General features: G+C 37.9%; 1 protein-coding gene and 2 long non-coding RNA genes across 3 annotated transcripts in view; all 3 read left to right on the top strand.

Moving 5' to 3' along the window:
- Positions 1-17,374: 17,374 nt before the first annotated feature.
- On the top strand, positions 17,375-94,273 carry LOC112944945. Its single transcript, XR_003248891.1, has 6 exons — positions 17,375-17,488; positions 87,853-87,896; positions 88,415-88,577; positions 91,305-91,339; positions 93,378-93,505; positions 94,182-94,273. It is a non-coding gene; the product is annotated as an uncharacterized LOC112944945 (long non-coding RNA).
- A 5,920-nt stretch (positions 94,274-100,193) lies between these two features.
- LOC112945054 lies at positions 100,194-101,821 on the top strand. The gene is made up of 2 exons (XR_003248936.1): positions 100,194-100,264; positions 101,729-101,821. It is a non-coding gene; the product is annotated as an uncharacterized LOC112945054 (long non-coding RNA).
- Positions 101,822-136,256: 34,435 nt separating this feature from the next.
- SALL1 (spalt like transcription factor 1) overlaps positions 136,257-138,923 on the top strand; it is a 29,958-nt gene continuing 27,291 nt past the window's right edge. Inside the window, exon 1 of the mRNA XM_026036466.1 lies at positions 136,257-136,272. The gene's annotated coding sequence lies outside the window, so the exon portion shown is untranslated. The remainder of the gene's footprint in view (positions 136,273-138,923) is intronic.

The following is a 138,923-nucleotide window of genomic DNA, read 5'->3' as shown; positions in this document are numbered from 1 at the left end:
AAAAAAAAAAAAAAAAAAAAAAAAAAAAAAAAGGTGACCTCTGCTCTTGGAGTTTTACATTTCATGTTCTGCAAACTGATATAGATCATCCAAGGTTGTGGGGGATTTTTTTTTTTTTTTTTTTTAATTTGCTACTGGCTGAAAACAGCTAATAAAGGCTCTGTTCAAAGGCCTCTATTTCTTAGTGGGGGGGAAAGATGTTATTCTGACATCATTGCTCTGAATGAGCAGCCTGCGGTTCATACAGTATGAGCTCCCCTGGAATGACAAATTTTCTGCCTTTTCTGGGGGGAATGTTCAGGCAAAAGGAAAAAATGCATAAGAGAAGCAAAGAAAATTCATTTGTATAAGCTGGCCCCCCTACTGTGGAATTTTCAATTATATATATCTAATTATGGCTGTCAGTTGATGAATTGAGAAAAGACATTTTTTGTCCCCCCTCCTTTTTTTTGTCTCTTCGTCATCTCTTCTGTTAGAATGATTATAGCACACTTACACAACTAATTGCCTTACTGCTTATTAGTGATACAATTATGCAGGCCAGACTCCTTGTGTGAACAACCATCTGCAGAGAAAAAAAAAAGTGACACTATTCAAAACTATCCATAATTTAACCAATGTTATTCCAATGCACTGAGCTCAGACAATTGTTGGGCCTTCATATTTCATACCCGCTCTGGAAAAAGAGGGTTGTGGGTTTTTTTTTTTCTTTTTTTCCCCTCTCTTTCTCTCTTTTTCTCTGTGCACTGATTCACCTCTTTAGACCCACTGTGAATTGGAAAGAAAGAAAGAGGAAAAAAAAGTGCTTCATATGTCAACAAAAAGGAGGCAAGTGAAGCATGGCTAATGCCCATTCCTCCTGTGGGCAATTTTTCTTCAAATTTTATACTAATAGGCATTTTTTCCTGCTTTAGAAACAGTTGAGAAAGTGCAGATGTCCTGGCCAGCGAAATCTGTGTATGTACATTTGCTGCCTTTTAAATGGCTTTAAAGCAACTGATGTGCAACACTGAGCGGAGCAGAAAGTTTCCAGGACGGGTAATTGCTGCCCAGGCACATGTGAAATGAGTGGTTCATGTCGGCGCTTCCCGAGCGGGAGGTGCTGGAAACCAAACAGGTGAAAATGCAGGAGTGAAAGCCAAGCTCAGTGTATTGCTGATTAAACCTTTAGGTGTCTAAAAGGTGCTACTTTTTACAAGTAGCTTAGAGGATAATGGCAACGGCTGCTATGGGGCAGGGGGGAATAGTTTTCTTATTTTATTTTTTATTTATTTTTGTAGGCAATTGTGTTTTTCAAGCCTCCGAAACGTCGGGAAGGATCTCGGGAGGCTCTGACTGCTGAGTCTTTAGAACACGCAGCCAAGAGCAGGCTGTGGTGCCGGCAGGCTGCCAAGGCAGAAACTTCCAACTCTGATGGCTTGGTAGGGCTTGGTCTGACTGTCCTGTAAAATAAGGAAGATGGGAGAGATTTGCAGTCGATCGGGTCTGAATCTACAACAAAAGAGGCACAGTTGCACGGTTCTTATGGTGTGAAGCTTTCAGTAATACCAGTGGGCACATCAAGTAGAAGCCGTCAGATAGCAAGGAGAAGCATTCCCATTCCCTTGCACCTTTCTTCTTGCATCTTAGTGCTGCTGCACTGTCACCCATAACAGCAAATGCGGACGTCTGTGCTTTTGCTGTGCACCTAGAGCAGTCTGGCTGGATAGGTGAGGTGTTGATGAATTTTGACCTTTGGACCTCAAAGAGACATCAATTTCTTTATTAACACATTTACAAACTAGAAATTAGAGCAGTTTTCCTTTCTGAAGGTATCTTCTGTTATCTCTCTCAAAGAGAGGAAATACCTTTTTTGCATAGTTTTTTTCTCTTAGTTCATGCAAAGTGAGCACTGTGTGGTTTATCCATTGCAACTTTGATGCAGTTGCTGCAATGATGCCTGTTAGGACAAGAATGAATTCGGCTGGTCTCCAACGAGGGTTCATGCAGTTTTGCTCAGGGAGCCTCTGAGGGGACTCTTTTATCTCCAATTTAAATGCACGTTTACATGAGATCCAGCAAAATATCTTGATTCAAAACTGAAAAGTCCAAATTCCTTAAAAATGGCATTTTCCTCATGTGTGATCTGGGGGAGGGCAGAGTTACAAATCCAGCTTGCAGTAAATCCTGTTCTGCATTTCTCTAGCTCTGGTCTTGTTAGCTGTGCTAGGAAGGAAGGAAGCTTTACAAATCGTTGTTTTACTTAACGTTGCACTTGTGAAATAGATTGTTTTATTTCAGGAGATGCACCTCATACTGCTACCAACAGTGAAAAGATTAGATTATAGAGATCATAGAGAAAAGACTGGGGTTTTGCAGCTTGGGTGGCAGTAGTGCTGGTTTCTGCTGTACGATTTCCTTCAGCTTCAGACAAGATTAGTAGATCTTGTCCTGTTGTTGTTGTCGTTATTTATGTCTCAGTACTACAGTTCCTGATAATTCCAGGAAAATACTGGCATTAGGAGCACTTGAAGGAGATAAGCTGTGTTCTTCAGGATACTCTTTTGCATTCACCTCAATACCTTCTGTGATACAAAAGCTGAATAACTCAATTTTGTCCTTCCTTCTGTTCTGGAAAGTAAATTTCATTGTTCTTCATTTTTAATTTAAACCCCGCATCAGAGGAAGGATAGTAGACATAGTAGATTGCCCAGTATCTCGCGGAGTACTCCTGTGGCAAAATGTTCCATGTTTCTGATTGTAAAGTCTATTAATACTTCAGGCAACCTGACCTTCTAAGAAGCTTTACAGCTTTGCTTCATCACTTAAGTATGGATGACAAAATGTCTTTGAGCTGTCTCAGCCCTGTAACTCTGTTGCGCTGCTTCCATCAGCTAAGGTTTGTGATACTTGGTGTGTCTCTCCAAGCACACGTTCTTGGCGCACTGGTGAAGGAATTAGCTGAGAAGCTACTTGTGCAATTTTTTGTTTTGTATTTTTTAATGAAAAATACAATGAAAAATACCAATCAATTGTCCACATTGTAAAAAGAATGAAAACTCTGGAACTTGGGCATCACCTGCCCAGACAGTGGAGATCGCGAATGCAGATTAGGACTTTCTGATATCAAGGCCTCTGTCCAAGTTCCTGGCACCTTTCCCAAGGTGTGCCAGTGGTTGAGGCCATGAACACTGCACTGAGCAACAAGCAGAAAGAATTGCTGGGAGTAGTTAAAAACTCGGTCCTCGTGCATGCGTGGAAGGCAGTTGAGTTAGGCCCAGGGAGTTTCGGTGCTGGATTAGCCTACATGTCGTGTGCCTGACTTCGCTTCAGTGTCACGTTTGGTTTTGGTGGGGGAGGTTTCCATGCAAACGTCTGGGCTTAGAGCTATGTATGTTCGGTGTCATACAGCCACTACTATTACATAGTTTTATACTTCCCTTTACTGATCTTAACTGAAAAAAAAAAAAAAAAAAAATGCGAAGGTTTAACAGATGCCAACTGTTGTAATGTAGTAATGTGTGAGAAAATACTAGTTTCGTGGATTATTTGACTTTATCATCTTTTAGATGTTGCTGGGATATTTCCTTTGCAAAATGTTTCAGTGCACAAAAAGTTTCATAAATATCTGTGGATTTGAAGGGACCTCTGTTCTCTTTAGCTTCATCTGGTAATTTGGAACACACATGAATAATCACAAATTGAGGTTTTATATAAACTATTTTCTCCTCCTCCTTTGTCGGTAATAGATTAATTATCTATAAGCCAGTTCTTCACAGATCTTCTTGTTTCTAGTCTGCTTTACAGTGGAACATCCATGGAGGTGCACTGATTGTGGCATCTCTTGCATGAAGAAGCTGTAGGAATTAGCTTATGTAGGTCAAAATGCTGAGATTGTGTTCTTGATTATAAATACGTGGAACATCTATTTTTTTCTGTCACGAGGAGGTATTCAAACAAGTGAGAAAAATATCCCTCTCCCTTTTTTTAAGTAATTTTAAGTAGCCTTAAATACATAGTCTCTGTACTATAGTTTAACATCATAATTTTTAAGAAATTCACTTTTTAAGATAAACAGCTTTTAACTAGAAAAATCACAATGTGTTTCTCCAAATTGAGATACAGCTTTTGCTTCCAAGTCCTGCTTTTCAATTTCTACTCCTGATTTTTTTGCTCTCTCAGCTTTGAAGACTAGAGGGGAGTTTGGTTCACCAGTTTTCTGCTGGATGATTCCCATTAGGAAGGTCAGCCGGATTTGGGCGGGTTATGGAGTAAATAAAGCAGCTGGCAAGAGGCTGAATGTTAGAATTTAGGCAAGAAAATGCCAGGCATGAATCTCCTCACAAAAGAATTGAGTCTTGCACTTCAGCAGCCTTTTTATTATGAATTTAACAAAAAAAAAAAAAAAAAAAGTAAAAAAAAAGCAGCTGGCAAGAGGCTGAATGTTAGAATTTAGGCAAGAAAATGCCAGGCATGAATCTCCTCACAAAAGAATTGAGTCTTGCACTTCAGCAGCCTTTTTATTATGAATTTAACAAAAAAAAAAAAAAAAAAAGGTAAAACAAAAAGTGGTTGCTATGGGCAAGCGACTCTCGCTCCGAGTCCAAGTAGAAGTCTGAACCTCAGAGCCAGGGCACAGGCAGTTGATTGCTTTCCCATCATCTAAGGAAACACATTTGCTGAGCTACCCACAGCTTGCTTATGCATTTCAATATTTGGAAATTCTATTCAAGTTGATTCATGGCACTTCCAAAAATCTTTGCTACCGTATTGTTTATCAGTGTGATAATCCTAAGTGATTTAATCTAATATTAGAAAAGACCAAGTTTCCTTGCACTATGTAACGTCAGAGGATTGAAATGAGGATATATTTGCACACACATCCCCCCCTTTTTTTTTTTGTACTGCTACATTAATTCAATAAATGTCTCTGGGGCATGAGATTCAAAACTAATGTTAAGAACATTAATCGTTCTTCAGCTCTAATACTTCACATAACAAAGTGTATAATAGGATGAGCATAAAGAGAGTGCAGAACTTCCCTGATCAATGTATTACCTGTATGAAAGAAGAGATTTCCCATGTTTAGCTCTTTAAGACTTTATGAAAGGATAACAAGATCCAGTGGTTGGATCTTCATCTAAACTGAAATTAGGTGAAGATTAGTAATAAGACATAATTTTGATTAACTGCTAAAGCAATTTTAGCTGGTGACGTGGCAAGTTTGCCATCTCTGCTTCAAATTAGTTGGTCATGGCAGTTTGTTTCTGACTTTAGCAATGAACCTTTTGTAGGAAAATTCTTCTCCCAAAGCAATCTACATGACAAATTAGGTATCTTAGCAGGAGGGAAAGCCTTGAAAGCTTTTATTTAAAAGAAAAAAGCACCCCAATATGTAATATTAGAGTATATAAGGGGCGTTACCATAATTAATTTTGATTACTCAGATATAGTTGTTGTATCTCTGTTCCTCTTGGTGTTTCTGATTTTCATGTTGACCAGAACCAGTCTGGGGTCTGATGAGACCGTAGCAATAATCCTGGGAGCTTATAGAAGCTACTGGCTTTGGTCAAGAAATCATTTATGCTGTCATTATTTTGCACAACCAAATACAGTGCTGGCTGTAATCTGCTGCTTTTCAAGTAGGAATAAAATACATTACTTATGCAGTGAATGTTTTTAATGCAACAAAGGGAAGGAATAAAAATGCCTTACAACAGTTTTATTAAAAACAAATTCCCACAGTAAATACATATACACTCTGGTACCATGGTGAAGCAGCCAAAGACATCACTGTTAAGTGCTATGGGAAGTACTTATAAATTACTTGAAATAAAAAACATTGTTGCCTGGACATCAGGGTTGAAATGCTGCAGTTTGTAATAAATTAACACAGAACTTCACTTCCCCTCCTCTAACAAAGCAGCCATTTGTCTGAATAACCCACATTCAGCTGTGAGTTATATTTTCACAACTGCAACTGCATTCATTTGCAAATCATTCTCCAGTTTTAATGCTCAAGTTTTAAATACCTTAAGAACTAATAAATAAAGCAAAGTAGAGCAAACAGTTGGCTTGTAGCCTAAAAACTGGCCTAATTTCTGGGAGGTTTTCTTTCTTCTTTTTCCCCTTTCAGAGTAATTTTGTACTTGTCTGACGTTCCTCTAAGCTGTGTTTTGTTTTTAGTCTGAGTGTTTTTTCACAATATTTAAATTTAGTGAGAACAAATTTAGTGAGAACATTTCATATTACCAGCAAAAGTAAAGCCTATGGTTTTTCAGTTGTGAATATTAATAATGCTTTTAGGGATTTCATTCCTTGAGTAGTTGAGAATAATTGTGGAGTTCCTTGGAGCTTTCCCTGTGGTAACTGACTTTTCTCTCTCGCAAGCGGGTTTTTACTTTTTGTTGGTCGTGGCATTTAGGTAGAACTTTTATTCTCAAGAGTGAACGTCTCATTTTACTACAATAGCTTGGCATATAAATCAGACACTTTGTACGAGCACCTGTTGGTGATAAGGGGACTGCAGTACTTTGCAGACGTTTAAATAAGCCGCTCCAAGTAGTACGAGAGAAACATTTATTTACAAAATTTGCATTTCAAGATTATTTTCTTGGCATATTTGCAGTCTCCTTTCTATAGCTGGAATCTTAAGCTTTGTTCCACTTTCTCATTTTCTTTTGAATAAATTACTGCGGGCATGCCTGAAGTGCTCCTAGTCATTCTCAGGAAGGGAAATGTGGGAAGCAAAGCTTCTTGCTACATTGGACTGCATTGGTGTAGAATTAATCAAGTATTCAAAAAAAGATTTGAAATACTATGAAAATCTCTTTTTGCAGTCTGCATTGGGAAATGCTTCTTAGTGTAAACATGGCTTCCTAGGATTAGAAATAAAGATTTTTAATGCAAAACTTTAATTTAAAAACATGCACAGTGTTTAGCATCCTGCATTCACATTAGTATTGTATTCATTATGCTAGATAAGCTAAGAACCTCGAGGTCAATTATTTGAAACAGTTTCTTTTAACTGTAACTGTGTGTGTTTGAAAAAGGTTAAAACTGTTATTGAAGAATAAGGATTCTGTTCCAATTATGCACTTTTTTTAGCCATGTGGTAAATGCATGCAAGTCAGCAGTATGCAAAGCAAACACCTATGTGTTTTAAACTTTGAAATAATCTCATCACTCTGCAGATTTAAGTGTCATATATTCTTTCGTATAATATTTGTGGTAGTTTGAGAGTGAGTTTGAAAGGGGAAGTTCTACACACCCCTCCCTTCCCACCCTACTCTTATTTAAATAAATGTGTCTTCTGGATGGACGTTTTGATTTAAAACTGCTTTTTTTCCTCCATCTGCAGGAAGTTACCCACTTCGTGCTGTATCTCTTTAGTTAAATAAACTTGCCATCAGTGTATCTGATGAAGGAAAAACAGAAATGTGTATTTGGGAGGGGAAGGGACCACTGCTTTTGAGAGCAGATCCTGGTCCAGTTGCTCCAAGTGATGCGAAACTGCTGCTAGGGGGAAATATTGTGGCATTAAAGATGGGTTGAGAAAGTAAAATTCCTCTTTGACATGAGATTAAAGCTGTAACACCTTCTCAACCAAGGAAACTGGGTTTGAAGCTCTTCAGCTAAGAGTTTTTCCTTTTTTAGGGAAATTCTGCTTTAACCATCCATCCTGTGACCTTACCTCTCTGCTTAGTGCCAGCCACAGTCAAAGCTCTCCTCAGCAGGCATGAATGGGAAAGAAAAAGGAAATAAAGGCTGTGAAAGCCCAGATCCTTCCACCCAGCACAAACCTCTGCTGGGCTCCCAGGCCTGCCTGGGATCCTTTGGACCCCAAGTGCAACCACAGTGCATAATAATTTTATTACGCATATACTATCGAGCCAAAGCTCGTTCACCTAATGAAACCATATAATTTAAACAGAGTTTACTGATAAGAAGTGAGGCAAGACTTGTCCATGAAATCTGCAGAGACTTTTTATATGTCACGCTAGCAGTCATGGAAAGGATTAAAACCATTCATGTGACCCGTGCATAAATCCTTAGGAATAAAAAAAGAGAGAGTTATCAAATGGCAAGTACATTTTCATTACTCATACGACTGTTTATAATAACCAAAATCTGCATGCCTTTTATGTGAGAGAGATTTGTGGGAGGAGAGGAAGATTGGGGCTAAGATTAAGAGGTAATGATGTGACAGGCTTTAGCTAAGACAAAATCACTTCTCTAGTTAGCAGAGTAATTTCAGCTATACATCTTTTGTAATTTTTTTTAATCACTTAGTGATTACTTGTGTGGTGCTATTTGATTCATTGGCCATCAGTACCTGATTAAGATTCGCTGCTTAGGCCATCATTACTTTTCCACAGGCCACCCATATGGTGTTAGTGTTGAGCCACTGCAAATCCCTCAGCTTAGCACTGTATATTCTGGTAAAGAAGCCTATGTGCAATGCTGACATTAGCATATGTTCCCCTCTCGTTGGGGCAACCTTTATCCATGGCATTACACTAACAGTAGATCCTTGGAGTTGGTCCAGTAAGAAATTGGGTTGAAATTATGAAATTAGCCATCTGTCTGTTGGAAACTTTAGTGCTGGCTGAGCTAGAAAGCTGAAACAAATGAGCCCAGTGACGCAGTGAAGTGTAATACCACATAGAAGTGGACTTTGGTTTTCTGTGTGTTTTCATTTCTCTCAGTTATGAATGGACCGTTTTTTCCTAAGTCAGGCATTATGATTTCATATGACAATATTTGCTTTTTTGGTTGAGAAACTGATTATTGAAAATTATTAGATATTAGTTTTTCTTCCTATATGTTATTCCCCACTTCATAACCTCAGCATCTCCCTTTTGCAATTAATGATTAAGTCTTCTAATAACCTTGATATTCCTGACATCCCTCTCTAAAATGGGCATGGTGTCATGATTTCTGTGATTTTTATTCTAGAGATACTGCAGGCAATATAAAATAACTTAAACCACTGTTGCAATAGCAATAATTAGTCATTCATGAGCTACAATTTCAAAGAGCTTGAATATTTTTCCTCTACTATTGCTAGGTCGCTATTAAGAATAGGAAATACAGTCGTTTGGGCTATAAAGAGCCTAATGGAGCATTTAAAAAAAATAATTCATTTACTAATTAGCAAAATAATGTTTGTTTATTTACAGTACATAAAATGTTTCCATCAGGAAACAGCCCACTAAGACTCAACAGCAAGCTTGCTGTGCTGACAGCAGAACATCTGCAGTTTAATTTAATACATTTACTAAATGAAGTGGGTAAATAAAGGGATGTTAAGCAGCTACTTCCCAGCCTCTGATATTTTTACTTCTCTCCAGAGGTCAGAGCACTGATGAATGATTCCCCTTCTTCCCGTTCGCCTTGTTTGTGGAGGGTTCCCCTGTACAAATGGTGTTTCAAATAGTGCCACGTTGCAATCGTGATTGAGTAAATGATGTTGGCTCATCATACAGCATTTTATCTGCTCATCTACCCCTTTGCATGTTCTATATATTGCTGTCAGGGATTATTTTACTTTATGCCTTTTAGAAACATATGTTGAGTGTGGTATGTGGGCACCAGTCACAGCCAGTGAAATAACTCTGAGGACCACGTGGTTGCTTTTTTTCTTTTGATTTGTTTCTCAAATTCTGGCATATTGAAATCAGAAATTTCAGTAGATCAGCTATTCAATTCCAGCTAGAAATATTCTTAATCTTTTTTATAGAGCATTTTTTTGTATTAGAGATTCATATGTATAAAAGTCAGGCATATATTATAAATTTGTGATAAAATTTTCATTTTCCAATAAAGTGCATTTAAAGTATCCTTGACCTTTTTGTTGGTGGTTGTGATAGCTTTTCTAAGTCCTGCATCCTCATCATATATCAAGATATATATAAGCAGATGATAAACTCAGATGAAGAACAAGTTTTGTATTACAAGATACATACCAGGGAATATAGTACTTTAACCAAAGATGACTTTAAAATACCCATCTTTGGCCTGTTTTGGTTTTTTTTTTACCATATCTAGTTTGGCAGTTCCCAGAAAAAGCAGTAACCATCGTGGGATTCACTGGCTGTGACTTACGCACCACCAAAAATACACTTGTATCTCGGATTTACTCCATGTGTTGTATGAGGTGTGGGAGAAAGCAGAGCAAAGAGCTGTTTGCTTCCAGTTCCATCATGTGTCGTAACCAGAAGTCTCCTCTGATTATTAAGCCTCTAAATCATTTTCATGGGAAGGGTTCAAATGTCCCTTTATACCTGGTAACATGAGTCCTGGTAATTAATTGTAAGGGTGCAGGGTCTGTTCTGGGGCGGCCACAGCCTTGCAGGTGGTTTGGCCCCTTGGTAGGAAAGAGCTTGGGGTGGTTGGACCGTCGTTGCTATTCTCTAGTTTGTCCTGTTGTGTGCAGAACTTCCCAGAAAAGGAACTTCACCATAAATCACGTACCGAGTGCTTAATAAGGGTAACTATTTTGTTTCTGGAGCAGCTGTTTGTCAGAGCAAAAATAAAAGTTATTTATTAGCAAACACTGACGTTTACATATTCATGCAGCAGAAACGATTTAATTCAAACTTTGTTGTATGCATGCACATACCTATATCAAAGATTCTCCCAAACTTGTGTATGAATTCCTTTTTATTTTAAGGGAATGTATAAAAGTTTTCTAGCCATGCTTTGAACTTATTCATAAGATTTTATGTGTCTACCTGGAGCAGATTTGAAATTGCTTTTTATAAAATATGCTGCATTTATAAAATGCTTTTTTGGATGCCTTTTTATTTTTCAGTGTTTTTATCAGCCCCAACTCTGGATTTCATAGAGCTTGGGGAATTTACAAAGGAGCCAACTCAGAGTAAACTTAAGTCACAGATATTATACATACAATAGTCTGTCTGCTGACGCCAAGCCTCGCTTTCCTCCTCTGCTAATAAAAACCGGTAACAGCTGTCTGATCTTTTGCATCAAAGACAGTGTTTATGAAGTGGCCTGTATCGTTATCTTAAAATATACGTATAATTCTTGCATTAAAAGCTTGAGAAGAATTATGAATCAACATTTCATAGTAAATTGTACACAGATTTGTGGACTGAAACAGTATGTTCTGTTCGTGGGTACCGAACCTTCAAAACAGGAGCAGCAATAACAAGTTTCCTTCTGATTAAGGGCATTTACGTACCAGAGTGATTTTTGTTGTTATTGCTGTTGTTCAGTATTTTAAATATTTAGAAAATGATAATGATCCTACATTCCATATTCACAGACTTGGGAAATGAGATTCAAATTTAACTGTGGTCTAATTCTTTGCATTAACAGCTTTCAATTCAAAGTCCTCTGATTGTTGGAAGAGCAAGCAGAGAATAAACTGGAAGACTGCTATTCCAACAGCATATTGCAACTTCTGGGGTTTGCTTAGGCCACCTAGATATGAGAGAGAACTCCTGGCCGGGTGGGACCATTCTAAGCGATAGTTCACTTGACCCTTATGTTCTCGGGAGTGAGCTGTGGTCCAGGTGAACTGTCACTGTGGTGGCAGTCTGCTCCTAGCTACTTACCTGGAGTCCCTCCTGCCAAATAGGATTTTTTTGCTAGTGAAACATCCTGGGGTTTTTTTTGTTGTTGTTGTTGTTGTTTTGGTTTTTTTAAGAAACTTATTTTTTACTCTGCAGAATTAAAAATTATCCCCAAAATCTGCGCAATTCCTCAACTTTAGTTCTGGAATTTAATAAAAAAAATGGTGTCCAGTTGGACATCTGCAACCAAAGGAATACAAAACTGATCATTTTAGATTGTAACTTGAATGGAAAGCAGAAGAAAACTGGTGTTTGGAAAGCTTGCTCTTTATTGTCTTTGATGACCACAAGTATGATAACTGCTGAACAAGTTTGGCAAAGCTTTGAGAAAATTCTTCCAGAAACTCTAGTATTTTTGCCCAAGATCTCCAAACATTTCCTTAGCCAGAAGAGTGTATCAAGCAGCACAGGGCAAAACAAAATTAGACTAATTTGCCTCAGAGAGGGGAAAAAAAAAAGGTCTGTCGTTTTCCTTGCTAAAAATATTGAATTGGAAAATCTGCTTAGAAGAAAGGAATAATAGGGAGCAGAGAGATAAATCCTTGAAATTCATGTTGCCCAAAACACCGAACTCAGGGTGTATTTGTCAAACAATTCTTAGTTTAGATAGTATTCAGTTATCTGCATATATTGAAACACTGCGATGTAGGAATCATCTTAGGTCTGGAAAAAAAATCTCTACTTCATCACTTTCCTTTGGCCACTAAAAATACAACATTTTTATCTAATTTTTAAGTAGAGAGGATAACTTAGATTGTGTACTAGTATGTATTTCGTATAAAAAAAGCATAAAATATTATAAATTAGAGGGCATCTGGTGTTCCTCTTTTATAGCTAATGTTATAGATTACTTAAGTCTTAGTCATTTGCATCAATTAAGTTGAATTGGAATATTTTTTCCCTTCCTAGTTTAGTCCATCATCTTCAGCTGTCAACAAGCATATGCCAGTCAGCAGTGTAGCTGTCAAAGCTGACACCAACATCTATAGCTGTACTTTTCTGGTGTCTGTATCTGTCTTTCTCTGAGTATTTCTTCATGTTTGTCTTACTGCTAATAAAAAAAAAAAAAAAAAAAAAAAAAAACTTGCAAAGAATTAACTTTCTACTTTCCCTGTCCTTAGAAGCCATGGAAAAGTATTTCACTGTTGAATTTCCCTCTGTTTGTATCATGGTTTTAATTCTCTTGGGTTTCAGTAGTGTTTTCAGTGGCATCAAGAAGTCCTTGATTCACTGAGATTATAAAAAATAAAAAAATTAATATTTTTGTTTTCTTAGTATTTCAGTTAGCATTAGTTATAATATTTCTTACGAAAACTCTAAATGCATATTCATAGAAAAAAAAGCATCAGTGGAAAAAATAGTAAATTTATGAAACAAAGCCATGAGAATCTTATTGCTTAAAGCAGATCCAAGTGACTCTTCCAATGGAAATGGACAATGTTGACATTCGCAGTACAGTGTTTGCATCTACCTGTTCAGCAAAGCAAGCTGCCTCTTCCTGCTCAGAGACAGTACATTGATGTTTAGCTCGTGGAAGAGTTTTGAAGCTCAGTGAACATCCAGGAAGCACCTGGAACCCTGAAAGCTTCTCTTAGAGCAGGTGCTAGTGGGGAGCCAGAGGGGAATCTGATGTGAGGATTTGTCCCAGGAGCAAAAGCTACCGAAGCGAGTTGTGCCCACGTGAGCCTTGGCCCTAGGAGTTATCTTCTTGTCCACCAGGGACATACACTGCTAATATAAAATTTTCTTGATTACCAGTTAGTGTAGAAAAGGTTGGAATCATGCTTAAAAGAACAGGTATTTGTGTGAAACTTGGACTAAGAATCCAGTGGCAAACTGTGCACAGGGCGGCAGCACGCTGTGCGCAGGGTTAACTGTAGCTTTCTTTTCATAGTTCTGTTTTTTCTAGTCTATCCTGAATCTTCTTTCCTTATGGTATAATTTTGTCACTTTTTGTGCTTTTTCCTATCAAACTATCCTTTTCCACTTCTGCCATCTCCTTTTCAACAATGGAGAATTTCATAATTTTGAATGTTCTTTTGCTGTCTTCAGTTATGTAAAATAAAGACACTCCTCTTCCCCATCTCCTTCAGTTTTTCCTCTTAAGTTTTTTTCAATGTCTGATTATTTCTATTGCTCTAATCTGGGCTGCCAGTGTCAAGTTGTTCTATAATGTCCAAATGAGAATTCAGCTGCAGGCTTGCATGGCCAACTAGGTTAACTTCATTTCTTTTATACATTGCATTTCTGTTTATATAGAGAGATAGGACAGTAATGCTTAACTGATAGTATACTATAGTCTGCTTAGTTCTTTCTGCATTTCAGATTCTGACCAAGAAAAGAATACAAGGTTGTTAAATAGGAAAAAATCCTCATTCCAGGCAGCCCCTATCCACTGTGGTAGCCTCTCCTTTATGGAAGGTGCCGAATATATCTGCTTTGCATTCGCATGGCTCAGGTGCTGCTGCACTGGGTATCTGGTCCAGAATCCTCCTCGGAGCTTCAGGGCTGCTGCGGGTGCTCCTGGATTTCCATCAGTGCCCTGCACAAACATTGCCCGAGTCCTGGGGCAGGTCAGGATTCTCACAAGAGAGTGCAAGGTGCGAGTGACTCAGTGGCATCTTGGATTCCCAGCAGGAAAACTGTGAAGTGCTCTTCGAAAGGGCATCAAACCTGCATCTCCGACAGGTATTTTTAGGTCTGTCTTGAAGCCGATCCAACTTCCAAACGTTTCAGCTTCTTTGTCTGGAGCCGCTACAACTCCAGACGTATCATTGAAATGGAGTATAATTGTGGTCTTGTCCCTTCTCAATCCACCCACCAATCTCAACGGTTTTAAAGCAGACTCCTGCTGTGCTACAAGGAGCATTTAGAGCGTTTTCTTCTTCTTCTTCTTTTAACAAGACATATTGATCAAAATGGAAATGCATAGGAACAACCTGAATATAAAGACTGTCTTGGAGGGAGAAGAAGTGCAAATGCCTTGTGAAACTTCTATTTTAGAACAATGTAGTTTATTATAGGGGAATACTTCAAGCTATGACTTTCATTGGAGGAATGTGGCTTACACTGCTTACCATTCTGGCACACTGAGTTTTCAGTCAGTATTTTTTTGTCATTATATGGCAAATAGCAAGAGTTTATAAGTCTAATTAATATAAGAAGAGAGGTCAACTCTGTGCCGCTGTACAGGCGAGTGACTTGTAACACGTAGGAGAAAAAGTTGAGCAAGAAATTCATAAATGTTCAAACACAAACTTACGAAAAAGGACAAGACAGAGGTGGAGCAAAGCTCCTTTCACTGCTCCATTTAGGTCAGAATTGTGCCAGCACTAGGACTTTTACTCACAGAAATAGCCCCTTTGAACTTGGTAAGGCTGGTAATTGAAGTTGTGTTTACGGGCTGCGTAGAGCTTCACTAGCCAGCTGCTGTTTATCTGGTGCAATTCATTTTTTTCTTTCAGCAACTGGTGGATGCTTTATAGACAGTTGAATAAAATGAGAAATACATATGCAGAAAGAAAGGATTAATGAGGAGTTTGAAAAGTCTAGAAAGAAGACTAAGATAGGAAGACTATTGCTTTATTTTTATTTCTAATACGCAACCCAAACGATGAAATCAGACTGGAAAGATTTTCAACTGGTGTTGTGTTTTCACCTATAAATTATAACTTCTAATTGTCTGTAGCTGTTGAAAGATGTGGCGCTGGCTGGCTCCTTGCGTCTAATCAATGAATAACATGCAAATACCACCAAGTCTGTCTTTCATCATGCAAGTGAGAAATCTGTATGGTCACTCTCATACATCTTACCAAAGAAAGCAGCTGGAATAAGATTCGTGCTTTGGCAAACTAAGTGGGTTTTTTTCCCCTTAAGTTTTGGAATAGAGTTGGTGGAATTGTTGGCTTTTTGCAATACAAGTTTTTATGACTTCACTATATAAAAGAGGAGATAAAGGGGAAAAAATGCAAAATAGTATATCAATAGCAGATAACCTTATAGTATATTCTACAGTTACAGGAAACATTTCAGACTAGTAGAGAAACCCTTTCCATCCAGTTAAATTAATAGTTGAATAAAGCAGCATTTCAAGTCAGAAAAAATATTAACTGGAAGTTACTGCATTTAATACAGAAACTGAAAGAATGATGAATATGGTTAAAGTTTTTAAAAGAATTTGCGATATAGAAGTTATTTTTGTAATTTATGTATTTGTTCAGATGTATGCATAAATTGGAATTAATTTGCTATAGCAAAGTTTCTTCTCAGTATCCCGTAGAAATGAGATCATCCAATAACAATAGAAAGAAAAGACACACTTATGTTGTTAGAATTTTCTGCTTTCAATGAACAACTGAGTTATTTAGCTTACCTGGCACAAGTGAAGAAACTACTTGTTTGGAGATACAGTCATGTCTACTTGCTCCCAGCGTGAATGGCCTCCAGGCCAGAACCCTGATCTACTCTGTGGTAGTTTTGTTCCAGGAATTCAGTGGGGTTTAATTAGGCCATGATTTTTCGTTTGCCTCTGTGCTTCCCTTTGTCAGCAGCTAGTGCTTTGTAGAACCCACCAGCTTGGGTTTTCTTAAGATTTTCCAAATCCAAACAGGAAGGAGAGTCTATGGGTTAGGTCTTCCAAGGCACGGACAGTTCAGCTAGCACCAAGGTTCAGCTTCAGTCGGAGCTTACCCAGTCCATTTCATGGATCCAAGAAGCTTGGTCACCTCAGCTTGGTCTGCAGCAACTTGAGCAGTTTAGTTCCTACCTCCACCAGAATGTTGGTGTTATGGGTAGTTCCTTGCAGTGGAGTTGTATTTAAGATGCAACATGTCAACGTATCATGTTAGATCAGTCAGAACCTGTTTCCTTATCCGCTGTTTGTTTGTCACTAAAATACCTTTACAAGTTGTTCTGGGCAGGAATTATTTCTTTGTATGGATTTATATGAGGTTAGAGGTGGCGGACACTGTAATAATACAAATATAAACAAAAATTTGAGAGTGTTATGCTCTTACATGAATTTTGATGATTTTAAAACAATAATTCTAGGGGAATATATTCAGTTTACTCTGCTAATACATTAGAGATTGCAAGCAGTTTAGACTGGGGAAATACACGTTCTGTTCTCCTTTGTATGGAATTCAATCAAATGCAAAATGGACATATTCATGAAATGTCAATGAAATTAAATCCAGATAGGTTTGTGTAAGGCATTAGATTTAATGATCACTATACAGTATAATTAAGAGATGATGTTACTGGAATATCAGATTTTCTGTATGCATGTTTATTTGGAGTTTTAATTGAAAATAAACAAAATCAGAAGTGTTTAAAAAAAAAAAAGAAAAAGTAGAAAAGATGTGTGAAATGTAATGATAATGGTTGACTTCTAAACAGCCAAGGAAATTATAGTCATCTTATGTGTGGGACAGGAACAAACACCTCTTAATTGCACTTCATTATTACGTACCTTTCTCTTCTCAGTTGTATATATTAATTATAAAAATCATGTTTCAGAGACGAGAAGCTGTACAATAGGCTTTTTTCCTCCCTCCCTTACGCTGTCTGCCACAGGATGGAAGAACAATATCAACTGTCATCCACAGAAAGAGCTTAAGAGCTTTCAAAGACAAATCATAAAAAGAATGAAAGGCTATTATAAAAAAAAAGGAGGAAAATGCTTTGATTTCATAGATTTGCTACTTATTAATGTTTAAGGTTCTCTCTTCTCTTTAGAAGTATCTTCTCATATTGTTTTGTATGTGTTATGTGCAGCTACATCACTTTTTGATGACTATATCACATGACATGTGGATTACGTAGCTAATTATTAACGGATGGAGGTTGAGAGGATAAGATATAAGAAAAGATACTACAGCAGCCCTGCAGGACTCGTATCACTTCTTCAGGTAAGTTGTGGAAAACATGAACACGAATCTCCTGACACAAAAGGACACTGTCATATGAGTTTTTGGGTTTTTTTTCTTTTTTTTCTCATTCATTAGTTTATGTAGAGGAATATTTAAAAATCCTTGAAAATAAGGACATGTTTCTCTGTCCTATTTTGTGCTTATCTGGGGAAGAATAATCTTTATGGCTGCAGGTCTCTCTCATAATTTGGATTTTTAGGTGTTGAGTCCTGCACTGTTAGTCTTGGTGTTTCCTCACAGTTCACGTTCTAGAGAGGGCTGGATGTTCCATATGATACTTGCTATTCTAGTATGTATACCAGAAGCTAGGGAGACATTATTTAGGACATTATACTAGCCTTTAGCTTCTTCTTGGAGGTTCTGTAGTTTCTTAGACCTTCTGTCATTTCATGCTCAGTCCCACTATGTTTTCCTGAAGCAGGAGTCCTTGGTGCTCGGTCTCTCTGTGCGTCCTAGGGCTCAGTGCTTCATCTTGCTCAAGCTTTAAGGCAACTCACTCAGCCTCTGCGCGTCTCAAAAACATGATGTCCCTGTCATGCATCATCTGTGGCCTCCCACTAGCAGGATAGACACCTCAGTGTATATATATCATTCTTGGAAAAAAGAAAGCAATGATCTGTTTCAGGAGTAACGATGACTGTCAGTGATTCTCTGAGAGAGGTGCAGGGGCTTTGATGATGCTATAGACTTCTCTGTATCTGTTTTCCAAGCTTTTAAACCATGCCTCCTTCAGACAAGAAAGGAAGGGGAAAATCCCCCTATCTAAATGGCACATTTGCTACATCAGCAGATGTAATCCTGCAAGTTAGATGCAGGCTTCTAACAGCTGATTTCTCTGTTCGTACATTCAGATTTAAGCTGCTGCTGCTGCTATTTCAAGTAGATGAGATAACCTTTACTAGACCTTATATTTGCTCTGGTGAGAAAAATCTTTCATGTCCAAGAGCTTGAGGTTTGTTACCTTGAAGTAGTAGGGATATAAAAAAATACATGAAGGAGAGAGGTACAAGGATCTAGGTTGGTACCACAAAATACTAGTTTAATACTTGACATATTGATGGCGTTTCACAGTTCTTAGTGAAGACAATGAAAGCTGTCAAAGGTCTGACCTCATTTTCTCTCACATGGACAGCACAGCTTACATACAATTTTAATGGATTGGTCAAATTATTCAAAAGAAAATAAATGGAATAGAAAAGGAATGAGGAGTGGTCTACAGAAACTATTCTGAATTGCAGGTAGGATCTAGAGTGGCCTGCAGATAACCTTGAGATCTAAGGGTACCAAGTATGTTATGATTGAATTGCTGTGTCACATTATGTGCAATTCCCGAAAAGGAACATAGGTTCCTCTGGATGCATTTCCTTCATTCTCTCTATTTTAAACTTTGTTCTATATTATATGTCAGCGGAATTCAATGGCATAGTGTGGTCAAGAGAATTTCTCAGCACAGTACCGATCTTCAGCATTCCTCTTTATTTTAATATCATTTATAGAGGAATTTAACCTCTAACATGTATAAAGCAATCTAACTTCATGGAGAATAATCACATGATACATTCTTAGTGAGGAAATATTAACTTTAAGAGAGAAAAAACTCAGAATAGTGATTAGCCCATCCATAAAAACACTGCTAAGTAAACTATGAGAAACATCTTCTCACAATTAAAAATATAATGAAGGTAATATTAAATAAAATGCTCAGACAATCTTATGTTTTTATAATGTAGCAGATGCATCTTTGATCTAATAATGTGTTGTTCGTGTTTATGTTTTGTCATGATTGATGAATGATTCACTTTCAAGACTATTTAACTTGGTTCGTGTCTCACTGAGTATTTAAAAAAAAAAAAATCATTAGAGCCTAAAATAAAACAGCTTTACACAGTACAAAGTATTAAAAATTTAACACAATGCACCTGCAGCAATAACTTGGGGTACTGAAGCAGCTAGGACATGGGAAAGTTTCAATTATGGCACAAGTGTTACCCAAGCTCAGATCATTGAGGAAAACTTCAGGTATAAATTGTGTTTTCTCCCTTTCATTTTCTGTGATGTTTTATTTATAAATGTAAATTTATGCAGCTGAACTCAAAATGTGAGCATGTGGAGTTTATATTTATTTTCAAGACTTATATTTATTTATGAAGCAAAAATTAATACATTCATAAATACAAAGGTCTGGAAATACGACTAAGTTGCTTTTGTTAAATATGCAAAATTGTGCATGTTCAGAATTTTATATTTTGTAAGGGGATTAGCCACTTCTATGACACTTAATGTAAATATTATTAGGAAATAGGTCTGAGAAAAGGTAAGAATTAAGACAAAATGCTAAGGAAAATATCTGTGCAAAATACCAGAGAACAAAAAGATTTGACTTTTTTTGTATATATGTATTAATCTTAACAGTTTTTTTAATCTTATCATAAAGTAAGGATTACTTTGAATAATGCCATTGTTGGGTCTGTGTGTGTGTGGGGGGGGGTATATTTATGCTATTTAAAAAACATCCTTCTTGATATAAAAGGAAATCCTACGTTTTCCAATAACCTTGAGACCTGCATTCCTCTATGTTTTTATTTTTAAAAATGACATTTAGTCTGAAGATTATCTGAAGTGATCAATAAAAAATAGGTAATCTGATAATTTAGGCGTTCGCTGTGTGAAAAGCTAACAAGCACCTTGGCAAAATAATTTTCTTACAGTGATACAAACTAGATGGTTGTTCTGGCTGCAGGTTTTTTTTAGTGATATAGCATTTCTTGTCCAGGAATAGTCAAGTGGCAAACTTCATCTCTGGGTAAAGAAATACATATCTGTCCTTAATTCTTCAGAAAGGAAGGAAAGTAGATTTTGCATCGTGTTTTGGTCTATGGTGCGTTTCATTTCCTCCAAGCAATGCATCAGTAGTATTGGAGTGACAGAATGAACCATTTGAAAACACCAGACAGATTGGGACTGTGTCAGACGACTTGTAGTTTATATGGTAGTTCAAAATTTGTCTCTCTAGAGGAATGTATTCTTGCTTTTCTGTTGGAAAAAAATGCTTTTTTTTTTTTTTTTTTTTTTTTTTTTTTTTTTTTTTTTTTTTTTTTTTTTTTTTTTTTTTTTTTTTTTTTTGCCATTTACTCTTCAGATATTTTAAGTCAGTTCCTTATCTTAGGTGAAGTCCTACCATCAGAGGATAATAGAATTAAAGTTGATTCCGGCAGTGTAACATATTACAGCAACCTGAGACTAACAGAATTTTTTGGTTGATTTATTTTCCTGAGAAATTTGCTTGATTCTTTCATGTATAACTTGGCATTGCAGGAGTTTAATTGAGCACTTTTAATTTTTTTTTTCCATTCTCTGCTTCAGTGAGTTCGTTGCTGTTCATATAGAAACTTAGAGTTTACTTAGCTTTGGCATTTCAGGGCTGTGCGCGGCACGTAGAATTCAGGCTGCTTCACCTTGGTCCTGGCATTGCAGAGTTCAGTGACTTGTGGCTGTTTGTGTCACCACTTGAAAAATGATATAGCTCTGAGAATTTAGATTGACCTTTAGCCCCTGGTTTGCTTAATTTTATGATTTTGTGTTTTTCTGTTTTTTTTTAAATTATTCATACTTTGCTTATTAATCTGTTACTGAATGTTGTCCTCTAGATTCATATTGCTGATGATATTTGAAAAAAGAGCAAGCTACCTTCTTTTCCTTAAATCTGTGGAAAGAATTTAACTAAGTGCTTGATGCAAGTTTTGTCACTTTCTCATTTTCTAATACCTTTCTGGAAACATTTCAACAGTAGGCACAATTAGCATAGCACAGGGGTAGTACCTGCACACACAGAAGCACTGAATATCCTGCCTGAACACAGCCTTAAATGGCATTTTGTTCTCATTATCTGGCAGTAATGCATCAAGCAGAAAGTTATGTACCTTCAGCTAAAAATTACAATCCCGTGTAAACTATAGTCGATCACTTTCTGAACTAATTATGTAATTCCCCATATAAAGTAGGATGAAAATATCCTATATCTCAAGGAACTGGTAGGGAAAGGAACCTCAAGCTGATGTCTGATCCGTTCTACCTCCATGCCATCTCTTCCTGCATTCTCCAGTGAGCGCACTAAAAACATGTTCACCTTCATATCCTATCACAAATTTTAGTCAAATTGAAGAAAATTTACTTGTTCACTTTACAATTACTTAAGTCAGAAATTTTCATCAAATTCGAGGCTATCAAGAATCCATTTTAAAATATAAAGGGAATAGGATGAAGAAAGGAGAAAGTGTAAACAGAATATCAACACCCATAAGTGGCATCTTTAAAAGAAAAGATTGCTAGTAAGTTCCACGATTGTACAAAAGAACAAGAAACAAAAATACCAGCATTTATCTTCCTCCTCTCATTCCCATGATGAGGTAAGCAGTCCCTCTTTCACACTTGCAGAATATTTAAGAACATTTCACTTTGAAACCTGTTGAAGCCAAAGCTGCTTCTGAGTTTATGAGAAGCAGATATGTAGTACCCAGCGAGAAGTATACTTAAAGCTAATATATACTAGTACATACCAGGTCAAAATCCTTAGTGTTATAAAACATAAGTGGTAGTTTATATTTCTTTAACATAATAAGAAAATTATCCCCAAAATGGGGATAACTGTGAGAAAAATCTGACTCGCACAGAAGTAGTTCTTTCCAATGCAAGTCTGAAAATTGCATTAGCCCTCGAACATGGAACTAAACAGAATCTGTCTAACAAATAATGTCTGGTTTATATCAACTTATACTAGATTGGCAAATGCATGCATGAAAAGCTAAAGAATAGAGCACAAAATTAAGATGTTTGCATCTTATTGTGATTTTATACCCTGTACTGAACAGGATCAAATTAATTTCCATCTATTTACATATCTGGTAACCATTTGTTTTGTTTGTTCAATGCAAATGCAGCATAACTGCACTAGAACTAGTCCACCAAACTTGAGCTGGATAATGAGAGCAGAATATAGTCAATTATGTAATAAATCAGTAATTTGGAATAATGGGGATCAGTACACCTCAGAAAGATTTTAAATAACGCATGTCTGCAAGCAAAAATAGGTGCCATAAATTACCCTGAAAATAAGAGTTCGCAGGCCTTTTTACACAATTTCACTTCCTTGAAACAGTTAATTTCTAATGGTTTAATTAGCAATGCAGCTAGCTAATAAAAATGGAAGCTCATATTGCTTCATAGCCGAAATGACGTGTTTAGAGCCCTTTTAGTTGTGCTCTTGTTTCTATGTAAGAATCAGTACTGCAGGCAGCAATTATGTGGGGTGGGTTTTTTTTTTTTTTTTTTTTTTTGGCTAAAATTCCCACACATCTGGGATAAACAGATATTCTGTTCGAACTTCCTCTGTTAACTCCACCAGTTTCCATGGAATGACTCTCTATATGCTTGTTAAGTAAATGATTGTTATAAGACTATGGAGACATGGTCGATCAAATTAACCCCTTTTGTCCAGCCTCCAAAATGGTTCCCTTCATTTGCCTAAATTCAGCTGCTTTGGGGAATTTTTTCAAGCTTGAAGGACTCTCTGGATTCATCACATTAGCAAACTGTAACCTGAGAAAGAGGGTCTTTGGAGCAGCAGGACTTCTCTGGCCCCCAATTGTTTTGCTAATCAAGATTATTGCCACTATTGAGATGTGGAAAGATAGCCTAGCTGACAAAATTTGTCAGCTTCCCATGAAATAGTTCTGTCAGTTTAGTCAGGGTGCCGGCTAATATTAACATATAAATGAAGTCTCTACCCCTCACCCCTTAATAGATGCAGAGAAAATATAAACACACACACAAAAAACCCCTCTGTGCTTAAATCAAACAAGCTTCTTTTCTCAGCTCCAGCCCATGTCCCTGGAAATCCTGTGAGTACTGGAGCTAAAGGGAGGGGGGAGGGAAGGAGAATTTGCACAAAACTACTTTTAAGCCATAAAGCAGCAAAGCTCCACTCCCCTGCTGATAGCAACAGGAGATTGATTACGCCTGCAAAAGTACAAATGGTTGCCTGAATGCAAGTGGCAGACCTCCAAAGCAGTGTGCTCTATGTGCTGGTTTTACATTTTATAGCAGAGGGCTTGGATACAAAGTGGAAAAGTGGAACAGGGGGTATGAAAGAGTTATCTTTGCCCGGAGGTCAAACCTGCGAGAGCCGCCCGGCTCGCCCTGGGGTCTGACCGCGGAAAGGAAAGGGAGCGGAGGGAGTGGAGCCCCTGCGCAGCCTTCGTCCCGCTGGCCGTGCCTCGCGCTGAGGTGCCCGGCACCTGTTTTTTGCCTTTCACTCTGTTTTCTCACCATCGAGATACATATTGTGTTTTCCAGCTGACCTGCGAGGTGATATAATCTGACGCTTTTTCGCCCACTCATACAAATTCGGCATTATTTTGTCAAAGGCAAATGCCTCGCGCCCGTCTGGCGGCAGCGCTTTCAAATCCCAGCTGCACCCGAGCATAAAGCACAAGTTCCAACTTATGCTCATTTTAGTTGTAAATGCATCGCCTGAAAGTTCTCTCTTCAGCTTTAGCCTGATTTAAATATAAATAAATTAATATCTCATGATATTTGTGATCTGTGGGTCAGCAATATTGACCATTTGGTACTAAATTAGCTCTTGAATGGCAACTGTGCAGCAGCTTTGTGTAGTTAGTGTACGCACCAGAGATGACTCTTCTAACCAGTTCAATAGGCTTTGCAAAGCATAGCTTTAAATAGAAGAAATCCTTCAATCATGATTTGTTCTTGCTTTATGAGAAACAATCAGATTATTCCTTTGTGCTGCACTGTGACAATACTCTAAAGCTTGAATGAAAACTCAGAATATATGTTCCCCCGGTGGATTACATCAGCCTTCTTGTTCATTAGGCTAACATGAAAAATAGATTTAATGTGTAAAATATCTGTCACTGAAGAGAATTTTAAGAAAGTGACTTGGAAAAGAGTTTGTGGGAACTTTGAAGATAGTGAATTAATCACAAAGCACGGTTTTTGTTGGGTAGTTCAAAGCAGACTGCAGTTTTAGGCAGCTAACTAAGCTCCCTCCTCCACTACAAGAACTGATTTCAGCTTCTCCAAGAAAGCTAGGTAAAGTATTGAGTTTGTTGCCCAAAATGTGGAGCTAAAGAAGTATAATTCAAAGAGTGCTTTTGTTGCCCATTGTCTCATTTTTATACTCATGCGTTTGATCCCAAATTTGCTCTTCAGTATTCTGAGAAACTTTAATTAAGGTGTGATAGTCTTCCTTTCTTAACTGGAAAAAGTAATTGGGAGCTACAATGTTAAGTATGGTTGGTAATAGGATAGAGCTGATAATAAATCTCTGATGATGAAAGTCATAGTCTACTTAGAAGACCAGCCCTTTGTGAATTCCCTGGACTTGCTTTCCAGCTCACAAGAGTTTCCCTGGGTACAGTCATCTCACTCCTGTGCTTCCAGCCCCTCTCCTGCAGGTAGAGGTTGGGAATGGTGCCGAGTCCTGTGTATTAGCACAGTACAGGAGGACCTTGCTGCCTTTTTTGGATGAAGGATTGAGGCAGTCTCTGCCCTGGCAAGGTGAGCATCTAGAATATATTTTGTTTTTCCTTAGTTCGTCAAAAAGTTTATTGTCTGACTTTGGGCTCATCCAGCTCCAGCCACCATTTGTCTTCTGTTACAAGCATCAAATCTAAAGATTCTTAGGTACCTTTAAATAACTCAAGGAGTAATATTACCAGTGAAGTGTCAGTCCTCTGTTGAACAGGTGCCTTTCACATCAGTGACATTTAGAAACGACCTTGTAACACGATCATTGGGTACACCTGACCACTTGGATTTAAAGCCTTAATTTACTCTGCATGACTTTAGCATTTCCTCCTGGTTCCAGTTCCTCATCTTGGAGTCTGCAACCCTTATCAGGTGTGTGGCTCCACTAAGAATAAGAAACCTTGACCAAAAAGGAAATAGGGGGAGATGAGCTCTGCTGTGTGAGCTTGCTTTGGCATGGGTGCTGGTGATGCTCATAAAGGAGCCATTACACCTTAGAGAGAACAGCTGCCTCCTGCTTCAGCGCATGCAAACAAAACACCTGCTCAAACCCATAAAAAGCAGTAAGCAACGAGCTCCACTGTATGTTGAGCTTTGTTTATGATACCTCTCTTATCCTTTTTAAATTAATTTTAGTGTATTTTTTTTCCTTTTTTTGACTTGAAATATTGCATTTTCTTTTTAACAGAAATGTGTTTTTCCTTCTCTTTCTTTGGAACATGAGAGACTACTGTCAGTATGTTGCTTTTCACGAAGAGTAAAGGTAAACTTCCCTAAGTTTGTTTGAACAAGCCTCCTGTAGATTTGGCTGCCTGGCGTTCAGGGCTAACTTGAATTCTAGCACATTATTTGAATACAAGCATACCTGGCTTCTGATCTATCTTCTTGTTTTCTAAATATTGGTCAGATACTGAGTGTTACACATTTTGGTATTTTTCTCTCCTATGTTGCAAGTATGTGTATGCATTTCTTATTCGCAGTGACTATAGAGTTTCACCCATGCTGTTAAAGTATTTTGGAGTAACTTCAAAGGGGTAGCAAGGGAATTCTTATAAGGAAACTGGCATTCTGATATTCTAGAGTTAAGTCATCTTTTTACAGCTGGAAGATAGAAAAGGCTTTTCAGCAATGGCAGTGTGATCAAGTTCCTGTGCTTTTCCCTAGTAGTGCAAAGTGGAAGCAACTCCATTGAAACCACTCTCTAACACGAAGTGAGAGATGAACTTGTATGTCAGGATCACCTGTACCATTTATAACTTGTTGCATCTGAGATCTGTTTCTCACAGTTTGATCCTAGTTTCTGTTGGGTTTCCCTTGTTCTCGGATGAAATGCTCACCAGCATTTCAGCTGTGCAGAGTGGCCCGACTCTGCTGTTCTTGTCACTGACCGTGGTCATACGGTAGCTGTTGCCATCTGGTCTTTGTGATACAAATTTGTCATCTCCGACAGCTTATAATGAGCCTGACTGATATGATAAAAATCCTTTACTACCACTGACAATAATTGCCATTCTCTTTGGAAGTTGTAGAAGAGAGATTAAGGACTTAGTGTCTAAATTTTAAATGAAATATTCTCTCACCGTGATGGGTGGTCTCTTTTCTGGACATTGGTAGGACCGTTTATTAACACTACCCAAAGCTGTTGCCTGTACTATGCACTGAAAAAAAAATTGCCTTCAGAGCTGTCAACCTTTTCATGGTCTAAGCTGAATGTACATATAGAGTATACGTTAATCAAAATGAGTTTGAACTTCCTTTTTTATTTTTAAGCTTGCCCTGAATTTTATTGGACTGACTAAATTTAAATAATAAGCATAACTGTTTTATTTAACCAAGGGAAACGAGTGGGAACAAGTTCCTAAGGACAAAGGCTCTCTGCTGGAACCCACAGAAGCAAATGCAAGCAGTGTAGTAGGGAAGATCAAACTTGTTACACTGCTGATATTCTAAGAATTTGAACTCAGACTCCCTGCTGGCCTCAATTTTACAATGATAATCATTTCCTAAAATGTCTTCATTTTGTAAATGAAGCTGTACCTCCCTCTGAAGCTGGGGTTTGCAAAGATTAAATCATTTACATTTCAAAGTGTTCTTTTTTCCTTTTTTTTTCTTTTTTTTTTTTTTTTTTTTCCCCAGTGTGAGAAATACTCATGCAGGAAAATGAGTGCTCCTTTTAATTTTTGAAAGCCGGGGGAGCATTCATAGTGAAAATAATCACAGCCTATTACAGGAGCCCTGCTTGCCGGGTCCCGCTTCAAAAGGATGAGCCTATCTTCCCCCGCACACACCCAGCACTGAATGACCACTTAAATGAGTGATGGCTTATTAATACCATGACTCAGCCACTTCTCGATAAGGAGAACAATACGGGGTCAAAGCTTGAGCATCCCTTACAGGAATTAATGAGAACATGTTGCTGGTAATTTTGGTCTTTTGGAGATTACATTTAAATTAAAAGGGTCTTGTGTCAGGCTTAATGGTGCGACCAATATTTGAAATCCAGAGGTGAGGTTTTTGCTCTTTGACACCTGTATGATTTCACTGACTTGATTAGGAAGGTGAAAGCTTTGGGAGTTGGACAGCACTCAAAGAAAAAATGAGGGAAAATGCTAAAACTTGAAGGAAGTTTCTTGGAAAAGACCCATAAAATACAGGTAGTTGAAGGTCCCTTAAGCTATATACTTGGGTTTTTTCCAGAGTTAGGATGTATTATTACAAAAAAAAAAAAAGCGCAACATTTGCAACTGGTTCGTTTTTAAAGAATGTTTGCTCTGAAGTGGTAGCCTGTGCCTTTCTGAAGAGTGGTTTAGCCACGCAGAGTTAACACTGTATGTGCAAGTGTGGGAGCCTGCCCTTCGATCTCTTACCCCTTTTTTTCATTTTTAAAAGCTTGGATCCTAAGATGGCTGTTTTCTATTGTTGCTTTTTATTTTCATGTTTCGTTATTGATATTGAAATTGGCTATGACACTTTACAACCAAGTAATAAAATGCAGAGATCAAGGTTATTTAGAAGAGTTACAAATAGAGTTATATACAGCAAGGAAATAGTGCTGTGCTGAGATTAGCACAGGAATGACCTTCCATTCATTCTTTACTTTAAAAGAAAAGAAAATACTGAATATACTGGCTGAATGTTGATGAAAAATGAGCACCTCAGTTCTTATAAGAGCTCTAAGTCTTGTAAGTTCCTGAATTAGAAGTCAGACTCATTAATATGGCTCTGTCCACAACATTATGGGCCCAGTTTAGTTTTTGTCCATTACTTGTGCAGTTGAGGATTGGTTGCTCTGTGCTACCTGGCTGTGATGAAGTAGGCTTTAGATATTCTTCTTAGTAGAGGCAACAAAATCTTGTACCGTTCTGAAACATGGAATATGACTAATGTTTCATGGAGGGTCTTCTAATCAATACTCCTTTCTCAGTATCAACAATCCTTTAAATAATTCTGATAGTGTGTACATAAGAGATGCAATGATGAAATAGTAATTTCTATGAGTAGCCATCCATCCTTAATGTAAAGTCCAATATTTTTCATGATCATGAATCTCCAAAGTATAGACTTACCATTTAATAAAAGCATTAGTAGCACATACTTAAGTCTCTGAGATAAGTTATACCTATTTGGAACTGTGATCACAAGAGTATACTACCTCTGTTTTTATGCTATTGTAGCATTGGCGACACTTATCTCTATAATTATTATTTTTCATCATATTTGAGGTGCCCAAATGTAATACCCAATGGTATTAATATTCTTTTTTTTTTTTTCTTTTCTCCTGTAGCCAGTGAGCTATTGTGAGGTTTTGTGGTATTTCCCACAATTTGCGCAGTCTCTGAGGAGGCCATAATGAAATACCTTGTCCTTAAGATCACTGATCTTTGATAATTGTGAGATATATGGCAGTCCTGCTATTATCTGTGCTCAGCTGTACTTATGTGATACAGTAATCCATTTAAACTCAGTTGAACATTATAAGAGGTAAGGGGAATTCTTGCAGGGTTATCTCTACTTTTTTTTTCCCCCAAATAATTGAAGAAATTACTAAAAAATAACTCTAATATGAGAAGTTGAGCGAATTGTTGAGTGATACTGAGTTGTCAGGAGATGCTGAGAATATTCACCAGGGATCCACAAGCTGGGAGAGGGCTGTAGCAACCACGTATCTCATGGCTCCAGGTTGAGTGCCTGCTTTTTCATCAGAACTTTGTAGATCTCTCTTCTCTGCTTGTGCAGCGATAAGGGGGTAACACAATAAGCACAGCTGGAGAATGGGTTGGATTTTGGATTAGCCCTGAGGGCTGTGCTGCCATCCAGAGGGACCTGGACAGACTGGAGGACTGGGCGGCCAGAAACCTCATGAGGTTCAACAAGGGCAAGTGCAGGGTCCTGCACTTGGGGAGGAATAACCCTGGACACCAGTACAGATTAGGGGTGGACCTGCTGAAGAGCAGCCCCGCAGAGAGGGACCTGGGTGTCATGGTGGACGACAAGTTGACCATGAGGCAGCAGTGTGCCCTGGTGGCCAAGAAGGCCAACGGGATCCTGGGGTGCATTAAGAAAAGCGTCTCCAGCAGGTCGAGGGAAGTGATCATCCCCCTCTACTCAGCCCTGGTGAGGCCACATCTGGAGTACTGCGTCCAGTTCTGGGCTCCCCAGTACAAGAGGGATGTGGAGCTGCTGGAGAGAGTCCAGCGCAGGGCTACCAGGATGATCAGGGGCCTGGAACATCTACCATATGAACAAAGGCTGAGAGAGCTGGGTCTGTTCAGCCTGGAGAAGAGGAGGCTGAGGGGGGACCTGATCAGCGTGTATAAATACCTCAAGGGAGGCAGTGAGGAGGAGGGGGGCGGCCTCTTTTCAGTGGTGGGCAGGGATAGGACTAGAGGAAATGGCTTCAAACTGAAGCATCGGAAGTTCCACAGGAACTTAAGGAAGCATTTCTTCACTGTGAGGGTGACAAAGCACTGGAACAGGCTGCCCAGAGAGGTTGTGGAGTCTCCTTCTTTGGAGATCTTTAAAACCCGCTTGGATGCAGCCCTGTGCCACGTGCTCTAGGTGACCCTGCGTGAGCAGGGGGGTTGGACTCGATGACCTCTGAGGTCCCTTCCAACCTTCGGCATTCTATGATTCTATGATTCTATGGACCTCTAGGGAGACAAGAACAGGTGGTGCACAATTCTTTAGAAATATCTGTAACTGTAAGCATCTTCGGTATTTGGTATTCCCTTGTAATTTGTAGTCAAATTTGTAATTTGACCAGAAATGCTTACCTTGCTATGTAATACCAATATTAGACAAACACGATACATGACAAGAGGTATTGTTTTTCCAAAGGATAAGTACTCTGGATCCAATTGAAATTGCTTACGTTAATGTTTTAATTGATTGAAATGTTCCTACTCATGCTTGAAGTCAAGACTGTATATATTTACTTTATTGTAGATGTCAAAATATTCTGTGTTTATTCAAGATCAGTTCCTTCTTGATTGTATTAAGTAGCGTGGTTCCCGAGAGTGTTTTAGGGTTGTTGTTCTGAGTAACCATGAAACATGATTTCTGTAGAACTGATTTAGATTTTGTATCTCGTAGGTCCTGATCCCCCAATTGAACCATTTCATAGGTAAATGTCTGGCAGTACTGTTTTTTTCCCACAAAGTACGAAGGAAGCATGTATGCTGTAGAGTCAAGTGCATTACTGATAGATTCAGTAGGAATTCCATCCTGACCTTGGGTGCACATAGAGAATTGCGATGTACCAAGCTCTAAGAACCAGGCCAGGCTCATGGTGAATTAATGTAGGCCCACTCCCCTGAGGTAAACTTTTTGGTAACTGATATCATTTCCCTCGATGCAAAGAAAAAGGCAATGCAGTCTCAGTTATTATCTGATAATGAACCATCTTCTTTGAACACGAGCAAATTTGATTGTGGGACACTTAGTCCAGGTGGAATTTCTCCAACTTGCTGTAGTTAAAATGTTGCCAGGATTGTGTCCTATGTATAAATAGAGGAAAGAGATAGTCCTGCTGGAGACTTGATTCTCAAAAAGGTTTTTTTAAACAAATGGCATTTCTGAGAAATTGATGAAAATGTTTCAAGATAAAAGAATGTTAAATATAGCTAGAAATAAGAAAGCCATATGTTCAAAACATATCAGCTTTGAAACCATGCACTTAACCCTGGGACTCCACAAGATTTCCCATTTTAAATAAAATTTTTAACTTCCTGAAAAGATAAAGTTCATTCATCTTGAGGGTAGCCTAGAAAGAAAAGGAAAATATAATCCATGGAGAAGCCTTCCACTAAGATAATTATCTTTGACATTATGAAGAAAAGAATATAATATGTGAAAATAACATGGGTTTTATCCCTTTCTGAAGAACTCTGTTTTTATATTTATACATCAAAGTAGGACTAAGGTTATGTTCTGAATGGAGGTTTTGGCTAAAACGTACATTATCTTCCAAAACTGCTGCCAGAAACATAAAACCTTAGTTCAATGGGAGAGAGATGCACCATTTTAGCACTCCTATTTGAAACATTATACAGAGCACAGGCTGTTTTATGTTCAGCGTGAATGTTCCATAAATTTATCCATTAAAAATGGGTTACTAGAATGAAATTATTTGGTGACTTCTAAGTGATACTGGTAAGTATCTGCATGCTGTGTTTGTGTATGATATACATGAAACAATAGTTGTCTATGTTAAATTAAACTGTTTTTTTTTTAATCTGCACCAAACTAGGCTTTCATCCTGGAATGATTTTTCCCTTACTTAAGGGAAGATCAGAGAAGTGATCAAGAAATTTGTAAAATGGATCATTGCCCAAAAGACTAAGTTATACATCCATTCTTGGAAAAATCAAGGATGTAATGTCTTAAAAAGAAATGCATAAATTAGAGGAGAACTTGTATGGCTTTTAATTTGAGCTTCTGCAGTTGCAGAAATGCTCATTACATGGCAGAATGTAGCATCTACGTTCATTATTAAAAATAGATAGGTATAAAAAGACACAACTAAATGTAGCTTAATTTTCAGTGAGGATATGGGCATCTTCATCCCATCATGAAGTCAGGTTTGGCTTTTTGTGGTGTTATGTTTTTATATTAACATGTAGTCATATTTACACTGCAATAGGCAAGTCCTGTGTTCCTGTTGGTTTTATCCTGGTGCCAGCAGATCCAGTTTTTCTCACCTGGCCTCACAATGTGTCAGCTACGTGGAGTCTCTGTAGATGTTTGAGGGCTAGTGAGCGCCACTGGAACAGAGGAGCTGTAAAGTGACCAGCTTCCCTGGAGATCTGCTGGTGTCCGTGGAGGCCACAACACATCCCAGTGACTGAATGGAGCTATTCCTTCCCCAGGGAATTTTCTTGCATTCAAGAAGCTCCTGTTCTTGCAGTTTGGGACAATTTAAAATGGTCCCAATTTTAAAGAGTTTACCTTTTCATTTTTTAGTGAGCATTTCATAAACCTTACTAAGATTGTAGTCATCATAGTGGGGAAACCGTGCAGCGCCGTTGACAGTCATTGAACTCAGAATGTGAATAGTTCATCTCTGAGAAACAGGAGAATTTAGGGAATGCAGGATGCAACAATCGCTGGTAAAACCTGGATGGTTACTTGGGGTCATTAATGCTTTTAGAAGAAGTGTCAGATATGTTCATTATATAGATCAAAAGTGGGGAACACACATGTGATTGTCTTATTAATATTTTTCAGTATTCGACTAAAGCATTAGGTTAAAAAGTGTCTGAGAGAGCATCGCAGTTTGAATAAATAAAACACGTTCATAGTACATTTACTTTCTCTAGATTCCCCTACATTCTGCTGGTAGTCTAAGGCTGTTTAAATACACTGACTAAATTCTTGCCTGATGTAACATTTTTAAATAGCATTCATGTTTGTTTACATCTAGCTATAGAGAAGAAAATAACTAAAAGCTCTGGAACAACTGTTGAGTCTACACTTGCTCTAAACTGGAAAAAATAATTTTTAGTATATGTTTAAAATTATATAACACATTTCAGATGTTGTTTCAGATTACTGTTAAAATTGCATTCAAACCTGGCAGTGTTTCTTTCTGGCTTTATCCTTTTAAAAATTTCCATAGTGCTTTTTTCATCTTTAATTAAATTTTGATTCATTTTATAATGCTAATTAAAGTATTTACAGCAAGAAATTCTATCCATTTACAAAAGTGCCATAAGTAGGAACATTTTCACAAACAAGTGAACTTTTCAGTTGCTTTGTAATATTGTTATCTACCATTTGTAAGGCATAGAGGGCTAGATCATCAACTGGTGTAAATCACTGTCATTTGCTGGAGTCAGAAGAGCAATTCTGATTTACAATAGTTTAGAATCTGACCAATAATCTAATTAATATAATCAAATCCATGTACAGACATCAGAATAAACAATACCAAACAATAAGTAACCTATCTTAAAATGGAAAAAAAAAAAAAAAAAAAAGTCCCAGGCTTCTTAAATCGCTGTTTCATTATATAGTTTTGCTTTGTATCAGCTTTGATCTCCTTCATTTCATTAGAGCAAACTTCTCATTAGAGGCATGAATTTCTTCCTATGAAATTGATCTCACATTCAGTACTGCTATCTAGTGACTTTTTCCGGTTTCAGCTTTAGTCTTCTTAAATAGCACTAAAAAAATCCAAAAGCAAATTATTGCATATTATTGCATCGTAAGTAGAAGAACATGTGGCATGTCCAGAATTGAGTACACAATAAATATGTTTCTAATAAATACTTTGGTGCTGAGTAAATTACAGAAGAGAGAAGACAATAAATTACCATTCTGCTATTAATTCTTATTCTTAGCGTGGTAGCATTTATTAAATTAGTTTAATCACGGCCAAGCAGTTGAGGTGCAGGAGGACTGTTTATTACAGTAGCTATTAGCATCTCACTGTTATATTGGGCTTCTCTTGTCTGTTTTTAATCCTCCTTATCTCTTAGATGCATAGGTTGCAAGACCAATCATTTCATATAAAAAAATAGGTGTGTTTTACCCAGCATTGATATGTTGGGCCTTGATATGCAATTTCGGCCTTTGAGCTTTGTCAAAATATAAATGCTAATAGACAAAACTAATTTATCCTCAGGATAGAATGTGGTATAAAGGTTTTTCTTGGTTACCCTGAGTTAGTGCCTAAATCCATATAGAAACAGAGGAGGTAAAACTGTCTGCTGTGTACCATTTCGATGTTGTTTTTTTTCTATCCAAAATTAATTCTGCAATGTTGGCTTTTTCCTTCTCCTCCCATGGAAGCTATGCCAGTTTGTTTTTCAGTATTCCTTGATTTCTGAGTATATGGACAAACTCTGAGATTGTCAGTGGGCTTCTCATCTGTAGTGAGAGTAAGGGCAAGTCTGCCTTTTGAGGTGTGATAAACTGTGCATTCAGGAGTGGACTCTTGCATCTGTAGATTGAACAACTAGGGCTTAGGCAAATACACTGCCCCTTTACAGTTTTCTAATTAAATATCAGCTCCAGGAAACAGTAAATTTGAAATAGTGATGACAATATTAAAACTTCCTGAGGAAGAAGGAGCCTATTGAAGATAAGGACGCAAATATCCTATTAGACGAAATAGAACTAAATGCTCCATAGTGACTCTAAAGCCCTGTGCAAATATTCACAGTAGGCTATAGATGAGAATATGAAAAAGATGAGTGTTATAACATCAAGGGGTATGAATGACAAACAGATGCTAAACAGACAAATGAGCTATGGCTGAAGGAGGCCAGTGCTGTTGTATGCTGAGAGAAGAGAGGAAGAGGTGGATAAAAAAAAAAATATAGCCCCGGAGAAAACTGAAAACCATGCTGAGAAGTAGTCTGGAGAAGATCACAGGAAACAGCTTATGGAATTAAAAACATTTGGGAAATTACAGCACTTAGGAGGAATTAAATATAAGAAATAATGGTCATCTATGAAAATAGAAACTTCAAAAAGGAAGAGACTGCAGTGCAGAACCTGGAGGAGAAGAGCTAGCAAATCAGTAGATATGATCTCAGCATGAATAGAGAGAGAGGCCCCGTGCAATGTATTAGAGTCACTAACTTTTATGAACAGTTAACAATAGGCTTTGGCACTAAGGAGCAAGGAAATGTTGGAGACAGAGAAATATGTGAAATGATAGTCTTACATTAGTCCCATCATAACGGGGTAACAGATACAAATAGTCTCTTATATTTTTCAAGTGAATATAACGTGTTTTTTTTTACTGATGCTCCTTGCTGTTAATTAGTTAAAGATGCTGGCTTGTATTCGAGGTAAGATTGGAGATAAGTATTAACATAACTTACAAATTCACATAAATTGACTTTGGAAGCAGAATTACTAATATTATGTAAATGAAGTTATTGCTCTCTCTCAATGAATCTACCATTTGAAAGCATTGCTTTTGGACTGTGGTTTCTTGTGTAGAGCAATGGAAATATTTGTCTAGTATTCAGATGGACCCTGCTGTCTATTTCCATCCATGTGAAATGGATATTTTCTTATCTGTTAAGTATAGATTTTTTAAAAAAGTTTATAATGAGAAGAGATGCTATAGAAACAAAGGATTATCTTCAAAAAAAAATTTTATGGCTTTGTCTTGTAGCCATTTTATGTATATATTCAGAGTTTCTTTTTTTTTTTTTTTAAGTAATTAATAATTTTTCTGCTCAACACTGCAACATTTGGCTGTTTTGGGAGCTCAGGCATTTGCAAACCTTTGTGGGGCTTCCTTACCTGTGTAGAACCATCAGGAATCCTTTTGGTCTGCCTGGCAAATGGGTATCCCAAAAGCTGAAGCTCAAGATGTTGGTGAAAATTTATGCAAAGAACATGTATGGGTTTGTTCTCTTACATGCCTCTCAGGATGGTGACCAAGAAGGAAAGGTCAAGCCTTACAGTTTCATACTTTTTGGCCTGAGACCACATATAGGTTTTACCATAAGAGCTTGTTTAGAAGTTTTAAAAGGCTCAATGCTTCCAAAACTGCAGTCCTGTATTAAGGTGGCATTGCAAAATGCCTTTGTAAACTGGACTTCTGTGTGAGAACGATCAATGAATTCAAGAAATGTAACAAACATGCAAGTAATGAGAAAACTTGCAGGAAAAGAGAAAATGACATGAGTTGGTTTCAACAGTAAGCATAGAATTGGAGTGTGTTCATTAAACACAACTGCAAGTGGAAATGGTAGGACCAGGATCTGACAAACATGAAACCAGATTCAAAGGTTGCTCTAGATACTGTATAGCAGCAGCAAATGTAAGGCAAGCCAAGCTTACTGTGGATAGGTCTCCAGTGTGGAAGGCCAAGCAGAAGCCAAAAAACATTTCTGTAGAAATTTGTCGCCATACAGCTGGGAAGAACAGAAGGTAAGAAAGACCAAAGCTTCTGAGGAAATGTAAAGATAAAATGTGTTTATATGAGCTAAATTTTTTCAGTAATAATGTGTATTGATAGCAACGTAACTTCTAATCTGACAAAATGTAACTCTTCTGCTTTAAAATGCTCTCTAAAATGCAGTCACTATGTTAATGGGAAGAATCTAAATCCACCTTTTACGCTGAACTCAAGAAACTGTTGTAAGAGTAAAGATGCATACTCCAAGTTTTCACAGGAAGAAGTCTAAAATGGCAACCAGTTTTTCAAAATATTTCAAATTGTGTCCTGAACTGTCTGGTAAAAGAAATTATACCATGCAGCAAAAGATTCCAGTGCTCTGTCACCCTCACTGTCAGGCAATTTTTCCTTAACTTCCTGTGGAACTTTTAATGCTTCAGTTTGTGGCTGTACATACTCTTCATGTAAGCAGCCAGGTTTTTGGCTGCTCGTGGAACAATTGCCAGAAGAAGTATAATGACTTTATCCATCTACTTATGACCTAAGAAAATCTTTAATAAACCAAGTATCGGTAGCTTGGCCCTTGCCTTGGCCATATGCTCTTTAACCCAGTAGTCATAGAGAAGTGCTGGGGTCAGGGAGATTGTTCTCTGTTGTTTCATCTTTTAGCTAGGTAATGAAGTGCCAGAGGTTCAAAATTCAGTGTGGATGGCCTAATCTCTCTCCTTTCTGAAGCAAAAAAATGATTGAGCATCGTGATTTTGGTTATGAAACTGCTCCTTGAAATTAGTCCTTAAAACGTAGAGTGATGTGTAAAGATGTAAAGATACCTCCTCTGAAGTAGGTGCAGGATACCTGTTTATAACTTGTTGGGCTATGCTTTGCATTCTTTTAATGTGCTTTAATGGCACAAATGTGAACTGGACAGTGGGATGTTAATAAAATTAATAGTTGAATTATTACTAGTTTTTAATATTACATTTCAGAAAAGCTCTTTCAGCTTTGTTGTAATTATGGCTACATGGCAACATTTTCTCAGCTTTCTAGTAGACCCCCCCCCTTTTTTTTTCCCTCTCTCCTTAGAAATAAAACAAAATCACTGGCCTGTTCTTCCTGCTTTCAAGGCTTTTGCATTCAATAGGGAGGTTGGACTGCTCCAACAAACAGAATTATTCAGCCAGTCATTGCCTTCAAGAAGTAATGTTTAACACCTTGTTTTGTTCCTTGGTTCAAAAGGCACTGTCACTATTGTACACCAGTGTTTCTTTTTTTTTTTTTTTTTTAAAAAGACTATAATTCATATGCAAACTAGGGGGGGATTCATGATTTCATAATAAAATGTTGAAACGCTTTGATCATGAGCTGGAAGGAGGTGTGAAACAGTGCTTCAGAAACAGACAGATATTTGTGTAATCAGCCTTTATGTATTGCCAGTTCAGAATAATAACATATAAAAAGCCCCAACTTACCTCATCTGCCTGGTACAGCCAAGGCATAAATAAAAGAGAACAATGGAATTACTATTACTCACTCACTGAGTCCCAGCTACATCACTGTATTCTTTATAATTGCTGGCAAGAAGATTAATGTTTTGTTAAATATCAGAGTAAGGTCACAAGGGGGCTTGCAGGGCTGTCTAAACATCTAGGCTTTAAACTCCTTCCTTCCTTCCTTGCTGTTTTTTCCTCTTTTTATATATTTTTTTTTAGCTTCACGGAAATGAATTTGTAGCATTTCCTTTAATTACAGTGATTTTTATGTTTTGTGCATTTGAAAGGCAGCTTCCATCTTTGACAGTGTAAAAAATAGACAAGGGCAACAATTGGTGTATGGCTGATATCACTTAATCATCAGGTTGAGAGGAAGATGGTGATTTTTTATGTATAAGGAGCAAACCAGCCAGTTCCATTTTGTCTGTCATCTCTATTCCTTCATGTCTTAGCTATGCATTCAGATAAGGAATATTTTCTCATGGTATTGATGTCGCTGTTACCCTAAGTGATGATATTTTCATTTTAAAATAAGTATTTTTAGCTGTCTGTTAACTTAGCTTGTGAATACCAGTGCAATAAAAGTTCAGGAGAAGAAAAAGTTTTACAGAATTGGTGGGGAAGATTGGCTCTTAATTTTGACCTGGGAGTGAAAGAAAAAACACCATCATAATTTAACTGACTTTTTTTTTCCCCCCCCCCCCCCCCAAGAAAAACTACTTTGGATGATCTCTCTCTGGTCTTTCATCCTCAGCAAGACTTGCAAAGAGACAAAATGTCCAACACGAAGACATTTCCAGTTAAGTGAGGTTGGTTGGGTGGCTGCCCTTCCTGGCAAAATTTGAACACTATTGCACATTTCAGCATGATTTATCCAGAGTGAGGTGCCCAAACCTGTGCAGGGAAAATAAATGGAAGGTCATTGCAGTCTCCAGCCTTGGTGGTTCTCCAGCCCCAGCTGGATAAGCCCTGAGCAATCTGGTCTAGGCCTACATCTGACCTTGCTTTGAGAGGGATGTTGAAATAGGGATTTCTGAAGGTGCCTACTAACCTAAGTTATCTCATGATCCTAAAAGGAGAATAAAGTTATGTCAGCCTTACTTGTTAGAGAAATATGATTGAGATTTTAGCATATGGGAAACAGATTGCAATTTTAGAGTTAAAATTGAGCAGAGTTTTCTACTTTATAAAAAATTGGTAGTTCAGAAATTTAGATTATATTCTAAAACAGGTGAGGATTCCAGCTGCTCCTGAAATGTGCCAGGAGGTGAATAAGCAGAGAGGGTAACCTGATTAAGGGATGATATTCTTGCAAACTGTTTATACCAAAAATATATCCTTGAAGACTTGCATACAGATAATAATGATGCTTCTTAGTGTATGCATAGAGCTAAATATAAAAGACTGTTTGCAAAAGTGATTAGTCAAGTCTCTGGAAGTGTTGTCCTATTAAATTTTTGCATTATTTTAGTGCTTTTTACATAGCTGATTTGTTCTCAGAGGTGCATGCATAAATCACAGCTTCACTTTCAGGGCCATATCTGTTTGTCTGGACAGCATATTGCATCATCACTTAGATTTGTTACTAATTAAGTACGTGGCATACAAAGATACGTATTTCGAAAATGAGTATATAACTTAAAACGCTGTGTATCGAAATTGATCTATTGGTAACAGTCATATGAGGCGTTGGGTGGTTAACTGCCAGGAAATCACTGGCATTTGGGCGCTTAAGTGCTGCAGATCTTCAAAGGTATTTAAGGATCTGAGTCATTTTAACACTTTAACAAAAGTTACTCACAAAAGCTGTAGTGATATAAATCAGATAATCTGATGACAATAAGATTTTCCTGGTTTTAGAGAAGTTTATATTAAAGCATTTGCTTTGTTGTTAAATCTAGACTCAATAGAGAATTCTTGAAATGGAAAGAGATGGTTAGGTCTCTTCCACAAAGAGGAGTGTGGCCTGGATTTTAAGTCCCAGCTGACCTCAGAATCTGATCCCGTGAATAGATTAATAGAGATAAACTTTAATTTTAGTTGCAAGGCAGGTTAAACAGTTTTACATCTTTGAGGAGCACTCAGCAGGACACTGTGGCAGACCCTGGAATGGTTTCCAGTGGCCATCACATTACTTGATTCATAAGGTCAAACTTTACAACCCAGTTACTGCCATAGATAATAATTCTTTCAGGGATATGGTATTTCATCTTTCCTGTATTTGAACCTGCAGAATTACTATTTGAAAAGATAGGTCATACACAACTTAGTGTCTTAAAATACCAGAAAAATATGCCATTATTTGTAGGTTGAAGTCAATGAAAATGGCAAATATTTCATATCCTCCTGTCTTGAATTTGTAGCTGAAAACATGTATGTAGCTTTGAAAGACTACAAAATTTAAATTTAGCTTAAATTAACTCATGAAATAGATTGAGCTCCAAGACATGCAAAGTTGTGCTGCATAGAAACTGGGAAGCTCTGTGAAGCTTTTGAAATTGGATTTTGTCACCATTTCCTTCATTCTGAACATATGGTCTGTCACAAGCAACTGTACAGTATTTCAAAACTTAGGAAAACACACAAGATAAATTCAAATGTGTATTTTATTGGTAGTATTATTTATCTTTATACTAAAATAGCTGTTCATAGGCTTGGAAAGATACGATCTAAAAAATTTTTAAGAAACATTAAAATATTTCCAAAAGGAGACTATAAAAATAAAGAAAAAGCAAGCTCTCCAATCATAAAGAAAGCTAACTATAACCATAAATTATAAACGGGGAGGAAAAATAGCAGAACCTTCTGCATTATTAACTACTCATTGAGAGGCATTTGCATTCTGAAAATTAAGATTTTTCTCCTATCATTTCATTTACTCAAAATTCAAAATAACCAAAAATATGAAAACTCAATTGCAGTAAAAAGTGCAGAGTCTTAACATGCTCCAGATTCACCTACCATAATTGATGCATTCTTTCATATGCCAAAAAAACGCATTTTGTCCTTTTTCCCACTCACTTTTAACAGTAAGGAATTTAGGAGAGATGCCCTCATGATGGGTATGTAACTCACAGTGCTAAAAATGTATGAAAAAGTCAAAGGGAAAAGAATCAAATGGGTTGTGTAGGAAAAAAAGGTGGTCTGGGACCTTCACTTGTGGAAAGGTGTTTGAAGATGTGTAAGAGAGTAGGAGAAAGTGTGGCCATCAGATAGGGCTTAGAAAGGGTGAATCTAAAGCTAAATCCCCAGGTTCTCACAGTGATTGCGCAACTGGGTTGTCCTGGCTCCGGGAATGGATGGGTTTTTAGCTGCCGCCATGTCTCCTGGCATGCCACCTTCGGGAGCGCTGCAGCTCTGGCTCCGCGGCCAGCGCGCGGTGGTCCCCGCCGAGGGGCTCAGCCCTGCGGTGGGAACGCGCGAGCGGCGAGTGCTCCAGCGCCTGTTCCTGGGTGTGCACGCTGGAGGGTGCTAGTATTTAGAAAAGAGCGCACCAGGAGTGATGATGGGGTCTTCTCGCACAAGAAGTGGCAGAGCTGAGTTCCCACTTGCTCTAGGAGGGCAAGCGGTGACGCTCTCTGCGCTTTGACTTTGCTGCTCGTTGCAGCTAGGCAAACATTAAGTAAATTTTGTTATTTAATCAAAAAGTTGAAGTCAGATGATGATTTCAATTGCTTATATTGCACATGCTTAATGTAGGTATATGCAAGGCTGTTTCACAGAATCGTTTTCTATTAGTGTATTTGTGCTTGTTTATATGTGTATTTATTTGTGTTTTCCTGAGGCTATTTTGAATGTCACTTGAGAGGTAAAGAAGATCTATAGCATGTTTTAAAGAAATGCAATAAAAGATAATATAGCATATTTTTTCCATGCCTGCCTATATTAATTCTTGCTTACATAAGATAATATGCAGAGCAATTGTAAACAGAGGATCGTTTGGAATCAGATTATGCATCAGGAATGATATGCAGGCACATCTTAGATACAAACAAAAAAAATCAAGTTTTACTGCTAATGGTTTTAGGAAACATTTTTCTTTTTCAAAGGAAATTACTCAGTGTAGTAAAAACATGCTTTTTAAAATAAATGGACTAATTTACCTTTTGTTTCAAGAAAAATAATCATAAATACTGCACTTAGCCCTAGAAGAGATATAACGCTTTCTCACGTAGTTGTCCTGGTGATGGAGTTTGACCTTGGCTTTATGACACTCATGTCTGTTTTTCTTAAAAACTCTTCTTGGTTTTATGGCTGCTGCTTTGCCTGTGCTCCATCCTCACTGACTGCTGATCACTGCGCCTGATCCTGCACTTATCAATGGGGAAATTCCTACTGGCTTCACTGGGCTTTTGTGCCAGGCTCCGGAGGTTTGATCGTTTTGCAGTGAAGTTCTGTTGCAAAACTCGCACAGACTTTAGTGTGTTTTCTGATCTGCACTTTTGAGTTCTAGTTGCATGCAGTTGCACATAACTTGCTGACTTTTCCTAGTCTGTTGCAGCAGATTTTTATGAATAAATACATTGGGTGTGATTTCACAAAAACTTCAGGGTGGTGAGCTAATGCCTTTTTTTTTCTTTTTTAAAATAGCAGTATAGAATTGCATCCCTAGCCTATATTGGCTCAACTTTTATTCTAGACAAAAAGCAAGTGTGGTATTTTGGATACAGATTAAATGCAAGTATTGAAGGAGAAAATTTTCTTTAGTGAGGTTGCTCACATGAGTAAAGCTTCTCAAGTGTTTGCAGGACAGAGATTTTAATTTGTGCCACAGATCTGGCTGCACGTACAATACTAATAAAGTTTAATGAACATTATTAACAATTTTATATGCAGGCAAATAGGGTTGCACATTTGGAGCAGTCGTTACTGCCCTCCAAAAGAGAAGTAGCCTGAGGTAGCTCCAGTTTTCCATTCGCAGGAATAGGGGCATTGGGACAGAAAATAAGCTCCCTAATCTCCTAAACAAAACCTACAGTATTTCAGGTTTTTTTATGAATGTGAAATAAAAGTGATTCTTTTGCAAAATAAATGAACAACATTTCAGTGTAAAAGGACTTCAAGGTCCTTTTTTCAAGGACATGCATATAATCTAATAAGGTTTAGACTGATATTTAGTATTATTATGATGCAGATAGAGAAGACAAGGTGTCCCAGACAGAATAACTCTTCAGTGCTCAAGTGCTGTGAAAAGCCACAGGCAGAATGCTGAGGCCCTCCTGCCCTTGCAGCTCTCACAGCTGCTTCGAAGTCACTGCCTGACCTGGCTGTTGCAGGTACTGAGAAATTACCTACCCATACCTGTAAAATGCTTTAACTGACAGGCTGAGCAGCACAAAAGCAGCTTAACTTCTCCCCTTTGCTGTTCTGGTTTGTCTTTATCATGTATAACTGTTGTAAGGTTTGTTTGATGGAAGTTATCCAAAGTCGTGTAGTTATTCCTATTACACGTTTGGCTTAAGACTGAATATTTCAGACCAGAGGGCCTGATCAGGAAAAGATAATCATGTAAATAGCTTGACTTTTTAAAAATCCTGTAGGTTCCAGAGGGGTTAGTCCTGCAAATGGGGTTACCCATGCACTTAACTCTTTGCCAGGTCAGGTACTGTAAACTCTCTGGGGGAGGACCCATGTTTTTTTTATTTGTCTGTAAAGTACCATGTATACCTATAGTACTGTATAAATAAATAATAATAATAGAAACAATAAAAACCATCTAGGGATTAAGCAGGCCTTTTAAAGAGGCCAAATGTTCTTCACATAAATTTTGGATCTAATTTGAGCTCTAATAAGCTCCATTTCCTGCTTTTCTAATATTTTTAAGCCGCATTGCAATAGCTATCTTTTTTTCTTTTTTTAACAGTTGTTTTAAGAGAGCCCTAAGGCAAGCATCTAATCAACCTAATGGAATTTTCCATGCAGTTAAGTGTTTTATTCAGCTCAAAATGTTGTCTTTGATTAGACTTACCACCTTGCCTTTTGCCCTTTTACATTATTTTGGCAGGCTCTGCAGGTGTAAAAGCTCCATCTCCACTACTGCTCCATCATGAGACCAACAGCCTTGCTGCATGTGCCTACCTGGGAATGCAGCTTTGCATCCATCCACGCTATGCTGTCAGTGTATGGCAGCTCTTGGTACAACATACTCAGATCGGCTCATAGTTATATCCTGGTTGCAGCCATGCAGAGCTCCATGCTACCTAGGCTAACTGTGCTGCAATATCTGCCTGGAGTGTGGGACAGCCTCTGTAAACTGTGTGGAACCATAGCTGCCAGGGCTGTAATCCGTCCATACTAGGTTAATTAAAGCTCACTCAGCTGTGTCTGTGAGAATTACAGTAGATTTTTCTGTAGATAGTGGCCAACTCAGGTGCTTCAAATAAACCTTTCAACCTTTTTCTTTTTTTTTTTTTTCTTTTTGAATCTGAAAATTGAGTTGAATCATGTGAGGATATAACTTAATACATTCTGCTTAATATTTACCCTCTTTGTGAGGTGTTGTGAGGATTTTTAAAGTAATATTTATACAGCATTTTGAAGATGAAAAGCATTGCATAAGTGGTAATTATTATCTACATTTATTTTCATGCCTCAGTTGAAACATCTTTTCTACTTTGTCTTAATTTCTCTTTTGCTTCTTTTTAATTATTACGCTTTTAACTTCACATGAGATTTTTAGATGCAGTTTTGACGAAGAAAGCTGTTATACAGGTTATATCTGTGTTAGATGGTTCTTCTCTTTCTTTTTTCCATCCCATGGTTAACCGATGCTCTCACCAATCCAATTTGCAAGCAGAAGTTATACTCATGCCAGAACAAAGAATAGATTGGTTGTTCAGGCAATTAGGAAGGCTCAGAAGACCTAGATTTTCTCCATTCTGACACAGGTTCCTTGTTTGACATTAGGAAAGTCACTTAATTTCTTCATGTTTCAGCTGGCTATCTGTAAAGTAGAAATGTTTCCCTACTGTGTACTTGGGTTGTAATGTTACTTTTCTATATTAGACAGCACTCATGAGTGTGAGAGAAGAGCCAATATACGTGAAAAGGTGGTGCTACTCTCCTGTGTGCACATCTCCCGTAGCACCCAGTGACTTACAAAATGCGTATTGCACCTATATTTTAGAAATACCTGTTTAGTCTTAATAACTCTCAGTTAAGTAAAGGAGATGTTTTCTACTGCCTCTAGTGAGCATCGTTTGCAAGATAATTAACGGGCATATATTCAAGATCTATGGTTTGCTTACAAGAAAGTAGATAAATACAGTACTTCTGGCTTGGCATCCAGAAAACAGTGAAGTTGTTTCCCTATAATCAATTTGTTGATGTGTGTTTTACTTTGTGTACACACTTCTGTGATTTTGTTTTAGCAACAGGTAGTCATTTTGTTCCATTGTCTGGAGTCCACTCATTCTTGCTGCTATATGCAAGGGCATGTCTTCAGGGTAGTGCCATGTGGAACACTGTTTATTGCTGGTGGACCGTTTTCTGGTAATTACACACAGAGTCATAGCTGTACATGGCATTTCTAGGTGGAGGCTGCTGTGTGCAAGTTATTCCCTACTGTAAGTAGTAGGGGGAAAATATGAAGGCATGGGACAACATATGATCAAAGACTTCTAAAGATAAAAAGTTATACTTTTATTATTGTTACGCTATCAGCATGCAATGCAGAAAACATGGGTAAGGCAGAGATCAAAATTTATCATATTTTAATTGAATTCAGTTTTGCCTTTCAAATGGTTCCTTTATCCCAGTGGGAATGATCCATGGCAAGATAATGTTACTTAATAGTTTTATTTCTAAAATGCGCCTTCTTCTCGCTATGCATGCGAGTGCTTTACAGCTCAATAAAAACCATTGTGAAATGACACTAAAACATTATCCTAAAAGTCATTTCACTTCCCTCCTTAAATGTAACCATTAAAGTAATAAAAGGAGGTCTACTACACAATGAAAAAAAAAAAAAAAAGAAAAACAGGAAAGTTTGTGTGTGGGGATAACAGATCATTCTAATAATCTTTGGCAATTCTGCTTTGAAATTGCCCTGATATACGCAGCTCTAACATTCCCCATTGAAATAAGGCTGATTGCTTAAAGAGGCAGAGGTTTGCCAAATGTGTTACTTTGGAAGAATGGAAATCGAGGTATAACCTTTGAAAGGCAATAAACTCTTTATACATTGGCAGCTCGTGCAGTTTAAAAACCTAAACCAAGTGTTACTGGAGGCTGAGACAGGTTCAATCCTAACTTTCTTAATTCACCTTTCTTTTACAGTTAAAAGAAGAAATATAAAGGATTAACAAAATCATGTTCTGTTGAATTCCTAACTTGCATGTATTCAGCATCTAACCCTCTCTACTCAGAAGCTGGTTTAGCCCTAGGTTGTGTTAAGCTTATTCTGGAAAAACATCTCAACAAATATGCTATGTTACCAATTAAAAATTAACTTCATAACTAGCTCCTTTGACATCTTACATGCTTCAGAAACATGGGGAGCAAATTTGAGAGGTGCCGCGCCTCAATATTGCATAGTTTTTAAAGGTTTTATTAATATTTTGTTCAAAGTTGCTACTTGGTTCCCATTTATCCCCAGACTTTTCAGAGACTAGTTGGTACTTGATTAGACTGTGTCCTCTCTTAACATCCATGTGTTCTCTAAAATGTTATTTTCCAGATTGTCAAAAACGTAGGCAAAGTCTTTGTTTCTTTTTGAGAAATATGTGCCTTACATATCCTTTCTTTTTCAGAATGACATGCAAAACTTGTATTTCATGTAATTTTGAGATTAGGAAGCCAGTGTTTTTCAGAATCCCTCTATGAATCAATAGATTGTTTATTGTGATCATAGCACATGCTGTTCTCTCACACAATTATTCTCCTCAGAAGTGATTGCAAATGAATTTGGCTAACATTTATAGCCTTTAAACATGATTTTCCTAATGTAGCTTGATGTAGCCTGTGCTCTTTTTATTATTGATTTTTTCTAAAAATATTCCAGCAAGTGTGCTTTTTTTTTCCTATAACAGCTGCTAGGGTAATATTGTACAATATTTTCAGTTCAGCCTTCAGCTGCAGTTATGCTCAGATACATGATTATATTTGTGATGTGCGTTTATGTGTGTATATGTGTACACATGCATGCACAAACACATACATATAAATAGAGAGCCAGTTAATGACTGTAATTCCAATTTGTGATCTCTGTTTTCATTCCCACTCGCTCTGGAACCTGATTGTAACCACAAACCATCTGTCTAAAAGAAACATATCTCAAGAATTCATGGTTTATCCATGAGCAATCTGAATTCTGTATTCAGGTTACAGTCACAAAAATTGTACATTCAGCCTCCTTTTACAAAAAGACCTGTTGAGATAGAAAGGAATCTTGTCAGAACTGCAAAGGAGACACTCAAATAAACCTTGTATGTGTGGACACAAACAACCACTGTTTTTATGCGTAGAAATCATAGATCACTAAAACAACTGTAGTAGTATGGCAGTAGATCTGCTCATAAGATACTGCTCTTCTGTCTGATTGTAGCACTGTCTTCATACAGCAACCTGTTTTCTAGAACTTTGCTATCAATTTGCAATACAAAAGACACCAAAATACCCTACTTTGATATTTACTTGCTTGGGACTGATTTCTTTTTCAGACCTTCACATTGCCAGCATTATGATGTCTGAAGACTTGCTTTTCAACCACAACTTTTAGAGAGCTGCAAAAGATAAAAATGTTCCTGAAATGATTTTTTTTTTTTTGCAATTCACAGTGTGATGATGTGAGAATCTTGACTGAAAAAGAATAATATTCTTCTAAAATGCTTAATCTTTTGCATAAAAATTCAAACTAAAATTTCTTATGTAAAAATACATTAAAAGCAAAGAAAACTCATCAAGAAACAAATAATCAAAAATAGAGGTGTCAAGCACCTCAGTTCACATAGGTTTTATTCATAGCTTGATCAGCTATTAAATTTTTAGAAAAGGCACCTAGAAAAGAAAAAAGAGGAGTAAAATCTCACTATTACAGAGCCACTAACCATGAAAGCAAAGATAAACATGTTGGGTTGATCTTGGATTTAAAGGTTGCTTGTACCTAGCTAATGTAGACCTCAATCTCTTGTACAGTCAACCCTGGACAGTTCACAAGAAACAAGAAGATGGCAGGTAGTTATACACTAGAGGTCCATAGCTGTTCAGTTAGCTTGTTCAGTTTAAATGCATTCTGAAGTATTTTGATGAATTTGTCATGCATGTGTTGAGCCCAGAACAGTGACATGTGGTGCTGCTGATACACAAGACTCGCAAGCTGAGATCAAGCTGAAGTGAATCCTCTGAAGAATCACTGAAGTCCCTAAGTGGAGCAGAAACCCCAGGAATTATCTGTAGTCACTTCTTTTGAAGATCTCAAAACTAAGAATGCGTTCCTAGCGGGAAAAATCTTCACACTTCACCCTAAATTGCTTTTATGGCCTTCATTGATGGAGATGCTCCATCTTCTACTCTGTTTATCACCTTGACATCATGTGTGCTATTGATCTTTTCTCCTACTTCTATACATACCACCTCTTTCAAACCCCCAAGGATTAAAGGCATTCAAGAGCCAAATTAACTTTGCACCCAAACTTTACCGTCCTTAGAATAGAAGTGCTGGTTTAGTTATATCATTAGCAGATTTCCGGTCGGTAGGGCACTTGATAGGGCAGACTTCCGAAATATGAAAGGCTTTAGCCATTTGGAGGTTTTGTAATAAAGAGCTAGATGTGAATGTAGCTTCATTAGTTTCTCTTGACAAGTGATTTTTACTTTGTCAAGTATTTTCTGCTTTATTTTATTTAGTTACCCAGCTAAATGTGTCTTTGGTAAAGCAATCTAAGATTTTAAATGGGTTTCATGTCCATGCACGCTTGTGATTTTTGTACTACTAATTTCTTTTTGATAGAAATCTTTTTTCTATTCTCTATCTTAAGAAAAAAAAAAAAGGAAAAGAAAAGAAAAAGAGAAAAGAAAAACCTGACACGAAAAGTGGAATTTTTTTTATTGCATTTCATTTTAACTCATCTTTTTAAAGATCTGTCATTTATACAATGACAAGAAAACTTTCTAAATTGGAACTAATTTATGAATTCCTTCTTTTTGGCATAATGTCACTTTGTAAGTTAAAATGATAATGACTGGAAAGATCAAATATGTTTATCTAAAAAAAGAAGAGGGGTTTTAAGAGTTTGCTCTCATTAGAAATCTTTGCAAACTCTACACGGAAGGCATTACAGATTTTTTTTGATTGTAAAAATCTTTCAGGTTAAGCAAAAAAACATAGATGAAAAAGATAAATCTCGGAGAGCTAATTATGTGGATAAAATACCTACTTTGCACTTCTGTGATTGCTAGAATGAGGCTTGAATGTGCTACCAAACCAACCTCTGACAATGCTCCATATATGTGAGTAGTTTCTTCCTACTCACCCTTCCATTTATGTGCAAACAAATTTTCACAGAACTGCATGATACCTGGCACTGTAAGTGATACAAGGTGACAGCAATGAGATGCACAAGTAAGTCCTTGTGACAGTAAAGCTATTTTTATATATTATATATATATATATATTTGAATATATTTTGACTTGTACCAGAGCAATTTAAGAATATGCCTCCAAATACTTTAAAATAAAACTTAAACAACTTGGAATTCTTTTTGTCCTCTCAGTTTTCATCACACAAGCTGCACTGCAGAGGAAACAACTAAGCTTGTAGCAAATGAAGTAGAATTAATACCATTATTTTCACAATATGGCCATTGCCTTGGGGGGAATGCTGTTGACTGATCTAGTAATACCAGAATCGCATCCTTACACCAACGTAAAATGCAGCCATATGTTTTTTATCAAGACCACTGGTGGTACAAGTCCTTGATCCAGGCAAGTAATAGTATTTAAAGCTGTACAGAAGAAAATTTTCATTTGGTGCTGTTGCTGTGTCCTCTACTTTTGCTTCCTCTGTCACTTCTGAATTTCTTGTTATTACCAGTACTGTTCTCATTCTTGCATCTTAGGATATATTTGTATTTTTTACCCAATTTTTAATCTCTTATGTTACGTTCTTTGTTGACTGAAGTATTTTAAAAGTAATGTGAAGGTATTAGTCTGTGATATAAAAAGGAAAAAATATTTTCCCCATTCTTTTCTTTAAATTAAGATGTGTTTTTAAAGAAAGCATTTAAAAAATAATTATCCAAGAATTGTGAAAAAACTGCAGAATCTCGTATGAGATTCTTTCTAGAATACACTTTCTAGAAGCACTGAATTCAGTACAAATTCCAGATTGCAAGTGAATAAGGAAATAAATTTATATTAATATTTTATATAATCATTATATTAACATAAATAGATATTGAATGGTCTAATATTTTCACCTTTATCTCCTTTTGATTATAGTCTCTGCATGAAAAAAACCTTCTAATGCCTGAGGCAAAAGTACATAAAAATTGGAAACAAAAATATAAATATGACAAGCAGAAAAAGATTTAGATTGAATCCTTTATTTATTTTGATGATTGTGTTTCCCTTTTGAGACCATAAAGTAAATTCTATTGCAGGATTTTCTTATGACAACATGTTTAACTAATGATTATGTCAGTGAAGGAGATCATAGTTGAGTGAAATAGAGAATCAGGTCCATCCTGTGAATGTATGTGAGCTGACACATTTACAGGCTTACTTTGGACTTTTTCATTTCAAAGATATTTTGAGAAATGCTGAGATGTGCTGAAGTGGGTGTTCTAAGAATCCACAGTGTTCATTCAACATTTTCCCAAGAATTTTCATGAAGCATGGTAGGAAAAAGATAATACAAAATACTCCTGAACTAGATAGACAATATCAGTCCATTACTAGCTGTGGATGAAGATGACCTTAAAGCTGTGATTTTACTAGTTGGAAGAGCAGTTGTGTGTAGAATGATGCAATCAGGCAGCATTTAGCTATTCAATTAGATCCCATTAAAATACAATTTTCAGTAGCTACATCAGAAGTGAATTTTGAGTAATGTTGTATATTTGATTTTTTTAAAAAATATCTAGTTAACTATGTAGAGGACATAGAGGACTCTTAAAACCCAGCTGTAGCCCCACTTCGAGAATTAATCCTGTTCACCCCTCTTCCCACATCTCTTCCTATATGGAGGGCTGGAGGTGTGACCTCAGAGATTGTACAAAGACTGTGTGCTGGGGTTTTGAGCCTTCAGTTTTCAAGGCCTGACATCATACAAGAAGGGTTAGTTCACGGCTGCATCTCTGCTTCTTACTCCTAAGAAGGAAAGACAATAGAAAAGTCTTGGTGAATGTGCTGGAAAGATAATCTTGGTGTATTTTTCTGTTTTTCAAGAAGGAGGAGGAATGATCATTGAGATGTGAAGTGTTGAACAGTTTCTCCTTGCTTGTCTCCATTTCCTTCACAGAATTTCCAGTATCTCACTGCCCATGAGAACATAAAAGTGTTTGCCTGCAGACTGATACTCAGATATTGCTTGACGTGAACGTTGAGTTCGTGCAGTGATGTCAGTGTGGGATCATTCAGCGTGTCTGAGGAAAGGTTTTAGACAAGTTCCTTCTTTTGATGCATGATCTTAATTTTCGTCAAAATCTTTAGAACCCTTCACTGTTGTGACTAGTCCATGTGTCTTAGAAGTTGTATGTTAGGTCATTGTTAAAAATCCTCTTCTTGGTTTTGCCCAACCTGTAGAATAGCCTTAACTAGTTAACTTATCTGATATTCTCTCTGTCATCCTTTTTTCTGCTTTCCTTTTTATGCTCTCTGTTTATCTTGAATCTTTAAGGAAGGGCACTGTAGAGGACATCTCCAGATAATTTTTAACTGAATTATTTAGATTTAGCATGCAAACAGTGTCTTTTTTTGCAAATCCAGGGAATACATGCCTGCTATGGTCAAGTGCAGTTTCGACTCTGGATTTCTGAAATCGGCTGTGCCAGAGTCTTAGCTTGTCAGACACAGTTACAGTAATTCTGTCAAAACTTCCAGCGGAACCTGCCAGCTGGTTAAAGGTTAAAGAATCCCAGTTAAGTTGCCAAACCCTGGTACTTAACAGCAGAAGTTTTTAGCATTCTTTTTCTACTGTTCCTTTTTTTTTTTTTTTTTTTTTTTAAATAAACTTAGTTAAGTAAAAGTCTGTCAAAGCCTGGGAGGTTTGTGCAGACAGAAGGTAGTTAGCAAAATGGAATTATGTGCAGAAAGGCTTTAATTCCTGCAGCCCTTATCGAAGAACATCTGCTTGAATTACAGGCCATACATAAATTGTGTGTGTGCTTGTTTTTGTCACAGATCCTTCCCCTCCACCCTCTTCTCCCCACATCTTATATGATAGAATGAGGGAAAAAAAAGGGAAAAAAAGAGAGAAAAAAAAAAGCTAATTAGTATTTCCAGCCCCCCCATTAGTGAAACTTGATATGTTTACTAAAAAAATAATTACGACATTCCATTCATAAATCTTTGGCAATGTCAGCATTATACTGATGGAATTATGATGTCCCAGTACAAATTGTCTGACCTGCTTTATGTTCCCCAGCACATAATTAAGGTGGCGGTGTGTTAAAGGAAGTAATTTTGTTCAAAGCTTTGGCACCAGCCGTGCAATGTCCTTAGCTCGTATTACTAGCAGTTACCAGTCAAAGTAAGGAACTGCACCATGTTTGACTCCAAGCCTGGACATACTCTTGTAGCTGTGAGTACAAGGCTCTGAGCAACAAACACGAAGTTAAAAATAATATTCTGTACAGAGACTTTGTCAGGATTTTGGACAAAATAAGCTTTTACTCTCTTGAGGATTTGAGTGAGCAAATAAATTAATGAATGATGACAAGAAAAGCTTAAAAATAACAAGCTTGGAAACCTTTTCACATATCAGATATTTAGAAACACAGCTTATTTCCTTTCTTTGTAATCTTTGAACTTTCTTGCTCTGTTCCTTGGGGATGGAAGTTTTAACAATGTTTGCAAGAGGCTTTTGAAGCTGTTTTAGCAAATTCGATTTTGCTATCGCATGTGTCTTCTGAATATTGATTGTGTGAGATAAAATACGTGATTCTGAGAAAAGCGTCAATGACACAATAGGATCCTGATGCCACAGACAGCTCAGGATGTAAGGATTGGGTTCGTGAGCAATTGCACTGACTGTATTGAGCGGTTCATACATGTGGCTGCCTGCCCGCTTGCAGGCACTGCTGCTGTGTCCAAGACTGTACCTGGTGCCCTGTACCTTAGGCCTCATATTTTGAGTCCAGGCCTTTCTCCTCTATTGATTTCCGGAGGGCAACTTGTGTTTGCAGAGGTTCCTTGTATGTGTGTTAGATTGTAGGATTTGGTTCAACCTCTAAAGGTTGATAAAACCAGGCAAAGGCGAATAAATGTGTTTACTTCAGCTTTGTGGAGAGCTTGAGCTTAGCTGGATCGTAGGGAAATTGATATCATTAATTTAATTTGGGAACAAAAATACTTAGTACCTTGAAGACTGTAAAGTGTCACCTTGGTCTCATGGATTTGACACGTGCCTGTAATGCAGACCTTTTTTTTTTCCATTTAGTAGAAAAAAATCTGCTTTATTTTAACATTTCAGAGGAAGTGATGATTATGATAATTGTACATTGATTGAATTTCATTTAATTTCAGCATGTTCTTTTTTCCCATTGATTCAGAAATTAATTTCTACATGTTTAGATATGTGATTTAACTAAGCTGCTAAATGAATTATACATCTAAACATGTAGAAATGAATCACTGAATTCTTGCTTTATAATCAACATATGTCCGCTTATTTTTTGATTCTGAAATCTGGGAAATGTGTCGCTGTCCAGGTTGCCTCATGGTGGCAAAAATATCTATTCCTCTTTCTTGTAAAATTTGAATTGTTGAATAATTTCTATGCAAAAACATTAACTGTTATTAATTGCATGGTAATGACTTGGCTTTTTATTGCCTGTAAATTGAAGCAGTAGATGTATGTAAATATCTTAACTACAGTGGGAAATGGAAAGACACTACTTAGTAATAGAAGTTGTCTTCATCAGTTAACAGAATGTTACATATCCTGTTTGCCTCCAAACACCATAGGGTCTCCTAAATATGCACAGTGTTTGGTGTTGACTAAGCAGTCTGTTGCGTTACAGATTATATCAAACCTCTTAAAAATGCTAGTTGGAATAAAATAGAACTAAAATTTTAGTGGATATAGACAGAGCTGTGGCCGAACTACATGAAAATCAAAGCTGAGGAAAATTGAAACAAAAAGGAAAAAACAAAATCAGCAAATTGTATTTCTGAACACAGAAGTTTCAGAGTGGGTGAAACTATTTGACATATAGTCAGAGTAGAAGCAAAACTAACAAAAAAAAATGTTTCAACACAGTGTTGAAATGCTTTATTTTGAAGATGTCAGAGTGAAATATTTTGATGCCTCAAAAAGTTCTAATTTGGCTCCCTTAAACCAAGAAATGAAAGGCAAAGTTCACAGAACTTGAATTTCGTGACTTCTCTCACCATTAAGCTGCTGGGAGAGGCCTTGGTTCAAGCCCATCCCGATTTTCCTGCCTTCCGAGAGCTTCCTCAGTTCCAACACAGACGGACTCTGAACATCAACCAAGGCATCTCATATCACATATGTTAGTCCAGGCCTGGGTCGTCTGACAAGCCTGAAATTATCAGCATTTGTTGTATCCTGCTCCTATTGATTAGGTCTTCCAGAATAACTGTGTAACAAGGCACTCTATTTGGCTTGATAGAATTTTCTGGAATGAGCCTGGCATAAGAATTTCTATTCCCATGGATCAGGTTGGTGTCTCTCTGGGTGTAAATCAGCATCTTTCTACTCCTGTCAGCTGTGCTATCTCCCCCAAAGCTGGGGTTTGCCTCGCTGTGTTCTGACTTTTATTAGGTAAGATCTCAAACTTGTGCTAATGGGCTTGATTTTTCTCCACCTTGAATTTAATGAGTAAGTCCTTACATGTGGTTATGCATCTCTTTAGCTATAGACAGGCACACATGTAGTTTCAGTGACTTCGAAGAGAAACTCATAAAGTAATTCATGCTATAAGTTTCTGCAAGACTGAGGTCTAGGTTGGTAAATCTGGCACATTTTGAGAAATAATAATGCCTGTATGTGTACGTACATGCCTGTACATCTGTACGTACACATACATTGTTAAAATGCATCATTTCTGTTATCTTTCAGCTTCACATTGAACAAGACAGAAGAGGAAATTCAGCTTAGAGAAACTATATTAGTCTCTGTTTGAATGGTAGTAAAAACCTTTCATGTCACTAGTTCATATGGCTATGGGAAACAGCTACAGGGATCTTATTTATCTTTCTCTCAGAGTTTTGTTGTTCTCATCTGCAACTGCATAGCGGAAGAAACAGGGCCAAAACTCTTGCAGAGCAATATTAGATGGACTTTATTAAAAAGCAGGAGTATACATATGTAACAGATGATTTCATAATGTTGCCAATCTGCCATGTCCTCCCCTTTTCTCTCTGTGAAACTCCTCCACTGCAAAACACGTTATCATGACACTTTTATGAAAACAGAAAGAGCACTTATTTATTTTTCAAAAAAAAGTTCTTTAAGTGTTTCATAAGGTTACTTCATAAAATGCTAGGCTGTACCCTTTGCCTTTTCCTCTCATCACTTATATATGCTGGAAAAATGTGTGTAAAATACTGCTAAAACAGAATCACAGTGATGCACAAGGCAATGAGGAGCAGCCCTAACCACTTGCAGAGTGCCAAGAGTCCTAAATCCTCCTGTTTTCAACCCCTATTGATGACAGCATTTACTTAGGCCTGACTGAAGATTAAATATAAGTCATGGTCCAGGTTAAGCTAAGCATAAGCTTTTCTGAATCAAGGTTTCTTAACTCATCTTCCATAGTCCAATAAATTAAGAATATTAGGGGTTATTTTCATTGTGCTGTGAGGCAGACTTTTAAATACTTGTTTGGAGAAAAAAATATTCAGCTGAAATCATATAACCCGAGAGCTCTGTGCACCCAGATGGTCCTGTTAAATTATGGCCCATTGCAAGGTTGCGTTGGCTCTGAGATCTTTAATATAAATAGCGATTCAGATTTAAGGACACGAAGATATAGGTTAATATCTGCCAGGAATTGAGTTAAGTACTTGCAAAAGATGTGCGTTCTGAGCCTAGGTGGTTCTGTAACTTAAAGTCCCTCCCTCTTTAACATTGATGAAAAAATGAGCTTAATCACTAGGATATGTACATAAGGATGGATGAGATGTATTATGGATCATACATTTTTATTAAGCCACAGTACATTCCTATCAGCCTTTATTTGTATTATTAATGAGTAATTAGTCTGATAAAAACAAACAGGGAACTGCAACATATCCCACTTCAAAGTCCTTTGCTGGGATATTTATAATATTCAGGAATTTTAATATGTATATACAGAAATTAAGGGAAATATTTATACAAATATGATTTCTTGGCTTCTTCCTGTATTATTCAACACATTTATGTGGAGGAAATTAATTTATGTTCTTGCAATACATAAATGTTTTCACATTTACATATACTTTTGTATATAAAACAAAATGCCTGTTTAAGAAACAAAGGAAGTCAAGCCTGTACTTCTAGAATAAATTGTTTTTGATCTTTTTTTATTAATTCTAAATATATATAAACCTATAAGCAATTTATGAAAAGATAGCATATGGTTTATAATCAAAGTATTACTTTATATTTCTCATGTTTGTTATTAAATAATTGTTGCTTTTTAATGAATTTTATGGTAAATTTCAAACATACCTCAGCAAACCCATTTGGTTGAAATCAGCAATACTGCTGAAATGAAAATTCCATCTCTAGTAGGTCAGTATTATATTCATAATATTTCTTTTCCTATACCTAGAGGAGGGAGTCAGTGTACAGGCTGATTTGTGATTTTCTTTTGTGTAAGAAAAAGGCTTGTTTGAAGGAAAGTATAATGTACCAAATTAGACAGAAGTTAGAAATGTAAGAATATGTTTTTTCATCATTTCAAAACGTGGTATAATTTTTTTTTTTTTAATATTATGTCATTTGTGTGCATAGTATAATAAGTCCTCAACTTAATATGGACATCTAGCATACCATGCATGAAAAAGATCTCAATTTTCATATGCTAGTGTGTTAAAATACATTTTCTTCAACATTTGACTAGATATTGCAGATATATTAGCTATTACAAAGGTATAAAGATGATTGGGAAGGTTTTCATTGGCCCTAGGCCAAGTCTTACATTGGCGGAAGTAGCCAACCATAGGCCATTTATGCTAATGGTCACACATGACAAATTTTAGACTTTATTTTAGTAAAATCTATTGCTGATGATAATATTCCTTTTTGGGTATGTGATTTGGTTATAAATTGACATTATTATGCGTTATATACATTATTATTATATGTAGATAAAACAGGCAAGATACTGAGCATCGTATAGGCCATTTATGTCTTATTTTAAGCTATTATGGATCACTGTAACTATTGATATCATATTTTGGCATGACTGTGAAATATAAAACACCTAAGAGTTTCTGGAATCCTGTAGATCAATGTGAAAATCCCACAACCAATCAGCATGCCATATCTCAGGAAAATCCACCACATACATGCCATGTAGGTACAGGAAAATCCTGGATAAGGTCTTTTGGTCAGTGGTTTTAGAGGAAATCAGACTAGATGACCATAAGGGTCTGTATTGACAGAAAAATCTGAATCCTAGTGTATCTTAGAGGGCACCTTTGAGGAGCCAAGTGCCTGTGTAAGTGTCTTTCAGGTATGTTGTCCACACCAGGGCTCTGTGATGCATGAGTGATGAGACACTCGTGTGGTTCCTGTCTACCTTCCCTCTCAGCACTTGTCAGTATGGCATCAGCCATTACACTGATTCCGTATTAGTTCTAGATAAGATTTGGCCCCTGTCTCCCCCATCCAGGTGCAGAATTTATATACAGCCTCCTGGCCTTGAGGCAGGAATGCTCGCTGGCGAGCTATCTTGACACTGGAGTACATCCTGCCTTGAGTTTTAACATCACTGGAGACATTTTTTCTCCGAAGGAAATAACGACTTGCATTAGCACAGCATGTTGTGAGATCTTGTTGGAAGTCCAAACATGTGGCAATTTACGATTGTCAGCAGATTTTTTTAAGCTTGTGTGGCAATGCGTGCTGTGCACTAGATGTTGGAATCTGACCCTTCAGCTTTGCCACAGTGGTGTCCCAGGAAAACCATGTAGAGTTCCTTCTGCTCTCTTTCCTATTTACTTTCTTTCCCTTAATATACTAAAATATAATTTACCTATGAAGAAATCTGTGTATGTGCTGTCTGTAGATTGTTTTTCAGGGCCTGAAATCCTGCTGAAAGCCTTTTATTTTATCTGATCCATCAGTATTTCTCTGTGGTTTTCTTTGGATGCTGTTCCTGCTTGCTTTTTATCAGTTTCTTGAATAAATCTGACATAAGGCCCCAAAGTAAGGCGCTAAATTAAGATAGTGACTTTAGAAAAAAGAAATGGAGAAAGTCATTAATTTAGTTTCTCTCTTTTCCTTCCAATCTTGTAATAATCAGTATTTTTAATACTATGAGAAACTTTTTTTCCCTCTACAAAAGATGAAACCAAAATTCTAAAATGGAGTTTGAATATCTGCCACTTGCCTATTTGGAGCTGAAAGCAGTATAGAGCTCAGATGGTTTCATGACAAAACAGTCTTTGCATTTGTCCTTGAGAAAGTAAAGCAGAGTTTCTGGTTATTGCTATTAAGAGCAGCAGAAATAAATCTGAGCACACTGCTGTGTAATGTTCACACAGAAAATAATCTTGTAACAGTCTGCCTTGTCCAAAACTTAATCTTGGCATGTTTCGCATGTTTTACATCATCAGTTTCTGTTACAGCTGTTGGCACTGGGCTGCAACATGATGGAGAGGTTTTGATGACCTCAGCTTCTGCAGTTTATTAAGTCACCCAAACAAACCGAGAGGCTTTGTCAAGTAGCTCACTCCCAGCATCTGCCCTACCTGTACATTGTTGTGTTCTAGTAGTGAGTCAAGTGTCTATCTGTGAGAAAGGGAAAAAGAGCTACTGTTTCATGACTCACAGGAAACAGAAAAATACAGGAATCTTGACTACCATCTTCACAGAGTACATGGTGAATGCCTGAGAAAATCTTTTAGTGGCCTCAAAATTTGCTTCTATTAGTAAAATAAGCTATTTTTTCATTGTGGAAAAGATGAATAACCATCTGTTATTACAGATATTGCTGCATAGAACACATCACCTGTATTGCATCAGAAATGAGAAAAAGAATAAGGTATTCACCTGAAGGAAAAAGGTTGAATTTTTTTTAAGTGCATTTCCTTGGCAGATCAGCAGCATATCTACTGAGTTCTTGTTCTCTATTAGTGTCCACGTGGTTCTGAATTGCAGAGAACAAGGTCACTTTTTAAAATAATTTATTAGTTTTTCAGAATTCTAGATTTTCAGAGTTTTCACCAGTTCTGTTGATAGATGACTGATATGGTCAGGGCAAACATAAGAAATTAGAAAGCTTGAGAAGTCAAAAGCTTTATTTATCCAAATTAAATTAAAGTCTTTGGCATTCATGTGGAAATTCATGTGTGATGGTGTAAAACTGATGTTTTAAGCCAGGTTGAAATTATAGTGGAAACAGATTTTCTGCTAGTATTTCAAAACATCTGCTCAAGCAAGTAGGCTTTGGCACAATGGGGAAAAGGGAGTACCAAAATAGCATTAAGCAATTCTGGTGATTCCCAAAACTCTCTTTAAGCAGATGTCAGAAAGATTTACTGCACTCTGAAGTCTGTACCCAGTTTCCGTTCCCTTGTCCATGTGCTACCTGGAAGTGGGGAATGTGTGTGTTCTACTGGGATGATCCTCTATGTCTGGCTCTCAGCCCTCACCCTGCCGCTTGAGATTGGACTATGGTTAAGATTACCTTCAGTAGGCAGGAAAATATTTGGATAACTTATGCTCTTTTTTTTCCCTTTTCTTTTGGAAAAAAACAACAACATAGCATATAATATTAGTACAAACCAATTATTATGTTTTCAGATGGAAAAAATCCTGGAAGTCAACAGCAAGAACTTCATAAAGTCTCTGGAGATTGTTGATTTCTGATTGGAGGCAAAAGTCGGGTAGAATATGATGTGTCATCCTATCTTTGATTGCTGTCATCTCCTATCACTGTCACCTCCTTGGAGGAATTCCAGCAGACTTGGGTTATCTGATGTTGGTCTTGCTGTCCTGCTGTTGTACATGAGTCTTCTTGAAAAATACACCTAAATGCCACAGATGTAGCCATAGCTATGCTTGCAGTGGCTTGTTTTGAGGGTTGAGATAGTATCTTCTCTTTCCAGTGTCAGGCCTCAGAGGTCATCCCAGGATTTTCTATTTATTTGTGATCCTGAATGAACCATCACAGACTTTGGAGTTCAGTACTGATGCTCAAAACACACTGTAAACTTTGGTGAGACCAGAATAGGTCATATTCTGGAGATCATGTGAGAAAATACTGCCCGTTATTTTCTTACAGAGCAAAAGGGAGGGTCAGAGTATTCTAAGTCATGTGACAGTAAAGGGAATTTGTAGTAGTTAGGACTATCCTGTCACCATCAAGAAAATGCTGGCACAGGACACTAAAATGACTGTCTGCTTGGCTGCATCTCAGTCTGGGGGAGTTTGCAGCGATGCCAGCAACTCAGAAGCGCATCAGAGGTTGTTGCAGACAAAGTACTGAAAAGCAAGATATAAACAGTGAGTAAATACATGAGTAAATGGGGAATGAAGTTGTCATCAGCTGTCCTTTTGTGGTAGCAGGGAAATGTGTGTTGTAAAATGGAGCTGAAAGGAGATTTCTCTTTTATTTACTGCCTCAATGAGTACCCAGCATTCAGAAATGCAATGCTATTTCCAAATATACCTGTATAACATGTAAGTATGTCTGCTTCATACGCTCCAAGAGTAACCATTATAGAAAATGGTGGACAAAAATAATAAACAGCCATATTGTCCCCCCAGTCAATATTTTTCTTATGGTGTTAGCCCAGATTCTGGTCAGGAGCTAATAAGCTTTCTTTTCCTTTGACTTCAGTGGTCTTTGAAGCCAGCTCTTATCTTGCACAGGCTCATGAAAAGCTGGCATGCATGTTTATTCTCAAAGAGAACCACTCTTGTAGACGTTTCTCCTTTTCTTCTAAGGCTGCTCTTCTTTCTTCGGAATAAAGGTGTGGGCAGGAGGCCATGCTTCACTGTCTGGGACCATCTGCCAACACAACCAGAAAAAAAAATTAATTATGAATGGTGTCTTCCCATGCTAATCATTTATTGTAAAGGAGTGTTCCAGCTTGTTTGTAATGGCTGTAGCCTAAGGGTGCATGCTATATAAATTGTCTGATTACAGGATACAGAACACTTCTTAATAGGCCTCAGATGATTAGGAGAGGGGAAAGAAATTAAAAAGGCTATTTCCCTTTAGGTATGCAAATGCACTGCAGAACAATAGACAAAGATATGATAGACGATGATAAAACACACCCTCTTTTCTTTTACCTTAAATTATGTTACTAGGCAAGTAGCAAGCTTCATTACGTGTGTCAGGCGAGATGTGAATTGTTTCATAATTGAAACAATGCTGTTGCCAGATAATGCATGTTAGATTTCAAGATAAACTACGAGTTTTTATGCCCTTGAGCAATTTAGGGTTTGCTGCCTAAATCTGTCTTAGCAGTGGTTACAGTCTGACCTTGGTTTAATTTAACTCTGCCTACTTTACCCTCTTTGCGCTGCCTATTCAAACAGTAAGAACCAAATTTGCTTTTGTCACACCAGATCTTCCACTGAAGTCAATTTATATGTCTTCATCAACCTAACACCTAGTATTTCCTGGCCAGTTTGAAGTAGCACAGTGTGTTTAAACAGTTAAGTGAACAGCAATTGTAATCTCATAATTGAGCATCGCCCTCTTAAATGTATATGTATTCCTTCTTTCCTATATAGTTGTACACATATACATCTTTGTGTCTGCTGTTTCCTGCAAACTTTTCTCTATATCATTAAACTCGAGTATTTGGGGAGAGGTAAATTCATGTTTCTTGATACTGAAGTAGCTTAGCTGTTTCCATACTCAAAGGCAGCTCCTAGGGAATTGAAAGGCGAGAGGTGGTAAATAATGCTGTCCTTAGCAACTGCAGGGAAGCTTTGCAATGGCATATATGGCTGTTTAGAGTCTAAATCACTATAGGGGTATGTCAGAGGTGGATCTACATGCCTTTGAACCGCTCCCCTCATGGAGCAAGGTTTTCACAGAACATGGTAAACGTTGCTGGAGGCAGATACCGAAAGCTCTGAGTGCTTCCAGTAGCACATCTGAAGTGACGTTTACTCTGGCATCAGACTGATTTTTGGACAGCCAAGTCGCAGTGTTGCTGAGTGCTCAGAAGATAGGATGGTGAAAATCTCCAAATTGAGTTAAAAATCATGATATTTAAAAGCCATGAGTCTTTTGAAGTATTTTTCTTCTAACAGATGAGCATTTGGGCTCAGGTGCTTAAGATTTTCTTTATGATGTGTTGAAAGCAGCAGAGGTAGGAGAATGGCAAGTCCCATCTGAATCTATCGTTTTGCATAGTAAAAGATGGAGCTAGGACAATGACAAAAACCTAAATTATGACGCCTGTCCTAAAACTATGTAACTTGAAAACTATCTACAGTTAAAACTGCTTGTATTTTGCTGTATTTCATTGCAACTGCACAAAAGCAGACAGAAAGACTGCAGCTGAGGCAGGTAGCAGAAAGGACTGAACTGTGCATTAGAGTCACAGGAAGCTCACCTGTACAATAAATCAAATTCAAGATTCAGATTTCTTTTTCATAAAAAATATTTTTTTCTATATCATAAACTAGTAAAGAAAGAAAGCAATTCCTTAACATGTGAACTATATCCCTATGGCATATTTTCCAATGACTCAGTCTCCCCTGCTTTCTCCCCCCGACTCTGTCTCCAGAGGACAAAATTATTTCCAGGTGCACCTCACAGGTGAAGCTCAATCCTCTGATCCAAGCTCAGGGCCTTAAGTACAGGCCTATCCTCCTTCCCTTTTGGGAGCTGCTGATGGGGCCATGAGGCTGCACTGGGTTAGGTGAGGCTGCCAGGGCAATAGGCACTTCTCTCAATCTGATGCATGGCGGAACAGAGTTTTGCATGAGGGAAAAGTGGATTTTTTGATGCAGTCATCTGGGGCTTCCATGGTCTGTAAATTGGGATTTAAAGTAATATTGTTGTTCTTTCATTTATTTCACCAAGTGACCACAGAAATAGCACTTTGAGTGTAGTGCTAATGAATATAATGCACTTTTTGAAAGCTGATGTTGGAGATTGACATATATTGAGTATTTTTTAGTGGCTCTGGAGTTCTGTTAATGCTGCAAGGTCAATGGCTAGAGATTTGCAGAGGGGTACACAAGGTTCAGGTGTGCTGGTGACGTGTCCCAGCGACCTGGTACCTGGGTATGTCCTGGGGTCTCCATGAGGTGTTGAACATTTCACACTTACGGTGGTGAAAGAAGAAAATGGAAGCTTACCTTCCACAAGTGTGAGTGTGTGGAATATCCCCTCTCCCCTAGGGAAGTGAAAATTCTTGGTGAATAATGGATATAAAATCCGAATGGCATGATAACCGTGGAAGTTTACTGGGTTGTTTTAGAAATAAAGAAATCAGTAAGCATTTTAAGATCTGTCCTGCTTGGCCCATCACCTGCTGGATCATTGGTTCTGTACGAATGTTGGCAATTCAGGATCTCTACCATCGTTCATTGATGAAAAAATATCTTAAAATGCATATGTAATAGACTATTAATTTTTATAAAATGACTGCAGTTAGCATCAACAAATATATTTCATCTCATTTGATATTTGTGTTTTTCCTTATTCTTAACTATTAGATAGATGAAAAGCTTTGAATCCAGTTTGAAATATGGTATTATATATCCTACATTAGGTATCTTTGAAATAGCATGTGTGGGTGTTTATGACATTTTTGAAGATTGATGATTGACAGTCACTGCCATAAAAAGTAGTAATATGAAGAATCACTTGTTCCAAGAATATTGAGAACAGTCCTTACTTTCTATTCCTTCATTTCTGAAACCTGAAAAACAGTTCTATTTTTCTAATAGGAAAATATGAAAAAAAACACTCTGTTAAGCTAATCTATTATTTTTTCTTTGACTGCACAATCTAAAAAATCAGCTCATTCTGGCTGCCAGTGTCATACAGAATATTTACTCAGAATATTTACTTGCTAATTGTAAAGCCGGTGCTAAATAATCCTTATTACTCCATAAGATCTATGAAAGACAAGGCAACTACAGAAACAATGTGAGGAAACACTTTTTTTGTTAAAATGTTTCTGTGAGGTAGTCCTTTCCAAATAGATGTTTAAAAAAAAAAAAAAAGTAATGTTAATGAAGTGGAAAAACTATTGCAATTAAGAAACAACACTTCTAATGCTTCTAACAACAATTCCTCATGTCCTAAATAAATGTCAGTAGCATTTTGGACACCCAGAAATCCACAATGCAAGTGAAGATGCCTAGATATTAACCACCTTTCTCTATTTTAATGCAGACAGCTCTTTGAACAAAGTTATAATCTGTATCATTCACTTGTCTCCTCCTCTTTGCAATTTCCAATCCTCTGTTTCCAATCTGGTGGCAAAATATAGTGATACAAACTATATCATATTTTTCAAACTAGATCATATTCTAGTGATATTATGTAAGATTTATTGAATCTTAAAATATTTTTCATTTGTTTATTTTTTATTATTGTGGTAGAAGTGTTAAAACATGCATGTACAATGTTTGTCCTTTCGGAAAGGTCCGGGTCTAGGCTAGCAGAATATTTGAGGTTATTAAAAAGGATCAAAGAGAAAAATAATGGTGCACGCATTAGCTTATTTTCTTATCCATTACAAGATTTTTACAAGTGAAATGAGTTTTTAGCATAAAATTGAAATTTCACTCTCTAATGTTTAGGCTGAGACTTATCATTGCGTCCTCAAGTGTGCAGTATATTCAGCTGGCTTTGATGCAAACCAGGCATGAAGCTTATCTGGTCTACTCCAGGTTACTCTTCACTGTAGTCAGCCTTTATTAACCAGTATTAAATCATATGCTTAAAAAAGGTCATAAAATGTAGGAAAAAAAATGCTAAATGTAGTGCTGTAATTTACAAAGACAACTCCTTTCTTGTGGGCTTTTCTGCCAGTGCTCTGATCCAGTGTGTAATAGATGAAGGAAGTGTCATTTTAGCATTTAAACATATTACTAGCTTTAAAGGATCAAGCCAAATTCCAAGGCTTGAAAACCATTCTTTTCATGAGTCAATCACTTATGTCTAGTAATTAGAAGAGATGTACTTATATTTTCAAATATAATATATAAGTAATCAGCAGGTTGGTTTGTAGAAGGGTGGAATAGAGCTGTAAGTAAAATTTTAGCTCTGTCTATGCCTTGCTCTATGTACTGCCTAGACCCTTGGTAGGTTAGTTCCTGTGAGATCTGTAAGAGTGACATGGAGATGTTTACCTTGCTTAGAAAGTGCATTGATACTTGAGGAAAAAAAGAGAATAAAAATTATTATTATCATAAAAATAACAGAGGGGTTTTTTGTTTGTTTTGTAGATCAGATTACTACAAATATTTGACATCTATGCAGAGAAGAGGTATGATCCTCTTTCTGACTTTTTGTTTATCTTTTCATGTGCAGAATGGTGGGATGAGTAGCCTTGCAAAAAATGTTGTTTCTAAGGCTTGTTGAATCCTGTTTGTTAATTGTCTTGGGCCTGTGTACTGGCCGATTAGCAGACGATTCTATGTACACCTCCTTACACTAGACAGCATGCAAATTGTATATAGGCTGTGCAGAAAGGGAACATTTGTAAACATTTTCTAATCAAGCAACTGGGCATCTTTCATCCTACAGCCCTCTGTGCTTACTAAATACAATGAAAAACAATATTTTGTGAACAAGACCAAAAAGCCACAACTTCTGCCAGCTCCCAGGTGATAGCCAAGTGATTTAATAATACTAAAAATAGCTGTTGAAAGATTAACAAATAATTTATGGAATGAAATCAGTCAGTGGCTTTCTCTCAAATGTCTTTTGTCTGCTATGATAGGATGAGTCACTGAGCAATCCAGAAACAACATATCATAGGTAGCATGTACCTTTATATTCCAGAAGACTGACAAACATGGTGTTTTATAGTGCTGTGGATGAGTGATGATGCAGGAATATGTAGGAGTAGGATATGCACTGGAATTATAAAGGTCTCTTTTACAACAAAGTCTAAAAGGAAATCAGCTGAAGAAGTTTTTCGATGATTCTTTTGTATTTGAGATAATGGAACCGAAAAAGTGCAGCATTTCAGGTCCTGAGGCATGACTGCACTTTCCTGACCTGTGTGGACAAGAGGACACAATCAAATGCTGTTCTGTATTTGAAAATTCCTTGGTGTTATTTGGGTCGGTTTGCTTATAATTTGCTTTGGCACACCATTTTAATAGTGGGGAGCCTGTGGTTTGTGTAAAATATCTCAATCCTATTGCTCTTCATTAAATGATTTCAGTTTAGCTGCTTGAACTATCTTATATGGCAGGGTGGGTACGGTATTGATGACACAGTTTTTGTGCTCTCTTTTCTTCCGTAATGATGCAGTTTATGCATCATTAGGTTCCCTCTTGCATCTCAGACCTCACTTCTGACTACAGCAGGTTTTTGTAAGACTACTTCTGCTGGTTTCAAGCAAAGACAGTGGAGTGTAGCATAGCAATAGAAACAGGTAGTCAGCCTGGAATGAAAGAAAAGAATTTCTGTGCTATCCTCACTGTCAAAGAATATATCATGTTGTTATACACTGAGCAATACCAGGATTGCACTTGGCTGGTTATTAAGACAATAGATATCTTCTAACTTGTTTCTCAGCCTCTCTTGTCTTGTTAGGGCAGGTTCCTGGGTAGATTCACCAATAAATTTAAACAGCCTTTCTTCTGTTTTCAGTTTAGTCATAATTCTGACGTGAGCCGTTGTCCAAGTATGTGATTTTTGAATTGTGGATCATGGGTATGTGAACGGAGAAATTAAAAATATTTATGTGTGGGAGTTAAGGAAGACAGAGATTTGGAAACACTCCTGGAACTTGGACCTCAGTGGCATGTTTGGCTTTGTCTCCACTCAAATGTTAGACCTAAGTTACTGGAACAGTGTGACCAATGCATGTGTGCACCTTAACATGGCAAGGTCAGTCTTGCTGTGCTTTGAGTGGTTTTGGAGGGTTGATTGGGGACAAAGGAGAGTGGGTTGCCTTGTTTTTTTGCCATTAGTAAAAAAGTCCTGTTCAAGAATATACCTAGCTGCTAGTGCCTCTGTGATACAATGTCGTGTGCCTGTGGAATCAATTCTTCTCTAAGCAAAAGAAAATCCAACTGCTAGAGTCTTCTAGAAGTCAGAAAATGCGATTGGTATCTACTAGTAGCTTTTATGATTGCTCTTCTAAAAGAAATGAACAAAGCAAGACACATCATATGCCTTCCAGCTATAATGTTCTGGGATCAGCCTCTCAAAGTAACATTCACAAACGGTAGCTAACAATTTCTTGACAACCGTCCTTTTTTTCAGAAGAGAAGATATGATTTTATGCAGTCTTTTACTTTGGCTTTCAAGCATCATGTATTTGTTTAGAAGAAAAGGGCACACACCTTGAAAGTTAGTTGTCAAACAAAGCTGCTTGAATTCCAGCAAAGCAGGATTCCCAAAAGAGCAATCGTTGCCAATTCATATTATGGAAAATCCTAATACCTCCACGCGTCTGTGCAGCCTTGCCCACGCGCTAGCACAGCCTGAATTAATTCTCATGTTGGAGTCAATCAGCTTGAGAGTTTTCCTGAAGGCAGGTGTATCAGAGTGCATGCAGTTTTAATGGAAAGCGAAGGTAGCTATTCTCAAGCATGTAGACCTGGGAAGAGAATTTCCCAAAGGTTGCTGTAGACATACCAAGCCATTAACAGTTAAATAAGTTAGATTCTTTCAGTGTCAAGCGCATCTGGTAAACTAGTTTTGCAAGGCAAGAATTTTGTCTGTCTCCTTCCTTTTCTGTTCTCCTTTGTCTGTCGATGTTGGGGAGGTCCAATACTAAAATGTCATACTTTGTTTTTGCTGTGGCACTGTTTGTAAGTTTTGGTATTGTGCAGTTATTTTTTGACTCTGTTCTTGGGGAATTTTGCTTCTTATTGTGGTGGATTAGCTGTTCCTCTTTAAGAAACTGGAAAATACTTTAATGGGATTACATTGCCTACCATAAAGCGGGGAATTTCCAAATGCTAGAAGCGTATACATGTGAGATGAAGGTTTGCTGACACAGAATATTAGCATCCGTATTGTGCTTGTTTAACTAACACAGCAAGGAGGAAATGCTGTTTAAGAGAGGTAAGCTAATGTGGGGACAGCCTGTTCTCAGCTTTTGCTTATATTTATGTAGTTGATTAATTCACACAGTAAATGAATTTCTGCCAATATAAACTGTTTTCAAGCATGATTTTAAGAGTATCTATGTAAGGTGAGTTTGGATGCAGACAGAGACAAAATGGTATCCCGCGTGTGCCGTGTATATTCTAAGATTAATAGGAGAATCTTTCAGTGTGGTCCGATTGCATCACCAAGGCACCCTCCCCATTGAGGCAACTTGCTTTTGCAGCTGTTTGATATAAATTCTTCGCATATGTCTTAGTCCAGTTGGTTTATTTTTATAAACAATAAATAGCCCTACATTCCTGCAGTGTTTCCCTTCCCTTGGACAGTCTCATGGAGCCATTTGCCATGGGGACGGTGGCTGCGATTAGTGGCGTTTGCACAGATGGCGGCCATCATTTTGGGAATCTCATAAATACTGGAACACGTGGACTTTTTCCTCCCCCTTCAACATGATCACAATAGATTATCAGGGCCTACAAATCACTACCAGATGATATTAAGTTGCTTTGATAACACTCTGGGTCCCTTCCGGTGTGATATTTTTCTTCATTAGAAAGGATAGCTCAAGCACACCAAATCCTCTTACTCTTTTCTCAAAATTTATAGATCTCAGTCTCTAAACTAATTGTTAGTTGCACAGCATGCCTTAAGCTGTGCCCAGACAGAGCAATTACATCCCCCGGCCCTGATTAAAGGCACAGAGGAAACAGAAGTGCAAAGAAAATGAAACACTCTTGGCTGTTTGGGCAGGATGTCATTGCTGTTGTTTGCCTTTTCTGACATTTGTTGATAAAAGTGAGAAAGGAGGTCAGTTATCCATCACTGACCCTTGTTCAAAGCCAAAGATGTGACAAGCTTGTCTCGGGCTACTGACTCCGTTTATGAAATTATAAACACACAGGGTTTGCTAGGCCAATGTACTTCTTTCCTAAGAGCAGCACAAGAATTACTTCATTTTGCCCTTGCTAAATTGTATTGCTTTCTACATTTTGTAAGCTCATTTGCTTCCCTTTGTATTCTTAAAAACATAAAATTGCTTTCCTCATGGAAGACCAGAGCTGTACTGTCATCTCAGCTCTGTGAATTAGGTTGCACAAGGGGAAACTGGCATGTAGATGTTTCTGTGTGTTCAGGGATTTCTTATTCGGTGTTTCTTACTCGCAAACTGAGGCTTTCTAAAAGATGTGTTTTCCTTTTGTGATTTACAGTAACTACATGACTGGCCATTCCTACATGTAAGATTGGGTTCTTAAAGGAAGATGAGAAAGCACTATTTGTTTTCACTCTATCTTTTGTAAATGAACCTGTTTAAATTCTTAAATTTATGCAGCAGAAGCACTTATTCTTAAAGTACTGAAGTGGCTTAAAAATAAATCATATATGACCATTTAAAAAGCTGATGACTGAGAGCAGCAACTTTCTTGCATTAAATCTGTTTATGCTTTCAGTGACCTCTCTGCTAATGTTTCCAATTTACTGGGAATTACCTCTTTTGTGGAGTAGTTTGCGTGGAAAGGCACGGTGTGCTGTATTGTACTTGAAATATTTTTAGGCAGGGCAACCAAGATCTTCACACTTTGAAGTCTCTATTTAACTAGTTTCTTTAATTGTTTTACGTGAGAAACTGACACTGACTGCTTTGTAGTAAACAGATGGGTTGTACAGAGCATCAAATCTGTAATCTCAGGGTGCCTTTAAGGAGACAGAAAGGGACAGATGATCTGTTATGAAAATAATAATAGATTTATGTTCCTTTTTTTTCACTTCATATTCTATTTTTTCACCTTTTAAGATACAGAGGAATTTTTAAAATGACCACATCTGCTGCTAGATGTTTAAAATGTCTGGTAAATTCAGAGGTACATGTTACTCTGTGGGTAGTTATGTGAGTTGTTGCTCTCCCTTCTATCACATGCATACAGCTGAATGGAAGAGAAGTTTTCAGCAGTCATCATTGCTTGAAATGTGCAAACATCAAAGAGGTTCAGTGAACTTGAAATGATATCAGGAAGTACATCAGACCAAACCTTACTTGGGTGCATCTATAGTTTCCCCAGTTTTGTGCTTTAAAGTGGATTCAGTTTCAGGTATTCTGTCTGTGGAAACAGTACACGTGCAAAATTAGAGTTCACTCCCCCATCAAGTTTCGTCCCATGGACAGTTTTATTATATTGCTCTTGAAGGCTAACTGATCTGGTACTGGTGGAATAATACAGTCAACAAATGGCATGCAATAAATTAGGGCTTCACACTTTGAAGTCTTTGTTTAACCAGTTCTTTAATTGCTTTATGTGATACTAAGACTGCTTCATGATGGGAAGATGGCTTGCACTGTGGATCAGATCCATAACCTCATGGTGCATATTTAAAGAAAAAAAAAAAAAACTAATTCCTAGACAAAAATCTTATACCCAAGAAACCTCTAAGAAAAATGTAGCAATTAATGGAGAAGCATAAAGCATAATTATCAGTATAGGAGTGATTCTGCACATTGAAAAAACTAAAAAGGCATGTTGTCCTTGTGTTACATTTCCATAAGGGATAATGTTGAGCCATAGTTTGTTTTCAGGTGCAGTGACTTCCTGTGCTTCTCAGATTCTGGTTAAATGGAGCGAGACTGACTTCCAAAAGAAATGTAGCTCTGTCTAATTTGGTAGTGCTCCAGTGATAATGGCTAAGTGCAGATTTTTGGTGGTTCCTCCTTTTTAGCTATATTCCCGAAAGAAAACTTATGTACCCTGTTAAGGCCACTGCCATTGTCAGACTTCTTGAGGAAACCAACCAGTCCTGCCAGAGAAGCCCTCCAAAATATGCTCATACCCTGACTTGCAGCCCTAACTGACCCACACAACTGCTGGGACATGTGCTTCAGATTAAGGGGTGATTCATCTTTCACCGCAGAAACCTGCATAGATTTACCCTGTATTGCCCCGTACAACAAGTTTAGTTGAGTATTTATTTGTGCAGCACAGAAATCAGAGCGTCTATCGGTCTTTTTTTTTTTTTTTTTTTTTGGGGGGGGGGGGGTTGGAAGAGGCAGGCAGCAGTACGAAGCTTTTTTTTTTTTCCTATTGCCTTGTTATTTATGAACCTGCAAGGAAAACAAAATCCCCTCTGACATTCTATTTTCACACTGCCTATAAATCAGTTTCTGGTACAATTCTTGAAATAAACAAAATGCATAAGGTCTGCCAGCTCTCACCGGGTCCCTCTGGTGCAATGCCTGACTCTTGCTACCGTTCCCCGAAGACAAGGCAGGAGTGAGACGTTACGTGCCGTGTGGGAGAGGCTGTTAACAAATTGGTGGAAATGGCCAAGGTTTTCAACTTGTCAAGCATCATTTTCTTAGCTTGATGACACCTTGTAAGACCAATAAATAATTTATGGGGTATCTAAATGTTTCAAATAGGAATTTAAGGACTGCAGGAAAGAGGTCTGGGGTCTCATAGTTAATCCTATTCGAGCGGCTTCTTATTAAAACAGCCCTTCACAAATTGATTACAGCTGCAATCCCTTTTAAGAAGGATTATTTAAAAATCCCAATTATAAAGACTATTTGTAAAGAGTGAAATACTTAGTGTCAGTTTTGCATGGAGGCTGTGGTTTGACTCAGTTGGCAGAAGTGGGTTATCCTTTTCCTGCCTTCCTTCACAAGAGAATCTGCTCTTGGTGGTCTTACACGTTTTAAACGGTGGCTTTAAAACAGTAGCACAGAGGAAGTTGGCTGCTTCTCCCTCTCGTTTGTGTTCGTTAGCCGCCCCTGCTAGGCCACCTCTGCTAGCCCCAAGGTTGACCTTTGCTTCCTTTGGTCCTTCCCCTTGACTTCATCTGGCATAATGAACAGATATTTAAAGTCAAACCTAATTCAAGACTGGGTCCTGAGATCCTTTAATACTCTTTCCCCCCCAAAAGGCACCTCTGCTGTTCTTCGGCACAACCTGTAGTGCATGGGAGTGAATACAGCAGAAGCAAGGGGCTATTATAGCCATGTTTTGCCTAGTTTTATATGCCTGAAACCAGCTCTATAAGGCTTCTTTGGACCATTATGGTAATGTAAGAATGAATAAGCTGTCTGTTAAAGACAGTTTTACAACTGTTTTCTATCACTGGAGACATGCAAAATAACCGAAGCAAGTAAGTCAAGCCGGTCCAATGGTGTTTATCCAGAAAGTTTTTTAACAATCTGTGTATGCCACTGTATTTCAGAACATCCTAGTGAAATCAGAGGATTTCATACAGTATACCCTCATTCCTCTAGGGAATAGTTTTTTTATAGCTGAGCAATATGATGTAACATCACATTTGTGTTTTAAATAAGATTATATTCAGTTATATTCAGTCAAGCGAACCCTGAGCCTTCTAAAACTTCAGTCATTGGAGACTGTTGCTTGAACTGCTGTGACAATGCTTGTTGTCTTATGATAGAAATGTTTGAAATCATGTATATTAGATAAATATTGAATAACATTCTTAGAGAGTTGGAAATTTGAAAACATGTACACTTAATCAAGAAACTGAACGCTGAAAGATCCAGTCAGAGGCAGAATCACAACCTATAGCCATTTATCTAATCAAAATTAACCAAGTGCTTAAAGAGTGAATGCTTGTAATGATCTGCTTGTGAATAAGCTGACAGCTATGCATGATTCCCTGAATACAAATATACATCCAAGAAAATGCTGAAGTGCTTCTGAGAAGTTAGTGAATGGAGGGAAAAAAAAAAAACGGATGGCATTTGCCAAATAAATTATTTTTCACAGTGTTTTGCTGACCATGACAGGAGTGATAAAGACAAGCAGTATTTCCTTTCATAGATAAAGGACAGTTGAGTAAGAAAGATTGTAGATTGGGCAACTTTTATTCAGTTCTCCATTTAATCACATACTTACCATTTTGTTCTAGTCTGCCTGCTCTACACTCATGTTTTATTCTAGGTACTTAAGGTCACGTTTTTCAAGGTTGAAATCAGCTTCAGTTAATTTTAGCAGGAATTAAATGTGAACCTTAGCATTCCTATATCAGCTTATGTATACGTTAATGTATATAGTAGCACTTCCCTACTTCAGATGGGCATTGAGAAGGTCCATGCATTGCAGGTAGTGAAGCGTGTAAGTAAGATGTGTAAGATATCTGGCTAGATAGGTAGGTGTTATGAAGTGTTAATGTCTCTTCTCCTATACATGAATGGTGAGTGCTGTATCAGATCATTCATACTTGGTTTTATGTTCTCATTTATGCTTAGTGATAGCATGAATACAGGAATATCTTTTAAATCAACCATAGGAAGTCTGATGAAGCTTTATGAAGTGAGTGTTTTACTTTGCTAGCATTTTCAAAGCAGAGTTGGGAAGGAAACCTTAAAAAGGATTTTTTTCGAATTTGTCTTTTTTTTTTTTTTAAGAAAAACTGTGAATAAAGCTTTTGGTGTAGCATTTCATTAGTCTGGCATCTCAGCGCTATTGCCTTGTAGTCTTTCTGCATAGGCATGTTCATATCTGCACATGTATGTATTTCACTTCATGTATGTATCTAGTCATCAGTCCCTTTTCAGTAGTTTAAACTTTCTGCTCCATGCACTGAGCTGCAAAGTATTAAGCCTTATAATTCTTCAATCCTTTAGATGTGGTTTGTTGGTAGGGGCAGAGGGCTGTAAATCCATGGTGGCAAACAAGAAAAGCCTGAAGCTGTGAGAAAACAGGAAACAAATGATCTCAATCCCAGAATGTAAACTGCCATTGACAGAGATGCATGAAAGAATCATAACAGGGAAACCTGCTGCAATTTTTCATCTAGTTACTAGCAGAATCACTGCTATTACACTGAGGAAGCGAGCTGCCAGCCAATACTGACATGGCAGAGTTCTTTAGATATCGGTATGTGCACAAAGCAGCCGTATAGCCTGGCTGGGATTTGCTCCTTTTTATGCTTGCAGACTGGTAATTATTGTGCACTGCCTCAAGCATACAATTAGAGGCCACCAAGAAACAAAAAATAGCTGAATTTCAAGAGTAAGCCTTTTCCATGACTAGTCATATTTTCCCAGCATGAAATAGGCTGTTGCCAGTAAAGACAGAAATCACCTATGCCATGTTGCTAGATTAAGGGACATATCAGCTGCAGGAACATATGGAGAATTTACATAAAATAGTGAGTAATAGTAACTGTCATTGTTACCAGTGGCACAGCTAAAATTGTTATCGACTCCTCTGTCACAGTCCAACTTTTAAAGGGGATGAAATAAAACACTGAGCTCCAAGGACTTGTGGTTATATATTTCATAGCAAGGATATTCACTCTGTGTTGTGGGCATAATCCAGTTTGCAGCTTTAAGTGCATGGGAGATATTTCACTTCCTGGGCAATATATTGCACAAAAATGTGCCCAGCGAAGTGGTTGCACTGTTTGGCTAGTTGCACTGGTAGGTAGCTTGATCCGATTTCAGAGAATATATAAAGCTACTAATGTATTTTGGAAACTCTAGGACAAAATAGATGAGATAAGAAACTGTCATTCTGAATATTAAAGAGAATGTTTTCAGTTTCTGTTCTGCTTTTTCATTTTATATCAGTTACTTTTTCTATGATGTATTAAGAAAAGTTGCTTTGGAAAAGTGCAGCTGCTTTGCAATAGTGAAATTATTCTATATGTGAACTTGCTTAGCAGAATGCTTATTGTGTAAATACGTTGATTTCACTTAATGGAGGATTTAGGTGAAAAAAAAAAAAAAAGAGAAAGAAGGAAAATAAACAGAGAAAGAATGGCCCCAATAGAACCTCTCAGCACACTTAATGTGTTTCAGAAAATATTATCAACTTTGAAGGTATTGCTTCCTGTTCATCTGTTCAAGCCAGGACAGGAAAAGTCTCACAAATAGAGGAGAACAAAAGAAGCATATTAGTTTTCAAAGGACGATGTACTGAGAGAAGGGATCTTGTGGTTTAGGAGGATCTGACTGAGGTAGAGTCAATGAAGAGTTAGAAGAGGTAAGTTGTAAGAAGAGGTAGGCCCAGGGTGCCAGGAGTGACTGGCCTTAGGTCAGAGCAAGCATCTACTATTAATAAATGATACTTCTGCTTTCAGAATGGTGTCTGGTCCTGACTCATCACTGGATATGCTCTGTAGCTACATGGGCTCCTTGGACTTGCTGGACAAGGAAGGTAGATATGTAGTCTGATAAGCCAAACGGCAGTCTGAGGCTGTAATTTTTGCCCTATGGAGAATTTGCAGAAATTAATAGCTTGCAGAAAACTAAGTGATCTCTCTGAGGGGTTTGGTAAATGCTGACACTAGTACTCAGAAGGGATCAGTTGGGTGTGATCACTTCAAGGAGTAAAAGTGAAAGAGTGAATTTGTGTTTATTTTTCAATGTGAGTTTTCTTGATCAATAGATAAGTTTAAAGAGAGAAAAAAGGATAGTTTGTACTCTTTTACTGTCTTCTGGTTTGGTATTGCAAGAACAACTCCTTTAATATTTGCCATTCTTATAGAAGTTCAGAAGGCCACAAACGGGCAAATCCCAGAGTGGCATTTTCTTGGTATGTTCATGGATGTTTAAGCAGCTCTGTTTTCATTTTTTTGTTCAAGCCTTGAGGTTATTCAAGGTCATGTGTATAAGAACACAAGCAGCTAATTCTAATGTCCTCATTTGCCAATTACCCCATATTGTGTGTGCATCCCAAGTAGTGTTTATTAGCACTCTTCCTCCAACAGCAAAAATTGTTCTTTACTCTTGCTGCTGCAGCTTTGCTCATAGAGCTTCATGGTTCTTTCTAAGCAAGGTTAAAAAGCTTAAACCTTTCAGTCTGAGAGCATAGAATTGCATAACTGAGGGGAAAGATGATTTTTGAATACTTTAGAAAATAATTTATCCTTTGTTTCCTGTGTGCTCTAAAGAAGAGGAAAGAGAAAGGCAGGGAATCAACTAGCACATCATAAATATTGCTGGGAATGGTGTAGGAGTTTTGCAGAAGTTACCTTTTCCGTGGAGAACTGCTTGTATTTCTGTATCTATCAACAACATTCAACTTTGTACAGTATTCTGTACATTCAGGGAAAACTTCTACTGCTCCTAGTGTTCAGCTTAATATATTTTCAGTTATTTATTTGAAAATCATTGAAGATATTTTTACATTCATGGGTTTTAGTAACGTGCAATTCATTGAAATGCTTGACATCGCTTGTCATAAAATCCATACAAGCACTACGATAAACCTAAATGTGCACTATACTTAAAAAACACATAAAAAGGGATCAAATGGACATATGATGTAGGATTAATTCCTTGCACGTGAGAAGGTGTAATAGCATGTACCTATGCAAAAATATTTTCTTCACAAAAAAGTCTATAGTCCAATCATGAGTATAATAGCTAAAAGAAAGTGTTTGTTTTTGTTTTTAATAGAAATCTTCTCTTAGGCTGCTCAAACTATTTAGCAAGCTTTTCCCAGGGCTTCTTCCTGTCTCTTGCCAGGCAATTTTTACCCAACTCCTGTTCTCACAAAGATTGTGTACAACAGGCCCAGCTATTATAAGGCTCCTCAACTTCCTGTCTCGACATCAGGCTTTTCCTTCTCCCTTTAGTTTTAAAAATGCACATTTTGCTGTCATCCTGAAACTGCTTACAGTATGGTCACACTTAGGGCATCATCATAGCACTCTGCAGCAGATGGGAAGCCACGTCGCACAGAATGAGGGGAAAATGGCCAACTTTCTATACGGAAGAGATCCATAAAATCTCTTACATTCTTACATGAATTGGCATTTCCCGCTTGAGAGAGCTGTTCAGATCATGAGTCTTTCCGTATCAGGTGATGACCTTACGAGAGATCCCTTCTGTACCCTGGAAAAAAATATTCCTCTTTTCTGAGGAACTCTGAGGCCTACTCTGGGAGAAACAGCACGTCTCCTCTCCATGACCCTTTCACAACTCGGGAATCCTGTGGTATAGATCCATTATCAAGTCCCACATATGGCTTGACAGGCTTCTTGCAAGCATCAAATGGTATAGTTGCCAGCTTTGAATTAGCTTATTAAGTGACAGCACTCAGAGTGGCATATTTTCAAGTCAGAAAGAGAACACACTTTTCCAGGCTGCGAAGAGGCCGTGTTGGGGTTTTCTTGCTGCCCATCATGGACACGTGCTTCACAGGCATAGTTCGAGGTAGGAGTGCTTTGCTGGAAGGCTGCCAGTGTTTTGTTATGTTATCCAAGGAGACCTTATCAGGTATTCACAAAACGTGTAATGTTTCATGTGTGAGGGAGAAAGGCGAGTGATGGCAACGTACCATCCTCTTAGAAGTACTTGAATGGAAGTGATACAGATCTACAGAGTAAAATGTTTTCAGGGTTTAATATTGTGTATCTTTACTTTGAAATAACTGTTGGATATGAAAAATGCCTATTCTCCAAATGCTTCACAGTATTATTTGTTTATTGAGAATAGTGGTTTATGAGATAGCAGATGCATTCAGTGCTCTCCTTTCCCTGGCAGTGAGCAGTGACTGATGCGTTGTTTGTCCTGAATGCTAAACTTAGAGACCAAAAAATACTTCAAGGGGTGTTCCCTAAAGTAAGCAGTTTGTAATTCAATATGTGTGCAAATAAAAATATAGGTGTGTATATATTTATGCACGGTGACCTAATTTTCATTTTAATTTATGCTGAGATAGGCCCCAGTGGAACTGTAAAGTGGAGTTAGTTTGGGCCTAACTGCAAAAGATCCATTTTATATGAGAGTTTACGCTCACTGAAAAGCAATGGAAATTTGCGCTTCATTTTAATAGGATTAAAAGTTCACTCATGCTATAATGTAAACTATTTCTGATATGAAACAAAATCAAACACATGCAGTTACATGTGTGTGTACATATATGGTGAGCCTTACCTTTGGTATGATAATATTTCCATCCTCCTGCTTCTGAGTTGTTGTATCTCTAATCTGAGATTTTCGTAGTGTTTGCAGTAAATTGTAAGGTTGTTAGCTACGGCTCTGACTTTATTGTTCTGCCAGGATGTCTTCTTTTGTCATAAAAACAATAACTTGGTGTAAGTAGTACTTTTTAGGTTTACTATTCAGACAGACTAATTGTACCTTTTAATCTGGGTCAGTCTGCTCTTACTTATTACAGTTTGGCTCCAAATCCCCCCCAAAAGGGGAACATTTGCAAATAATTTAGTGGCAGGCTCACTGTCATATAAACACCGCAAGCGTTACAGAGAAGCCCAGCAAAACTCTCTAGCTTCATGAATCCAATTGTCTCGCGATTCTCCTACAAGGAATATTTTGTTCCCTCAGAGTGAATCTGAAATGTGTGTGTGTGCATCTCTCCATGTGGACATATTAAAAAAACACAGAGAAAGGGGGTCTAGTCTTTATTTACCAAGCTGGGGCTATCAGACGAGGCATTTTCCTTTTTTAAATCTAGCAACTAAACTTAGACCATACTAATACTCAATTTTAGCTTAGCCTCTATGTCTATACAGTCCCTGCTTAGATTGCTAACCAGGGTGATTATTGCTGACTGAAGCTGTTAATGTTTTGGTTGGATGTTTGTCTTCTCGAAAATGGACTGAAACATTTTTCCCTATAGGCTACTGAATTTTCATTGCATGTTAACCATTTAGGTTATTTTTCCACTCCACCACAATCCAGTACTGAGAGAAGGTACTGAGAGTAACCAAAAAAAAAAAAAAAAAAAAAAAAAACCTGCAGATTTGTACAGAAATTAGAAATACCCTTATTCCTACAAATATTTTATTCCCATACTCACGTGGAGGCATTATTTATAACTCAGACCCTAAAGCGGGGGATCTGCTATGACCAGAATAAGGCATCTGTCCTCTGGAGGCAATAACTTTATAGTGCAACATAAACAAGATTCAAAATGAGTTTGTAAAACTACCTCTTCTCACCTGCTTGGAAGTTTGATCATACCTGCAGAAACTTCTATTTCCTTTCAGCAAAAGGATACTATTACTGTCGCCTTCATAAAGAGGAAATGATAGGGAAACATAGATTATCAGTTATCAAGCAGGCAAAAAACAGTCCAAAACAGTACTCGAAGTTGCACAGATGTCAGATATCAGTCAGGAGAGGTCTTGAGAAGATAAGCTTTGCCAAAAATTATCCCTTTCTGAGGGAAAGGAATATCAAAAGTTTTTTTTAACAGGTGCAGATTTGTCTGTTCGCTGAGAGAAAGCGAGCACTTAAAAATGTAGCTGCGTGCAGATTTCTTAAGAAACTACATCTGACAATTGAAGAGAAAACCTAAAACACGATTGCAAAAATTATTCAGATGACACAGAATGGTTGACGTTAATGTTTGTACTTCTTTGTTTTGAAACTAGACTGTGGAGGAGTTTTCTTACATGGAAAAATTCATCTCCTTGTACTTGTCTCCTCACACAGTCAAATACTTTGTGAGACAGATCAAAAACCCTCCGTGACAAGCTCCTTCCCACGCTTCTCCTTTTTAACCTGCTTTTTTTATTGGGTTTCTCCCCTTTTCCTGAGTGTTTCCTCAGATGAAGAAAGATATGCTTAAAATCTATTTCAGTGGCTAGATGCCGTTTTGAAAATCACTATTTAACTGAAATCAGGGATATGCACATTTAAAAAATAAAGGATGTAATAAGTTTCCCTCATCTGATAAATAGATTTGGGAGCATGCAAAGAGTCTTGAGGGTAAAGAGATGGTTTCTGGTCCTTGAAAACATTTTCTGCTCTGGTCTGACTTCGTGTGTGTTTTTAAAACTAATTCAGTTACAGGCCTCAGTAATTCTTATTTGCATTTCATTTATAATGTAAATTTGAGTGTTGCCTGTGGTTGGTCAGATACGTGAAATAAACTGTTAAAAATGGCTGTAGGTTTGATATAAGATGGTGATATCTGAACAGTGTTGCTCTTGGTGGGTAGAAGCTTTGTGCTGGTGCAGTGAAGTTGTGGTTTGTCACCTTAGCCAGGCAGGAAAGAGGTGAGAGCTGCTGCTTTCCTCGAGCCTGCGGCTTTGGGTGAGGCCGGGGCTGGTGCCTGAACTGAGCTTCTGTGTAGGGCTGAACTGAGCTTTGTAATGTCAACAGAAGGATCTCTGCTCTGGGATCTTTCTTTACTGTGCAAAGAATGTGATATCTGTTGGAAAAAAAGCTCTCCCATCACTATACAAAAAATGTAACGTCTGGATTTTTCCCACAAGAAAGTGGTAAAAAATAATATGATTGAGCCTAAGATGTACACAAATAGGCTTTTTCACTTATCTCTGAGCTCAGTATCTGTGTGCATAGACCCAAATGATATATTTGTTTTGTCTACAGTAAGAATTTTTCCCTCAGAATGTAATAGTCTTCATGACGTTTTACTGCTATAAATGTTGTTCTGTGGAAACATACTGTCTTCTGACACATTTTTCCATTACCCTAGAAAGAGCCAGTAGTAGAACATGGTTAGAGATCTAGTTTAGGGATAATGTCATACCTAGGATGCTCTGTGGAAAACCCTGTGATCGCATATAGGAAGGTAGAGCATGTGGAATGTAAATGTGAAAAAGAAAGTATAGTATTTTTACAATGTTCACAAGGAAGCTGATAGCAAATTGGATATTAAATTCAAAAGAGAGTATTAATGTCTGTTTATCTCAGGAGTACTATATATCCCAAAACTTACTTTGGAAAAAAAGAGGAGATATGAAGTCCTACTATCAATACAGAGTCAAATTCAGAAATATTAAGTGTATATAACAAAAATGCTTGCAAGTGTAAAATAACATAATTTAAACCCCAAGGGTTGGAGGACTGTCAGTCTAACTTGCTTTTCTTTTTCAACAAGAAATTCAGTAAAATTTCCCCCTTGCAATTGATACCGATTTATGCATCTTGATGGGCAATAGGAGTTGCATTTCCCATTTATTCATGGAGCAGAGGACTGATGAGTATAAGCAAATACATCCAAGACATATACATCGCTTTTGTATGTTCTCTAAGTCTCTGTTCTCACATGTGTGCACTCCTGTAATTTTCTTCTTTAGACTTGCACAAGAAATAACATGTAAATGTGATAAAATTTATGTGTTAGTTACTTTTCCACAATGGGGAACATTTGTCCTCTCTAAATTTTAGTTGTTTCCACATAACTTCCATTCATGCCCTTCAAAGTCTCATCTATCAGAGAATATCTTGTCCTTTTTTCCTGCTGAGCTATTTCTGTATGATCTTAGTTTTGACATTATTGAAGATGTTTTTAGAACTTCCCATTTTTCATCAGTACATTATCAAATACTCAGCTTAAACAACTGTCAGGTATATTTACAAATACCTGTTTTTTATATAAGCATATGTACATAAATAGGGTATGTACTGGTGCACATAGCTGCAAAGCTGCATGAATTAACATGCACTGTGTGCATCAGCTGTCAATCAGGAATGAATCTCCCTTTGTTAAATTTTATTTGCATGGAGTTTTTGTTTAATCCATCTTTGCTTTTGTGGAGTTTCTTTTATGCAGAGATCTCAAGGAAATTATTTTGATGCCTTTACACATGCTGAGTAGTTTCTTACCTTGTAATTGATATGTCTGGAGCTAATAGGTGAGGTATAGCTAGGTGTGAGTAGTTAACCCACATGATTACATTTGTAAAAAAGGAAAAGGGAACTAGCATATAAGTATAATCAGCCCAGTTTCACTAATGAAGAAACTGCTGTACTGGACAACTGATTGACTAGTTCATTGCCACAAGTGGCATCTTCCAAGAAGTGTTGTAGTTAGGAGAATAATACTCCACACTTGCACCTTCCCATTGGAGCCACAAGTTCCATGTTACTCCTGCCCTTTCCCTTATGCTGGCACAGAAAGCAGTGCACCCAGTTTGTTGTAAACATATTGACAAACAGGATCATCTGACAGAACAGTTTTAATTGTCCTGCTTTGTTGATAATGGTGTCAAAAAGAATTAGAAAGCACTGTGTTTATATGCTGTAATTGGGTTTGATATATTCCATAAAGCTGACCATAATGCAGCTTTAATTTATGCATCTGCTCTATGTAAACATTGTCTGTTTGGTAAAGAGGTAAATACATATGGTATGTGTATACATGTGTTATTCTGGAAGAGTCTTATCGGTGAAGTCATGGCCTCATTTTGAAGATAAACACCTGGTTTATCGTAAGTACTACTTAAAAGCTGTAGCTATTTCAGACAGAAAATTATTTGTGTTGTAACCAGAGACTGCAATGATTTTTAAATAGAATTTCCATTGATTTCTGTGGAGATTTCTGTTTAAAAAATGTCATTTTATAGTCCATCGTGATTCTTTATTGTCCTTATGATTATAAATCATATCCTCATTCTGAAGAATGATTTAGGCTCATTTTTCTACCTGTAAGAATCTCATTCCAATTAGTGAATTTTCTCTACACAATTTCTACAATCTAGGGGGATACCAGTTTATTCCACCTTGCCACTACCATTGAATTTGCCTCTTAATAATGTAATCAATTCAGCTTTTCAACATCAGTTCAGCTTTTATGAGTTAATTATGAAATGATTTTGTCTGTCTGTCTGTCCTGGCATCTGTCACTCTAACCCCAAAACTTCAGCCTTTGTCTCATAACATGCTGCAGCTTCTTTACAGAAGGAATTCTAGAGAAAGGGTATCTGAGCTTTTAAGAATGTCTCTTCGTGCAGGGCTTGCTTAGAAAGATCATTTTCCTTTCCTCAGTACCGGTCACCACTGGGAGGGTGCTGAACGTTTTACAGGACTTATCACTGGCAAGAATCTACAGTGAGTCAAAGGAAGGTGCACGGTTAATTGCAATTCCTTTCAGGAGCATCATCCTAGAACAGTAAAATCTCCTTGCTGGTGCACCCACATTCAGACTTGCCCCAAATGCCTTCTCTAGAATTAGGTGTTGAATTCTTTGACTGTTGAGTCTTACAGATTCAGCATCTGGTGTAACTGTTGAAGGAAGAGCATATCTGAGTTTATGGGCTTGACTTCAGCATGAGCAAATTTGAAATAAAGAAAAGCCAACTAAAATTCTTCCTTTATAGATGTGTTTCCTTTATAGATATGTTGTGAGCAAATCTTGTAATTCCTTAGAGGCCAGGCATGAGTAGATACTCAGACACAAGTTCAGACACAAGACACACTCTTCTTCACTGATCCACTTTCAAACTCTCCATCCAACTGGTCCCTTATTTACAGTCCTCTTATATTAAAAGAGAACATGATGTAGATGAGAGCAGCTGCAGAGCTGTCTGTCATAGCCATAGGAGAATGCCTTTTCCTCCAAGTCCTATATTTACCAAGGGACAAAAGACCTGGAGACTGCACATGACTGTTTCTGGTAACACCGGATCAGTTTTTCCTGTTCTGCTCTTGTTCATCATTTTCTGCTTTCTACCTATTCTTGCAGCACTGTGGTCCTGCGCTCTTCAGCCCAGCATATTATTCTCATTTGATCTTCAGTGAAGGAAATCTGGGTTTCTTTAAGGAATAGTTTGTGTTGACAGAATCTTAGGACAGAATAAATATGCTGGTTGTATCAGCTCCTCTTACAATACGCACACACAGTGGTATAAAGCAAATACAGAAAGTGTACATTTTTTTCATGAAAGCCTATATTAAAAAATATTTTTAGGATCTTCAGTTTCTGTAGATTTTCCACCTAGCATCAACTCCAGAGTTTGATTACAGCATTGTGGTAGACACCATAGAAAAACCCGAGACAGATAAGATGGATCTAATTTCTAACCCTGACATCTCTGCCACCCATTCATTACTCTTCTTTAGAGTTCTTGCTATGCCCTGTGAAAGCAAATGTGCCAGTTACATCTGCAATTTCTATCAGAAGGAGAATAACTGTTCAGAGCTATTAAAAGTGGAGCAAATTGTGTACAGTCCAAAATCTCCTCACTTCGGGTGAATAATCAGTCTGACGACAGAGTGTCATTCTACCTGACTGTCAGTGAGCGTAGGCTTTGTTAAGTAACATTTTTCACCCCAGAAAAACAATCAGCCTCCGATCAATAAGCCCCAGAATGGATTCACAATATCCACTTGGAATAGATTTTTGGCTTTATGTGTTCATGGGGTCTCGGTTACAGGCACATCTCCACTTAGCCAGCTCCTTATGAACTTCTCATGTCATCTCTCTTTTCCTGTTTGTTTTTCTCTTTTATCAACATTCTACTGCAAAGTTAATTAAAAAGAAAAAAAGCAAAAAAAAAAAAAGAAAAGAAAAAAAAAAAGAAAAGAATTATCTGTTCCATTGCTTTTGTATATTATAAGCACGTATTTCATAACTGTGGAGTAAAAGACCTACTTAACTCTTTGGATATCTTAAGAATATTTGGGATCAAAAAATGTTTGCTTTATCATATAAAAACTGAGCATCCCTGTGCATTGCATGGATTATCTCCACGGTGACTCTCACTTGGTAAGTTGTAAATGTACAAGAATGTCTCAAAATGCATTTCAAATTAAAAAAAAAAAAAGAGCGAGGAGAAAAAAAAGAGAGAGAGAAAGAGGGACTCATCTAAAGTTACACCAGCATCTTTAACAGCTGTGCACATATTAAAGGAAGTAATGGGGGAGTGAAGGTACTGCATATTTCAAAGCTGAACTGTTGCAGTAACAATAAGAAAGGGGGGATGTTGTGCAGAGTTAGCCAAGTGTTTGAAGTGCATTACCGTGAGCCAAGCCGATGAAGTGGACAAGATTTCTAGCATGTTGCAGTGGTGCCTCTGCGTACTTAATAACAGATGTTTGGTCTCTCTAGGCAGATAATTGTCCTGCTGTAAGGTTGGCTTGACCTGTGTGAGCAATACTGTGTACAGCACTGAAGCAGTAACAAATGATCATAGCTTTTCTCTTTTTACTGGTAGAATGCTTAGCCACGCTTCCTTTTAAGCACATAATTACTCCAAAGCAACTGGAGCCCATACATCCTCCTTGCCTAATGGCTCTGAAGCCATTTTGCTATAATTTATGGGGACAGGGTTCAAAGTTTTAATAATATTTGGATAATATCATTGCCAAAATGTCTTTGAGCTGTGATAAATAGAATGAAAGAGGGCACATTTCGATTCTGTGCATGACAGTGCGAGTGTTAACAGCACCATACTTTGCTCAACCTTTATGGAAACATTCACGAACCAGTTTGCTCATGAATTATAGAGATGAGCATGAAGAATTATAAACAGCAGTGGAAAACATACAGGGTTCCTTGCTCGTAAGGGACTGTCCTGTTATTGGCTCTTCCTTATGCAGATAAATGAATTGGAGGGAATACAGAAATGGTTTAAATAAACCCTTAGCAGATAATGTATTAGCACATCAACATAAAATACGCATGCACTGTGGCATGCTTTTGGATATTTATGTTTATACTCTCTGCTCAAGTGGCTCACTGATTTTTTGGCTTCCTATCATTCACCTAATAATTTCAGCATCCTAACTGCACCTCTGGGTATGTTTATCTGACAATCCAAGCTGTTCTGTGCTTTATGTTGCTTTCTGAAATAGGCTTACCAATTTGCTCTGCGAGTCGCTTCAGTGTATGATAGGTTAATTATGTTAATCAAAGCAAAATAAGAGTAGATACGATCCTTTTTTTGGAAGGACCAGCGGAGGCTGGAAATTGGGAGCATGGATGGACAGATCGGCCAGATAGTTAGCGTGAGATTACAAAAACACTGAGTCACTAAAGCTAACATACATCTAGACCCTAATCCAAAGCCTGCTGAAGTCTGTAGGAGTCTCTAGTGGTTTGAGATTCAGAGCAGCCTCATACAATTCTAGATCACTTGGCTAGGAATAATTTTTTTCAGGTTTCTTGATACTGTGTGCAACTTATCCTGAGAAAACTGGCTTCAATTCTCATGAACCGATTCCCTCTTGGGAGGCTAAGGGTTTGTTGAGCAGAGAGCACAAGCGTTTTTCATTACATAGGTGATAAAGAAATGCTGCCTCCCTCTGTATGTAGCAGCAGCTCTAAGTGATAAACAAAAAGAAATACAAATGTGAAAAAGAATGATTTAAAATAGCTACCTAGCTAGCAATAGTAGCTAGAAACAAATTATTAAGCACTATTTGTTTAATTCTGTTCAATGATATTCAAGCAGTTCTTCATTAAATCAAAGAGATGTTTGATTACAGAAGCAATCAGCCAGCAGAATCGCAGGCTACTAAGCAGATAGCTGTATGTGACATATATGAGGTTTGATAATTATTTCTGCAAAACTATTAGGATGACTTTAATGACAGGGGTCTGGTTCACATTTGATAGCTCTACTTGAAATTCCTAATGCTGATTCTCAAATATTAATGTTAATATCTTGAAGATTATTTCAATAAGCCTTCAGTGAGTTGCTTTGTAAATCCTGTTATCTTAGTGAGTTACACAACATTCAAAAGGTAATTAAAATTACTACTTCTGATTAAACTGAGGCCTAAAGATGCATTAACTTGAATAGCTGTTGAAAAAAAATCAGCCAAGAAAAGAATTGATATATGTGGATTTCAATTAATCTTCCAATCTGAAAATATAAAAATTTGATTGGTAGTTCCTGCAGTTATCTTAATAATCTATAGACCATTTTAATTCTGTAATAAATTGTTGACTAATTAATAAATGGCTGTATTTCTCTATTAGATTATCGGTGGCAGATGAAACACATATTTTGTTCTTCCTCCTTCTAATACTTTTCCTCCATCAACTGTAGAGAGAGTCTGGAAACCTTCAGCACCAAAAGTTAAAAATACAACATCTTTCTATTTTTCTTAATTGATTTATGGAAAAACTATGATCTCTAAGAATGAATTGAGAGACAGGAGTGATAAAGGCAGAAGTAGTTTTACATTTTGAACAATTCCAATAAGGGGCTGAATATTCAACAACTGATAGGCTAAATAACAAGTTGTTAACTTCATAATGCACAGTCACAGAGTACCTATGTGTCACTTTGAGCAAAGATTGAAAAGACGTTAGAATTAGAGATTTAACAGTCAGTTTTGATTAGATCAAAACAATCAGAGTAGTTGCATTTGCAACAGAATTAAATTTTAAAACTCCAGACGCAGAATGCGGTGCCAGACCTCACAGTTCAGTCTTATTCATGCATAATTTTCAGAGATGATGCTTTTAAAAAATATATATTGCAAGATACTTGAGGACTCCTTTTGCAAAGGGCAATGCACGTTCAATTATTTTGCTTCCTCTACATGACGTATGATAGTCAATATAACCACACCAATATTGTTGTTTGCTTTGCTGTAAAGAATAACTCCGTCTTTCAGTCAAGTAACAGGAAATGCTGCTTCTTTTTAGGTTCTGTGGATTGTTATTATCTGTGGAATAAAAAAGGAACTCAGGTAAGGCCAAATTATCAATGCTATAAAATGAAAATATTTCAATTGAAGTCAGTAGGAATCAGCTCTCAGTCCCTTTTATCCTTACTTACTAATACATTTACCGTCTGTCAGTACTGGCTTTGATCAGAAACGTCAGCTCTGTCTCTTGTCCCCACACCCTACAAACCCCAGCTATCCAAGCAGGGTCTATTACAAATGAATGACATGTCAGTATAGGAGCCAGAAAGCCTCAAGATTTGCAGCATGCCACGAGAAGAGAACAGGTCTAAGTCCAAATAACTGTCATTTTTACTTGCAGTTGGACAGTCAGACTTTCAGTTTATCAGCAACCCTTTTATGCCTGGATCATTTGTATCACCAGTCTTTGAAGAACTGCTGATCTCTGTTCTCAAATCGCATCTTGCTAAACGTCCTAGAGATGTAGTTTGTTATCATCATATCAAGAGAAATTAAAGCAGATATAGATATGATATCAACCCTTTGGTCTTTCAATCTGTATTGTTTTTTCTGTCAAGCAGACGTGCTCCACAGGCAGTGGAAGGATCTTAGTACCTACATCAAAGAAGAAGTTTGAGAGAAGTCACCAGAGTGCACAGGACGTATTGATGTAGCTTGGTGGTCCATAAGCTCACGTGAAGAGTGTAAGCACCAACCTTCCCAGGAGCTCAGGTAATTGCTAAGGTAGGCAAAGCATGTCTTCCCATGTTGTCCATCCGTATTGTCTATTCCCAGATCCCACCGCATTTGGGATAAGTTAATGCACAATGAGATATGACTGGCAAATCTCCAAGAGCTTTGGTGCTTCTGGTCTTACTTCTGGATAGCTATGTGAACTTTATTCAGAAGTGTGTTCAGGAACGTGCTGAAGATTTTCCCAAAAGCTGAGCACAAAAATATTGAAGGTTTTTTGGTTTCTTTTAACTTTTTCCCCATTAGTCTCCTATATTGCTCCCACTGTGCTACACAACTTCAACCCCTAAAAACTGGAACCATGAGTTGATGGCAGAATTGCAGCATCTCCATTGTGTAGTTCTTGCAGATGTTTGAACTTTGGGAAGGCTACGGTGTGTTTTTGTATAGCTTCAGTTCACTTTGACCGGCAGCTCTTGTGCTTGCTTCTGGTGATGCCCCTTTCCAGGGACACTTCCAATTCCTGCCTGAGCGGGGCATCTTTGAATTACTCCTCATGCAGTGCAACTGCAAGTCTAGCTCTAGCTCCACAGCCCCGCTAGTCCCTCACCCTGGGTTTTAATCTGGCTCTGCCACTAGACCTCGATGCTCAGCGTAGGTTAAGACAGGAGGGTAGGGGGTTGGTGGCACAGCCTGAGGAGCTGCGGCTGTGCAGCCTGTGCCCGCTGGTTGTGCACAGCTCACCCCGGTCCCAGCTGAGTCCTGATCCTCCTCTCCATGGCAGCGCTCCTTGGAGCCCTCCTTGAAGTAGCCCAGCTCCCACAGCCACCCACTGCTGGAAAGCTCCAGTGTCACTTCTAAGCAATACGTACTCTGCAGCGAGGAAGGAAAATGAATTAAACAGAACTACACCAGCGACGCTTAAGTATTGTTTTGGTTTGGGTTTTGTATTCTGCTTTTATTGCCACCAATGCTCTTTTTTCCAAGTTATTGAAATGCCTGTCTGCCTATTTGTCAGACATTTCAGTTGTGCCTTTTTTTATTATTTTTATATTGATTGTAATGCCAGCATAATATCTCATCAAACTGCACTTTTCTTGGATCAGAAATTGTTTGAAATCACACTTTAAAAGATTTGCAATGTGATTCTAGAAAAGCAAAATTATCCTATATTTTTTTTCTGCATATAATTCGTTGTTTCAATGCAATTCATTTGGGTGTTGGCCCAAAGCCATGTCATGTCAATGAAATGAAGTGAGGTGCTTTAAATGACTTTGATTCGGGCCCTGGGAAGGGGATGTGCAGTGTTAGCGCTGATAATGACCTCTTAAAATCCCTGACTGCAAATATGTACGACTGTGGTGGGATGAAGCTGTTGAGCTCTGTAGCTTTTGTGTAGATTTCCCAAATCAGCAAAGATTTAACCATAACTTTAACTGTACTTTAACTGAACCTCAATTTATTCAATGTGTCAGTGAGCATAGTCCACCAATTTTAAAATAGTTTGGATAAATGTCACTGTTTTCCTTTCCACTCCCTGGGAGAGAGTGTATAAGCAGCTTGCTTAGGCCCAAAGCCCACTACCCAAAGAGCAGAATATGTATTTCCCTTACACTGGAAGACTTTGAATCAAGCCCTTGGTTTTCTTTCAAAACCTGACGAGCAGGTACTCATTTTCATATATACATAATATAATCCTAATAGAAAAACATAAATTATTTCACCTCTGAAGACAAATAACTGCTTGCAAAAGGACAGAGTTACTTGATAGTCACTAATTAAAATAAGGCTCTGTGTACCTGCTATGTTTCAGTGTTTGGAAAACAAACAGATAGGGTTAGATCCAAACAAAGGATTCCTTTTGATAGTAAACATATTTAACAGGGTGCCTGTGTAAATGTGAATTGTTTAGGGAATGGATTACCATTTTGCATACATTTTAGACCACTGAGAGAAGCCATTAAGGGATTAACACCTCCGATTTATGAAAATGCAAGGATGATAAAGAAACAATAGGGGTGACAGCATTGTGTAAACGACATTGATTCATTTCAGAACAGGGCTGTTAACTGCTGGAAATGAAGAAATAAATGGAACAATGGATAGATGCTTTTACCAGCTTGTCATTAATTAGCAGTGAGCACAATTCTTTTATTGTCCTTTTTGAAAAATACAAAATTGGTAGGAAAATACAAGCGCTGAGCAAATAGATTACTCTGTGTCACTAGGCTGACATCTGCTTTTTCTTTCTTCTGTAATATATTTTGTTTTTCAAATGATATCGAACTTTTAGCCTGGCAGAAGCGCACATTTTGCTTCCTTTGAAATTCCTATAAGGACATGTTTTCATCTATAAAATCTTCCTGTTTTCTAAAAGAATAGCAAACCCCATGATTTGAACAAGGGTTAATAAATGTTAGTGAATCCCTGTACTGCAGCTTGGAAGCACAAACAACAGCTCAATGCGCTGTTCTGCTGACCTATTGCATCCGATCAACTGTGGTTTTATTTCTAGCAATGCCAGCAGGTGGGAACTGACAACATGTTTCTTTGGAGTCGTAAAGAAAGATCGTCCCTGATGGAGAATTAGCTGGGAGTGTGGGAGGTGGGTTGGCACCCGTCTAGGCAGGGACAAGGCTTGATTATGGCTATCGCTCACCAGCTGCTATCAGAGTGTAAAGTTTGCTTTCTGCAGGCCTGACATCCAACACATTTCTTATTCTAATTAGTATTTGGTACTGTAAGATGCTGATTTTTTTTTTTTTTACTTTGTGTCAGATACACAGGACTGAAGTACAGCACTGAACTCAGAGGTAAGTTTGGATGCTAGTAGTTAGTTTTTACCTTTTGCAGTGAATTTAAAGCATTCGTTGTGGTTTTTCTTTAGTGTTGGGTGGTTTTTTTTTTTTTTTTTTTTACTGCAAGGTGGCTGGAGAAGTTCATGTGTACACACACGCCTGCAGTGGTGTTGCCCAAGAAAAGATGCAAAGCAAAGGTGACAAATCAAACATTTGCTGGCTAAAATAGCCCGAGCAGGTTTTTGTTTTCATCAGCGTGCTCAGGCAATATTCACTTCATGAATATTTCCCGTTGCTGACAGCAAGGCAGTGTGTTTCCCAGCTGCAGGCGCAAGGGAACGGAGGAATTTACACTGTGCTGAAGAAGCAGCTGCCCTGCCCACCAGATTCTGATAAATTAATTAAGTACAGTAATGTACATTTGCCAGCTGTATAATGATTGTAAGAGATGAGGAGTCAGAGCTTCCATCCGGGGCACCTGTCAGGCACAGCGAGGGAGGAGTGGGAGGAATAAGGGAACTAGTGTTAGGGTTCAGGTGTATCTTGAAAAATTAGACCTGAGGTATAAATTCAGCCAATGCTTTTAGAAGCCTGCTCATATCTCCTTACTTCAAAGCTCCATGAAATTATGCTGTATGCATAGCATTTTTGGTTTTATTTTGGGGATGGGAGCACAGGCTTTATTTTATAAACTGCCTTAGTATATTGAGCAGTGCTGGGAGCATTTTTATCCATGTCGAAGCATCATTTTCCCACCTTAAACACACAAATTTAATCACAAATTCTGGTTGTTTGAAAGAGAGGCTTCTTCAGCTATCAGTAAGTAAGGGAGCAGAATCTTGTTCTTGCACTGAAGAAGAAAAAATGGATTGCTATTCACAAGGCTCAAGCCAGATGGATATCACTTATTAGGTGATATACGGACAAGTCGGAAAAAAAGGGAAAAAAATGTCAATTTTGGTTTTGCTTCTTATTCTCTTCTCTTATTTGTACTTTTCAGATTAGCCTAACCACTATCCACTAATGTTATTCTCCCAGAGACAATATGCGTACTTATTTTGCAAAGTTGTCAGCTTTGGTAGCATAATTCCAGGTATTTGGGGGATGTTTGCTGTATTTCAAGGGCATTTGCACTGTTCCAAGTCAAATGGTAACAGCCAGTCCTCGTGCAGACAGTCTGGCCGCACCGTACCTTGTGTCCGAGCTCTTGAGGGCACTGCGTGTCTAACGTGGCTGCTCACGGTCTGTAGCGTGTAAGTTCTTGCTAAATACATGGGTTTGGGAATGAATTTCTGTACCCCAAAGAGTCTCTTCAAAGACAATCTTGCAGAGTTACAAGTATTTTACTCCTTAGGGAAAAGAAACCTTTTTTTCCCCCTGCATCGGAGCTAAGTGAGACGCTTTTTTTTGGGTAGATATATTTTGTATATCTTCACCTATATATATATGTCTACCCTGTTTTCTCTGCTTGCCAGGAAAAGCTTCCCTTTTGTGCATGCATTTAATTGCATCTGCTCATAGCTAATCTACGTATCCAGTGAGGCAAGGACATAAGGCTGTAAAGCTTTAAAAAGGTAGTTAGGTTTCCTTCTACCTATAGCAGAGATTTCTCATCACATGAGAAAGTCACTGAGGCTCTGTGAGGTTTCCTAGAGTTATCTGTACAGAAGGAAGCAATTGTAAAGGTCCTATTGTGGCAAAGCGCTGAAGCACATGATTTACTCGGACGCTGCAAGGAGTCCCATTGATTTCAGAAACTAGTGACATGCAGAAGGTTAAACATGTGCTTTGCTGGGCTGGGGCCAAAACTGGTATCATTCTTCTGAATAGCTTACAAAAACTGTTTTTTAAAAAAGAAGCTCCAATGATATATTTTAAGTCAACATGTATAAAAGAACTCTTCTTCAGCTCTGCTTCAAAAATAAGCTAGTTATTTTTGCAAACACAGTAGGATTTTTTGGCTTTGGCACTGCTCTGTGCACAGCAGGTCCCCTGTGCATCATCCCTCATGAGGCCAGACAAATACTGTGACTGTATTAACTTTCCTTTGCAGGTTGCCTGGTCAGTGGAATTTACCCTTCAAGGAAGAGCTGCAGAGCAAGTAGAAACACTCACAGCTGTATTGTCAAATACAGGGTGGAGATTTTAAAGACTTTACAACTGACCTTGAATTCTGAGCAGGTGAAACTCAGCATCATCCGTAAGACTCATGTTAAGCTCAAGTTTTAGGAATACATTGGTTGGGAACTCTTTTTTTCATGGCTTCAGAGGCAAACTGCTTTGTGACAACAGAATAATGTCATACGCTTAATATGTGAAACTCTGAAGATTTCTTTAGAGAAAAAAAGCAAATAAGATAAATTATAAGATTTATGCTTTGATTGGGAAGAAATATGAACTTGAAAAATTGTAAAACCTAATCCATAGAAGGAAAAATCAAATGAGCTAGTAGACTGTCTTTGCATATTCCTTTAATTCCTAATCCCTTTAATAGTCTTTTACAATCATTTATAAGGAATGAGAACTAATTTTTTTTCTAATTATTTAATCATCTTTCATTTCTTTCGTATTGACCTTGATGAGACTTCAGGCATGTCCGCTACCATTCTGACTGATTCTCTTGTAGCTTTTATGAGAATCTAAAACAAAAAACATAAAGTGCTGACACCTCTTTTCTGTACTTCACTACTAAGCATTCATCAATTATGCATTAGCAAAACTTGAGCAGTATAAGATTCTTGTTTTACCAGAAACTTTCTTATTGAAGCTCATACTTTTACTGGTTGAAGGTTGAACTCACCTGGGACACCAAAGATAGGTGTATTTTTTTGTTTTGTTTTGTTTTCCCTTTTCTCAGATGACACTCCTAAGTGCTCAAGCCCCTTGGCTGTAACCATTGGTGGTTGTGGCTTTTGCCAGAAAAGCAGAGAGGGCGCAGACCATGAAATGGAGCTTGGACCAGTTCTCCCTTCTCCATTACGGTCACACCGAAGGCAAGGTGTCCCATCACCACACTCTAGTGTTGTGAGGCAAGTTGCATCCACATAATTCATTTTTTTTGTTGTTCACTTGCACATAGATTTAAGCTGTCTGCTTCTCAATATTGGCTCTTATAGTAGAGAGGAATTTTTGTAAGACCTTTCTGATGAAATGACCGTATTTCAAAGAAGTTCAGAGTTAGCAGTAATATTCTATTTCTGTAGGAAAAACCTCCCAGAGAGGAAAAATCCCAATAAACATTGGGATAAATGTTATTGCCACTTTACGAGCTCCAAGATGATGCTCTGAGTAAATCATAACATGAATAAATATAGATGTTTAAGACTTGTTTGAGAAATCTTTTCCACTCTTTGGAAGTTCTTTTGTGTAATGAGAAAGCAATGTAATATCCAGCTAATAAAAGGATGGGGAGAAAACAGTAAGGTGAATGGAAAAATCTGCTGAATCTTTCATGAAGATAGATGGAAAATATCCATGTTTGTTCATGTCTGCCGTTCTCCCATCTACAGACTGCAGGATTGGCGTTCTGAAAGAATTTTGCCCACATTTGCATTCATAGACTTAGTTTTACTCATATCCTTATAAATAAGTTATCTTTAACGGCAACCAAAAAGGATGTTGTACAGTTTAGTACCATTTTATGGTTGACATTGATTTAAAAGACTCCGTAAGGGGCACAGTAGTGCAGGATCAATTAAAAGTAAGTGCAGTCATGAAAATTGCATTTGCCCGTCCCTTGCTCACACCGTTTTCCGTGCGGCTCTTGCTACCTGAGCTACAGCAGCTGTAGATGTAGTTTGTTTGATACTAATTAATGGTCTTATGATGGGAGAGCAAAAGTCCCTGACCAAATCAAATCCTCCCAGCTTAGCCTCCCTCAAGAAGTTGAACCAGTTTTAAGAGATTTTTTCACTTGATTTGTTCAGCCATTCCAATTCAGACATTTTGCTACTCTCGTAGATGACCTGAAATACAAAAAGGGAGATAGGTACAATTATTTTAGATATTGTGGCCCAGTTTTGGTAGCAGTCAAGCTACCCTGTCTCAGAGATGTCAAATGTGTTTATACATTCTTCTGACTTTATTTTTTCTTTTCTAATCTGACAAAGGTAAGGGAAGTGCTCTGCAGAACGTGAAGTTTGGACACCAACCTGCATCATTCCTATGTAGATGCTTCTTTGTCCAAGCTTTTCATTGAGTATTTTTTAATTATACGAAAATAAAATATTTCCTTAATTAGTCTTTCAGATCATACAGTATTTTACTAATTGCTTAATAAAATCTTTCTAGCAGCACTTCAATGGTAAATGAAAGGAATATCTGGATATCTCTTTCATCAGAACTGTTTTAGACATTTCTTGAGACTATGAGAGCATTATCTATGAAATGCTGGTTTGGTGGTAAGCTGTTTGTTCATACTGAAAGACCAGAATGTTTATAGCAGAGTTTATTGCATGAGTTTCTAGACAGTGCGTGTTTACTAAGTACCTGGGAAAAATATACGAAGAAAGTAGATGGAACAGTAGGTGAATTTGTCAGTTTGATCTGATACGGAGTCCCAGTGATTTCAGTGATGCATGATATGGATAGACTCAAAACCAGAGGTTCAACACAGATTATTGTCTTTACCTATAAACAGCTGTTTATTGCATTACAGAAAACAAACCACTGTATAGCTACAGGACAAACACATGTTTAATTCTGTTCCCCAGACTAGAGGGTACTGTAAGTTATATGATAATTAGAGAATGAGTGTACTTACGTTAATTGCCAGATAACAATATTAAATTGCTGCAGTGTGGTACAATATGTGCCAAGAAAATCCTGTCTATTTGTGTTTCCTGCTGCTAACCCAAATGTATGTGCACTGAAACATAACAAAAACATGCCCATTTGAAATATTTACTTTCTCATTTTGAAAGTCTCTATTTCACCTGCTGAAATGTCATTCTTGAAAGATCCCGTGGAACCATAACAGAATCAAGCACGACCTGATGTAAAACTCAGGTATCAGTACTGAAAAGATACACCGTGAAAGAATATCTTCTCTTTGTACTGTCATTGTATTATCTTTACATTGTTGATATCTGTGGATTATTTGTTCAGGTCTTTTTTATTTTCTTGCTATTCTTCTGCTTGTCAAAAAATTATGTCTGCCTCAGTATATCCATTTAAAATAGCTTTTGTGATCAAAAATAGTACGAGTTTGGACATCTAATGGCAAGACTGAGGAGCCTTTATTCACCTATGAAGCAGTTGCAGTAACATAATTGAGATTATTCATGCAATTAATTGATAGTGAATAGTAAGTTTATAGCGTAGTCCAGTGAGTTGTTTAATTTAAATGGTATTCTACACAGCTTAAGGTAATATGTGGTGTGAATGAGAATCCAAAAGCTTGATCCTCAGGGTAGCTGTCCAAGGACATAATACAACATGTCAATATAAGTTGAAGAGCAGGATGGATGCAGAATATGTCCAAATGCACATTTCTGTTCATCAGGTTCTAATGTTGGGGCTGCAGAAGTCATCATGCCCACTGACCAAATTGTTGTTGTTGTCTTTTTGCAATGCAGAACCCCCTTGCCCTGACACACGACAGCCAGGAAGAGGCTAGTTTGATTGCTTCCCATCAATGTCTGTCTCCCTAACTTCCTTTGGTGCTCCTGAAGCTCCATAATGCACAAAACCACCCTCGTTATCTTTACTCTTTTGTGCAAGGCCTGGGACAAACAGACTTGGTTTTAATTAACAATTTGAGGTCCATTAAGTTGAGAGGAGGGGCAAAATCTCTCAAATAATTTCAGATAATGTTCTCTCTTCAAAATCCAGAGGAAAGCAAAATGAAAAAAAGAAAATCCTAATAGTTCAAGTCAGTCTGGTGTAGGGAAGAAGTGTCAGTGACCTCACATCTTAGGTCGATTTATTATGAGCAGGAGACCCTAACTAGACACCTGATGCACCCCGGTAGGGGAAGAGTATCAGCATATCGGGTTGACATCCTCTGTCAGCTCCACTCATGGTCAGTCTTCAATGCTCTGAGGACAGCAAAACAAAAAACATCAGCCAATATGCATCAAAAAGTTACCCAGGTTAGCACCTGAGAATGGGATTAATGTCACAAAGAAATAGTCGGCAGTCCTTTTATTCCACACCTCCCATTATCTACAACAACTATCTGAATAGTTGAGAATTCATACTACAGATTTATTTATTTGTTTATTTTAATTTCAAGGGTTGTTCTGTTGCAGGTATAGCGTTGCAGAAGTATCAGTATTTTTATTGTGGTAGTGGTATTAAAAGTACTAAAAGTAATTAGAAGTAATAACTATTTTTGTCTGTCTCTGTAGTGAATTTCTTCATCTGTAGAGCAAATGGGCGGACAGAAGAGCAAGGTGTGGGGGCTGGAGGAGCTTCCATCTCATGTGTACACCAGCACTCTACAAGTGACCCTGCTCATGTTCATCGCACAATTCTTCCAAGATAAATCACTTTTTCAAAGGTAAGTCATTAAAAAAAAAAAAAATTAGACCTAGTTCTAGTGCAAGTTTATCTGGGTAAGGTGCACCTTTTCCTTGAGTCTAGCTTTTTACTTTTTAATCTTATTTTGTCTGTTTGTTTTCATCTTGTCATAATTAATTAAAAACTCTAGTTAATGCAAGAAGAGCAGCGGGTCCAACTGTTTCTCACAGATGTCAGTTGAAATGAGCTATCAAATTAACGCCATATGACAGTGACAGTTTTGTAAATCATCTTTTGACCTGATTTGCCTCTGAATGATTTGCTGCCAAAAATGTTCATTCTAGTGCAGGCACATACCAACCATTTTTATTCCACCCAAAAGTAATTTGTCCTGGAGTCTTTATGTAAATATATATATAAAAATATATATATATTCATAATTAACTTGGAAATTTTGCCTGATAGAAGACTCTAGTTTTGATTTACTAACCAGATTGTTCCAGAAACAGATTTTTACTCTTTTTACTAGGATTCTTCTACTGCTATCATTGACAGTACTAATGATATCTATTGATTATTTTCTGTATTATCAGCAATAAAGAGTATTTGTAATTGCTTTCAACAGGTGGAATCTGGAAGTTGGTGCTCAACTGGTATACTTTTAAATAAGTGCATTAATTTGGGGCCTAAAGTTCTCATTTAACATCAGAAAGGCTGTCAAAATACTTTTTTTCGGGGAAATTTCCTTACTTTCACAGAGAAGTAATTTTTAACAGTAATAAATTAACTGTATAATTAAAAATAGCATATGATCATTAATGTAAAACTCATTGTCTCTCTTTCCGTTACTAGACTTCTCGATTGACTTCTCATATTTTTTTTAAAGCTGTTTATTGAAAAGTACTAAATTATACTAGAAGCCTAATTTTCATATACTGTATGATTTAATAGTATCTTACCAAAGAAGGGAAAAAAATGTGTTTATACTTTTTTTTTTTTTTTTTGAGTCTTTCTCATACAAAAAGAAAGCCTTGAATGTCTTGGCAGATATTTTAGATTCTTTGCTTTAAAGTTGTTATTTTTCTGCTTGTTTTTAACTTAGAACTATCATGAATGAGAAACAGTTGTTTCTCTGTTTTTTTTCCTGGAGGATCCTTTTGTCTCAAGAGGACTAGAAAGGAATCTTTCACAAAGATTTTCTTTCAGTTGTGGTATTGCTGATGTCAAGCATGCAAAAATCGTGAGTCAGCACTCCAAAAGTCACGAGACCATGTTAAAAACATTATCTTTTAAAATATATATGTGACATTCTTTTTTGAGATACATACATGGTACATTTTCCTGTTTTTTTTTCCCACAACTGGAAATCTTATTTTTCAAAACAAAAGAAGAAAAAAGAAATGAAACAGATGAGACTTCTCAAATATTTGTTTGACTCCCAGAACTGTGTTGGAAGAAAAATTGAAGCACTGCAAACATTGTAACATAATTGCAGGTGTTGGCAACATGGCAATTATTTGTGAGAACTTTGATCTAAAATTGAGGTCAATAAAAACAAATGAAAAAAAAAAAATGCAAGGAGCAAAGAAACCTTCCTGCACATTTCAGAACGCTGGGCTGCTGTAAGACCATTTGTTCTGCAGTCCTCTGAGAAATTCTCAAGCACAAAATCAGGAGATTAGACCTCATGTTTTTGAGTTTAAATAGACAGACACATAACACATCTGATTACCAGATACAAGATATATTCAGATAATGATAAATAACACTTTGATTTGGGCAAAAAGGAATAGACTAACTAGTGCACATGCTGCTGTTACGAAGATATAAGACCTTTACCACAGTTTAAAAGACAAAGACTATTTGAATCTAACAACATAGTTTCTGGACAGAAAAAAGCTACAATTATTTTTAAAAACGTCACCTTATTCACATTCGGTGATCACAGAAATGGAAACATTTTGAGGAGTAATTGTAAACATCTGTTAAAGAAAAACTGAAAACATGACCAAGAGAGAAATGAACTGCTAACATGAAGTATTGTGTGAACAGATATACCGGAAAACACCACTTTTGTGGATTGTCTTTATTCTGAATGTGAGAAAAATGACGCGTAAGAAAAGGATAAGAATTCACTTAAAAACACTTCACCCTAAGTCAGTTTGCCTACTCAAATGTCAAGGAATGTGGCTACACTTGCATTTCTTCAGCAGCTTCAGCCCCTGCTGCTTCATCGTGCCTCATTCCAGCAGAAGTGTTTGCACAGACACAGTGACCTGGACCCAAACTAATCTAATGGGAAAATATTTTTTTTTTCTTTTTTCTGTTGGATTCTTGTTTCAGATGGATCAGTTAAGGAAGAGTCAACAGCAGTGTCGATGATGGTGACAGCTCATGCAGGAATGATACTAAATTTCTAACCATGGCCTCAAAGTACCAGTTTCAAATTTGAGTGCTGTAGTAACTACATAAATTAAGGTAAATCACATCACTCTTTTTCTTTTAATGCGTTCTCTCAATGTGAAGACAAGAAACAAATAGGAATTATATAGATCTGAACCTATGCTTAGCGTTAAAGTTGTTGAGCCTGCTTTGTAATGTGATTTCAGCACAGAAACAGAATGCCCAAGTTAACGCAGAAGGGAAGGGAAAGGTGGGGTTAGCTGCCTTTGTGCACGTAGCTGTGCCAATTAGTGATGATTCTAGGATCCCATCACTGATAGCAGAAATATAGCACTACATGTCCTCTGCTATGAGTGACCACATGCACATTTTCTAGCATACTTCAAGCAAACTGTGTTCACTCAAACCATCTTCTGCTACTGCTCTACATGGATAGTGAGGACAGGTGTCTGTTACTGCCTTCCCATTCTGCAACCTGCTCTACCCAGAGATTCTGCTCACTCTCCTTTGTGCCATCAAACAGCCAGTTTTTTGGGGTGTTTTTTTTTTTTTTTTTTTTTGATTTTTTTTTTAACTGGATTTCCTCGCTGCCTGAACTTGCTGTGTTGCTATAGGAATGTCTGTGCTTTTACACCAGAGATGATGACACTGGGAAAGCAAATACCTCCTGGCAAGCTAGGTGGGATTTTTCTTCCAGTGGCAATGCCAGTTGGAATACGAGCCAAACCAGCAATTAAACAAATAGTCCCACAGTCTCCAGGGTGAGCCAGGACTGAGAGGGTGGAAAAGGAGTTCCAGGAAATATGAGCTACAGGAGAAGGCTTCTAAACACCTAGTTAGTCCTCCACAAAAGCCAGAGTGGTTAGAACAGCAAAGTGCACTGATGTGTCTGATTTACTAGAGTTAGTCCCAGGCTATGTGCTAGTTACATTGCTAAGCGAGAGTAGTTTGAAACCCTAAAGAAAGATGAGGGGAGTATTTTATGCTGTGTTTATTACATAAAGAGATAGCACCTTGTTGAGAACCCTTTAAATCTTGGAATATGTGTTTAGAGAAGTATATTTATTCTGACATCCATGTCAGAAAATCAGATATATGGAGACCTTAGGACTCCAGGGTGATTGGTCCATTTCTGTTTCAGTTGAGTTTTTACTCTGGAAATATGCCCCAAAGCTCAGAGTAGAGCATTTCTCTGCACTCTGTTTTGACGCTGCAATATATTTGTTTGGAGCTAATACCCAAATTGTTCTGTAACATAAAGGTAGAGCAACTGTTTTACAGTCATCTATAACCCTTGACAGTGTCACTGAAACTGCAATGTTTCGAAGAAAAAAAAGGGGACAGTTACGAAGATACCAGAGGAGTAAAGAACATAGAATCATGAGCTAGTGCTAAAAAAAAAAAAAAAAAAAAAAAAAAAAAAAAAAAAAAAAAAAAAAGACTGGGGAACATTGAGAAATGCAATGGCCAGATGAAAGGAATCCAAAAATAAGTAAATACATAAAGCATTGCCCATTCTCCACCTCCCTTCCTACACAGGTGTGGGCACTTGAGCTCCTGCTGGCACCTTCTCCAGCTGTGCTGTACCCTGCTCCCCTTCAGACGTGTCCAGCACTGAGGGAAGCAGGTCCTCTGGGAATAAACAAGAGGAGCTGCTTCTTTTCCTGAGAAGTTCTCGTGGTCTTTGCTGGAAGCACAAGATGGTAAGGAGGAAGAAGGAATGAAATTCCTGTGAGAAAGCATAGAGCAGCGAGGCAATAGACATGTCAGGACAGGGTCTAACTGTTAACAGGAAAGCAGGTGAAGGAGAGAACTTGGGCAGGATCTTTCTGACCCAGGGCTAGTAAATCTTGTTGAACTAGAACTATCACCTTGGGTACTTGCAGGTAGCAATAAAATTAATGGGGTTTGTACCCAATGTTCCACTTACCATTCCAGCAGGTTCCTGGTGTGCTCACTTCATTAAAGCCGTGGCACAAGCTGTGCTTTGGTAAGACATCAAGCCTGGCTTTAGATCCTAACACTATATCAAAGTGGTAAAACCAAATGATGTAAAACACTGAAGTGGACTAAAGTTATCTTGTTGTTTCAGAATAATTGTATCAGGCTGGTATTATTGGCTGGCTTAGCACCTGATCAGGTATCATCTTCACAAACATCTAATTTTCTTCCTCCGAAGTATTACTTGTCTTTTTTATCATAGATTTGGAAGAGAAGCAGTATATTGTATGCACTGACTGTTTTAACAGAATTGCAATTGTAGACTGATGCTCAAGAAATATTGATAATAGATTCTGGGGATGTATTGATCAAAATCAAGGGAGGTTGTGGAGTCTCCTACTCCAGAGGTCTTCAAAACCCACCTGGATGCCACCTTGTGCCACATGCTGTAGGTGTGCCTGCTTGAGCAGGAAGGTTGGACTAGATGATCTGTAGAGGTCCCTTCCAACCTTGAATATTCTGTGAATTCTGTGAATTCTGTGAAAATAGATCTGACATTAATGGTTGTGCAGCCACAGCTGTCTAAGAGATGTAAGTTTGTTTTTCTGCTAATGTCGAAGGACTGTAACTTGGTTGGCTGCCACTTGGTTCTGGTGTATTTGATTCTTCATGTTTGTTGCGGTATAAGTATCCTACATAAGGTACTGGAAATTAGAAAAAGAAAGTGAAACTGTAAAGAATATTCTTTGATATTCATGCATGTTGAGTATAATGCATCTCATTCCATGCTAAAATATATGCATATTTTTTCATGGGGTAATTAAAAGCTTTCTCCAATTAAAATAGAAGTTGTATTGAACAAGCTAAATTTATTTAAAAAAAAAAAAAAAGAATAATTCTGCAAGCATTAATGCTATTGGTGCTGTTTTGTTTCCCCATTGTCTCTCTGCTTTGAGCTCTGCTTTTATCAGATGAAAACCAGAAGGATGTTGGCTTTAATCACTGATTGTAAATCTGACAGCCTATACTTTCAGCAGTGATATCTGTTCATTTTAAGAAATGGAAATATGGAGATGTAAGAGGACATAAGCAGATACCTATATTCCTGCATGAACTTTAGTGGGAGTCTGAGAAACTGTCTGACGGCAATCTTTAGCATAAGAATTTAAATTTTAGATTTTTAAAAAATTTTATTTTTTACTTCCTACTCAATACATTTATCTGAGTCTTACCAGTTCTGTAGTTATATTGTTTAAACCAATGCCAATCTGGAATAACTCTACTTGCTTCCATGGAGTTCAAATATTCACAAGTCTAATGCTGAATTGTGCCTGCTGGACCTATACTCGAACGATTTCGGGGAATTCAGCTCAGTAGAAGACTGCAAATATTATACTGACTTTGTATGTCGGCACTTTGCTTAAAATACACAGAATTAATGAGTTGGAAAAAAATTTTGACAGGGCCATGATGCATTTTTTTCCAGTAGGAGGGAAATAAAACTGGAATGTGACTGATAGCACTCTGACTCATCAGTCTTTGTTACTGGCTCAAAAAGCTCTGGAAATAGGAAAAATTACAGTAGAATACAACTTCTTTATTTTGGGTACAACAACATATTTTGTATCTAAAGATACAGGCTTTAATTTTCCTTTTACAAATGGTACTAAAAAACGCTGATACTTCTTTCTGTCTTGATTCGCCTGCACTGACTGTGGAACAAGTAACTTAACTAAATGGGGCCAGAACAACTCTGACTGCCCATGAACAGCGCAGGGTCTCCTCCGCTTTGCGCTGAACCTCCTGCCAGCCTCAGTGGGCAGTTCTGGCCCATGTGAGAAGAAGGGCCTGGACCCAGGTTTCTAGCTCTCTGTTAGGAGCCTGTCACCAGCACAAGAGTGGAATGCAGATACCTGGTGATTGGTCACTTCATGAGTCAGACACTTCAGTGTCTTCCCAAGGGTTCCGCAAGCATCAGTCTCTTGAATTTCCTAACGATGCTGTTTTTCATCCTTAGCATAAATCTTAAATATTAGTGGCATGAACATAGAAGACGTTGTTCTTGCTTTAGAGAAACTAGATAAAGCAAAATGATGTTTCATCCGTGAACAGAACAGAAGGGTGCTGAAATCTTCCTAGGTTTGTGTCAGGAGCAGAGTTAGGACCAGAATTTGACTCTCTGTGGTGTTGATGCAGAGGGGTGTGTTTGGGAGACAGGGGGCTTTTTTTTTTCCCCTCCTCCTTGAACAGTTAGCTTTAAGGGGAAATAATCATAAAAGGGCTACATGTTTACTTTTAAACACAGCATTTTTTCCACTCTGTCCCAAGTCTGACATTTTAATGACCTGCTTTGCCTTGATTTTTACTGGCAGCCTATATTGAAGGGGTATTTTATGTACAGTTTTAGCATTTGAACAACACAGCTCCATGTTCTGTTACTTTTTATTTTGTGGAAAATGTCTTTTATGTTATTATTTCTTTTAATTGCTTACTAATTTGAAAGCATTTTTGTAAATATCTTCAAAAGCTTTCAGATTTGTCATTGAAAAGGGTTATTAATTTAAGAAGAGCAAGCAAAGCAAAGGCCACATATATTTAAACTCAAATTACTATCCTAAATGACTCCAAGGGGGGTTTCTTATAGGGGTCACTGAAAGGCAGAAAGGAATGTTTTTACTTCTTTGCTTTGTCACAAAAATTAGGTTACAAGAGCTATAAATGCAGGTAATGCTTTTTATTACTAGATTTTCCTCTGTAATGAATATAACATTTCTTCTTTTCCTATAATGATACTGACTGAACGTCTTAGTACTTAGGATGTTTACTCTGAGCTTTAACAAGGGTCTAAAGTAATTCCTCTTTAAAAGGCTTGCAAGCAAGCTGAAGTCAAGAAAGCCACCATGTATGGCAGCAGCACTGCTGGAAGTGGAAGATCAAGCGGGAGCTCTGTCCTGCTCATCAGGAACACTGTGCCTGACTAGGTGATGTAGCGAGGGGTAAAAAGTGAAATTGGAGAAGATACAAGTCTGAAGCAGAAAAGTCAGAAAATTTTGCAATGCAAAATGCAAAATTGGTCACATATTTTCTTGCTATAAAATTCACTGCTCTGTGCCAGTCTGCCAGAATCCACATTTAGGTGATTCTCTAGTTGCAAAAGGCTTGGCCTCCCTGTTGCTTTGCAACAGTGCCCCGTTGCTAATCCAGGAGCAGCAGCTCCACTGCCCTGAGGCTGCCTCTCCAGAAGCTGATGTGCAGCACTGCTCCCCTTGCTGAGTGCTGCGATGCTCCCAGGCTCGCTCCAGAGGATTACACCTCTTTCCCCGCTCCGCTCCTTGAGAGGGCATTAATATTCTCTGGGAGGCAGCCACTCATCTGCAGCTCTGCAAGGCCGATCTACTTTGGTCTTAGCCTCAGAAATAGAATGAGGAGGGATAAGAGTTCAAAGTATAGGAAGAAACCCAATATGCAAAGAATGTACTACATCTTAATAAGTAACAAGAATTCTCTCCATTTGTTGCTATTGTACAATAAGGAAAAAAATAGTTTAATATCTTTATGGGATTAGGACTCTACAGTACTTTGCTAATGAGTGGCCAGAACTGTGAAGATTTTTCTTATGCCTCCAGATAGGCTGGCAAACAACCATCAATAAAGAATTGCAAGACCAAGATTGGCTATTAAGATTTTCATCTGGCAAGTATTTTACTAATGTCGCTAGCAAGTTGAGTTATTTTGACTGTAGACCCAATAGTGCAAATAAATAACACAATTTCCATCTCTTCCTTACAAGCAACTCGAGGATTAGTGAAATTGCTAGTAATGAATGGCTGCTTTTTAACTAACTTTATCGCAAATGACCTTGCACTGTAAGTGCATGTGATTTGAGCAGCCATGAGGGGACAGGAAAATCAGAAAATTGACAGTGATGACTAAATTCTTTGTTTCTTTTTGTTTTCCTCTGTACCAAGGAAATGTCATTCACATAAACACTTGGCCTTCGTAGCAATGACAAATACCAGCAAATGTAGCTTTCATAAGTGTGTTTGAGAAAGATTATTGCACACCACTCAGTTCAAATTTTAGTTTTTAGGTTAGCTGCCTTTCATATTAATCAGCTTTATTTTTTCTTCCAGTGCTGCCTTTTCTGTGCAAGAGCCATGGGTGAATGCCTTGTTTAATAACTCCTTACATCTCCTAATTCCTTTTTCCAACATTTTGTGGTTTCTGCACCCTCCCCCACCTCAAAAAAAAAAAAAAAAAAAAAAAAAAAGAAAAGAAAAAGGCAAATTTAATTTGTATAATTGGAAGAAGAAATGTAAAAATGAATGTTGTTTGTCCTTAAAGTGCTAGAGAAGCTTATGTTTCAGGGAGTTATATAGCAGTTTGAGGACCATTTACTGTTCTTTAAATTCCTTTTCTTTCTATTTTTCAAAGTCCTATAAGTAGAGTAGGATTTATGATCAGTACAAGGCACTTTTTCACTGAGTAGATTTAGAGACTGATTGTCATAATGAAAAATACAGACTGAGATATTTCATCTGGACCTACAGGTCCTGATTCTTTTCCGAGTTGTGATGGCTGGAATTACTAAAAACAATTTTAATTTCCAGACCTTGTTTCGTATTCGCTGCTCGTCACTGCTAAGCAGCCCTTCCATCTCTCTGTAGATCAGACCAAGTATCTAGCAAGAAGGTACAAAGTTCTCTGCTTTTCTCATGGAGGTTCAGTTTCATTGCACTTTCAGAAAATGCTTGAGAAGTATCAGGGACTTCTGTACAGTAGAAGGCAAGTGTGGAAAAGCTTGTCATTCAAAAGAAAGTCACCCCATAAACATACCTAACAGCTCTTTTTTCTTCTCTGATTGGAAAGAAGAGTAGCTTAAATTAATTTATTGGTCAGCATCTGTTTGACAGGCATGTTTGTGATGGATTTCTGAACACACTGGGTCTGTTTATTCAATGTAACCTCTACAGAGATTTTGATCTTATTTTTAGCTTTAACCTTATAAAAATGTAACAGCACAAAGAGTTTACAGTGAGTAAACTTTTTTTTTTAATTTAAATCCCAGTTTCAAAGGAATTTAGCTATGACCTGGATTTTAATTTTCTTGGGGATTTTACTAATGCTTGAGGGGGGAAATCTGGTACATTTTCAGCATATTAAATACCAGTTTGTGTCAAAGTAGTCATTAGATTTCTAATTCATTTGATTACAATACAGTGATACAGCAGGAGTATGTCTGGATATTTATTATCTTTAGCTATGATATTAGTAGAATATGATTTCTTTATTTTCATTATTTGGGCATCCTACTGTAAAAGCACCTAAATATTGTTGGATTTTGAAACAATTATCCTGTCAGTGGTGCAACATTATTGAATTTTACATTAAAATTGTTTTCCTGGAGACCTAAGTTGGATTCAAATAAACTATTCATTTTTGGCAACCAGGAAGAAATGGAGTCCTTGTAAAAATCAGACTTTGGAGTGAGGAAGTTGGCGATTTTTTTCATTAGTTTCATAGGGCTCATTGTTCCTATTCTGGAAACTTTATAGCTGCAATCACCTAGGGCTAGAATCTGATTTTTACTGAGGTGCTATAATAATTATACTAAGTACTTTCTGTTTGTCACTGACAAACAGCAACCCTTGAATGTCGTTTAAGGAAAATAGCAACTTTTATACTGTGAGTTAATTTCCAAGACTTCATGGTTTGATTTCTCAGGAATAAGTGCAAGTTTTTCATTAAATAAAAACAAGCAAATAAATCCCCACCCTGGATTTTGCATAGAATCAAGAGATCTTTCAAACCTTTGGTCTTACTCATAGAGATGTTCGGGGCAATGGAGAGACATATGTAAAAAAGAACAAGAACTTGCACAAGGTTTGGGTTCCTTAAATGTTTTGCTAAAAAAGTTAAATATGACTTAGGAGAACCGAAGGTTGACCAGTTTAACTAAATACTGTAATAGCAAAACAAACAAACAAAAACCTTTCAGTTCACTGGTGGATTAGCAGTTAATACTCAGAAATCCACCAGCCACGGCTATCTGTGCTGTTATAACCCAAAAGAAGAACTCTGCACTTAGTGTTTTTCAAAGGAAGACCTTAATCACCTCCATGCAAGCTACCAGGGCCCTTATTAAAGGTGGGGCCCAACCCTTCCTTGAAGGAGCAGCCCCAGCAAACTCCCTCTTTGATCCTGGGCTGGGAGCAGCTCGTACCGGAGGTAACGGGGTGTAATTTAGCATGGGCAATAGCGACTGCTGCTCATGAGCACAAACAACAGTTCCAACACGTTGTACGGACTGTTATGATGCTCTGTATCTCTAGCAACTATTCTTCAGCCTTTTATTAAGTTTAAGAAAGGCAAACAGTATTACTATGTTGTCTGTATTGGTATTAATCAAGTGGAAACTACAGTGGAAGTTAATATCATATGATAAAACCATTAATAATAGTTATTAGCGTTGCTGTCCAGTGTTAGTTACTTATTGCAGCAATATGATCATGCAAATTGTGGTTCTGTTAAAGTGCAGTTGGAATCTCACGGATACAAACTGCTTTTCTGTTGCATTATGCATGTCCTAGTAACTGTATTCAACAAGGGGCAGTGCAGACCTTGGAATACCAGACTTTCCATTTCCTGGCATGGGGTGCAGTGCCCTGGAGTTGGAAGGGAAGGAAATAATAGAACCCCCAGTGTTTATTTGCAAACAAAGGTAAATATAATATAGCATTAACAGCTGTTCTGTTCTGTCAACTTTTGCAATCAAACTAGGTTAAGTAGCTATATATCAGTGCCTCTCAAATGCTCTGGTATATATATATATACGTGTGTGTATATGTATATATATTATTCAGTTACTTGTGGATCAAGATCTAAACTACCTGAATTTCTTTATGTAATAGAACTGATGAAATTCTTATAGTTGTATAAGAAAGCTTTAACATAACTTCACTGATGTTGGGGTTTTAATTTGATATTTAACTTAAAGAATTATGAAGATTTCCTTAAACATGTTTAGCTGATCTGATTTTGCATACTCTACTCAAGCTTAAATCAGACTGTACCCTAGACCAACTGAGTCAGATTCCTGATATGCTGGTTTAAGTAAGCAGGTGTAACACCGGATGTCTAGTGGGGAAATTTTGGCTTTATCTTTGTTTTCATCCTCGGTTTCAATTTCCAATGTCAATCCGTGTAAACTAGGTCCCAGTATTATTGCCAAAAGTGTCCCAGGTAGGTATTCATATAAAACAAAAATAAATAGGCCACCATGGTACTAAGAACACGTCAACTTCTTACCTACTTTTATGCTGTCTGTTTTGATCTTATGATCCTCTCTCTCTAGCTCTCTTTTCTCCCATCTCCAAGACGTTCCTGTACACAGACTTTATTAGTCCTGTCACCAGCCTCCAGGACCTTCCAAAGAGCAGATGGGCAAGTTGGCAAGACATAAACCACAGCCAGCTTCCAGTGTCTTTGAGAAAGCTCTGTATTTTTCCAATTAAAATGAATAAAGAATGTGAAGGCCAGAAAACAAAAGATGCCGGGGCAGAATAATGCATGCTACACAAGCTGCATCTTGCCTAGGCTAAAAGAGGCCCACGGTGGATATTCATTATTGAATTTATGAAAAGGGCAAAAATAACTTGCAATTGCATAGCATTCACCATAAAAATAGATTTGGAATAAACAGCTAGAGTGTCTGGAATTCTTCCCTGTGAGAAAAGCAGGACAGTCTTGGGATGGCATTATAAGCTATAATACCAGGCTTTGTGATGCTGAGGTACCAGAAATGTCTTTAAAATGCTCGTGAGTGTTTGTTTTCTTTTTTTTTTTTTCTTTTTCTTCCTTTTAAGGAATTGAATATTTTACGTAGTTTGGAGAGATCGAGTTAAGCCTTTGCAGGGGCACATCACTGATTTCAGATTTTCGTATTTCATCACAAATAGGAAACGTTGAAAGAACCTGGAACTTAACAGCTTAGCTGTTTCCTTTGAAAGGAAATAGAATTAGAACCTGCATGTGCTTGGCTTATACTTCATAATACGTTTTATTACCAGAATTATAAATTAGGCCTCTGGGCAGCAAAATGGAACATAACTAAAAACATAACTAACTGAGCTAAATTGATGCCTGGCCTAATATGTTTTACCATCATGGATTGCCAGAGGACTACCCCTCCCAGCGGACTCCCTGCTCTGAAGTGGGTCTGTTGGCACTAGTGTAACTGGTAACTAGCTGAGTGCTTGAATCTGAGCCATGCTCTCGGTTTCCATCCGTTCATTGTGGCTGGAGAGACTTAGGGGCTCTTGGCTGCCTTTTGCCTTGTACAGGTGGTGGAAGGCCAGCTGCAACTATGTTCACTCTTGTTAAAGGTATAATGAGTCGTTAGCTTTTCATGGAAAAGGGGGATAGAGATGGTTTTTTGTATTGTGTATTGTTGCACTGTTTTTTCAGGTTGACATTTAGCGGTGCCAGGGGTTGGTCTTGCTTAGCATTTTCCAGAGCAGTAGCAGTCAGGAAAGCTGCTGCTGCAAGGATTCTGCAGGCCAATCTTCTTGATGTCATATAGACATGCAAATCTGTGAAAACGGGGGTAGAGACACTACCCCACTGATTTGTGCATGATGACTGTAGTCATGAATGTTTCTGAGGAGAGACAGTGATTTGAATCAAATTGGTTGCCTTTGTAACTTCAGTTTGTCTTGTGAAAATACTGTCAGAATAATATATGCTTCCTTTATAAGCAAGAAGTTTTGCTCTTGATCAATAAGACTTACATTTCATCTGTCAGGTTAATGAATTATTAGGTTTCTTTAGTCTTTCAGGTTTTTTTAGTACATTTCAGACTTTTTTTTTTTTAATACAGCAGACAGCTGTGACAATACTGAGGTGGAAAAGGAGCCTACGCCCTGCGGCTGAGTATGGACCAGCGCTCTTGGACGCTGCTGAGTGCTACCTGCACAGCTGTGGTAGGAGCCTTTGGGCTAACGCTGACATGCACAGCTGGGAGAGATGCTGAGAGAGCACCCTGGTGCTTGGGCTGGCAGGTCCTGACCATGGACCATGGTGAGCCCTGGGTGCTTCCTACGGCCCTAGCAGCCCAGCTGCAAGACTGGCAACATGTCCTCTGACAGAGGAAACCTTGCAGGTACATAGCAAAGAGTCTCCTGGGCTCCTCTTCTCAGCAAGTCACCTAAAAGGGACTAAATCCTTGTCCCTGGATGTCAGGATTGCTTTTATCCCACTGAGGGACACCTCTCCCTGATGTCAGCTTTGCTTCCACACATCAAGCCGTGCAGCTCTCCAGCTCCAGAAGAAACCAGACGCAAGGATTTGCTTACTGTGTCAGGCTGCTCTTCTGCCTGTATGCAGCAAAAAGTTGCATGCAACTTGAGAATAAAATTACCAGAAAAGACAGCTACAGGTATTTTTGCATACCTGTGACAGTATTAAAGAAAGTACTTTGTGTTGTCCCCTCAGGACTGGATCAGACAAGTGATTTTTCTGTGTATGGGGGGGTGTTTGCTTTGCGTGCCTATGAGGGAAATCAAGATTTCCCATTCAGTAAGGCTTGTTCCATAAACACTAACTGTGCATGTCAAAGCTGTCCTAGGGCATTCCTGATGTGTGCACAGCAGTGTTTTCATCTTTTCTATAAATATTTATAGTTTATCGTTCTTTACAGTAGGGCATTCCTGTCTTTTGACTTTGCCCCCCCTTTTTTTTTTAGCTTGTTCATCTGATTTTTGCAGAAGGAGGAAGAAGGCTTTATGGAAAAGATAAACTGCAGACTCAACTCCTTGCGTGGGTATGTGTGCGACATTCTGTTTGTTAGTAAAATCTGCTGAAAAGCTGTTTATGAATTTTTAGGAAGAATGTAATGGCTTCATTTTTTAAGGGTCTCATTAAACACTAACTTTATTTAGATACAAAACTTCCTGGAAAAAAAGCTTAGAAAAATCTAAGTAGGAATGATGGGTAAAGATCCGAAGTAATAGGTTGTTTTAGTCTTTGGAAATGGTTTTATTACTGACTTCTAAATGTCATATTCAACATCTTTCATTTCCTCTGCAAACACTTCCCCCAGTTTTTGTATGCTACTTTTCTCAAAACTTCTGATGCATAAATGAAAGTCTTCTGATGTGATTCATGCTTTAAATACTTCGCTAGTTCAAAATTTTAGTATCCAAACTGCCATCAGTCCTAGGGGTGTGTTTCTGAGTGTCACAGACTTTTGGAATAGTCTAAACAATTTTTAATTATAGAGAAAGATTGCTCTTTGGGGATTAATATTTTCAAATGCGTCCCAGAATATAATTTATTAATATAAACGTTACTTAGATAAAGTTAGCAAGTGGAGCACACTAAAATGTTGCAAGTCTGGACTTGTGTTTCAGCAACAAGAAGTCACTAGATCCTAAGTAGAATCCTCACTTTTTTTTTGACTTGTAAAACAAAAGAAGTTCTTTAGTGACAGTAACCCAAAAGTGCAGTTATCTTTTATAGCAGATTGGATATTTGCATAGGTCCTTTGCATGGACTTCCTGGCATACTATGCCAAATCAGCTAAATATGGCATACAAAATACAGTAAAATCCCCCTTCTGTGCAAATTTATAGCAACTTTGTATTTGAAGTCAGATCTAAACACGACTTGAGCTAAATCTTAGAAAGCTGAGCTTTCTATATATCTGAAATATGCTGGTTTTGTTATGTGAAATATCTGTACATTTCATTACATAATTATTAAAAAAAGAAAGCTTTAATAATGTATGGGGAATGTGTTGCTGTAGCTTTCTTTTTTTAAAGAAATAATTGAACGTTACTGCTCAATACTGTCATCTTCTCATTCATCTTTCATTGCTTTGCCTTTCAATACCGTTCGTCTATGGACTAACACGATGCCCACTGAAGTCAGTAGAAGTCATTCACTTGACATCAATGAACAAAGAGTCGTGCCCTTAAAAGAAGAAGAAACTAGAGTTCAGAAGGATTAAACTGAATGTCAAGGAGAGGGGGGGGAAAAAAAAAAAAAGAACAAAAAAAGCCCACTCTGACTCTGAGACAGGAATTGTGGCAGCTTCCGTGTCCATGCAGCACCCAGCGCTCTGCTCTCATAAAGAGTGAAACACCAGATAATGAGTTGCACAGTCTCCACTGGTAGCTCTGATAAGGGAATGTCTGAATTGGTTTTCTGTGCAAAGCTTTGGTGGGTATCAATAATTGTAATACACAGCAAAAGTCAGTGAAGATAGCTGTCATTGATGCAGATGTAGAAAATCCTTTATTTTACATGACTCTGCCCGATCTTTTCAAAGAACTCATACTTTGGTATGGTCTTCCTTTGTTCTGATTAACTTGTAATCACCCAAAAGCAGGTTCAGAAGCTCCCCCCTCCTTCCTTCATAGAGACTGTGTTTGTTTTATACCCAAATGTGACATTGTACATTGCCACAATTGAAAAAGGCTGCAATGATCAATTGAGGGCCCAATCAAAGCTTAACAGATAGGCAGCCATTCGCCACTGTTTGATATAAAAGGTGTTTTATTTCTCATCACTTTTTTGTCACTGAAAGAATGCTTCCTACGTGCAGATTAATTAAAGTGTAAACATTAAATATTGATTGATGCATTATCAGCATGGAGCAGTTGCCTCCGCTCAGATTGATTCCTGCAGTGATTTATTGTCATATTTGTGGAGTCATTTCACTTGATAACGAAGAGAAATAGCCTGCTCCTCTGCCTCTCCAGCTCTCACCCTGCTTCTCTCAGCACCTCCTCATCCTCGCTGACTCTTGTTCTTTGGCTGCTACAGCTAATACTTTTCTTTCAGGAGATAACTTCAGTGCTTTCTCTTTCGACGCTCTCATAGCAAGCTGACAGGTCAGTGTGGATCTCAGGCTCTGTCAGTGACACATCTATGGTTAACGCTCACACTGGTGTCCCACGGTGTCCCAGAACTTCGCAAATGCAGCTTCAAATTATTTCAGTTATCTGACTGCCGACTGGACTGAAAGCTGCACTTTCAACAATGTGACACTGTTTAGGCCACTTTTATGGCTAAATTATTCAATTAGGTACCCGAGTATGAACAGGGGCTCAGAATAGCAAGGAGATTGAAAGCGTGTTGGAGTTTGACCTGAGTTTTTGGACAAATGTGTAAAGGAGAGGCCTTCAAAAATGACTTCAAGCCTCAGATCTTATTCAGGCTTTAAAGGAAAGCACAGCTTTGTGGGACATCAGCAGACATCACAGTTAGAAAATCCTCTGAAAAGATCTCACTGAGTTACTCCAGCTTTTGGACACAGATTTGAAACAGCCTTTCCCTGTTCCCTGAACATTGTATGTTCTTTTTCTGTGCTTGGCTGCCCGAGGAGCTGGCTCTTCCCCAGCACGGCTGCTCTGCGGAGCCGCGGCGAGCAGCGTCCTCGCCAAGGGGCAGCAGCCCCAGGGTCACTTGTCCAGCGCAGCGAGGGCGACACGTCCCTCCCGCTCCACGTTTTCCCATAACGGCTGCTCAGCACCCGAAAGGTGCCTCTCTTGGCAGGCTGTGTTCTCCCAAACCCAGGAGCTGCGGAAGAAAGTTATTCATGAAATTGCTCTGCTCGGCACCAACAAAACTTGCTCTGGTTTGTGCAGCTCTCCTTTAGCAATAGATTGCTCGAATCCTGCTGAAATTGAGCACTGAATTAACATCAGAAAAATATGCAAGGGGGACCAGAGGATCATGATTGAATCCACCAGTTAAACCTTTATTCACAGTAACAACATATGTGAAGCTTTTGAATTTATTGCAGGGGATAGTTTTGCTCCTGGACCTGCAGGGAATTAGAAGACAGGCTGTCTGCATAAGCAGCAGCTATGCCAGACCAGCTTTCTAAGAACTGTATGCTATGATTTCTCTAAAAGGCTGTTGCAAAAACTGCAGGCGACTTCCTGAAGGCAGGGATTTGCTTGTGCTAGTGCAAGTTCTGACAGTCCCTGTCACTCTGCACGACAGGCTCCACGTTATTCAGGACTTTCTAATGTTTTACAGGCACACCCAAATCTGTGAGAAATTGCTGCTGTTTCAGGTCTCTCCATGTATTTTTCTCTTCCTAGTCTCTCTGTATTCTGATGTTATCTTTTCCAAGACAAAATCATCCATTTTACATCTATTGAATTCCATGGAATCAAACCTCCTAAAATCGTAACAATTAAAAATACATATATTACACCCCAAGCTCTTGCAGTAGTGGAGATCATCTGGACTCCTCCTAAATGATGCTCTCTCAAGATCGCTTTTCTTTTCTCCCTGCTTGCTATTGCACTTCCTGCCCTCTGGCCAACACTATTGTCACTGTTGGTTACACTGTCAGCCCTATTTAAATCATTGGCTTCTCTGATCAGAGACCTTGTTTTCCTGTTTGCCTTTGAACGGCTGTGCAAAGCAGTGAGGCTGTGTGACTGCTGCTGCTACAGACACAGTGGTGTGAGCCCACGTGCTTGTAAGACTGCTGAAAACAAAATCTGTTGTCACTGTAGTTATTGCACAGTACATTTACATATTTTTATAAAGCCTTTTATTGAAAAGTATAATGCATTTTGTGTAGAAATATACAAATGTTCTCCTTACATATCTTTAGTTATTTTTAGATAAAGCATATTTCATCTATTAAAGATAAATTTTCTTTTAACTCTTTTCATACGACAGATAAAGGCTTCCTAGCATATAGCATTCGGTCTGAATTGTGTTATTACTGTTTGGATAGGACCACACAAGACCAAATTAAGAGAAATTTCAGCTGCAGAGAGTGTGCATTCTGCAGATCAAATTTGGGACTTAGAAGCAGGCACAGAACTCCCTCTGGATGAAATTATGGCTTCTTTCAAATCAAGTGGAAAACTTCTGTTGATTTTAATGGGCCCAAGTTTTCTTCCTAGTATCCAGAGGAAAACATACATAGATGCTTATGCACAGTTGCAGTTGTGTATAATTGTATACTTAGTGTGTAACCAGAGCTCAGAGAAGGACGCAGTCCTAGGGAAGACATCAGCTTTCAAAGAGTAAGTTCTGTGACTATGTTGCGATTTCTAGTGATACAAGTTAGCCAGAAACCTTTGTAAATCTAAGTGTCTTTTCACCTGCTTGACTTGACCCTTTTTTTTTTGTACATTTATTTATTGTTTTTTTTTTTGAGTTGAGATAGCTGCCGGGGTGTGATATCAGCATAGAGAACTATGACGACTGAAATCCCTAGTCGCAGGTCTGCTTGGAGCAAGTGCAGCCACTGGGCAGCAACTCCGTATGCTGAGTTTGTTGTTCTCTTCACTGCCACGGATCAGAGCTGACTGGAGTGAGTGCATGGCAGGATAGTATTACTGGATATTAGGGGTATGTGAGGAAGTTGTGGAAACTGAGAGTGAGAAATGAATCTCTTTTTGATAGATTTTAAAAATGTTCTGTAAAAGTTATATGTGACTTAACATTAGTCTAAAATGTCACCTGCAATTTTTACTCCTTTAGGGCCTGATTTCAAAAGGAATGAAGTACTGGGAAATCAAGATTTTGCCTCAGTGTGCCTTGTTGTACCTGCTGCCCTACAGCAGTATTAAAATAAGTAGTAAAATAACAAGATAGTCGAGAATAAAAATATTAATCTTTTAATCTTTTGAATTTCAGTTTCAAAAGGAAAACTTGTGGTTCTTTTTCTCCTTTATTCAGCAATATATGTTCATTATAGTCAGCAAAATAAAAGCAATATATGTTTTATAGAATCACAGAGCAGTTCAGTTTGGTTCCTATTTTTTCAGAGAAAAAAAAAGATGCATCTTTTAGAATACTTCTCTTGAATCCTGAATAGTGTTCCCTTCTACCATGGGCAATTAAATCTGACATAATGATACCAAAAGATATGCGTTAAGGATTTAGAAAGCACAGTACTGACATAGATGTTTGAATTTTAAAAGTGTTCATATAGATAAAGATTGTCTATCTGTACTGGTGTTTTCAAACTCACAAGAAGTTCTGTTCTTTGGTGGTGGTGGTGGTGTTTTCCCAAGCACAAGAAAGTGGCAGCTGTGCAAGGGAACACTACCTGGGTAGGACTGCAGCCCTCCCTGCTTTATGACAGAGCTTGTCTGGTCTGCCCGTGGAGCTGCGTATTAATTCAGAGCACTCTGCCAGTTTGATATTGGAAAGCTACAGTTGTATGATTTTTTTTATAACTGAGTAGATTTGAAATATAAGCCTGGAGTACAAAGTCCGTGCAAATCACCTTACTGCTTTCATGTATCATTGTAAGACCTGCTAAATAAATGTTGTTCCGTTAAACTGTGATATTCCTCTTCCATAAATGAGTTTACCATTTTTGCAGCAGCAATTACAGGTTGTGTAAGAATGGTAAGCGTGTTATTTCCTGAATTGCTATATAATTTATTTTTAAAAGATTGAAACGTTTTTGAAGTTAAATGCAGGTGATGTTTATGACTGCTTGGATTCTGAAAATTACAGTTCTTGAAAATACCTTTGATAATAAAAGCAAATTAGGGGAAAACAAATGACAGTATTGGAGTGACCAGTGTCTTGTTATATGTAATATAATTACATATATATGTAATTATACTTATATCATGAACTCCATCCTTCACAAGTTTATCACAATAATTATCCAATGTACATTAGAATAATTTAAAAGATTGGAGTCTCTTCATTTTGGGTGGAAGGTATTTGTTCGTATAGTATTTTCTATTACTTTATAGGTCATTAGGACTGAAAATTTTTAAAAGGTTTTGTACACATTAAAAAACAATAATAATGTTAATTATAAACAACTATAACTGCTCTTTCTCAAAACAGCCTTTTATGGTCATCTCTAGTTCTTTATTACCTTCACTGTTTTGTCTTGCCAACAATGGATTATTTTATTATTATTTGGATTTGAGTAGTATATTTGGGAGCATGAAATAAATTAACAAGACACATTTATCTTTGCTTATTCTCTAATCTACTACTAACATGAGAGAGGATTTCAAATTAACAGAGATTCTCTTAGAATAAACCATTTCAGTCCCAAAATAAGCTTTTTTTTCTTAAACTGTAACTCTTGTTATGACAAAAATTAACGTTTTTGTGACCTGTAATTAATTGCGTCTCCCTGTGCTATAAATAAGGTTTGGCAACTATAGCTGGAGTCAACTATATCTTGAGGTCTTGTTATCTGTAGCTGCTTTTTTATTTATGGCTTTTTGTTTCTGCTAATGACACTGCAGAGTTCAGGGATGCAGACAGTAAAGAACAGACATAAAATGCGTGGCTGTTTTCTGCAGCCTTGTTCCATTTGTTTCCTACGGTGGTATCCGAGTCCCGTCAGCTTCTTCCTATGCTTGGAAATCTCTGGGGTTAGTGTTGAAGGCTTTGATGCCGCTAGTAATTCCAGCCCTCACCATTAAAGCTGCATTTTCTACCCGTCCCTTGGTAATTGTTGCAAGGACTTAGACAAGTAAGACTATCCAAAGGCATCGCTAAGGTCAAACTGTGGTAGAAAGTGCTCTGATTTTATCCTGGAGATTGATGCTTGTATCACCTTTTTTTCGATTCAGCAGCTGGGGTTATAAAATGTACTTGCAATCACTGATAACATGTTAGATCCAGCTACAAGTGGAGTAACACTGTATTTTATACACTGTGGGTAGTTTTACCTAACACAACAATAAATCAGTGCAGGCAGAGGTCTTTTGTAAATTTTAATGAAAATTCAAGTGCTAAAAATATAGTTACTTGTGGATTAAGTTGTAGAAGCATGAATACATTTCAGTTATTTTAAAGCAGTAAAATTTGTTTAAATTTGAAACTTTTCAAGAAGCAGGAAAAGAAGAAGCAATAAAATAAGTGACAGTACATTCAATATATGATAATTATTTTGTCACTGGCATTCATCATAGTTATAAGCCAACTGAGTGAAGGGGAGGATGTAAATGTACTTTGAGTTAACTGTAAACAAGTCCCATTACTGAGCACAACCTAAAACCAATCTCCATGCTAGAATGAGACAAAAGGTGTGAGAAAAGACCCTTTGTAGTTTGTAATGGCAATTAAGAGGAAATGCTCATAATGTCAGAATTTTAAATTGTTTTAATATTGTCACTTAGTGATATTTTTGTGAAAGTCCAGAAGGTTTAGGACATTTTTCCACAAATTATTAGAACTATTTAGAAAATAATGTGCTTTTTTTCTTGGCACTGCATTCTTGTCTTCACAAAATATCAGTTAAAAAATTGGTGCATATAAGGTAAATCAAGTGCATACATACAAAATAAGTGGTTAAAGAGGTAGCTGCGGTATGGAAGTAATAAATATTAAAGATTGTACCAGTATACTGTTGAACTTCTACCACATCTTTGTTTAAAGTTTTAAACCAGAAACCCTGTGAAACTAGCCTTACTCTTTCCTAAAACAGTCACAGAAATAGACCCAAAGTCAGTCCCATTGATCATGCCTATTAGATAGCTGAGAGTTCAAACAGCATTAAGCAGAATTTAAATTTGGATTTAGTCTGAGAAGCAAACAGAACCATGGGCTGCTCCCTTCTTTGCTTCCCCAGGGTGGGTTTTTGTTTGTTTTTGTTTTATTGAGTCTGTGCACATACAGATTCAAAAATAAAAATCAAATAAGAGACTATAGTCATTATTTTTGTAGCTTGCTTATTTTTCTGCTGTTTTAGATTTTTCTTAAATATCTCCCACGTCAGAATAAATTATAGAAATCTAGTTAATGGAGAGTTGGTTGAATTCTGGCTTTATTAATTGGCTGTACACAGCTTTTCTCAAAACAAAGCCAGTAAGATTACAAGGAATATAGAGGCAAGGCCAGACAAGAACAGCTAAAATTTGAACTGAAACATCTTTAAAAGACTTGTAAAAAATATTTTCCTTTAGGACTAATATTTAGTCTTTATGGTACTTCTAATGAGTCGAGTTATGTTACTCACCTGCATTGTGTCTGGGACTTCCACAATCTGCTCACTTATTATATTCTCTTTTCAATCAAGCCAGACTTCTTGAAGGCAAACCCCTCTAAGCATGAGGCTGTTTCTCAGTCAGCTGCAGGTTGTGATAGCTCTTGTGGAGCCTATGGAAGCTTTATACAACCCAGAACGCAGCCTGCTGCTCTAGGAGCAACTAAAACTCCACTTGAATTTAATTAAATGTTCTGTTCTCTGCAACCTGAAGTCCAGATGCCCAGTGATGAATCCTAGATAAAGTGTTTATATAATTAAACATTCGGAATGTTCCTTTTAGCCCAGGAAACATGTGTTTTGTTTCCCTAGGAGAGACAGATCCAAGGGAAGTAACCTATGGGAGAAGCTCGGCAAGGAGTGGCAGATGCCTCCATCCAAGGCGAATCTTATCAGTTTGGAGAGGTGGTTGGAAATATCCCTAAAAGCAAAGACTTCAGGCGCTCTGGATTCCTCATGCTTCTGTGTCATTTTCAGCTTTTGCTTTTCCGAAGCATTAAGGTATGCCTCTCCTGGGGCTTTTTCCTTATTGTATTCCCTAACTTTTTTTTTTTTATTATTATTTTTCTCCCATTAATTCCAAGACAGAATCCAATTCCAAGACACACTCTTTCTGTGCTTGGAGATATCTCAGTAACCAGCAAGTAACTGTGTAGTTGCCATCCCCCACACCCATCCCAGGTAAACTCCTTTTAAAAATAATAATAATGATAATGATAATAAAAACTGCCAAGAACTTTCTATGTAGGAAGTGAATAGGAGCTTTAGACAACCTTTAGTAAACTTCAAAAATCCTCTAGAGTGGTGTAAACAAAAGCCATTTAGGAAGGGCCATCCAGCGGAGGACTGCTATGTATTCTTTAGAAACACTGCTGGCTTTCACAGGCTGCTCGGACGAAGCTTGCACAAGTGTTGGGAAAGGCTGTTCCCACGTGTATTGGGGTATATTTCTGTAAAGCAAACTTATCATCAACCAGAAGAAGTTTTCCCGGGGTTCCCCATCTGGTTCTGCTCGGCCAAGGTGCATCTGGGAATGCATTTCCCCTTGCAGCGGCAGGTGGCATTGAATGGCTCACACTGTTCTCACACTCAGAATCGTGCTGTCCTACGTGTAGCGAAACCTTCTCTCCTCAAAGAGAGAATCCGCAAGAGGAATTCAACAAGTTTTTATAGATGTAGCAGATTTTCTATATGACAGACGGAGGCTATCAAGGGTCAGATTCCTCTGCCTCCAAGCATACTGAGAAATAAGACGATCAGCAATGTAATTAAGAGAGAGCAGGAACAGGCTGCAGTGCATATTAATAATTTAATTGCTTTTTTTCTATGCACCTGAAGACGTCCCATTTTCTCTTGAAACACCATAGGGTTAATGTTGTGAAAAGGTCATATTTATCATGTACCAATACTTATTCACTCTGCAACAAATTCACTGAGTTCTATGGCCTTTTTAGCACACCTTCACTGTACCTCTGTAGAGCAAAGGAACCAATTCTTCTCTCACATCCACCATTAATATGTCTTACCAGCAGACAGTGGCAGTATTTCAGAGTTATCCTGTAGTTAGAACAGAATAAGAATCAGCATTTTCCTAAATTCCTTCTGAATATATTTCTAAAAATGGTGGGGAGGGGAGAGGGGTTGCAGAAGCAGTACAAAACAAGCCTCCACATGAATTCCTAACTTTATTCTTAAAATATTACACTCTAGTAAAACAAAAAAGGAAAAAGAGATTTTTACTTGCACACAGCTAAAATTTAAAAATAGAAGTGATATCTTATGTAAGCAAGTGACTATACATCAATCTGTAGTTAGTCTTAGCGGTGATTATGAGTATTTAAAAAAGCCATCCATCTTCCTTTCATCAAGAGTCACAGATTTCCATTTGCATATCTAGTAATTTATGGCATGTCCTGACCTCAAGTAGTAATTGAACCAATAGATCTTTAGACTAGATTTACTCCAGCCTTGCTGCCACAGTAATGCAACTCTGCAGGTGTTTTGCTGTCTCCTCTTCTGAGAGTTTGACAGTCGTCAGCAAAATGTACCCTCCCAAATGTCAAGGCAAAACTTCCATTGTCTAATTTAAACTATTTAGCTGTCCTATTGGAATATCGCAAATAAAACAGGAGGCACTGTAATCACTCCCAAAATTACCTCTGTAATGTTGATTTTAATATAAGGCACTTCAGTGATAAATGGATTCTCCCAAGAGTTTAAAATCAGAGAAGAGCCCAGTCACAGAAGGGGAAGGGGGAAATGCAGATACCAGAGATCATAACCAGTAAGGGGTTTTGTTTGTTTATTTTTTTTCAATTATTAAAAAAAAAAAAAAAAAAAAGTAGGAGAAGAAAAGGAAAGAGGGAGAGGAAAAAAAGCAGTTGTATTAAAGAGGAATCTGGTGATCAGAGAGAGGCTGATGAAAATCCAGCAGAGAGGTGTGGAAAGGGGAGATGGTTTGCTCTGACTGGAGCAAACCATGGCAGTGCACAGAAACACTCAGCCAAGTGTCTGCATTTCTTTTCTCAAAATGTGGTTTAGAAGCCAATTTCAAGGCAGCGTTATATGCTTCAGGAAAGAGTTCTCCAAAGCTTTGAGCAAGAAAAATACCAGCAAACATATAGCACTGCACCCTTGCAGGGTCTTTGCTGAATACTAACTATAGAGAAAATACACTAATAGAAATTGTAGATTTACAGCAGGTATTACTTGGGAAAACTCCCTCTGTTATTCAGCCACTTCTGACTGCAAATAAAGTAGCTGGTCCTGCCTCCAAATCAAATTCCAAATATTATGAAAAAGCACTGGCTCTGAATTTTTATACCGAGTCTCATCAGTTGACTATTTTGCTTTCCTGGAAAGGAGCTCGATTGAATAAGCTCTGGCAGATGTACAGAGCTGTGCTGTTGTCGCTGACACAAGTCCCAAAACAACACGTAGAGTCTGTGAAAAAATGTTACTGTCACACAACTATGTAGAAGAGGAAAGGAAAAAAAAAAAAAAAAAAAAGCAAAGGTGTAAACAAGGAAAATCTGACCCAATCCTCAGTCAGTGGCATAGGTGATATTTATCTATAGATGATTACATGTTACTGTTGTTCTTTGTAGTTAAATTCAATGATGATAGACATCTTGGAAAACAGATAGATAGAAAGGTAGATATCTTCAGCTTCTTCAGGCATCTATAATATCCCATGTGCTGCCATCACAGCTTTAGCCTGACCAATTGCTTAAGTAACACATTCCATCTTGTCCAATCAATATTAGCACTTCAGTAGCTCTTTGCAAAGTTGCAGCTATCTGCCAGCACAGAAAGAACCTCATCCTGCCCCATTGTACTGAAAGACAGTCCTACTGAAGAAGAAATACCATTAGCTATTTAAATGCTTTCACTCAATTGATGTCCTTGACTTGTTTTTGCCTTTAATGACTTTTTTTGTGTATCCTAGTTATGCAAATACATTCTAGCAAAAAGCAAAACTGGAAATCTCAGAACAGGGATGGGTACAGTATTATCTATGTGATCGCTATAATTCACAGAGCAATAAGGGATAAATCCTATTTGGTTACAGTAGAACTCAGCACAACTGCAATGATCTGCAAAAATGTAAGGAGAATGAAAATATCCCCTCTTTACGAACTGTTGGTCTCTTATGTGTCTGGCTCTTCTGTCGACAGTGGCCAGTCATCATCTCTCTCTTGTTCTGAGCTTATTTTTTCTTGTTGAGTTCTTCTAGCCATGCTTTTTTTCCAGACTGGAGATAAAAGGTATGGGTAGCAAGTCAACAAATTGTTATAAAGTGAGTTAAGTTCATTAGAGTAAAATGGCGTAAATCCCAGAATATTCTCTGCATACAGAGATGATTTTAGACTTCAGAGACATGTTCTAAAGAGGTATTTGTATTAAAAAAAAAAAAAAACAGAAAAAAAATGCAGATCAACATAATCTCTATTCCCAACTATTCCCAAGAATTAGATTAAGATTTTAGTGCAGCTTTTTCTTCATTCTTTTTTTTTTTTCCTTTTTTTTTTCCTTTGATGAAGCAGTGGCTGATAGGAAAGCATAAGGGCTGTAACATCTGCACAGAGTCAGAATCTCAGTTTCACATGTCAGAAGCACGGATGGTATAGACTTTCTAACTGGTATTTTCAGTTGCTGTTGAACACATTTTTGTCTTAGTCATCACAAGGGGTTTGATCTTCCAGGCATTTCCCTCAGAATTTCCAGACTGAGACAGAACCACGGGATACAGTAAAAATCCCATCATACTCTTCAGGTAAAAATGCCCCTTGCAGAGGTGGATGAGTAAAGGTAAGAGTGCTGGATCTTGTTTGTGAACAGCTTCTTTGATTCTGCTTTCTGCAGGGAATGTGCTGTGGAATTTGCACCTTGACTCAGCTTGTTTTTGTGATGAGGACAGAGCACAACATGCATTGTGCTCCTGCAAGAGGTGGTGTGGGGCTAGCAAGCAGTCTGCACTTCGGGAGAGGACTGAAATGTATGGAAGCTCATGTATGGGGTCATTTCAACTTGAAAATCAGTTTTCCTTTTTTTCATCCTTTTTTTTTTCCCATGTTAAAGTCACTAAATGAAGACCAGGTGTAGGGAGGAGGCTGTAGTTCTCAGAAGTGTGCTGACAGAGGAGCCCATGTATGGAAAAGGAAATGACAGGAGTACGTCACAGTGACAGCAGCAGGAACCAATTCCCTGGAGGTGGCAGGTGGAGGGATTCACAGTTGCAGTTAATGTTTGGGCAGTCCAGAAAATAGCTGCTTGAAAGTGGGGAGGAGCTGGAGGATGCCCAGGAGTGCTCTCGTGCACTGTAGGTAGCTCAACAGAGGCCTCTGCTGAGCAAAGAGGACAGTCTGAAGCAAGCTCAGGAGCAGGCCAAGTATCCTGCCTGTGTCTGCCCAGCTAAGAACCCTGGAGTGCTCCTCTTACAGGCAGTATTGGAAGGAAAGAAAAGCCTGAATTTCTGGATTAAAAAAAAAAAAAAAAAAAAGTGTGCCTTATAAAGTAAGAATGATTGCACACAGTTTGCAATTAATTAACTTTTTTTTTCCCCCATAATGTTGTTATTAAAGATTTGAAAGTTATTTGAGCAGTCACACCAGATAGACTGTGATTTGCCATAGGATTTAAAGTATCCCTTTGGATCATTTTGGACTGATTTCCATCTTTGTTTAACTGAATGCAGTTGTCTTACTGAAACAAAAATCAAATGTTTGATGTATCAGAAATGCTTTATTCTTTACTCTAGATATGTGCAAATCTAAACTATTAACAGGAAAGCAGAAAAAATTACTTTGGTAAATATTTTAGAGAACACTGCTGTTCTGTGAAGCTTTATGCTGTCTCTTTCTGGTGCTATGGAGTGCATTTGTAGGAGCTCCTTTGGGAAATGTATTCTTTGATTGTGATAATCAAATGATCAACATTTGAAGCTTTGCTGGGACAATTATTGTGAACAGTGATATTTTCACATATCCTTTTGATTGTGTTTGCGATGCTCACTTTGTTTGACTCTGCTCCAAGCAAATTAAAATGTACTGTTATAATAAGTATGGGAAGGTTAGCATTCATGCTTTAGGAATAAAACATTTTGACAGTTCCATTCTACATTTGCATTTAAAATTTATAGTGCTTTTAATTAGAACCTGTGTTTGTAGAGGGATCTCTCACAGGCATTAATGCTGCAAGATTGTAACCTTCAGGATTTGTTCTGGACTACTTGTCTACGTGAAAGTGCAAAAGCCTTGTGGTTGCACAAGACATGTACTCATTTTCTAGACGTGGGATACCTCCTTCCACCTCTGCCACTGTTGTTGAGTTATGTGTGTTTATTTTTGAGAGATTCTCAAAAAAATTCTCTGCATGGTCAATGGTCAAGCATTCTTAGCTTATGAAGATGAGCCCAGAGATGGGTTACGGTCTGAAGGATTGATCACCAAAACTACCCAGATGGTTCCTCTTTCATTTTTCCCCCATCTTTCTGTATTATTAACTTTTATCGGGGATATAATAAACCTGATATAACATCTGCAACATTGATGATGAAGAAAGCATTCACTGAGTAAGCCAAAGGGACACTATCTCAAAAGGTTCGTGTGCCAATTAGACGAAGGTATAAAGGAGGGGGGAAAGAAAAAGAAGCTAGAGATTTCAGACTTTTCACTTTTTAGACAAGTAGAAGGAAGCAAGAAAACATTGTTAGTTTAACCATAAACATTTTGGGGGGCTGAAATATGGGCTGTCCCCCTGTATTCCAGCCAGCCCCTAGAGACTTTGTCTGTTTAGCATTAGATTTGCCTTGGGAGGGATACACTCTGACACCACATTAAGAGGTATCAGAAAATCTTATTCAATGAATTTTCAGGGAACATATTCCTGCATTATGCCCCAATTCTATCGCTCCAAGCCAAGGAACCTCAAACAGCGTCAGAGCCTGCTGTGAACTGCCCTTTTTCATATTTTTCTTCACTTCTAGGAGCTGTTTCTTCTGACTCAGCAATAAATGGTGGAGACAAGAAGTCCTCTGGGAATTCTGTTATGTGATATGCACAAGCTCATGCTTTTTGAGGGGGAATGCTGCCTCATGCTGCAAGGGGGTAGAGGAGCTACCAAACGTAAATGTGCACCCAAATTGGATCTTACATTTAAAAGCATCAAAATCTGAATTATACAGAGGCTATGCAACACCGTGGGTAAGTACATTGGCCTTTCATGTCTTATTATGTTGTTAATTAGTTAATGTTTGTAAAGCACTTTGAAGATGAAAAGCCCTATATAAGTTCTAAGTGTTATTATCTCTAGAGGCATGGGTTCAATTCAAAGGTGCCTAATTACATATGCCATAAATTAGACTTAATGAGTTGTGGAATCATAAGCCTTATATGATGCATGCAAGTTTCTCAGACAGTTGTAGGCCCTGTGATCTGCTGCAGTACCGCTTCAGCCATTGAGAACTGTGGAAAAAAAAAAAAAAACACAAAAATAGAGGGAATATTCTCTAAAAATAAGTGGATTGCATTTCAATTGCTCAGTAAAGCAAATTAACTTACATGGAGCTTTGCTGTAAGGTGTCTAGAATTTTTCCAGTAATCAGCCTTAAACTGCTAAAGTGAACATGCTTGTTTCTAAAGAGTGGTGTAGGCATAATTCTAATTCCTGTTCATCTTTCATGCCTCGGTTTAGCACAAGAGAGCTGGGTGGTGATAGTGTCGCAGTTGCCTTTCCAGTAATGCCCTGAAATGCCCCATCAGGAATTGAGGACCTCTTTTTAGTTGGGCAGTGTTCACATATATAAGAAAAGAGGTTCCTGTCTCTGGAGATATTATCATTTAATTTACAAGAAGCCATCACTAGTGGGTAGCATTCAAAAGGGAGAAGTAACAGTAATAGGAAAATGTGGTTTCATAGGCTGTGCAGAGCTGAGAGTTTCCATCTTATGTAACTTGTATTTATACATTTTGTGGCCAGAAAGTTAGAGAATTTCCCTCAGTCAAAATCAGACACCAGAGCTGCTATCTGGCAGTGTCTACAGCTTTTCCTGGTTGTTCCCAAACCACAGTGTTCAGAGAGGCAAAAAAGCAGCAGGATCTTTCACTTGTCCCATATGTTCTTACAGGAGAATGTCCTCCCTGTTAAGCTGGGCCCTGAGAGGTGCCCTGAGAGGCAGGATTCATCCTGCCTATAAATATGTTAGAAATGATTGTGCTCATTAGTACAACCTAAGTAAATTGGAAAAAAATAATAGCCATTTACTGTAAATGTCTCTAACTGACTTGCTTGAAAGTATTTACCCTGAAGTGAAAGTAATTTGATTTAGTTAATGTTTATTGTAAGTATATGCAGACTATCTTCCGGGGCAAGATGTATTTTGAGTACTCCAGACAATTGAAACTAGTGAGCGCACTGTCTGGAGAAAGCATCTGTAACCGCAGCCGAAAGAGGAACGAGGTTGCCGACAGTCTTTCAAGACATGTGTTCGAAGCATGGGTTCCCATCGCCTTCTGAGTGCCTTGCAGGCCGTTTTCCTTATATAGATATAGGCAAGTGAATGCGGACCTGGATTCTTCTTGGTAAATTGTCTTTTGTGATTTCTCACTAGTTTATTTTCTCCTATGCTGCTTTACTCACTTATTTTTGATAACAGCGTGACCTCAAGCAGCTTGAAATGGGACAAAGAGTGGTTTTGAACTACTTTTATTCCCTTTTACCCCTGTATGCATCTTCCCAATCTGCTCACATTACTGTATTCCTAAGAAAGTAGTCTAATTTTACACCTTAATTACTCGGTACATCTTCAAAAACAAAATGAAAATGCTTCTGCTGAATGCTTTCCATACACTCTAATAAATAGGAACTTCAGATGTAATGTCTATTTTAGCTCCAGGCTGTGGTTAAACATTTTAATAGTGTAGCAAACTTATCAACAGACCTTTCCTTCCCCACCCCACCCCCCTTCCCTTTTTACAATGAAAAGATTTTTATCCGACTGGCTCATGACTTGGGGATTTTTACAAGCAAGGTCAGGAACTTGTCAAATATTTTGAAATTTAAATCTGAAAACAAAAAACTACCTTCAAAAGACATTACATTATGCAGTATGTGTCAACTTGGCTTTCTGAAGCACATACCAGGTTCTATTTTCCAATCTATCAAAACTTAACTAAAAGTTACCAGTCTGATTCTTTGTTTCAGTATTCTAAGGCAGTATTTATTCTAATATGACTCCATGGAGTTTATCAAATTAGTGCAGCTGTAAGATTTTAAATATCAGTAAAGGAGTTATCTAAGCAAATTAAGATGTTATAAATTCTAGCAGCTGCGTTGAACTGCCCATTAGAGACAGAGGCAGGAGGAACAACCATGCAACGTTGTAAAAGGGCTTTTTTACAGCAAGGTCTCCACCTCTGATCGAGTGTGCAAAAGGCTGATAAGAGTGGCCTTTGAGAAGAATAGTTTGTGGATTGCAAGAAGCATTAAATGTACATAAGGAAACATCTTGGTGAGTTAATATCCAGTAAAGAACTCTAGTGACTTGATGGTTTTGTTTGGTGACCCAATTAAGAGTTTTACACAAACAGTCGTCCTTTTGACTTGTGACTTCCCAAATCATTTTCCTGTTCTAAGTCCCTAATTTAGCAAGGCACTAATCTCTCTCACTCAACATCTTTGACAGTGGAAGCAGTGAGAGAGATCTGGAAGAGGACTTGGAGATGGTTACTGCCTCCAGCTTCCTGCCACAGCCTACAGACAGGAGGTTATCACAGGTCAGCTGGCAGAACGGAAAGTGTGGCAGTTAAGTGCTAGCTTTATATTGATTTTATATTGACGTGGCTGATTTTACACAAAAATGGATGAAGAACAGGCCTCCATTCCAGCTCTGTGAGTGCACACAAAAGCTTCCAGCGCAGGGCAGCAGCTGGTGCTGGACGGCCGTGGTGTCGTAAAACCTGCTGGTGCTCGGGGCGGCGTCCCACGGCCCCGCGGCACGCTCTGCCGAGCCGAGCTCCTGGCTGCGTTTGAAAGGCTGGGCTGCACGTGGGTGCGTGAATTGCCATGAGCAAATTGATACCAATCATCTATTTCAGTGGACCCAAAGGATTCATTGAGGATTCACCACCTGATGCTTGAATTTGCTTATTTATGGTGAGAAGGGAACAAAATCACAAGTGAAAGGTTGGTTGGTTGAACTGTTTGTTTTAGAATGGGAAGGGCAGGAATCATAAGGACCAGCATCACCAGTGTGATATGCTTTGAGCTTTAAACATGTAAAACTTTTGAATATTCTAATGATTAAGCTCTATTGCTCAGTATTACCATTAAGCCCATTACAGTGCTGAGGGGAACAGCACCTTAGCGAAGAAGCATTAAGAACTATGTTCATAGATACTCAAATTCAAAAGTACTGTTAGAACACTGCATATTTTAACCTCTTGCATAGACCTATTTTCGCCGCATATTCCTTTATCAAGGAGCTCTGTCATCTGTAATTGAGCAAGAACGTGTCTCAGTTCAATTCTCAGCAAAGTAGAGCCATCCTTATTCTGAATATTACTTAAACTTAATTTTAGGCATGTTTGTAAGTCCATCATATTTGATAAGATTGAAGTCAATAGGTCTGGAGTTAACAGTAGGCTGAAGTGTTGTTCTGAACCAGACTTGATTTGGTAATAAATAACAAATTACTTGTGCATACTGACACTTTTATTCCTTTAACCTTCCCTCAGGAAATATGCACTGAAATCATTAAGTATTCATCAGAAAATCTGCTATTACTGCTAAGTGTTTCTAATGCAACCTAGTACTACTTTTGCACTATTGGTGCCAGTTGAACTTCTTACGGAGTCCAGAGCAGAGTCCAAGGCTATGTGCATCTAACAGGAGATGCTTGTTAATTGAGATGGTCTAATTAAACTGTTACCTGATGAAGGGTACCAGAACGCTTTAGGCTCAAAAATGAACAGTTCTATAAAGCTGAGTATTATTGCCATGGAAACCTCATCCCAGCACCAACTATTTGGTGTTGCTTGTTCACCCCATTAGAGTAATTGTTTGTAATTGTTATTATTGTAGCATATGTCTAGTGCTTAAACTGCCCATATGACTCGGAAGAGCTGGATTATTCATCAGGAGAAACTGAGAAAACGACTTGAAAATGCCAAAGACAGGCGGGCAGATGGAGTTTTCTCATGTGGCATTCGCACTTGAAAAGAATTTACATATTTTCTCTCACTTCCTCGTTCATGCAAACAAGGAAGCAAACACATGCTATCTCCCAGTTTCGTAAGAAAAGTCAGAAATACCATAACCACTGAAAGAGATCTTAAACATAAAAAGCCCATGGTGGTCCTTGGAGCATAGGACATTTCTCTGACATCAAGTGGTGCTGCTGACCCTCAAAGACGCATTTCTGTAAGCAGCAACCTCTGATTCTGTGTCACTGGGAAAGGTAGAAAATGCCCCACTGCCAAATGTGAGCAAAAATCACATCCACGGGTATTTTGAATAATGTGGCAATGCAGTCTGACCAAGTATTGACCACTATATATGCCACTTATAATGGGGAGGGGGGAAAAAGCATGTACAAAAATTTATCACCATTACTTATTCTGAAATCCAAATCATTCAGAGTTGCTTTAGATTAAGAGGGGAAAAAAAGGACTGGGACTCCCATTTAAACCTCAAGTAGATTTTTTAGTCTCCTTGTTGAAACAACTGTAATAAATGAGGAATCTAATTCCAGAATTATTTTTAAAAATAAATCACACTAGATTTTATAATTTGTTTTATGCTTGCCTTTAGGTTAATGACTTTTGTAAGATATGTTCAATAGAGAACAGCACATTGCCCATCCTACCTAATACATCTGCCTCTATCAAGCAGTCCTGTAATGCTCATGAGTATTGTTCTCATGTACATATGATTTTTTTTCTATAAAACTGATTTAAGACATAGAATTCCAAAATACTCCAAACCTGCGATAGTTTCCTCTAGATTTGAGAGAGCAAGCTGAGCTCCTTTGAAAGAACACCCAGAATTACCAAAGATTATTAAAAACTGCCCTCTTATTTTTGTGCTAATTTGCTTACACTTGGCTTTGTAATATCCTAAAGAAAAAATAATGTTAGGCCCATCTGCATGCACTTAAGCTGGGTCTGCTAAAATGTTCGGTTTGAGCTCATGATGAAAGCTACAGCAATTGTTTGCCCTCACAATGCAAAAGGAAATAAAATGAAGGGTTCAGAATGGACTAAGTGATGCAGATCAGGACTTCACGATCTCTGCTAAACTCCTTCTCAGTATCATTTATTACAGGAAAAGGTAATTATAACAGATAAAGATATTTGGGAGCTAAAAATCATGCTGAATGTTTGTATGATGATGATGATGAAGTAATATTACAGCCTTTCCCATGCTGCTAAAGTCAAAGTTCCCATTTACTTCATTTTTTTAAAAATTAGTATTTTTAAGTCTTATTTAACAAAGTTCTCAAACCAGTACTTTAAGCATGTAAGTTAAGCCTATTATCTGGAATGTGACAGTTAATACGCTGATGTTAAGCATGTGCTTAAAGTCAAGAGCTTTTGGTTGGTTGTTTTAACTTGTTAAAAGGGAAATAAATGTCAAAATGAAGAAAACAAATTTGTAATTCAAAATATATTAATATAATAAAGCATGCTGAAGATATTGCTTTTCTCTCTCTCTTTCTCTCATTTGGTAGTCAAGCTGAGAGCATGCATTTCTGTAATGGATAAAAAGGTTATATATAAGAAAATATTCTGCTCCCTGTCTTACACTGAAAGCATTTTGTATAAAATGGATTGGCATTTGCTGATTCATTGTTTTAAAACCTAGGATCAGTGTCTGCTGAATGGCAATTCATGTGGTCCCATGGTCCTACATCACATGTCCAAGCAACTTGTGAGAAATAATGGAGAGAGCTTTTAAAGGCTGCAGAGAGGTAACAGCCTGGGAAAAACTAATTAAAGCATGTTTTAAAAATGGTGTTTCTTAAGATCCTGCATTAAAAAACAAGCTCAGTGTGAAATAAATGGATTGAGTGTATGCTGAAGTCACTGCAGCTGTAGTGTTCCAAGTGCAGATTGTATACGTTTGATTAAGCAGCTCAGTTAGCTTGATTTGGTTTGGCAAATGAAAATCCTGTCTTACTGTAAGTCATTTTTACCTTCTGGATTTGCACGTATGTATGATATCTGATATATTAATTATATCTATTTTCACAGGTATAGACAGACATACCCCGAAGCTGTGGCACCTGTTAATAGATCAGACATGCCCTTGCAGCTGTGTTTTGATCAGTGGAAAGGTTTCCTGGCATCCACGAACTGAAATCGCCTTTTGGGTATGACAAGTGCATCCAGGCACCTTGCAAGTGGAAATCAAGGGTTTCTGTAAGGAGGGAATAAGAACACCTACCACAAAAAATTAGAAGTAAAATAACCTTTAATAACTGCAACAATGCAAACGCAGTTGTGTGTGGTGCCCTCCATTGGCATTTAGCCATCAATCATTTGCTAGCTCATAGAGCTGATTTGTGCTCTTTTCTCATGTCCGTGTTTCCCAGAGCTGTTGGCCTCCTTTCACCACTCCTTTCCCACAGGCACACAACTGGGATCCAGACACACTTTTGTCTCTTCCTCTGCAACCCTGCTTCTTAGCACATGAGGAGAGGAGGAGCTCTGTGAGCAGCTCTCATGGCTTTTTATTGTCAAGTGCCGTTTATGAACTTTGTTGCTCAACTCTTGGTCAAGGTGTCTCAGATGCTAGATGAGGAAAAGGTATCAATCAGAGGAAAACTGGCTTGATTGAATAGGGTTAAAATGTTTCATCCTCCTCTTTTCATTTGAAACCCCTCATTTGTGGACTGTCACACTTCTTTCATTGTAGCTTTCCACTTGACATAAATATATACGAGATCGGTGCTAATCTTCAAGTTAAGAAGTTAGGAAGTGGAGTTAGATGCAGTGAAGCCTGTGCCTAAGCAAACTCATTGTGCTCAACACAGAGCAGTTGTTCACCACCAAGGATCTGTAGCGATGAGACTTACTTTCAGAAATCAAGTTTGGACATAACCCAGGTATTAGCATATAGTAGATAAGTGAAGGTTTCATTTTCCTAATTCCCAGATCTAATCAGGCTTGTGAGAAAACACACACGCGCGCACGCACACACACACACACACACAAAAAAAAATGCTGATGTCTAAATTTTATTCCAAAGTATTTGAACAATCATCTTGGGGTCCACAAATCTAAGGCTGCTCTTAGAAGCTTTTAAAAGCTATAAACCACCAAAGGTTTTGGAAGAAAATTCCTGTGGTGGTTTCCAGGCTTAGACATGTATATTGGTTATTTCTTGAGCTTGCTCTCCTCACAGGCAATTTTTATCAAGTAGGCGAAGAGTGGAGATTTACCAAAATACTTGCTAGGCTTTTACATGAATTGTGTCCTGAGCATTTATTTGCTACATTAGGCACCTTTTATAACTAAATGTTGTTTGTTGTTATAGAAACCTATTCCAATAAGAGCTATGTGACCCATGAAAATGTTAGCCAACCAACAGAGTCTTCAGCTTTCAAGTGCTTTTCAACACTTCAGTTTTCAGATTCTTTAAACAGCATCTCTCTCGCAGATAGCACAGGCCTGATTCTTTTTCTCATCACTAAGGTTGATTTATATCACACCACCAGTGGAAAGGGACCTGCAATATGGGTAAATGGAATTAGGTGGGTTTTATTATCCCTTTTATATTGTTGGAGTGGCAGAGATGAGCGTTCAACCTGTGTCCTTATGCTTATTCTTTCTTGGCTTGGAGGAGTTTTAGCTAGGATTGGTGTGGCTGGGAAGCAAGAGCTTCCCCAGCTGCTGGAGAATGGCTGCCCAGCACCCCGAGCCCAGGCTCGCTGCTTCCTCTCATCTGTCTTTGCGCAGCGCGTTCCTTTATTTAACTGTCTCTGATCTGACTATATCTGATCATTCCTTCATCTCATTTTCACTTAACCTCTTGCCCTCTACACAGGCTAAGCATCCTATCGCATATCACCCTAGGGACCTCCTCCTTCCCCCATTCCCCTTTCCTTCTCTCTTTCTCCAAATTAGGTGCTTTATGCCACTTCTAGTAATTTACCTGATTACATGGAAGGAACTGTAGATCTTTTTATAATTGCTGTTTTACTTAAAACATTGATTTCTTAGCTCTTGTCTGGTTTCAGGTCATTACACCTCGCTGGAGTTTTCTCTGGTTTAATGCGCACCTCAGGAAGCACAGAGGGAATGGGAGCGTTGGGCTTGCTGTTCGTTCCTGTATTTGAAAGCAGCTCTATAGCATCCACGAGAGGATTCCTGGCACCTGCCTAGTTAAGCTGGATGTCCAATGTTATCTCTCCAGGCAAGTAAGATTCTGGCAATCACTATAGTCCTATTTCACTTGTTCTCAGTCTTTTTGACACAAACACATTAATTCCCCCAAGCTCCTTTGACAGCTGTAAGAAGTTCTCTCTTTTTTTAATATGATTGATAATATTGAATATTTCTTTTAACCTTTTACTACCACTCCTGGGCTAGGTGATAGTTTCTCTATTTGGATGTTAATCTCCAGTGTGCAGTAGCACATCTTCCGCTCACCTACTCATTATGGAGCTCATTTGTAATATGCTGCTGTTTAATTTATGGCAGTGCACACCAGGCTCCACCTCACACTATCCCCACCACATATAATGTCATTCTTCCAACACTCCCACTGCCAAAGGTCACAGAAATCAAACCGTTGTTTAATGCGGAAACTCCTCCTAGTTTAGCACAGAAGGAATGGCAGCCCCTGGGCAAAATCTGACTGTATCGTTTCATATGATGCACTGGAAAGAAATACATTGTGAATGAGTTGCCAATAGCACAGCTTCCCTGGCTTAATGCAGGAAATGATCCAACTGAAATGTACTGGCAAAATACATCATCTTTTTTTTTTTTTTTTTTTTTTTTGCTTTCAATTTCTTGGGGGGCGGGGGAAAGGTTGTCTGAGGAGACACAAATATGTAAAAACAAAAAGACCTCCCAGGCTGACTTGAAATATGTTCAAACTACACATCCACTCCCTGCTCCCTAGAACCCAGTAAATATTTCTTTGGCCCCACAAAACATTTTACTCTGAACCCAGGAAACCTCAGATTGACCTTGGAAATAAGATTCCTCATTTCCAAAGTAAATGTCTCAGCCACACTACTGGAGGAGTTGCACTTTCCTGATTGAAACACATAAAACTTGTCTCTTTTGGCAAACCGGGTAGATTATGCTGTGGGGAGCTAGCTGTTTTCCTAATTAACTGACTACAGGCACTTTCAAAATCTCTTTCTCAACTTTTATACTCTATTACAATGGTGGTGTCAAGATTAAAATATCTTTTAGGCCAATAGGGACCAGGTTTAGCCAGGAAAGGCACTAGAGTGTATCTCAATGGAGGTGTGCTGACCTATCCTGCCAAGCATCTGGTGCATGTTGCTACAGATACTTTGTTCTGTCTTCTCTTCAGGTTGTGCTGGATGGCTTTGCCACAGTTGATACCATTGGATCCTTTTAGCCTAACTTGAATCTCCTGTGAGATTTCACATCGCGTAAGTCTGGGTTTAATTATCTTTGTCAATTTGTTTTCTTCTGATATTTTTCTCATGTCAACTGTATTAACTCTTCTGTCACCAAGACAAGATCTCATATCCTCAGTGGGATATAAATGAAAATATGAAAATCTTTGATGTCATCTTCTGACAGCACATCTGATTCAGGTTCAGGTGTGAATTTCCCAGTTACCATTTCTGTGCAGGGAAGTAAACGTGCTTGTTCACTATAGAAAGTAGGGACGTAGAAGGCCTGAAATTCCTCTTCTGAGGAAAAACTGATGTCTGTCGACTGATGCTGAAAATCGCTGTGACCATAGCCAGCTTCTTAATATCATAACCGCTTCCAGGATCTCAGACACAATTGTATGTTATAAGTAGTCTTACTAAAACCAAACCAAGGCAGCAGAGATGGATAGTTTGATTGGCACCTACCACGTTATTTGGATTAGGTATTAAATCAACAGGGATAGTGCTTTTCCTAAATGGGCATTCTGGCCGTGCAGACCCCAGAGCAGCCTTGCTCCCTGGCTGGGTCTGCAGACATTGCTGGACCCCACATGTGCTCAGGGTCCCCAGGCTTGCAGGACATGGCCGTGTGGTGCAGATTTAAGAGCGCTGTGGGGCTCGGGTAATATCCCTGTATCGGAAAGAGTGAACCTTTGAACTTTCTTCATTTTCTGATACGACCCCAAGCCCCAGATCTATCAAAACAAAATGGAACAAAGGGCCCTGATCACTTTCATTCATTCTGTTTTCTGGTTTTGCACTAAGCTGTAAGCAAAGCAGGCATTTTACCTATAAACAGATGGTAGAAAATTCGGTTGAGGTTTTCCCACATTTGATGAACACACATCAAGTCCATTTACATAAGCATGGAAAATATTAAAATGACTACCAGCTCTGCGCCGGGTTGGACACCTGGAGCGCGTGGCTGCCAGCAAGCTCCTGAGGTGGGATATTCTGGCACCGTTGTGGTTCTGGGGATTGGGCCATTTTTGACTCAGGTTATTGCATCTTTTGACACCTGAAGACATGTTCACCTCTGACCCAGAAACATCTGCAACGTCAAACTATAAAAAAGGGAATTGAAATGTGGCCCTTTTTTTCCGTAACTGTTATTTTTATTTTCTATTGGAAAGGGTTTTAAAAGGCCTATGAAATATAAAATTGCTTTTTTTGCTGTAGTTGCAAAACTCATTTCACTTTTTATCTGCGATGCGCTTGCAGTGAATTTCCAGAGTTGAAGAACTGATCCCCAGGCCCCGTGTTAGGGAAGGCCCAGAGCCCAAAGCCCTGAGCAGGGGAGCGTTCTGCACCCCTCTGCATTCGGGCCAGCCCCTGCCTCGTCCTCCCACCTGCCTGTCAGCCAGACAGTCCCTGCCCAGCTGCGTTGTCTGCTGTGCTTGCACAGTTGCATTTTCCTTCCTGAAATTTGGGTCATTTCTTTGTTTGTTTTCCTCACCAGGCTGCTCTGACATGGCCCAGCACCAGCCCTTCTAGGCCAGAGAGGTGGCTGCAGTCCTGTGTGAGACCCTAGATTAGCACAGCGCTTAGCTGGCGCCTAGTTTATATTCACATAGTTTTTTTTTACATAATCTTGCCTGCTAATTTTTAACAAAAAAAAAAAAAAGAAAAAAAGAAAAAAAAGAAAAAAAATTGAGCTGGAACTTTTCTGTATCTCTTTGCCTCTCTGTGGAATGAATGCATGTTTAATGGTGGAATGTAAATATTTTTGGATGAATGATGCTAGAGAATTAGCCAGAACTATTATTTTGACTTTTAGCCATGGTATAACACGGTCAATTTTGCCTTTCATTTAATGTGAGAGGTAGTATAGAGGGCAGAGCGACATAGTATGTTGATAGATGGGGTATTGCTGCGGCTGAGTTTGCCAAAATTAACACATTTCCCTTTGGAAAAAAAAAAACTTTGAAAAAGTTTCTCTTTTTTGAGTGCACGCATTTTATGTTAGAGCCTTAGAGCTGATTCTGTCTCTCCTAAGTTATAAACTCTTATGGATGTACCATAAAGATGTCCACCTAATGCACAGAAAAGCAGATTAATTGATCACAGTAATATATTCTTATCCACTGAATAAGAGCATTCCACACATTGTTTCTTGTTTTGTTTCTGGCTTGTAAATCTTCATTGTAGGATACAAATGAAAATGACCCAAATATGTATTATTTATGAATAGGACTCTCAGATATTATGCTTTAGATTGATTGTGTTAGACAGGATATAACAGAAGCACAATAAGTCAATGAAAAATAAAAAGCAGCAAAAATGTTTCATGCTAAAAATGTAGTTTCAGTGACATCCCTTATATAAAGGACATTTCCAACACATTGACATTTATATTTATCATGGCTGTGCGTGTGATTTACAGTTGTCTGAGGCACTGAATATCAGGAATATCCATGCACATACACACCCGTTTTGAATGATGGTAAGTCATAGACGGTTGCATTGCCCCTTATATAACAAGCTTTCTCCCCCCTGCTTTTTATTCTTCTTCTCTAGCTTGCGGGAGGCGAAGGAAGCAGTAGATCAATAGGGTGTCTTGACTGAAGTTGCCTGCAGCAGTTCCATTTCTCAGACTGGACACTGATGCTAACTATCAATAGCAATAAGAGGCTGTCTCAGAC

Source organism: Nothoprocta perdicaria, unplaced genomic scaffold (genome assembly GCF_003342845.1).
Source record: "Nothoprocta perdicaria isolate Ctin4 unplaced genomic scaffold, notPer1 scaffold_18, whole genome shotgun sequence".
In the NCBI taxonomy this organism is placed as follows: Eukaryota; Metazoa; Chordata; class Aves; order Tinamiformes; family Tinamidae; genus Nothoprocta; species Nothoprocta perdicaria.
The sequence above is the reverse complement of the archived record's forward strand: the minus strand, read 5'-3'. Positions and strand labels throughout refer to the sequence as shown.